The sequence below is a fragment of the Pseudorasbora parva genome, chromosome 19 (assembly GCF_024679245.1).
Source record: "Pseudorasbora parva isolate DD20220531a chromosome 19, ASM2467924v1, whole genome shotgun sequence".
Lineage (NCBI taxonomy): Eukaryota > Metazoa > Chordata > Actinopteri > Cypriniformes > Gobionidae > Pseudorasbora > Pseudorasbora parva.
In genome coordinates, this window is record NC_090190.1 from 21,967,323 (window position 1) to 22,111,501 (window position 144,179).

Here is a 144,179-nt window from a genome sequence, read left to right on the forward strand (position 1 = left end):
TAAAGGTTACTCCATTGTTGTTCTATGTATAACGCTACACTAGTCTGACGTGCAAAACCGTTTTGTTTGCTACTGCTAAGGTTTAGTCGCATACAATAGTCCATAAACCGAATCATGTTCTCATAAACTGCGAGTAAAGACACACAAATGTTGACAGGCCCCTAAATACAGTACATACCACAGAGACGGACGTCCTGCTGTTGCCCGTTCTCCTGTTCAATTTATTTCAGCAATTGATTCTGGATCATATCTGTATTAGCTGAGATCGATAGCCATGGGTTTCTCCACGCTTGAGGACGTCACCGCTTTGTGCGTGATCGTCATTCTTTTTTGATACGCCCACACGATACGCCTCCAGGCGCTCGTTTTTTTCTGGAAAGACTCGGTGCAGCCTATATTTCTTTTATAAATATAATAAAACTAAAGACTTTTCGGAGATATGAAGGATGCAATACTACTCTATAGGTACTCAAGATTGACATGAGATTGACTGAAACTGAGTGTATTACCCCCCCCCCCCCTTAAGGCTTTATATAATAATAATAATAATAATAATAGATTTTATTATTTCATTCCGAAGAATCTCAAAGTGCAACAAGGGGGGGGGGGGGGGATAACACAAAAAATGAATAACAAGTAAAAATATAGAATACTACAAACAATCAACCAACACAGAAAACAGAACAGAAACAGAGCTGATGGTGAACAGAAACAGAGCTGATGGTGAACAGAAAACAGCTGATGGTGGAAGTCTCTGTTAGCTCCGCAGCACACTGTAGTCCACTCCATGTTTAAAATTTCTCCCAGCGGCAGTGTGTCCTGATGACATCGCTGAGGCACGACAGCTGAAGACCAGATGATGGGTCTTCATGACGATTCAAACGATGGGGATCGCCGCAGCACCATGCAGGAGGCAGAACATTTTTCCGGGCACTTCTGTGGACACACCGGGGTCGGCGCAGATGTCCAAGCCGCTCCACGGCCGCAATGCAGGACGGAACAGCGGCGCAGCCGAGAAGCGGAACATCCCAACATCATGCCGGACGCCGATTATGATGGCCCAGATGACGCTAGCCCGGTGCAAACTTCAGCCACCATGCAGCTTATGCCCAAGGGAGACCACCAGTGAGCAGTCGCGGCGAGAAACATCAAATGTCCTCCAAACCAGAAACCAACCGCAGCAATTCAAACATAAACATTAGAGAAGCGGTGGAAAACGGCGAAACGACGAACAACGTCCTCTCAGTGGCTGCCAGCAATCAGCAACAGCCCCAATTGTAGCTCTGACTGTTAGACTAGTCACAAACATAAGAAAATAAAATAAAATCTAAATCTAATAGTACATTAACATGATTTGTGGGTGGAGAAGCGGCGAACAGACAACGCCAGCGTCCTCTCCCCCCACGTTGCCTAGCAACCAAAACCAAATATATAACGTAAACAAATGAGTTTTAATTAAAAAATCTAAATTTAATTTGTAATAATATTTCACAATATTACTGTTTTAACTATTTTTGATTAAATAAATGCAGCCTTGGTGAGCAGAAGATACTAAACATTAAAAAAAGCTGCATTATTCATATGATAGGCTACTTTATTGTCAATAAATAGGCTACATTGAGATGGCTTGAAAAACACACATAAAGCATATATTGTCGCACTCGTCTGATTGTCGTCGTCACGTTTCATCACTCATAACGTTTGTTTTCCTTCAGCTGCAGCTCCAGCGTGAAAGGGTATTACTTCTACGTATCCACTTTTGGACTTTCTGTGAGAGCGCCCTCCTCATATGTAGATGCGAATAAAATGACAGCAGGTCATGCATAGATTATTTTTTTGTCTCTGATTTTAATTCTTAATGTATTCACATTGGTTTCTATGTAAACACACTTGCCCGTGACCTCAAAAAGCACTCTATCAACCGAGATTAGAGAAGGCTGTCTTTAGCATCCCTGTTAATTTGCCCGCCGCGCAGGGTAACGTCGACATGTCCCCACCGTAATCTACGCCCATGCTTCCCACAGATAAACAATGTCAACAGTCATGGTTGATGTTTATTTACAATCAGATACAGCAACAATTTCATTCAAAGTTGTTTGTTTGCTCGGCCCATTTCACCATGGACAGTTTTTCTAACCTGGGACGATATCAAGCAGGATTCACTCAGCGTCTAAAACTGAAGAAAAAGGGCCGATTCCAACCATATCCCTGCAAGCAGTAAGTAGTGATTTTATCCACTTCTTGACTGTTGAACCCATTTGTGATCAAATTGAAAGTTTCTTAGTAAGATAACATTAACCATAATATCCCCTGTGTTGTCTAGATCCAACGCAAGATGCTAGTAAAGTAACAACTGGAAACTCCAAGTAGTACACATAACAGTTCAAATGACAAAGGTTAATATTATTTCCTGCCAGTGTTGTCATAAAATACAACAGTATACGTATGTTGATCAATTTTGATGGATTGAAATCTAAATTAGCCTAAATTTCATCATCAACACATAACTCAGAAGCTAACTACGTTTACTACGACTGTTTAGTTGCTTAAAGATCTCTCACTCGATCCTTGTAGCTAACGTCACCTTCTTCACCATCTAAGTTGAAGCGATAAATAAATATACATTTTTGAGAATGGATTTTTGCACCGGGTGAGTAGTAAACACTGTAAAACTGTATCTGGACAATGTTTGACCTTAAATAAGCCACATACCCCCTATTTAGATATCAGGGAACAATTTAAAATATTGTTTCAAATCATTCTAGGGCACCTTTAAACAACTGAGAGTGCAAGGTGATGATAAGTTAACCTTTTTTTCTGGAATACCCCTATGGTCTAAATCCTGAATGGAAATCCTCTAACATTTCTTTCTCAGAAGTAACATAGTTATGAGGATATTTTGCTAGTATTTGGAAAGAAATGGAGATTTGAGATTGGTCTGTTGTTAACTAATTTTGTAGGAATTAATCGTAATTTGCTTTGCAAACAGACTTTAATGGAAGGATATGGACCTGACTAATGCCAACACATATAAGCAACTGCATTAATACGCCTTATCCGTGATGGTAAGTCTGTGTTATTTGTCACAGTCAGATTTTTTTTTATCACAAAAACATTTGTTGCTGTTTATGCATCAGCAAAGCAATCCAGTGCTAAAACAGTCTTCACGCTGTTCAGTGTTGAAGCATGTAAAACATCTTTTATTTAAAAAGAGATTAAATTATACTGAAAAGAAAGGAAAGAACACACCCTTTATAATTCCATGAGTGACTGAGTTCTGCACTCACGTATGTTTGCACTCAAACATATAAATGTTTTCAAAAAAGTTTCACATGTAATAATTTTGCCTTATGTGAAGATGTTGGTCATTCATAGCAGTGGGCATTTACATCAAAGAATTAAAGGAGACCCACCTCTTTAAATGTAAAAGGGTGGAAATGGCCTTTTATTTCTAAATGATGACAGTTTTGATGTAAAATACCTTTAATATTATAAATGCACCTCAGGCTGTTTATGCTGATGCTTTGTTGCATATTTCAGATGTTCAGACTTACTACAAGATTGTCTGAATCAGAGCCTCTGGTTATGCTATAGAATTCAGTGAGAAATATTCCTTATGGCATGTGGATGGCCTGAGACCCTGTAAAATATCATCATACATTCTTCATTAGATCAGAAATCTTGAGAATGGGGACTGAGCAGCAGAGGCTCGTTTTGCTATGTTAACCTTTATGTAGTTATATAATGTTTTACTCCTATTGCTAATCTATTATCAGTCTAAAGGCTTATAGCGGTATGTCACCTGTCACATTTATCAGTAAAAATTAGGTGTTTTTCTCAAGCAATGCTATCAAAAAAAAAAAAAAAAAAATGGCTTCAGAATATTTGGAACCATACATTTTTTGTGTGCCATGAATTGCCCCTTAAAGTGTCCAAATAAACATCTGACCACAGACTGGCTTTAGCATTTGTGTTTAAAAAATTTTAACCAAACTCCTAGGTGTATGACTGCCTATGTGCTTCATATGGATTCATTGGCGAGTGAAGCTCCTGCGGCTGGATTGAGAAAATGAAACAAATTACTGAGCGGAAATCTTGCCAGTCCAGCATATTCTAATGAGTTTCATATCATTGACAATGTGGATTCCCCACAGGATCAGGAAGCCTTCAGAGACCCAGAAATGAATGCTTCACTACCTCTGCAGATCTTATTTCTCCTTAACAGTTACATGTTTTCTCCGAATGTACTAAATCATCTGTATTTGTAAAACATTACTAGGTAGCAGAAAGACTGCCAGAATTCCAGGGTCTTGTGTGGTTGCTGAGGGGGTTTTAGGGAATTTCTACAGTATTGCGACACTCTTAAAAATAAAGGTTCTTAAATGGTTCTTTGGCAGGGTGTATTGTTCCTTGAAGAACCTTTAATATCAAAAGAACCATTCCATTGCACAAAATATTATTTGTAGTGCAAAAAGGTTCTTTAGACTATAAAATGTTTAGAAAAAATGATTCTTTAAAGAACCTTTCACCAATGGGTTCTTTGGGAAGCCAAAAATTGTTCTTCAATGGTATCACTGTGAAAACCAATTTTTGGTTCTTCCTGGCACCTTTATTTTTAAAGGGATCCCATGGTGTTGAGACTTGTATGGCTTAATATAACATAAACAATGTCTCTTACTGAATTATGTAGTAGAAAACCCATGAAAGATCTACGTTATTTAAAAAAAAATCGATTTTATATTTGGACCATGGGCGGCGCCATTTTGTTTGCGTTCTAGGTTGATGAAGTAGAGTGGTTGAACTCCTCAATCAGCTGGCATTACCCGTAGCTATTTTTACCACAACGCAACTCGAAAATTGTTTCAGAGTTAAACAAAACTAATGAATTGCTTTGAAATTGTACTTAAAACACACTCAAACATACATGTGCACACAAACTCACCTACACAAGTCACAAACAGATCGGCGGGCGCGCACACACAGCTGACAGACTGCTCTGTCTCAATCGAAATGTTGGGCTGCTCAGTCTCCATGACAGGGGCTGAATCTGAAATCGACCCCCTATACCCTGAAATAGGGCATTATTTGAAGGGACGGCCATTTGTAGTGTTGTCCGACACCATAGTGGACATGTTCGAGTGCAGTCATTCAGTCTCACGTTGCACCGCAATAACGAGTGTACAGCCGATTTACAAACAGCTGTCCGACTTCACGCACTCGTCTTCATTCACTCCTTCAAGTTGTATTAGTGAACAAAAGTAGGGAATGTTATTTGTGTCTTTAAAATGAAAGTTTAAAGATTGAGGTTAATTCACTGAGCTTGTGCTCAAACTTTAATGCACAAACAATCCCATGCATCATCACCAAAACATCCTGCCTCTCTTCCTCACGTTACCCTATCCCATCGTCCTACCTAGATATTTCCCTCTGCTGGTCACATTAGGCATTACAGTTAATCTACTACATATCAACTGTCTATCTATGATATCAACACAGGGAATAGTGATTGAGTGCGCAGTGCGTGTGTGTGTTCGCGCCGATCTGTTGGGGTGTGTGTGAGTCTGTGAAAGAGAGAGTTTGTGTGCACATGTATGTTTGAGTGTGTTTTAAGTACAATTACAAAGCAATTCATTGGTTTTGTTTAACTATGAAACAATTTTCGAGTTGCGTTGTGGTAAAAATAGCTACGGGTAACGCCAGCTGATTGAGGAGTTCAACCATTCTACGTCATCAACCTAGAACGCAAACAAAATGGCGCCGCCCATGGTCCAAATATAAAATCGATTTTTTAAATAACGTAGATCTTTCATGGGTTTTCTACTACATAATTCAGTAAGAGACATTGTTTATGTTATATTAAGCCATATTAAGCCAAGTCTCAACACCAGTGGATCCCTTTAAGGGTGTAGGGTGGTCTGGGTGGTAACAAGCTGGTTGCTTACTGACCCAGAGTCTACAGCTATATCTGAAATTGTCCCCTATACCTTTCATACATTACATAATTTTATACCATGGTCTGTTTTAATACTCGATTCTGATTGGCTGGAAGGTGTGCAGTAAGTAAGGGATAATCCATGGCTAGCCATGCATTAAAGGATTTAAATGCACGGCATAGAGGCGAATAACCGCGCCTCTATGCCCTGCATTAAAATCCTTTAATGCATGGCTAGCTGTGGATTATCCCTTACTTACCCCATTTATACTTCTGCATTGTTGACCATGTCAATATGAAATTACACATGAAGACCGCTAGTGGGCAGTGTTTACAGGCATGTTGATCGTAACCCTCCAGTCTCGAGGCAAACGCAGAAGAAGAGGCTTGTTTACACCGTCATTGCATGCACCTGAAGTATCAATAGTGATGGCGGCAGATATCGGCTTTTCTTGCCCCTTGAGTTGTTGTATGTTATACAAATAAAGCATCTCTAGTTGATAAGTAGAGTAACATAAGAGGCGATCTGGCACTGAATGCGTTTGTGAAATCATGCAGAGCTCGTGGACGATGTTTTCAGGTGGCTCGTGCACTGACTCGCTCTTCAGTCGATTGCAGTTGTGGAGACTATTCATTCCACTGAAATCACAAAACGAAATGCACCCATTGTGATGTGTCCCTGTTCTTGATATACAATCACTGATTAACATCTTTGGTTTTAATGAGAACATAAATAAACTATACACAGCGGATCTATGTATATTCACTAACATGAATCTTTGCACTACACAATATTGTGTTATAAAGCAGATATAGGATGAAACAATTTCTGTCCAATTTCTGGACACACATGCACTCCCATTGCAGATTTATTGCATCTGAAGGAGGGGTTCCAGCAGACCAATCACGGCGCTTACAGTCCATTTAGAATTGACATGTAGTTACATTTTTGTAAAAGTGCATGTCAGGGTACGGTGTATGTAACGCGTCTATGCGTATGATGCGTCGTACCTTCTGCGTGCACTTAATACTCAGGTGACTGGGTGTGCTGTGGTTGACTGGTGGGAGAGCCTGGCAAATCTGTCACAGTGCCCAGAGATGAGTGGGCTGAGTGGATAAGTGGGGTGCGTTGAAGTTGTGGAACTTACTGATGCTGGACAGACTGCCGGAGTGGCGCTGGAGACATTGGTGGAGGCAATAGATTCTAAGGACCACTGGATAGGACTTATGATCAGGTTACTAGGCAGGATTGGTTCCGGGACATGTCTAACCTCCTCTGAAGTGTGGAGACAGGACAAAGCCTCAACATCGACATTTCAGATTCCTGCACGATATGAAATCGCAAAATTGAATCAAGTGAAGAACAATGATTATAAAGTGAGTGCTCTTTGCGTGGTGTATATGCGATATAAAAAAATATTAATAGGCCTATAAAACTATTTATTTAAACTATATGCATTTTCGCCTATTAACAGTCACACAGCAGCTCTTCTGACACTCAGTCCTGGCAGGAAAATCGCGTCAATGCATACCCTCTACACTGTAATAAAATATTGTGGGTTTAACTTAAAAAAGTAAGTTAGCTGGTTGCCTTAGCATTTTGAGTTTATTAAATTTAAAAAATTGAGTTGATACAATAAAGGAAATTGGTTTAATAATTGGAAACTCAAAATATCATTTTATCTGAAGTACGTAAAAAAAATGGGATAAATGATGAAAATTGCACAATTTGGCTGCATAATTACAAATAAAACACACAATTACCCAATATGCTTACAAAATCTTTTAATAATATTTGAATAAAGGTTGTCGGTTCTCAAAAAAGTTCAATGTACAAGCTCAAATTTAAAAAAAAAAAAAAAATTACTCGAAAAAACTTCTTCTAAACAATTTCAATGGCCTTAAAATTTTAAGGCAACCAGGTAACTTTTTCTTAAAATAATTTTTTACAGTGTATAAAATATCCAAGTCTCCCAGTCATTGACTTTTACTAATATTGTGTTATTTACAAGTTTAAAAAAGGGGACTTTATACCTATCATAAAAATATCATAAAACAACAGGACAAAAGCATAGTTAATGACTAAATCAGAATCAGAAGAAAGAGCTTTATTGCCAAGTGTGCTTTCACACACAAGGAATTTTTTTTGGTGCTGAAGCTTCCAGTGCACATAAACAATACAATACAACACGGTAATAAAAAATTCTAAGAATAAAAATATGAAGAAAAAATATGAACAGTATAAGGTCACGGTTACGTTTAGTCAGAAGACGTAGATTATGAGCATTTACAGTATTTGGGTGGAGAGAATAAATATAAATAATAAATAATATAAGTAATATAAGTAATCACCTGAGTTTAGGAGATATTGCACTAAAAAGTGGGAATAATTGCACTTACATGGGGGGGGGGGGGGGGTTAACTGTTCAAGAGGGAAATGGCCTGTGGGAAGAAACTGTTCCTATGCCTAGATGTTCTAGTGGCCAGTGATCGGAGTCGCCGTCCTGACGGTAACAGTTCAAACAAGAGGTGTCCGGGGTGAGTGGAGTCTGTGATGATTTTACCCGCTCTCTTCCTCACTCTGGAAGAGTACAGGTCCTGGAGGGTTGGCAGTTTGGCACCAATAATCCTCTCTGCAGTCCGGATGGTACGTTGCAGTCTCCTGATGTCTGATTTGGTAGCTGAACCAAACCAGACAGTGATGGAGGTGCATATAACCGACTCAATGACAGCTGAGTAGAACTGAATCAGCAGGTCCTGTGGCAGGTTGAACTTCCTCAGCTGACGAAGGAAGTACAGTCTCTGCTGAGCCTTTTTCACATTGGAGTCAATGTGATTGTCCCACTTCAGGTCCTGAGAGATGGTAGTTCCCAGGAACCTGAATGACTCCACTGCGTCCACAGTGCTGTTCATGATGGTGAGTGGGGGGAGTGCTGGGCTGTTCCTCCTGAAGTCCACTATCATCTCCACCGTTTTGAGCGCATTCAGCTCAAGGTTGTTATAACTGCACCAGACAGCCAGCTGTTCAACCTCCAGTCTGTAAGCAGACTCGTCACCGTTCTGGATAAGGCCGATGACAGTGGTGTCATCTGCAAATTTCAGAAGCTTGACAGAGGAGTCTTTAGAAGTGCAGTCATTGGTGTACAGGGAGAAGAGCAGTGGGGAGAGAACGCACCCCTGGGGGGCACCAGTGCTGATGGTAAGAGTGCTGGATGTGAGTTTACCCAGTCTCACTCGCTGCTGCCGGTCTGTCAGGAAGCTAGAGATCCATTGACAGATTGAGGATGGTATGGAGAGCTGGGTCAGTTTGGCTGTGAGGAGATCAGGCATGATGGTATTAAAGGCCGAACTGAAGTCCACAAATAGGATCCTTGCATAGGTCCCCGGTCTGTCGAGATGTTGCAGGATATAATGCAGTCCAATGTTGACTGCATCATCCACAGACCTGTTTGCTCTGTAGGCAAATTGAAGAGGATCCAGCAAGGGTCCAGTGATGTCCTTTAGGTGGGCCAATACCAGTCTTTCAAATGACTTCATGACAACAGACGTGAGAGCAACAGGTCTGTAGTCATTTAGTCCAGTGATTTTGGTTTTTTTGGGGACGGGAATGATAGTGGAGCGTTTGAAGCAGCTGGGAACTTCACACTGCTCCAATGATCTGTTGAAGATCTGCGTGAAGACTGGGGCCAGTTGGTCAGCGCAGGCTTTCAAACAAGCAGATGAGATGCCGTCTGGGCCTGAAGCTTTCTTGGTCTTCTGTTTTTTGAAGACTCGGCTCACGTCCTCCACACAGACCTTAAGCTCAGGTTGGATGGCAGGAGGGGGGAGAAGAGGGGGTGCAGGAGGTGATGGTGAGGGTGTGAAGTGCAGATCAGGGTGGGATTGAGGTGTGAGACTGGGCTTTTCAAACCTGCAGTAGAATGCATTCAGATCGTCAGCCAGTTGTGGATTCTCTACAGCTCGGGGGGATGGTGACTTGTAGTTGGTGATGTTCCTCAGGCCTTTCCAGACTGATGCAGGGTCGTTGGCTGAAAACTGGTTTTTCAGCTTTTCAGAGTAGCTTGTTTTAGCAACTCTGATCTCCTTTGTCAGTCTGTTCCTGGCTTGGTTATACAAGATCTTATCCCCACTTCTGTAAGCATCCTCTTTGGCATGACGAAGCTGTTTGAGTTTCCCAGTAAACCATGGTTTATCATTTGTGAATGATAAGAATGACTGGGTAGGAATGCATGTGTCCTCACAGAAACTGATGTATGATGTTACAGTATCTGTGAGCTCATCCAGATCGGTGGTAGCAGCTTCAAAAACAGTCCAATCAGTGCAATCGAAGCAGGCTTGTAAGTCCTGCTCTGCTTCATTAGTCCATCTTTTTACAGTCCTTATTACAGGTTTAGCTGATTTCAGTTTCTGCCTGTAGGTCGGTATAAGATGAACCACACAGTGATCAGACAACCCCAAAGCTGCCCGTTGGACGGAGTGATATGCATCTTTTATTGTTGTATAACAGTGGTCCAGTATATTACTGTCTCTGGTGGGACATGTAACGTGCTGTCTGTATTTTGGCAGTTCACGGGAGAGATTTGCTTTGTTAAAATCTCCAAGAATGATTAAAAGAGAGTCTGGGTAGCTTTGTTCTGTTTCAGCTATTTGTTCAGCCAGCCGCTGCAGTGCCGCGTTCACACACGCGTCTGGAGGAATGTAAACATTCACGAGAACGAACGAGGAAAACTCTCGTGGCGAGTAAAAAGGTTTACAGTTTATGAAAAGCGCCTCTAAGTTAGGAGAGCACATCTTCTTCAGCGTTGTTACATCTGAACACCAACTTTCGTTAATGTAGAAACACAATCCACCACCTCTCGTTTTCCCTGTAAGTTCCGTGATGCGATCCGCTCTGAACAGCTGGAAGCCCGGCAGATGTAGTCCGTTGTCCGGAATGGCTTCACTCAGCCAGGTTTCAGTGAAGCACAGTGCAGCAGAGTTATTAAAGTCCCTGTTAATGCGGGAGAGGAGAAGAAGTTCGTCCGTTTTGTTAGGAAGGGATCGGAGATTCGCAAGATGAATACTGGGGAGTGCAGTGCGGAGGCCGCGCGAGCGGAGTTTAACCAGCGCGCCGGCTCGCTTCCCTCGTTTGCGTCCAGCCGCGCGTTTTAAAAACACAGCTGCCCCTCCAACGAGAATGTCCCGCAAAACGTCCGAATATTCAAAAAATGTAGATATGTTGTCTGGTGTGTGTGTCCTAATGTCCAGTAGTTCGTCTTTGGTAAAACGGATCGGAAAAGAATGACTAAGCGCAGAACAAACAAAGAAAAACAACACAATAGAATAAAATAATTGCATGACTCTATACATTACTTTGTGAAGACAGTGGCATAATACAGTGACATATTACGTTTTTTAGCCATATCAAACAAGTAATCATCATATGTCAGTAATTACGACCATGTCTAGTTGTAAAGCAGCAATATACATTTATAAGCAAATCTATAATGTATTTAATAACTGAATTTCCATACTTTATTAATGATTACAAAGAATGTTGTAATCAATGAAGTTTATCTCTTAAGTGCACACAGGCTAGAATGAATAAAGAAAGATGCAGTTGTTTTTTTTTTTTCCGTCTTGAAATGAATATTTCTATGTGCTTTATAACTCTGTTGTGCTTGTTTCCTGTTCTGTTTAGAAGAAAACTGGGCATTTAAACCTCTAGCATAATTTATCCTCACTTTAGATGAGCTCACAAAAATAGTCAACTAACAACTAAGTTTTACTAAGTCTAACTACTACTAAGACTATGTTTTATAATTACCTGAATTAATCGTACATCGTATGAATACATGTTAATAAAGCATTTATTAAGACACTGAGTAACTAAACGTAAACTGTATTTATAAACTGCTTATTAATGTCTATTAATGCTATAAATTATTAATTCACTGGATAATGCTTAACTAATTATTCATAGCATGCAGTTATCATAAAGTGTTACCATTATTGGGTCATTTTAAAAGTTATTCTGTGTGTGTTCGAGTAACTCTATAAAATCCAAAAACTCTCATAACAATAAATTGCATTATTGATAAATAGCATGGTAATCCAGCCAAAACACGAAGCTAAGTACATTATTTTTCAATAAAATGCATGTTTTTGTGACATATGAGGACACAAATGTGTATAATGACATGGGTATGACACAGGTATTACAAGGAGAGGGTGTAATATGAGGACAATGGCCTTCTCCCCACTTTTCAAAATGCTTATCAATCATACAGGGTGAGTTTTTTTAGAAAGTAAAAATGCAGAATGTTTCCTGTGATGGGTAGGTTTAGGGGCAGGGGCAGTGTAAGGGGATAGAAAATACGGTTTGTACAGTTTAAAAACCATTACGCCTATGGAATGTCACCATATGTCACAAAAACGTGTGTGTGTGTGTGTGTGTGTGTGTGTGTGTGTGTGTGTGTGTGTGTGTGTGTGTGTGTGTGTGTGTGTGTGTGTGTGTGTGTGTGTGTGTGTGTGTGTGTGTGTGTGTGTGTGTGTGTGTGTGTGTGTACATGGGAGAGAGAGAGAGAGAGAGCAGAGATGTTTTATTTTGAAATTGTCATTTTGTAGTGTTTGTCACTTCAGTGTCTTTGTGGTTTTTGGCTCTTTTGCTCTGGTGGACTGAAAAGGTCTATGAAATAAATGAAATAATTTGGAGAAGTGATAAAGAACTGTAATTGTGGTCAAGACCTGCCTGGAACTTCTTTAGATGTGCATTCACTGAAAAATAATCACACAACTTAGAATGTCGGTCAATGGTTGAAAATGGATGGTTAAAAAAAAAAAGAACACATTTCATACTTTCACTCAGCGCTGCATCAGTAGCTATGGGAACACCCTCTTATGTGGTGATGGTCTTAAGGCTGTACAGAATGGTGCCACTGAGGCATTGCATCATCTGCATATAGATGAACCCTAATAAACTGATTGTAATCTAATTAGTAGCATACTTGAAATAGAAAAGTCACATGTAACCATGTCAGTCAAAATGAATTGGCCAAATCAAATTTATTCAGGTTGTAAGGGGTGGTTGTTCTAATCCATTCAACAGTAGCCTATATGTAACTACTTGATTAGATTTTAAGGTGAAACTAGAAAGCATAGCAATAATAGCAAAGGATATGCAATGATGCAGAAATGGCGTAAAATGACGCACAGAACAAGCTGTCATTATTGCTGAATCAAGGGTCATAGGTGAATATTGTGTCATTCTAAAATTCTCCTCCCACTCATTGGCCCTCATTTATCAAAAGTGCATACACCAAATTTCCAGTGTACACCTTGCGTACACCCAAACCCACGGTGACTTTGAGATTTATCAATATGGACGTTGGCGTACGGCACGCTCAAATCCTACGCCAGCTCAGGAGGTGGTGTACGCACGTTTGAGTTAGTGCGAAAAATGTGCAGAAAAACAATTCCTAACACCACTATATTTTGACCCACTGTAAAAAACAACAACAACAACAACATAGTAATTATAAACTTCAGTGTTTATTTTTGTGCAGCATAGACTTCAATGTTTAATTTGTGTGATACCAAAGCATTTGAGGCATGTATTCCTCCAGTTGCGAGCCTGTACGGCAGCTGCGCACGGACTGGGACTGAACAATTCAGACTGACAAAATAACAAAAATTACATTCTTCTTTTAAATATTAATAAAATAAATAATAACGACATTCTTCTTCTAAATAACAATAAGCGTCATTAATAATAAAAATCATAATAATATAATAAAAAGAATCTTACAAATTGTCATGCAATTATTAATGTGAATGAATGGAGGCTACTCCACATCACATCATCATATCGTACACCCCAATACATGTACCGTGATACGAAATTAAATGCTAATTGTTTCAAAACATGTTCTGTAAAATAATGCACTGTGAGGTAGGCCTAAGTTATCATCCAAACAGCTTTAAACTGCTGAAGTGTGCTTCTCAACCTCCACACTATTAACAGTACTCGTAATTTGGGTCCATATTTGGGTTTTTGTGGGTGCCTTTAATCCCACTCTTTAAACTCCCAAATAAAACAATTTCGTTTTTTTCCACTTCCCTGGTGATGGTCTCGATGGGCGCGTCTCAATCATCTCACTAGTTCAGTAGTCAGGGCACTGATCAGGGAGTCAGCCCATTGACTTATGTCCTAATCAGTGCCCTGACTACTGGACTAGTAAAATGATTGAGACGCGCCCGATCTCCACGTCGGAGAAGTTTTGCTTCTTTGCCGTCTTCCGTGTGTCGATGGCGTAAAATGAGGGCGTGGGGGAGGCGGAGACTTGAATAGGGGCGTGTTATTCTAATGACGATCGTTTTCAGCCGCGGCATTTATCAAGGGCAGGTATTGCGTACACCTGAATTGCAGAGGTGCGCACAGCTTCATAAATCAGGCGGTGAAAGGAGTGTAACCATAATCTTACGCCAACATATACAAGATTTATATGTTTCATCTTGTTTTCATCTTTCATCAAGTTTCTACGCAAGATTGATAAATGAGGGCCATTGTCTTTAAAGTTTAGGAAAACGTCTCACCAGTTTTTGCTTACATCTGGCACAAAGCTTCATGTGCTCATCGTCTACTAATTAAGACCCGAAGATACACATTAAAGGGATAGTTCACCCAAAAATGAAAATGATCCCATAATTTACTCACCCTCAAGCCAGCCTAGGTGTATATGACATTCTTCTTTCCAATAAAAACAATCTTATTATATAATTTTTAAAAAAAAAATAAGTTTTATAATGGCAGTCCAAAATTTGAAGACCAAAAAAGTGCATCCAACCATAATAAAAGTGCTTCAAATGGCTCCGGGGGTTTACTAAAGACCTTTTGAAGTGAATTGAAAAAGACTTTAGGAAGAAAGAAACGAACGAAAAATATCCATATTTGAAACTTTATAAAGTAAAATATCCAGCTTCCGGCGGACCGCCTTTCGTATTCAACTTATGAAGAAAGTGTTAACACCTCTCGCAGTTCAAAATGCTTACGCTACATCCATCATCATCGGTGCACCAGTTACGTTTTTTCCGCTACATCCGATGGCACCATCGGACCAGTATCGTTTTTTTACGTTATATGCGGCGTCATCACCGTGCCAGTTATGCTTTTTTCGTTAATACACTCAGTATGCAGTGTGGGCATGTCAAACAATGTATTTCGATTTGAAGCTTGTGACATAATGTGACCCTGGACTATTTTTTTGAAATTGAGATGTATAGATCATCTGAATAAATAACCTTTCCATTGATGTATGTTTTTTAGGATAGGACAATATTTGGCCGATGATACAACTATTTGAATATCTGGAATCTGAGGGTGCAAAAAATATTGAAAAAAAAAATCACATTTCAAGTTGTCCAAATGAAGTCTTAGCAACACATATGACTACTAATACATTTTTGATATATTTACGACAGGAAATTTACAAAATATCTTCATGGAACATGATCTTTACTTAATATCCTAATGTTTTTTTTTGCATTAAATTTTTTTAAAAATTGTTACCCATACAAGTTATGTTGGCTATTGCCACACATATATCCGTGCAATTTATCACTGGTTTTGTGGTCCTGGGTCATACCCGACCACTTAAATTATCGTTCACATAAACACGTTCAGATTCATTATGAATGAAACAAAACATTTTGTAAATGTAACTATTGATGCCTCATAAGGGAGTTCCTACACTATCACAACTCTTATTCAGGATTATTTATCTGCCGTGCTAGTTCTTTATATACGTATATTAGGATTCATTGTTCAGTGACCAAGATTGAGTGGATTATTCTTCTTCTTAATCTCCTCATTGTGAGCACAATGCAGTTTCAGAAATGTGTGGCACTGTGCACTCACATGCTCCCACATTCAAGTGTTTATATAAAAAAAGAAATGTGTGAAGCTAGAACAAAAAAGCAGAGGGTCTGTTGTTTCTTTTGATATATTGCATATTCAGATATTAAAACAACAATGTACAGTGGGGCAAAAACGTATTTGGTCAGCCACCAATTGTGCAAGTTCTCCCACTTAAAAAGATGAGAGAGGCCTGTAAATTTCATCATAGGTACACTTTAACTATAAGAGACAAAAACCCAGAAAATCACATTGTCTGGTTTTTAAAGTATTTATTTGCACATTATGGTGGAATATAAGTATTTGGTCAATAACAAAAGTTTATCTCAATACTTTGTTAGATACCCTTGGCAATGACAGAGGTCAAACATTTTCTGTAAGTCGTCACAAGGTTTTTATACACCGTTGCTGGTAGTTTGGCCCATTCATCCATGCAGATCTCCTCTAGAGCAGTGATGTTTTGTGGCTGTCGCTGGGCAACATGGATTTTCAACTCCTTCCAAAGATTTTTATGGGGTTGAGGTCTGGAGACTGGTTAGGCCACTGCAGGACTTTAAAATGCTTCTAACGAAGCCACTCCTTCATTGGCCAGGAGGTGTGTTTACTCAGAATCTCACGATACATGGGCCTAATTATTCTTTCCTTTACACGGATCAGTCGCCCTGGTCCCTTTGCAGAAAAACAGCCCCAAAGCATGATGTTTCCACCCCCATGCAGTTGTATTTTGGTTTCATCTTCACCATATGACATTCTCCCAATCCTCTTCTGGATCATCCAAATGCTCTCTAGCAAACTTCAGACGAGCACTAACATGTACTGGCTTAAGCAGGGGGACACATCTGGCACTGCAGGATTTGAATCCCTGGTGGCTTAGTGTGTTACTGATGGTAGCCTTTGTTACTTTGGTCCCAGCTTCTGGGATTTTTGCTCACCGTTCTTGGGATCATTTTACCCCACGGGTGAGATCTTGTGTGGAGCCCCAGATTGAAGGAGATTATCAGTGGTGTTGTATGTCTTCCATTTTCCAATAATTGCTCCCACAGTTGATTTCTTCATACCAAGCTGCTTACCTATATCAGAGTCAGTCTTCCCAGCCTGGTGCAGGTCTACAATTTTGTTTCTGGTGTCCTTTGACAACTCTTTGGTTTTGGCCATAGTGGAGTTTGGAGTCTGACTTTTTGAGGTTGTGGACAGGTGTCTTTTATACTGATAACGAGTTCAAACATGTTCCATTAATACAGGTAACGAGTGGAGGACAGAGGAGCCTCCTAAAGAAGAAGTAACAGGTCTGTGAGTGCTATAAATCTTGCTTTTTTTGTAGGTGACCAATTTTTTTTTTCTTTCACAAAAGCTATTCTGTATTGAATTAAGAAACTTTCCCCTTATCTCTACAGTCAAATCAAGTTTAGGTTTTCTGAATGTTTATGTTTATTGCTGTTAATGCAATTATGTCTGTGTGACATCATTCATGCTAAAGGAGTAGGCTATCAAACCTAATTTAGAGAAGCTTCATTTCAGGGTTGTGTTGGTCATGTTAACATTGGTCGTGTTAACATTAACAGTAACATATATATTCTATAAACTATCCAAATCAAACTAGCCAAATCAAATTTTGTTGCAATATGTTCCTGTTTAACACTGTGAAGCTGCTTTGAAACAATCGTCATTGTAAAAGCGCTATATAAATAAATTTGATGGATTGATTGATTAGGCTTTTTTAAGTCAAGTCACCTTCATTTAGTGCTTTTCACAATATACACTGAACAAAATTATAAACACTTTTGTTTTTGCCCCCATTTTTCATGAGCTGAACTCAAAGATTGAAGACAAAAGGCTATATATATATATATATATATATATATATATATATATATATATATATATATATATACACACACATACTATACATCTCACAAAATCAATAGCTATTCTGTCTTGAATGAAGAAACTTTTCCATTATCTCTACAGTCAAATCAAGTTTATGTTTTCTCAATGTTTATAGATGTTGTCAGACAGTTGGAAATGAAATCCAAAAGAAGCAGCCCACCTCCATATCTAAAATCAGTCCACAGACACACTGATTCTATAAACCTGCTTCTCTGACATCTGTGGATGAGGGAATATGAAATCAAACTTTTCTTTTCCCTTTTCTATTTCCTTTCGTCTTCACATTCTTTCATTTTCCTTCACTTTTCTATGCTCTCTTGTAGTCTGACATTGCCTCTTCACATGAGGAATTAATCAGATGGCAGTCAAGCACTCCGCTGGTATATGGTACATCAAGCTTCACACTTCAGTGTAATAAAGAACAGAAGAGACACTTTAATGTGTCTTCCTAAAGTCTCTCAATCGATCCAGTGTAAATACTAAAGTTCATGATATCAGTACAGCAGCAGTGACCAATGTGATGATGACTGTGAGGATATTTTTGCCATGATATGAGTAATGATATAACCTGTAAATCCCTTAACATTAATTTATGGTGTTGAAAATGTTTCTATCTTTCCATGCTTTCCATAAGTTTTAGGAGTGTGTTTTTCTGGGATTTTTTTTACCATATTTCTATAAGCACATTTGAGAGGTCAGACACTGATGTTGGACAAGAAGGCCTGGCTCGCAGTCTCCGCTCGAATGAATCCCAAAGGTGTTCTTTTGGGTTGAGGTCAGGACTCTGTGCCGACCAATCAAGTCCCTCCACACCAAACTCGCTCATTCATGCCTTTATGGACCCTGCTTTGTGCTCTGGTGTGCAGTCAACAGGAAGGAGCCATTCCCAAACTGTTCCCACAAAGTTGCGTGCATGAAATTGTCCAAAATATCTTGGTATGCATTAAGAATGACTTTCACTGGAACTAAGGGGTCAAGCCCAACACCTGAAAAACACCCACCACCACCACCACCAAACTTTACACTTGGCACAATGCAGTCAGGTTAGTACTGTTCTCCTCGCAACCGCCAACACCAGACTCATCCATCGGAGTGCCATACAGACAAGTGTGATTCGTCACTCTAGAGAACTCGTCTCCACTGCTCTATAGTCCAGTGGCGGCGTGCTTTACACCCCTGCAACCAATACTTTCCATTACACTTGGTGTCATGAAGCTCTCGCTATGCTCTGTTCTTTAGCTAATCTGAAGGCTACACAGAGTTTGGAGGTCTGTAACTATTGACTCTGCAGAAAGTTGGCGACTTCTGCACAATGTGCGCCTCAGCAAGCACTGACCCCGCTCTGTGATTTGTTGCCTACCACTTCGTGGCTGAGTTACTGTTGTTCCCAATTGTTTCCACTTTGTTATAATACCACTAACAATTGACCGGTGGAATATTTAGTAGAGGAAATTTCACACCAGTAAACATCATCAGAGAAGGCGTTGCAAGAGAGAGGAACTTATTTTGATTAAAGATTACAACAGCTAATAATATTTTTACTATGATGTGCATATCTGATTATGATAAATCATTTTTAATAAATACTGCAATATTCCATAATTAGAAAAAAAATATGATTTGAGAGGGGAAATGGGTGCAAAAGACAGATCAAGGGATAGAGACAGACAGTGTGTGGATGAGAGTGCGGTGCTGGAGTTGAAGAGGTGTTTGGAGAGCGGTGGAAATCCACTTAAAATTCATACAGAGCAACTTTAAAATGTCAGGATGGGTGGGCTGTTCATAAACATATCAATAAGGGAGTCACAATGGCACCCACCCTTGCAAGCTTATTAATTAACATTTCAAAAGCTCTCAAGTGCTCGTAAATAGATAGATTTAACTCTGAGATGAAAACACAGCAGACAGACACGATTGTTGCTACATAACGGTTTAAACACTATGCTAAAAAAAAAGATGGTTGTTGATTACACACCTATTGCAAAATAGTTAAAAACACATTATTTATATATATATATATATATATATATATATATATATATATATATATATATATATATATATCACATATTTAATCTTGATTAGACAGGAAAATAATTAAAGGTAATGGTAAAAGAAACACAAGACAACTAGTCCCTTTGAGCAAATCTATACTGCCCTCTACAGGTCCCAAGTAAATTGCTTTATTGCACAGCATTTGGTGTTACTTTAGCAGAATGTAGAATACATGTAATAGTAAAATATCGGGTATCAGATGGTTATACCATGGTGCTTCGATATATATAACAAAGGTATTATAATTTTTACCACGACTAAAATTGATTGTACTGTAATATCTGTATGAAGACTTCAGATGGAAAGCCTCTACATCTTTCTGACGTGTTTTTTGTTTTTTTATAGATTTTTTTTTAGCAATTTTGTTTGGCTCCTTTGTATAGGTTTCAAGCTAAGTACCGGTACTTCTGAATGGGCTGAGGCTCGGATTTAGTGGGTTTGAAGTGAAAGTATTTTATGAATGAAGAGTCTATATGCGGAGAGCTCAGTATCGTTATCTCGCTTTTGACCAAAGTGGCTTTTAGATGCTTTTGCATCTAAACTCCTATCTTGATAGTGAATGATTCCATGAATCAGTACAACAATAATAATAATAATAATAACAATAAAATTAACCAGATGATACTCACAGTTTAGGTTTTAATTAAAGGTGAAGTGAATGTACATGTATTACTTGAAAGACCTTTTTAAAATATCTTTACATTAAAAAAAAAAAAAAAAAACTATACAGCTGTTCTGTATCAGATCATTATATCACTTAGCCTGTAGCCATACTGTTTGCACCTTATAAAAACAGGATAGTGTAATACTATAATTACAATTAAAACTTTTTTTTTTATGTCAGTAAGATGAGATATACAATATAATCATTCTACAGCATGTGTCTATACAGTGCAGAGGCCCTCTGGTGGCCTACAAAACAAAATGTACCATAAAACCAGCAGAGACATGGAAAAGATCTCACTTTTAAGTACCAGTCAAAAATGCATAAAGATTTGCAAAAAACATCATTTTTTTTACAATGACTCAATGATGTAACATCAACCATTTTGTTTTGAATTGTTCAATGTACAATGAACTATATCATCATCTACAGCTGAAACTTGTGAAACTTGTCAACATGTCCAGGTCATATTTCACCCTAATACAACCCCCCAAATAAAAAACAAACGATGTCTTGCCTAAAGAAAATTAAGCTAAAGATCCTTACATTTTTTGGCATTGTGAAACAATCTAACTCCAGTAATATGAAAAACTAATTCTCATTGTCATTATAGTATTGTGGGAAAACCTTTTTTTTTTTTTTTTTTTACTAATTTGATTGCATGCTTGTATGAAAAAGTATTGGATTACAGTATTTTACTTTAATAAAGTAAACAAATATTACAGTAACAAGAATTACCATAGAATGTGCAGTGAGAAAAAAAAGTAGAAAGCTTTTCCAAAAAATTATAAAAAAGAGCATTTTTTGGGGGGAAAACATGCTTAAAAGTCATGAAAATAATATCACAATGCTAACAATCTTAGCGGTTTAGAGGCTTAATTTTCATTGTGCCAAAAATGTCCTTTTATGATTTTTGGGTAAAATATTGCAGGTTTTTGTGGGATTAAGATTAAAATACCTACAGTGAAGTGCTGTGTTGTTAAAAAGAGAAGAAACATATTAAAGGTGATGGTTTATCTGTGTGAAAAAGTAAAAATCATGGTAATTTACAGTAAAATGCACAGAGAAAAAGTGACACCGTGTACTGACGTCCTGAGAATGTCAAAGATGTGCTTTCAGATCAACACACAGCAGTGTGTGTTCAGTGTGAGAAACAGTGTTATATGCTTATATAAGCTAAGGTCAGGCTAAAAAAGTCATTCCGTACCAGTGTTAAGGCATATGTGGACAGCATATATCATTAAACGCACACACACACACACACACACGCACACATTCAGTCTCTCACATTCACCACTAAAACAGTTTATCACCAGTGTCATATTTTCCATAAAAGTATTATTGTTTGGGTACACAAGTCTATTCTTGATCACAGAAATGTGTGTGTACCATAAAGACAATTTAAAACACCCCCAAGCCACACAGATCTGTGTCCTCTTTTCCCTGAAACAGTCCAACAAAGTGATCCGGCCATGAGAATCATGGGAACTCTACAGAGGGCTGGCACTTTAAACCTGCTCCCCAAAAGTGTCTGAAGTATCAAGTACCAGTATCCTGCACACACCCACATCACTTCCTCCTCCTTTTCACTCTAGAACACTGAGTGGCCTGAGCACGCTGGAGGATCATGGGGGACAGGTTGCTGGAGTGAGATGAAGGCTTTTAGCTGCAGTTATTGGGGCAGCTTTTATTCGTCTGGGCTTCCTCTTCAGGGATGCTGATTATGGCCGGTGAAACCTGCAAAAGGAATTAAGAAATGAAATGACAGCGTTATGATGCACATTTAGTCCAGGTGATGGTTAAAGAAAATGATCAGGTTCACAGATTATTTTATAGCTTTTATTAAGAAAAAAGGAAATCTGGGAATAAAATGGAGGTTGCCCCCTAAACTCTTAAACATTAATATTCTAAAATCAGCTCTGCATTTCCCACTTTGTTCAATAAAAATGTAAATGAAACAAAATCTTCTATATTTAGAGGGTGTTAAGTTTTGGGGTCAGTATGATTTAAAAAAATAAAATAGTAAATTTATTCAGCAAGTATGAGTTATATTCAAAGATCAAAAATGATCTGCTTTAAAGATTTAAAAAAATCACTAAAAGGTATGAATAATTTTACCATTTCAAATAAATGCTGCTCTTTTGAATGCTGTTCGGTTATTAAGCAGCACAGCGGTTTAAGTTTGATAATAATGAGAAATGCTGTATGAATATTTATGAAGGATTTTGTCACTAAAGACTGGAGTAATGAAGAATTTTTTTTCATTTTTTTATATGAGCTGAATTTTGAGCATTTCTCCATTTACATTACATTTACATTTAATCATTTAGCAGATGCTTTTATCCAAAGCGACTTACAAAAAAGGGGAGAGTAATAGAAGGAACGAAACAGACAAGGCCAACAACCTGTAAGAGCTGTAAGAAATCTCAAATAATTAGCACAATACACTACAAATTTTTTTTTCTTTTTTTTTTTTCTCCAGTCTTCAGTGTCACACGATCCTTCAGAAATCATTCTAATATGATGATTTGCTGCTCAAGAAACATTTATGATTATTATCAATGTTGAAAAAGTGAGTTATGTCAAACTTTTTTTTTTTTAGGATTCTTTGATGAATAGAAAGTTCAAAAGAACAGTATTTATCCGTTTCAAAAGTTTCGGGTCTGTAAGAATTTTTTTATTTTTTGGGAAATAACAGAAATTAATACATGTATTCAGCAAGGATGCATTAAATTGATCGAGCGACAGTATAGACATTTAAAATGTTGTAAAAGCTTTATATTTTCAGATAAATGCTGTTATTTTGAACTCTCTGTTCATTAAATAATCCTGAAAAAAAATATCACTGGAGTAATGATGCTGAAAATTCAGCTCAAACTTCAATCTCAAAAATAAATTACATTTTAAAATATATTCTAATAGAAAAAATCTGCATTCATCAGTTTCGAAGGAAGTCTATTGGAGTGTTGTAACTCTGTTTTTTTTCAACGGCTCTGCCCAAAATGTGATTGGTTGGAGCGAGAACGTGCTACGACTGGTCAGCACGTGTGAGTCTCTAGACCATTGTTTCCCAACCTTTTTTCAGTCATGGCGCCCTTTGAAAATGTTGTGGCACCCTCTCACATACGTTACGCTAGGGGTGTAACGGTACAAATTGCTCACGGTTCGGTTTGTATCACGGTTTTAGGTTCACGGTTTCATTACGGATCGTATTTGCAATGTCCAGGGGGGAAAAAAGACTACTGTTAAATAAAAATGAAAAAAATAAGAACAAATAACACATACAGGTACAAGCAGCAGCACAAATAAATACTATTGAGCAAAGATACTAATAAAATAAACAATGCTTTTCAGGTTTTTCAGGTAGGTCTAACATTAGTTTTTAGGTAGAGACATTTAATAAAGTAATCAAATGTAAAATAACAGCATATTTAACTGTTAAATTAAAGATTAATCCTAATTAAACTTACAAAAGCTATTAAATCAAGAGCAGTGAATGATGTCTATCTTTTGTTTGACATTAAACAGACAGCAGTAAAGGCTACTGCCCCTTTAAGACCAAATGCGAGGATATGCACGTCTTCCTTGACTGTGTAACATTCACTTAAGGCATATACAGGCTATGTCTGCTTGGATACTCATCAAGATGGACATGTTGACATACTTTTTGTGTGAGTTTGAACTCAATATTTGCGTGCTGTGAGACGAGAGTGCTCTTTCAGATGACGCACAGAGACAGATCTTCTCTCAGCGCGCTTTGGGGGCATAAACATAAAGGGTGTCTTTGTGCCTCTTAACAGACACAAAATGCAATTAAAATGTCCGTCCAACATGAACAGGGCCCTTACATGACAACGAGATGCGTTTAGCCACTCAGCCATTGTTTAAATTCACCTGTTTTAGGCGGCTAGCTGTGTCTCGCGCTGAAGTCTCGTGGGAATGCAGCGGTACGTAGCCGGAAAACCAGTCCAGTGGGGAGTAGAGGCTCTGCTCATCGGCTCGTCGGTCCTCAGTTTTGAACGTGTCCGAGAGAAATAGTTTTTGATTCTGTACTGCTGATCCTGAGGAGAGGACCGCTGCTCGTTCAGTTACTTGCTCATGCTCAGTATCAGTGGCTCGTGAGGTCATCAGTTCTCTCAGCCAAACACGACTTAGTTCAGTGAACGGTTGGAATTTCCAACATATAATTCAAGACCTTAGTTTATTTATATTCGGAGGGACTGTCACTCATGTCAGAAAGTGAGTAACTAAAGTAACGTGTGCGATCACCGCTGATTTGAGACGCGAACCGTTTAGAACGATTCAGTCCAATCTGGTGAACTGGTTTGCCCGGTTCACTAAAAAGAACCGGTTCAAAAGAACGATTCGTTCATGGCTGGGCATCACTAGAGTGATGATCCGATCAGGCTCACGAGTGAAGAAGAAATGGTTCCCGTTTGTGCCTTTCCGAATTGTAAAAATTTGTAGCGAACACTTGACTAACTTACACAGACACAACAGAGCCGTGCCGGTTGAAGAAAATGTCATTCCGTGGTCGAAGACGGGTGCAACCACTGTGGAGGTAATGTAAACTTTATTTATCCTTCCATTTGGGCACACACGGCTTGAGGAAAGATGTGCAGTAATTTAAAATAATCTCGTTGTCATGTAAGGGACCTGTTCATGTTGGACAGACATTTTAATTGCATTTTGTGTCTGTTAAGAGGCCCAAAGACATCCTTTACGTTTATGCCCCCAAAGATGCCGTTTTAGCTGAGGGGGGCTCTGGAGATTAACTGTAATAACTCCGTGTTGCTAGCACCAATCCGGTTCATTTTTTTCTTCTTCTATAGACTGTACTCACAAAGATATAACGATCAAGATAAACTTAAAAATTCGCCGGAGTTATGCTTTAAATCAGGGGACAGAAATCTCTCAGGTTTCATAAAAAAACCTTAATTTGTGTTTGGAAGCTGAACGAAAATCTTATAGGTTTGAAATTACATGAGGGTGAGTACATGATCATAGAATTTACATTTTTGGGTAATTATACCTCAAATTATACAGTAATTATACAGTAATCCGAGTCTTGGATAATCACATGTTTATATTGTGATATCTCAGATATAATGATGTATTGTTACAACTCTAGACCCAAACATTTAAATGGTTCTGTAGATACAGATATAAATAAAGGATATATAAATACACATATAAATAAACATAGTACTGCACAATATATCGAAATATCGCAAATGTACATATCGCAACGACACACAATATCTGAATGATTTTAATAGGCTACTTCAACATTGTGAAAAGTGTATGCTTTAGAATTAACTGGGCACACGACTACAGTTACTTATGGGACCTGCTTGATGTTAAAAATAGTAACATCAAAATCACAAAAAATTCTGATGTTAACAAAAACAACTCCTTGCAGTCTCGTGGTGTCTGACACACACAACGAAACATGCGCACAAGCCACCACTACCAAATACACACACTCATTTTTTTTTAAATACATTTTTGCTAAAATACTGCTGGTCACTTTCAGAAGTTGAGGCGACACTTTCCTTTCCCAGAGAGAATGTGAAACACAGATGGTATCATTTTCAGTTTTTAAATAGATTTAAATAGATTTTCCACACTAATAGCAATATTATATCGCATATCGAATATTGCATTATTTAACAAGGTATTGCATATCGCATTTTTCTTCAATATCGCACCGCCCTATAAAGAGCCCATGTGGATATTCTGAATTAGTTGTCTATCAGATCTAGAAAGGAATATAGGAATATGCCAATCAAAAAAAAAAGTGTTGAAAGTGTCAGACCTGGTGTATATCCTGCTTTCCTGATGAACTTCCATTTCTGAGCTCTTATACTCATTCAGCTCTTTTCTTATGGCCGCCTAGAGGAGAACAAAGAACACAAGAGTAAAGAGAAAGAACAACTGAGCACTCTGAATATCACTAGTTGTGTTGAGTTACAAAAGCACATCTTAATAATTATGATGTAATGTGGTTGAAAAACGTGTCTTTCAATGGCATTGTGCCTTTTTAAAAAGATTTGTTTAGGAAAGAGGTCTTGCTTTTTTAGACTGCAGATTTTCAATGATGTGCAAATGTATTTATGTAACTACAATTTACATAAGACAACATTAAAATGATCTTATATTGGTCACCACTAGGGGGCAGATGAGAACAGTAATTCAGCCAGACCTTGTCAGCAGGTGTAAGTTTGGTCCAGGGTTTGTCAGCACGCCGGTCATAGTCTTGAGCATGAGTGGACTCCACATACTCATGAAAGCGGAGGATTTTTCTGGCCTGGAGCTCAGCTACCGTGGGCCTCTGTGACAACTGCAGATGTAAAAAAACAACAACATTTACTTTCACGTCATGCTGCAAGATTAATACCTAATTCCACCTCACTCAAAATAGTTTTATCCACAATTGCGTTGATAGTTAAGAAGTCAGAAGTGAGTAGTGAACAAACCTATTTAAATATTTATTGTATGACATTTTGGATTAGATTTTGAAACTCTAACAGAGAGATTACTGCCGCTTTTATTCTGGAAAAGTAGCTTAAATTAGTTAAATTTAATTATATTTATACATTACAGCTGATTACCATAACTTTAACCAAACAGAGAATTTTCAAAGAAGAAGATGATGATGAAGAAGAAGACGAAGAAGAAGACGAAGAAGAAGACGAAGAAGAAGACGAAGACGAAGACGAAGATGATGATGAAGAAGAAGACGAAGAAGAAGACGAAGAAGACGACGAAGAAGAAGACGAAGAAGAAGACGAAGACGAAGAAGACGAAGAAGACGAAGAAGAAGAAGAAGAAGAAGAAGAAGAAGAAGAAGAAGAAGAAGAAGAAGAAGAAGAAGAAGAAGAAGAAGAAGAAGAAGAAGAAGAAGAAGAAGAAGAAGAAGAAATTTGTCTTGAGCAGTAAATCAGCATAGAAATCAGAATGATTTCTGAAAGATCTTATGACACTGAAGACTGGAGTAATGACTGCTAAATAAAACTGGCCATCACAGGAATCTTTACATTTTAAAATAAATAAATATAGAAACCTTTTTGTAAATTCTTACTTATTTGATAATATTTCACAATACTACAGTTTGTACTGAATTTTAGATCAACTGAATGCAAATTCATACTAAAATGCAAATGTGAATTTGTACTGAGCTTCACCAATTGAACCAGGGTGGTATATTAGCACCCGTCACCAGCCAATGGCGGGTACTTTTTTAAAGTGGCGTGTGACTTTGCTGTGTATACCAGCCACAGTGGCGGGTGAATTGTAAAACATATTTTTACTGGTTACTACTTAAAACATTCATTGTAACGGATTAAAGCTTTTGTCAAAGAATGATGTTGCTAGTAACAATAATGCACCTTTGTCGAGTAACTCATTTCATGATACTGACCGTTTCTGACATTGAAATGACTGGGGAAAAATGTCCCAATCAACCCAAATTCACCCCATACTATGCTAATGCACTTGCTTTTCAATTTGAATTTTGTAATAAGTGGCTGATAAAAAATATAAGTGGCTGGTAAAATTGGACATCCACCAGTCACTGTGGCTAGTGGGCAATTTCCCACCCTGAATTGAACGGTAGTGTATTAGTCTTTCAAACTAATTCTAAATATTAATGCCTTTAAAGGTTTTCGTGACAAGTAATAAATGTGCCTCCAAACCTTTCTGGTCAGCCTTCGCTTAATTTCACTCCTTTCAGCACGTCGGTCTGCTTCATTCTTGGCTGAAACAGAAGAACAAGCAGTTATTAAGAAAATCTTTTTTTTGGAAGCATTCAAATTGTGACTAGCAGGTATGACTGATTACCACAAATACTATGAAGGACTAGAAGACAAGGGGTATAACTGACCAAGTAGGATATTTCTCTGCTCAAGTTCTTGTGCGCTTGGTCTCTGACTCAGCCTCCTATTAGAACATGCAAAATACACACAGTGTCAGTGTGGAAAGGACCATAGTGTGGAAAGGACAAAGGACCATAAAACCCCTCTGAAACACAGGCAGACCTTTCGAGGGTGGTGCCGATCTTGTTGCGGACAGCTTCCCACTGCTCTTTGTTGTTCCAGGCAATGTTCTCCTGGTCCTGAGACTGCTCTTTCTCCAGCTGACGCTCCAGCTTTAGTGCCAGAGTATCCTTTCGCTTTACACGACTCGCAAGACCACCTGACAAAACACACACATACTCCTCATTAGGTGTTTCGCAAACTTTGTATTCATCTAATGTGTGAACAAAGTTGTAACACTCATGATCTAACAGCTAGATGGTTAAAACCCTGATAGAAGAAATCTGTTACCAAAGAGTTTGAACAAATCAATACGTTCTGAAGATGATACCATTAATTCATATTTACGATCCAACAAAAAGTGTCAAAAATATAATTTCCACCAAAGATGGTTAAAAGTACACTACAATTCAAAAGTTTGAGGTCGGTAAATAAGTATCTTATGCTAACCAAGACTGCATTTATTTGACCTAAATTACAATAAAAAGAGGAATATTTTGAAAGGACAATTTAAATAACTGTTTTCTATTTGAATATATTTGAATACATTAAAATGTAATTATTCCTGTGATGGTAAAGCTGAATTTTTGGCAGACATTACTTGAGTTGTCAGTGTCGCATGATTCTCTAGAAATCATTTTATAAAGATAGTTGTCAAAAATTCGTTCTAAATGTAAAATAATATCAGAGTCCACAGCACAAGGATAAATAACAACATCAAGCGTTTATAATAAATAGAACAATATAGTGCGTTGGTATGAATGTAGTTATAGTTATCGTTCTTAGTGTGAACGGGCTTTAATATGCTGATTTTTTGCTCCATAATTAAAAAATATATGTATATTATCAATTTTAAAAACACAAGCATCAATTTTTTTTGAAGAGTCAAATGAAAGATAATTTTACTTGCCCAACCAGACAAGTAGCCTGATTAAAATGTCAATAACAAAAAAAACTAGGCAGTCACCAAAACATGAGATTGATCTGCATTCATTTAGTTTAAGTGGCGATTGATAGTGAATATATATTAAAAATTAATTAATTAAAGGTCCTGTTCTTCGCAATCCCATCTTTCAAACTTTAGTTAGTGTGTAATGTTGCTGTTAAAGCATAAATAATACCTGTAAAATTATAAAGCTCAAAGGTCAATTCCAAGTGAGATATTGTATTTAACAGAAGTTCCCTTTCAAAGCCTACAGCGAACGGCCGGTTTGGACTACACCCCTGCCCTTCCTTGCTGTAATGACATCACTAGTACAGTTTCTTGACTAACCCTCCACCCACAGGAATACGCAAACAAGGGGGCATTGTCTTGTAATTCTCCCACAGGGAGAAGAGCGTGCATTGAGTGCGTGAATGTGCACGGGAAGCGCTGCCACAATCAGAACTCGTTACGTATTTCTGAAGGAGGGACTTCATAGAACAAGGAAATCATCAGGCTGTTTTTAGCACATAGAAAAAATACAGATAAGTAAATTGTGTGAAAAATACTGTTTTTTTTTTTTTACATGCGAAACATAATCATGTTATACAGGTCCTTTTCAAAAAATTAGCATATGTGATAAAAGTTCATTATTTTCTATAATGTACTAATTAAAAATTAAACTCATATATTTTAGATTCATTGCATACCAACTGAAATATTTCAGGTCTTTTATTGTTTTAATACTGATGATTTTGGCATACAGCTCATGAAAACCCAAAATTCCTACCTCAAAAATTAGCATATTTCATCCAACCAATAAAAGAAAATTGTTTTTATTAAAAAAAAAAACATCAACCTTCAAATAATTATGTTCAGTTATGCACTCAATACTTGGTCGGGAATCCTTTTGCAGAAATGACTGCTTCAATGCGGCGTGGCATGGAGGCGATCAGCCTGTGGCACTGCTGAGGTGTTATAGAGGCCCAGGATACTTCGATAGCGGCCTTAAGCTCATCCAGAGTGTTGGGTCTTGCGTCTCTCAACTTTCTCTTCACGATATCCCACAGATTCTCTATGGGGTTCAGGTCAGGAGAGTTGGCAGGCCAATTGAGCACAGTAATACCATGGTCAGTAAACCATTTACCAGTGGTTTTGGCACTGTGAGCAGGTGCCAGGTCGTGCTGAAAAACAAAATCTTCATCTCCATAAATCTTTTCAGCAGATGGAAGCATGAAATGCTCCAAAATCTCCTGATAGCTAGCTGCATTGACCCTGCCCTTGAAAAAACACAGTGGACCAACACCAGCAGCTGACATGGCACCCCAGACCATCACTGACTGTGGGTACTTGACACTGGACTTCAGGCATTTTGGCATTTCCTTCTCCCCAGTCTTCCTCCAGACTCTGACACCTTGATTTCTGAATGACATGCAATATTTGCTTTCATCCGAAAAAAGTACTTTGGACCACTGAGTAACAGTCCAGTGCTGCTTCTCTGTAGCCCAAATTGGCTTGACCTGGGGAAAGCGGCACCTGTAGCCCATCTCCTGCACACGCCTGTGCACGGTGGCTCTGGATGTTTCTACTCCAGACTCAGTCCACTTCTTCCGCAGGTCCCCCAAGGTCTGGAATCGGTCCTTCTCCAATCTTCCTCAGGGTCCAGTCACCTCTTCTCGTTGTGCAGTGTTTTTTGCCACACTTTTTCCTTCCCACAGACTTCCCACTGAGGTGCCTTGATACAGCACTCTGGGAACAGCCCATTCGTTCAGAAATTTCTTTCTGTGTCTTACCCTCTCGCTTGAGGGTGTCAATGATGGCCTTCTGGACAGCAGTCGGGTCGGCAGTCTTACCCATGATTGCGGTTTTGAGTAATGAACCAGGCTGGGAGTTTTTAAAAGCCTCAGGAATATTTTGCAGGTGTTTAGAGTTAATTAGTTGATTCAGATGATTAGGTTAATAGCTTGTTTAGAGAACAGTTTCATGATATGCTAATTTTTTGAGATAGGAATTTTGGGTTTTCATGAGCTGTATTCCAAAATCATCAGTATTAAAACAATTAAAGACCTGAAATATTTCAGTTGGTGTGCAATGAATCTAAAATATATGTCAGTTTAATTTTTATCATTACATTATAGAAAATACTGAACTTTTATCACATATGCTAATTTTTTTGAGAAGAACCTGTATTGCACACAAAACACAATCGAAGTTTTAAAAACACACGAAAAAACAGGACCTTTAATGTTCTGGACCAGCAAATGTTTTAGTGAATGACTGATAAGGCTTAAAAGGCTTGATGTCAAGCCCTGACACAGTTGCTTAATACTTTTGTGGAAAATGATAAAACATTTTTCAGGATTCTTTGATGAATAGAAAGTATAAGTTTATTTGTCATAAATCTTGTATCCTATAAAAATGCCTTGACTGTCACTTGAACAGAATTATAAATTTTTGATTTTTTTTTAAAGTATACTGAACCCACACAAACACAATCAGAGTTTTAACAGCATATACAACGATTTTATTTTTTGTGATATTTTTTTACGATTTTAAGTGATGATTTAAAAAATGTATGCACAAATTAGTGCAGGACAAGTACAACATTCATAAATTATTCTCGTTTGACTGGTCAGAAAGAATTAAAAGTATCCTACTTGTGGGAACTTCCTCATCATCCTCCTCTTCCTCCTCGTCATCATCTCTGTAATGAATGGGTCCGTCAGAATCGCTGCTGTCCTCATCCTCACTGTTTCCAGGTCCTGCATCCTCAGGAATGACAGACACTCGCGGGTCTCCCACCAGACCGCGTCGGCTACGTGGCTCCAGCTCCGGCTGTCGTGTGGGCCGAGGGATGGGACGCAGCTTCTGCAGCTCTTCTTCCATGTCAAAATCATCGTCCTCAGGCCTAAGCAAAACAAAATCACAGTGAGCATATCAATGGTGTAGGATTTTGTGCTTTAAGATTTTTAGGGAAGGTCTAAAAGTAGTTTTCAGGTACAATCAAATAATCAAATGCAAAAATACACTGTTTAACCTTGACTCTTCTTTATATTGAATATTAATCAATCCTTGTTAAAGCTACATGACAGAGACAGCGGCATTTTTATCAGTCTGTTGTCACTAAGACCTGATCCAATATGATGATACAAATCCAATTACTTATATAAATATTTTTTAAAAAAGACATTACCGACCATGTTTACGAGAGTACTTTATATATTGTAACAATATATTTTTTAATGGCTTAAAAACTTAAAACTGTCCTAAATGTATTTCACGTGGGCTCATGCCACTGAACAGTCCCTATTGTTGTAAAAAGTAAAAGTTTGTAACAAGTAGTACAAGGGCAGAGAACATTGTTCTGAGATAAACTGATATGTACACTCACAGTCGTAGAGGTTCGATAGTGACAGGAAGCGAGTATCGCCCCCCACCTGGAGCTTCAGTGAGAAAGTCTGGAGGTAATTCAAAGAGAAGTGAGTGAGCTCTCTGCGATCCTTCCGGGTTCGGCTGGACCGGGCCTGGACTGTTCAAGGCTCTCTGGATGCGTATGTGCAGAGGTAAGGGCGGCTGGGAGGGCGGTTCCGTGGTGGGGCTGGGTGGGTCCACGTGGGGGACTTCAGGAGTTGGTCGTGAGCGAGGAGGGGATGGAGGGATATGGGTTGGTGGAGGCGAGAGTGCTTCAGAGTTTGAGTTTTTGCTGTCATCTGATTGGGCTGGAGGCGGAGCAGACACAGGAGCAGGGACTGGAACGGAGGTAGGGCCTGAAGGGGGAGGCTCCGGCTGATTGGCAGAAGAGTCGTCTGAGTGGCGTTTGGTCACTGGAGTCATCCTCTTTGGGGGAACGGGAGGAGATCGCCTGACTGCGACCGGGACTTGAGAAGGATCCACTGTAGAAAAAAATAAATAAATCAAAATGAATTTAACAGAGAAAAGAGTGTTAACACACATTAGCTTGTACGAAAGTGACGAGCTAGGATGTTTGTTATCATGTAAGATATTGATTTGCATGCCATAGAATTAATCAAACAGGTGTTAGTACAGGATGGGGAGGGATTTATTATTCTAAGATAAAAGTTCATATATAATAGAGTCTAATATTCTAAAAGTTCCATTCTATGCAAGTTTGTGAACAAAGGCTTCTAGCTAAACTGTCCAGAACAAGCTCAATTCTGAATGCTGACACATGGGACACTATAGTATCAGAGTAAAGGCTTATTTCACGTCAATGATAACTGTAATGATAACAATACCTGTAAAGCTGTAATAATTATCCTAATTTTATAGGAAAAGGTTATGCTAACAAGGACGCTAAAGACTGCAGCCTACAGACCACACTGAAAGCCAAAAACTCAATGTTAGACACACAACCACTGCCTCCAAACTTAAACCAAAGTACAAAGTTGCATGTTCTGTGAGAGGGTGAAACATTAGTATAAAGGTACATGTTAAATCTGCATTGAATCATCATTACTGAATAGGAGTCATCTTCTGTTACACTGGTTACATGTAATTGTCACATCTTTTGAATAGTATGAACAGAATTAGCTTGTTCTAACTTCTAAGTAATCATATTGATTTGGAGAAGAATTATGGAGATGTTGAGTATGGGTGTGAAAACAAGCATGACTCTGTGAAGTTATTAGAACATTAGGACATGCGTGCCAGCTGGTGTGGGACGAGGAGACACCAGGGCTACCTGGGTGGAGCTGAGAGCCCCTTTGGCTGAGGTAGGTGGGCAGGGACAGATAGACTCCAGACTCTCCCTGCTGTCTCCAGCTTGTCCAATACTGAGGAGGTGGAGCTTTGTAATATCTTTGTAATGTTGACACTTTAGGGTGGATGAAGGGAAATATGTTTTTAGCATCTCGTACAACAATCACAAGCACTGGTCTAGTTCAACAGGTGACACCTATAAAAAAAGTCCTTCTTTAAGGGCTAGTTTAGGCTTTTATGCACATATATAGCAAACTGAACTCAAGCATACTTGCTTGGCAACTGATTAGGTTTGTTTTCATGTATCAAGCTAGTTTGGTTGCGCTTCCGTTTACCATATTTGAGTGCTCTATGTATGATCGCTGATCAATGTTTATATGTACATAAGCTTAATCAATCTGTTTATGATAAACCGATCATGTTCAAACGAATTTTCAAATTTGGTGTAATGGACTTTCAAATGAGGGACAAAAAAAATCTCTTTAGGTTTCATTTAAAGTAAATGATGAAAGAAGATATCATCATCTGGCTTAAACAATAGCAAGAGTACAAAGGAAGATGGAACAATTTAGATTATTTACAACTCTATTTGGTCCTATTAGTGATCCATATGTTGGATATTATGTCACTTAAATTGTGTTTAAGTTTAACAAAACAAATTCTAAAGCCATAATTAATCAAGAAAAAATTATGGTGTATACAAGTATGAAAATTTTCCACTTCCAACAATGATACTTCCAACAATGAAGCCATTATAAATAAGATTTGGGGAAACACTCAATTGCTCAAATGGTACAGGCTATACTGAAATGGGATTGTCCTGGTATCTGAACTAGGGAGTCTATAAATGGATCCTGTTGGAGAGGGGTAGTGTACTGTGTTCCTAACACTTGTTGAACAGCTGCTGCCTGCCTCTCATGCCACTGGGCATGTCTAAAGTTATCTTTCCTCAACGACACTGTTCCAGCTGTCAGAATTAGATCTTGTCTATTTTAAGTCAATCCACGAAATCTATTGGAACAAACTAGAAAATCAACAGCATGTGAACGCAGCAAATTATGAACTGAACTTATTGATTCAATTAAACATCTAAATCAAATGTAAAGGCAGTTACTTTCATCCATGGGGGGAAAAAAAATACATCTGAAAGCCAGGTGGCTAAAAAAAGTGGGCGATCACAGTTCTGCACTATTGTACTGATAACAAAGTCTGAGGACAAAAGTACAGGGAGTTCTCATGTCTGTGAGAGCAGACAGAGCATCAGCTGCTATGGAGGACAAACAGAGACACTTGAGTCCTATAGGAACACAGACACACACACACACTTGTTTTTACAACTGACATTTTCTAACCCCTAACCCTAAACCTACCCATCACATTTTTACATAACACTTCCAGCATAAAAAATAAAATAAAAAAAAATATTGGGGAAATATGTCCTAACAAAGTAAAAATTACTGGTATTTCTATCCATGTGGGGACAATTGGTCTTCACAACATAGGGTTTACACACACATACACACACACACACACACACACACACACACACACACACACACACACACACACACACACACACACACACACACACACACACACACACACACTTTATACTTTACACATAAAGTATGAATGTGTAAAAAACTTGAATGATAAGCTGCATTGCTTTTCTCACTGCTATGACAAAAATCACCAAGCTTAGCAAGTGACAGCTGCTTGTAAAAGGATAACGTATATAAATGTATAATGTATAATATATAATATATATATATATATATATATATATATATATATATATATATATATATATATATATATATATATATATATATATTATATACATACACACACACACTCACTCACCTATTATTAGGAACAATTTCTCATGAATGCAATTATCTAATCAACCAATCACACGGCATTTGCTTCAATGCATTTAGGGGTGTGGTCCTGGTCAAGACAATCTCCTGAACTCCAAACTGAATGTCAGAATGGGAAAGAAAGTGATTTAAATAATTTTGAGCGTGGTATGGTTGTTGGTGCCAGACTGGCCGGTCTGAGTATTTCACAATCTGCTCAGTTACTGGAATTTTCACGCACAACCATTTCTAGGGTTTACAAAGAATGGTGTAAAAAGGGAAAAACATCCAGTATGTGGCAGTCCTGTGGGCGAAAATGCCTTGTTGATGCTAGAGGTCTACCTGAGCATTGTTTCTGACCATGCTCATCCCTTTATGACCACCATGTACCATCCTCTGATGGCTACTTCCAGCAGGATAATGCACCATGTCACAAAGCTCAAATCATTTCAAATATATATATATATATATATATATATATATATATATATATATTTATTTTTTTTTAAGTATTATTATATTGTATATTATATAGTATAATATATCATCATATATTGATTAGCATATTTATACATCAGGCTTGCATGGCTCATGCAAATCAATAATAACTCCGATATGGACAAATACAGTTTCCCCAAAAAATGTCTGAACAATCAGGAGGCATAAAGTTTTAAAAAGACTAAAAACATTTGATAATATAATTATATGTTGAACTTATAAACATTTTATAAAACTTGATTCATTATAGAAATTCAGCTGATCATGAATATTTTTGTGAGTTTTAGACATATAGAATGGGCCAAACTTCCATGCTTCCCAGTCGTGTCTAATCTGACTAAGGTCTATGAAGAGAGCAGCATAAAGCCACAAAAAAATTACAGTTGCTGCTTTGGAGCGGAAGCCAAATACAGGACAAATAATGACTCACCTTGCAGTGCAGTGTTGCTGTTGGGATGGGCAGGTTTTGGAGGGGGCAATGGAGGCTGTTTAGGGGCAGTAGGGGCCGCAGGGGTGGAGTGGGCAGGAATTGAGGGCGGGGTGGAGTGGGCAGGAATTGAGGGCAGGGTGGAGTGGGCATGAATTGAGGGCGGGGTGGAGTGGGCAGGAATTGAGGGTGGGGTGGAGTGGGCAGGAATGGCAGGCAGGGTGGAGTGGACGGGAACAGTGGGCAGGACTTCACGGTCTCCTGCTGTTACAGGGGGAATGGGATTAGGGCGTGAGGAATCGTCTACATTTAAAGACACAGTCCGAGGAGGAGGTTTAGCAATAGGGGGAGCAGAGGATGAGGTTGCTGATGAAGATGATGATGATGATGAAGAGCAGGGGGATGAGGATGGGACTGGAGCAAGCTCTGTGGAGGAGGACGAAGCCATCAGCCATTTGGGAGGGAGAATGGCCTGTTTAGAGGGTGGCTGTGACTCTTTAGTAGAGATACTTGCAGGTTTGGGCTCAGGAACAAACCGCACACCCAGTGATCCTAATGGTGAGTACAAGACACATGCACAAACATGGATAAACACAGCTAACAAAAACACTCACAGCAGGTAAGTGCACAGCACAGCCACAACAGCAGGCACAAGTACATCAGGCATAGCATGTGAGGTTAGGAGCAGGATCGCTTTAAAGACCCCATGAAGTCAAAATGGGAGTTTTTTTGGCAAATTTTAAACAATATATTTGGCCTGCACAATTATGATGGATTCATCAATATGGTCCACCTCAACTTCCAGTTTCAATTGGTAAAATCCCAACACAGGAATCTAGCGGTTTCATGGGGTCTTTAACACTTATGCATTGAGCAAAACTTTAGCCACACAGTGAGCAACTGTTGATTTATCTTCAAAAACAAAACAAAAAACAAACATTTGGACACCTTTGTCTATTGTCTAAATGTAGCCTCATCACGGTTCAAACCTGTATACAACAGAGGTGTCCAATCCTGCTCCTGGAGGGCCGCTTTCCAGCTGAGTATCTCCAACACACCTGGAAGTTTCTAGTGATCTGGAAGACCTCGATTAGCAGGTTCAGGTGTGTATAATTAGTGCTAAGCTAAGGTGCGTCTCAATGAATAAGTGTATCATACACAAATTCAGGCACTGATAAGGACAGTAAGGTGAGGTCCCTAGCTCACTACACATTAGGACACTGATGACTTATTTCCAGTGACATGACAATGTCCTCACTGTACAACAACACTATTGGTATATATGAACTTGTTAAATAAACATTTCGGCTGTAAATAAATTGTAAATATTTGCTAGATTATGTATTTGCGCTGAAATATAGTCAAGACAATTTAATTTTTTTGGGGCGTATTGGGATGGCGTGGCGATGAGACAATTTCAGGGGGAGTCTAAAATTAATTATTAAATATAATATAAAAATATAATTTTTCTTTAGCTATCGCATCATCGTGTGATTTGTGTTTCGTTCTTCAGAACTTTTGTTAAGAGAACAGTGAGCATTGATGCTCCCTGGTATTCACAGTGCATTGTGGGACTTTTTAGGGAGCGAACCATTCACTGCACTGGCAGGATTTCACAATTGATTGATTGACTCCCTCATCAGTATCCTGACTACTTAACTAGGGAGCTGATTGAGACGCACCCCAAAACTCTAGCTAGATAGTGGCCCTCCAGGTGCAGAATTAGACACCCCATGTCTGCACGGAAAGCTTCAAAGCTAAAGTTCCAAATGAATTTGTCCTGTTGTCGGAAGTAGAGGAAGTGTAGTCTAGTGTAGACCTTATTTCTGTTTAGCCCTAGAGTCCTTTAGTAAACCCCACAGTTGGGTGATGCCTTTTCATTTTCAAACATTTCATGAGCCGACAAATCAATTGTCATGAATAAAGCAAGTTGGGTGGGAGCTTTACCTGTTCGTGCCCTCGATTCTTCCTCTACAGTTGTGTATCTTGGCAGTGTGCTGCTCTGGATGGCCTCCGATGCCGGCCGCAACTTCGGTCCAATGTCAGACGAGCTCTTCTGAAGAACTGGCCGCATGTCCTGTTCTGACTGAGGCCGGATTAGTTTCCCATCAGACACCTGTTTCATAGGTTCTGGTCTCCTGACATCTTTCCTTTCTCTCTCATCTCTCCTGTCTCTTTCCTCACGTCTATCCCGTTCCTCTTTTTTTTCCCTGTCTTCCCTCCTTTCATTCAGCTCCTTTTGCTCTCGATCGTCTGCCCTCTCTGGCTCATTCCTCCGTTCGTGATCTTCTTTCCTGTCTCGTGGCGGTTTCCTATACTCTTTCTCTTCCCGCTTTTCCCTGTCATTCCTCCTCTCTTTCTCGCGTTCATCTCGCTCACCTCTTCTGTGACAGTCCTCTTTTTCTGGCTTCCTATCTCGTCTGTCTTTATCATCTCTACGTTCAGCCTTTACTTCCCTGTCTTCTTTTCTATCCCGTCGTTCTCTGTCCTTGCTCGCTTTCTCGTCTCGTTCTTCCCGCCGAATTCGTCCTTCGTCCTGTCCTGGTCTCTCTCTTGGTAGCGATCCTGCACGTTTTTCCAAGTCTGACTCTAGTCGGCTGCGTCGCTCTGTTTCAGGTGGTAACCGCGTTCGAGCGTCCACATCCAGTGGCTGACGGTTGCGACTGACATCGGAAGGTGCTCTGTTGCGGCGCTCCGGTTCAGGTGCGAAGCTATTCCTCTGTTCTTCTCCCTGTGGTCGTAAAGATGGCGTCTTGATGTCCGATCCAGTATCTGACCTGCGCTCTCCAGGTAGTGGAGCAGTGTGGCCATTCTTCACTGGAGGAGCTTTGTGATTTGCGTCATTACTCTCTGAAACAGATATGGATAATGGATTGAGATAGAAAATGAAACGAGAAAATGTTTCACTTGTAAGTCAAATTAGGAAAAAATTATAATTGAAAAGTCAATTTTGTCCGTCTTAATATGTCCTGATGACTGTGAACTAGTCACCAGTGAAACACCACATTGCAGCTAATTATGTATTTTCTTTATGGAAAAGAAAGACCAACACCATCATAAAAAAGTAACCTATTTTACTGTAGAATCATAATGAGTTTTTGACATTATTTTAATGATAATTCAGCACATAATACATAAAAATATGACCAGGACACGTTTATGACAGAATGAATCTGACAAAACCTTTGGTTGCCCATTGACCCTGCTAGGTTGCCATACCATTCTCTGGGATGTCCTTAAGTAATCCTCGCTCTATCAGCTCCTCCCTGGGTTTCCTCATCGAAATCTTCCTCTCCAGCACTAATCGTTCAGAAAGAGAGCAAATGCACAATCTCTCAAGCCGCAGGTTTTGTAAGACACACAGCAAAATCTCCAGTGTTAAAATCCTGGTGTTAAAGGGGGGGTGAAATGCTGTTTCATGCATACTGAGCTTTTTACACCTTTAAAGACTTGGATTCCCATCCTAAACATAGACAAAGTTTCAAAAACTAATGTTGGACGTTTGATGGAGTATTTCTGTGTTAAAAATACTCCTTCCGGTTTCTCACAAGTTTCGGCGAGTTTTTTTCGAGTATGGGTCTACTTGACGTTAAATAGAGCGGAAGGTCCTTGTATGGGCTGTACGGGCTCTTCTCCCGGAAGGGTGCGCGCGCGTGACTAGAGGGAGAGAGAGGAAATGCACGCTGTAAACAGTCTCTCAGGTGCAGATCCAGTCGTCCGTGAACACTTATGACGCGCCGCGCTCCACTTTATTCCTATGGGTGACGTCGAGCGACTTCAACGCTTCAGCACAGCATTCCGGGAAGGCAGCGCTGCATTTGAACCGATTTGAACGCAGAAATGACGGGAAGCTTCAAGGCATCGCTTCAGTCGCGTCGCAAAGTGGATTTCCACGGTCACTGCTGTCACAGGACTTCACCAAATCATACCAAAGAAGTGTGTTTTTGACAGAGCGGTCCTGCTTTGGAAGATGCCGGTGAGTAAATCAACTTCAAATGTCTCTGCTATTGGCTACCGTCGCATGAGTAAACATCAGTAAACGATACGATCGCGTGCTTTGTCATTCAAATGAGCTAACGGTTACTCCATTGTTGTTCTGTATAACGTTACACTATTCTGACTCTGACGTGCAAAACCGTTTTGCTTGCTACCTCTAAGGTCTAGTCACATACAATAGTCCATAAACCGAATCATGTCCTCATAAACTGCACACAAAGGCCCCTAAATACAGTACATACCACAGAGACGGACATCCTGATGTTGCCGTTTCTCCTGTTCAATTTATTTCAGCCTCAGATTTGATTGTGGATCATTATCTGTATTAGCTGAGATAGATGGGTTTCTCCACGCTTGAGGACGTCACCGCTTTGCGCGCTTGTCATTCTTTAGCTCCGCCCACACGATACGCCTCCAGGCGCTCGGTTTTTTCCGGAAAGACTCGGTACAGCCCATATTTCTTTTATAAATATGATAAAACTAAAGACTTTTCGGAGATATGAAGGAGGCAATACTACTCTATAGGTACTCAAGATTGACATGAGATTGACTGAAACTGAGTGTTTCACCCCCCCTTTAAGGACTCTCAGAGTAAAGCAATACATTTCTGGTGTTGAATTAACACTGCTAGTGTAAACCGCATTCTCTGGCCGGTGAACATATGTAGAGTTAAATCTCAACACCGAAAGAGAGAGTAAAATTACATCCGGGGCATTTCCGCGACACAAGCTGAAACTTTTCTCACAGACGCCTTTTTTTTTTTACTCGCTATGCAGACCACACAAGGAGGGATGATGCTGATATTGCGTGTTTTGTGCGGTTTCATCGTATTTACATATGTATTTTATTACATCATATTGTTTTATACCCATGTATGTGCTGTGCCCGGCTAAACAGCTCTCATACAGGCATTTTCGTTGACGTGTGATTCGGAGCAGACCTGAGGCGGTTGCTTTTTAACAGGGAAACGCCGTAAGTAAGTGTTTGCCTAATTTATAATATGTATTTTCTAACATATTGATTTAAAGCGATGTCTGAATGCTCTGCGCACTTAAACAAGACAACTTTTGTCACATGCTGCATCTTTTGGCTCGCGATACGGAGCGGACGACGTGGAGGGTTGCTTGTATAAGGGAAACACCCATAGGAAACACTGAAAAATAAGTGTTTTTGCCTAATTTGCAACACGTTTTTAGGACATATTGTTTTATAACGATATATAACTTGACGCTTTAATAACGCCTAAACCTTTCTCTCAGACTAGGCTGAGGCTCGTGATGTGGTGCACACGGAGTTTGCACCTTATCACAGAGAACAGAGAAAACACCAAAAAAGTAAGTGTCCCACACCTATATTACTCTGTATCTTTAATGTATTATTATGTATTTATGTCTTGGAAAACGCATCCAGTAGCTATGCTGCTTGAAAGGCTGCTTAAGAGCTTTATACAGACGAGCCATGCACAGTGGCCTCCCTGAAGAAACTAGCATCAGACGGAGTAACGTTAACGCTTTCACCATTCTTTAATTCATTGTTCATTCATCAAACTGTAATCTTATTGCACTACTTAATCTTTGTGTCTGATTTGTATTAGGTAGAAATCCAGATTCAAAGATGCAGATGAAATGACTAACAAAGGAAGGCTATTTTTGTGCAAAATCAGTGACAAAGTTTTAGGCAGGATTGTTTCATGAACGTTTTGTTCTGAAAATGTTGACCTCATTTGTTTTGCGCAGAAAATTTGACCTGTCTGATGTCTCTGTCTTCAGAAGCATCAAGTTCAACAGCTGCATCAACATTGATTTTTGACAATCCCCTAATATGAAACCAAGGCTGCACTGATGATGGTTCTTTCTGTTCTGCATTAAAAAAGGTATGTATATGGTATAGACAAAATGTGTGTTGCCTGTCTTGGAAGATTATTGAAGGATAGATAATAATATTTATTTACAATAAAGCACAACTATGACCTCTGTGCATACCAATTCAAATCACTTATTGACAGGTTTTAGTCAGGAGAGGATGGTAGTTAGAAAATTATCATAAAAGAATAGAAAAAATACTATATAAGTCAATGTGAGTAAAAGATGACAGAGTTCAAAAATTTGGGAGAACTAACGCTTTAAAGTGATAGTTCACCTAAAAATGAAAATTAGACCATTATTTACTCACCCTAAAGTCATCTTAGGTGTATATGACTTTATTTCAGACAAATACAATCAGTTATACCAAAAATGTCCTGGCTCTTCCAAGCTTTATAATGGCAGCGAATGTCTGTTTATGCTTTGAAGTCCATAAAAGTGCATCTAAACGTGCCAGGATGTTGTTGTTTTTTATGTAACTGATGGAATTTGTCTGAAAGAAGAATGTCATACACCTAGAATGACTTTAGGCTGAGTAAATCATAGGATCATTTTCATTTGTGGGTGAACTATCCCTTTATCTTAGTTGTTGTTGAAATTATTGAAGTAGATGGGCAAGAATTTTAATATAATTGATTCATTATGAATGGGGTCTGTTTAAAACTAATGAAAAATGAATTATTTAAGACTATTTAAAGTATTTCTTCATCCTCAAACTATCTTTAACTCTTGTTTGCCAGCACACCTACCATATGACTGAAAAACAGAAGAACAACTCAACAATTTCCTTATTTGGAGGACTAATACTTTTAGAATGGGTAAGTAATTCTTTCATATTAAATATTTATGCAAAATGTATTTATCATTTTAACTTTTGGTTAATGTTTGGATATGCCTTCATGTTTAAAGGGGTAGTTCACCCAAAAATGAAAATGTGATGTTTATCTGCTTACCCCCAATGCATCCAACATGTAGGTGTGTTTGTTTCTTCAGTAGGACACAAATAAAAATGTTTGCTGTGTGTAGGTCATATAATCATGTGAATGGGTAACAATTCAATGAGAGCAAAAAAAAACATGCTTAGACAACATACACAAAGAGCCCTTTGGCTTATGATGACACATTGATATCTTGAGACACAAAACGATCAGTTTGTGTAAGAAATTGAGCCGTATTTATATACTTTTTTTACTTCAAATACAACGCTATATCCAACAGCCTGGAACGCGCTTCATGTCCGGTAAGATCAATATACACTCTCTGGATATATACGTGCTTCACTTCCGGTAAGGTCAATATTCACGCTCTGGCTCGTATATCGAGTGTGGATATTGACCTTACTGGAAGTGAGAGGCGTTCCAGGCTTTTGGATATAGCGTTGTATTTGAAAAAACGGCTCAGTTTCTCACACAAACTGATCGTTTTGTGTCTTAAGATATCAATGTGTCGTCATCAACCACAGGGCTCTTTGTGCATGTCGTTCAAGCATGTATTTATTTTTTGCTCTAATAGAATTGTTACCCATTCGCATGATATGACTGACACACAGCAACAGTTGGAGTTAAAAATCTTTATTTGTGTTCTGAAGAAACAAAAACACATCTTGAACACATCTTCCCTTTTTAAGAATGACTTCAGTGCCGTTCTTTGTTCTTTTCACAGAGAAAAGCTTAACTCCAAGTCTTCCAGAGTCGCGGTCAAAGCTTATTCGAAAGCTTCTGTGTTTACTAGAAGCACGCAAACGCAACTCGGCCGTTGTCATTATGGCCCCGCCTACCCACTCTATACACGATGTGATTGGCCCGGCAAGAGTTTGACGTTTACAGCTCAGAAGGGTATTGAGAGTTGCTAGAGGACACTCGCGGGCAGATTAAATTTGCTGCCGCTAGGGTGCGTCTAGATTTCTAGGCTAACAAAAACCTACATGTTGGATGCAATGGTAGTAAGCAGATAAACATCAAATTTTCATTTTTGGGTGAACTATCCCTTTAAATGTATTTGTTTTTATATTTTCAGTTTTTAGGAGTTTCTATAATGCATCAAGTAAGGCCCTGGGTTGGTGCTTAAAGACTACAGAATAGAACCTGCCTGGTGATGGTAAGATTTAATAGATAACATATATCAGAGAATCATGGGCACAAAATTAATGATAGCTTTGTTGGTAATTGGCTAACATCAAATAATAACAAAACAACAACAAAAAAAAGAGTCAAACAAATTGTTTTCATGATTTGACAGGTAGATGGTTTCTGTTTGATTTTATACTCAGCAGATTGGGACATCTTTGCCTATCCCAAAGTCAGGAAGAAGCGAACAAAAATCATTCCAGCAGCTGACTAGTAAGTGAGATTTCTGTAAGGGATAGTTCACCCAAAAATGTCTTGAATTATGTCTTCATTTACAACTCATGTTGTTCCAAACCTGTATTAGTTTCTTTCTTCTGTTGAACACTAAAGAAGATATTTGGAAAAATGTTTGTAACCAAGCAGATAGAGCAACCATTCACCACCATAGTGGAAAAAATTACTATGGTAGTGAATGGTTGTTCTATCTGAGTAATTAATTAACATGAGTAATTAATAACAGAATTAACATTTTTGGATGACGTAAGCCCTTAATTTACTTGGAAATCAGACAATTCTAACCAAAATAGTTTCATGTTTGAGCCAAGATGATTGAACATTTTCCACCATAAACTTGCTGTATAAAATACAAATGATTTTAATTGTAATTGGTCTGGTTTTGTGTTGTCTAGGGAACTAGCATTCCAGGATTTTTCGAAAGAGTTGGATCTGCACAGCCTTCCCTGCTCTGCATGTGAAACAACAACTATGCACTGGACTGTACTGTTAGCAACTGGACACAATCCACAGATATTCCTTCAACTGTTTTTCATCTGCTGAATGTTGTGTTGACTCAAGTACTGCTGTTCTGTTGCAAAGTTGAAGGTACTGAACCAACTTCACTGACATGCAGGACTTGAAGTATTACACACCACTTGATAAGTTTTAATATAATTCTGATGACAAAAATGCCTATACTGTGCCTTATTCATTTATTTTAAAAGTTAACCTTCATGTGATGTAAAGGGTCTTGCTTGTTAATAAAGAACTAGTTTGTTAAAACAACTCTTTGCATTCATTTTTTCAACTTTCATTTTTTCAACTCAATTATACTCAATATAAACTCAATTCGAGTCAAATTTAACACTCATAAAATGTATATATGACTCCCTCCGTTTGGGAGTTAAAATCACACTTTTTAAAGTGTGAAAAATGTACATTACTCACAAGAGTACAAAGGAGTTAAAATGTACACTGTGAGTAATGTACATATTTCACACTTTAAAAAGTGTGATTTTAACTCCCAAACGGAGGGAGTCATATATACATTTTATGAGTGTTAAATTTGACTCGAATTGAGTTAAATGTACACTGGCTTTTTTGCTGTGCAGTAGGTTTTAGGGAATACTATTATTTGCAATGCTTTGGATAGTTGAACTGGAAGTATGTGTGCTACTACTAGTGTAGCACAAAAAAAAAAGATCAGAACATGAGTGCTGGATAAAATGCATATACGTAGGCTACTGTTAACAAAAAAGTTAAAAACTTGCCTAAGAATTTATTTTTTCATTTCCTCCATTTCAAAAATTCTAATGTCAACCACAAAATAATTGAAAAAAGGTATTTTTATGGCAGTAACAAATCGAAATATATCACTTTACCTTCCAAAAAAAAAAGCTTATATCAGAATTCAGTTTTAACAGAATCAGCATTATATGACAATAATTAATTGATGCATTTTTTACTGTTCACAAATCATAAAAGGCAAGTACCTTCTGATGTTTCCTTGAACTTTTCACTGCTTCTCTTCTTTCTCCACTTCCAGGGTTTGAAGATCTTGCCCAGGTTGGAGAACTTGCCCTTGCCCTTTGCCGAAGGGGTTCCTGCTCCTGGATGTGCTCCCTCACTTTCTGGCATACTATGATCGACTTCATCGTCTGGGGGGGGGAGAAGGAAAGAGAGAGAGAGAAGTTGGTTCCAGGCCTATAAGTGGGTGTCCATTTTTACATTTTTGCAGTTTACTTTCATCATGCATTTTTAAACAGACTTTGACAATAAATAAATAAATAAATAAATAAATAAATAAATAAATAAATAAATAAATAAATAAATAAATAAATAAATAAATAAATAAATAAATAAATGTTGTCAAAAGTACCGAACACATATAAGTCCATACTGAACTTTAAAAAATTTGACGCTTTGAGCACTGTTGAGCTGTAATCGTAAACACCTCTGACTGGCCATTCCGCTCACGCGCTCATCGGATGTGCCTGTGATTGGCTACAATGATCAACACACAGGAGCGTTTGAAGTGTTTGAAAGTGTTTTGAAAGCCGGAGCGGGAGCGTTTGAAAGCACAAGCAGGCATTGCTTAGCGGATCGGTAGGCTGATAGACAATCAAATATTAATCAAATATTAATAATATAATCAAAAATTAATAATATAATATAAAATCAAATATTAGTAATATATTAATCAAATATTAATAATATAATATAAAAAAGTTCTATTAATATGAAATGTTAAAAATGTGTGTTCATTAGCATTTCATTACATACCTTTTCACAACATTAGAATTGGAATTAACCACTGTAATTTTACTCTTTATATATATATGTGTGTGTGTGTGTGTGTGTGTGTGTGTGTGTGTGTGTGTGTGTGTGTGTGTGTGTGTGTGTGTATATGTGTATATATATATATATATATATATATATATATATATATATATATATATATATATATATATATATATTAGTGTTGTCACGATACCAAAATTATGACTTCGATACGATATCAGACTAAAATATCGATATATCGATACTAAATCGATACCACAGTAAAAAAATAAATAAATAAATAAATAAGATAAGATGCTTAATATGACAACAGAACTTATTATTCATTGTTATTTTTTACTAAAAATTCATGTGGCCAGCATGTTCCTTAGGGTTGGGCATCATTTTGATTTGAACAATTATTGATCAATTGATCAATTACTATTAAAATTATCTCACAAATTTTTGCTATCTCAATGTATTTTTCACAATGGGGTAATTGTGTTGCAATAGCTTACACACAGCACAAGAAAGCTTGATTTCGAATGGTAAATTGAATTTAAAAAGACGAGTAAACAGTAATAAAATAAGAACAAATATGTAATTAACAAGTATGTAATGAAATGCTAATGAACACACATTTTTAACATTTCATATTAATAGAACTTTTTTATATTATATTATTAATATTTGATTAGTTATTTCAAACTATAAAATAATAAACTGGTTTCAGAAAGACACTTTATATGCAACTCAGAAAATCCACTGCACACCAAAAATGTACTTAGTTTAAATAAAATGCAATTACTGTAATTCATGCCATGACCTCTTGTGGATTAGGGGCCAAGCACTGAAGGTGAGTATTGCAATCATTAGTGTTCCTATTATTATTATTGCTCTGCTCTTGAAGTCTATGGCAGTCCATAGAGCCCCTTGTGCCAAAGTTATGGCACAAATTTGGTACACAGATAGAGAACAGTCTAAACTTTAACCTCAATCACTCTAAAGGACCAACAACTGTCTAAAGATGCACTTATGTACAGTCTAATAACTTCTGACCCGTAATTGCTAGAAATAAAAATCTTGTCTGCCATTTTGAATTTCTTTGAAAACCTTGTTTTTCAAACTCCTTCTAGACCGTTGGTCAGATTATCACCAAAATTAGCTCAGATCATCTCCAGAACATGCCAGCCAAAAGTTATAAAATGTTTTTTTGATTGTTTTTTGACTGTTCTCGATTAACGCATTAATTAATTTGATGGCATGGTGCCAAGCTGATTCTGAGGCTGTAACACTGCAATGCTTTGCCAAATCACCAAACATTTTTGTGTGTCATTGTCTGCTACATTGACGACAAAACTGAATTGATCAAAAGTGATAAGCAATCATATTACATGTGATTTTATTTGTGATTTTTCAGCCATTTTGACTAAAATAACCCGTGTCTGTGTGTGCACAGTGCGATCTCCGTTTTCTGTGTGTAAAAGTGACGTAGGCCTATGTGTGTGCGCTTCACTTAGAGCAGTGGATTAATATAGAATTGACTTTAAATGGTTTTATTGCACACCTTCCAGCCAATCAGAATTGAGTATTCAGACAGACAATATAATAATAAATATACTTAATTATGTTTTGAATAGATGGAACTATTTACCAAAAAACCTTAATGAACTCTCTTATACATTAAACTCAAAAGTGTGAACAATCTACATGGAATCCAACAACCTATGAAAATCAAACTACATAAAAGCATTATGGTACTACTACAGTAACTTACCACCTGCTACACTGCTATCAGTTTGCAGTCAAAGTAAAAAGACTTCAAGATTCAGTATATACTTAACATGATAACTGTTATTCCTAAAGTATTTATAGTCCGACATACCAGTTTGAGTGTAATAAGTTGCTAAAATAGAATTGCATAACAATTACAATCCTTTCAACAGCCTAATGAGTCACATTTACAAGCGACAACAGTGGGTAGAGATTCAAAAAAGTTATATAAAAACTGAAACTCTGACTCAAACAAGTCATGATCTCACTGTGATTTACAGGACACCATACAGTTTTTGTTTAATGCAGTGACACCCAGCTGAGTTTTACAATTTTTTGTTACTAAACCCAGTACCTTTAGCCATAATACCATGTTGCATTATACAGTGTAGAGAAATATGTTTCCGTTTCACTTTGACAATACAATTTCTAGATATAATTATAGCACATTAAGCCAACAGGCCAGTTTCATAGTATTTCACAACATCTCACAGGAATCTAAAAGGTGCCACCCTTTGAATGTACATTTAAGAAGTATACGTGTAATCGGCGTATAAAGGTTAACTAATCACAGATCCATTTAACCTTGCTGGTTTAAATTAATGTTGCGTTAACATGATCAGCAATTAAGGTACAATAGACTGCTAAAGAAGTGTTCCAGGTTATATACAAGTTAAAGTCTATCAAGAGCATTTAAGGGTAAAGAAACCAAGTTTCCATAGTCCTTTAGTTTATAAACAATTACTATCACAGTGTATGGAGTACAGCATTACACCATGATAAATGATAACATGGACACTGTTTCCAAAATATAGTAAATATAAGACATAAGCAGATTTCAGACTAGGTTCTTTTGGCCGGTGAGTAGGTTCCTATTACTGGGAACAGATTTGTACTAGGCACCAAACAAGACAAGTGGGAAAAAAATAGTTATCATGGCCACAAATTAAGAGTTGGTTCCCACAACTTAAATTTGTGGCCACTAGAGCTGCACGATTCTGGATAAATTGAGAATCATGATTTTGTTGTGTAAAATGGAGACCCCGATTCTGAAGAAAGAAAGAAAAAGAAAACATCAAGACAATGAAAAAAAAAACAAAAAAAACATGCAAACTTAAGAGGTTCTGACAAAATGGTCAGAATCGACCATTTAAATAACACCCTATTTAAAATATATGTTAATTTGAACAAAATAAAAATATAGAAAAATATATTTGAATAGAGTCAATATCTCATTCATCATGAATTGTTTCGTTATTCATGATGAATCGGCGTATGTAAATAAATTCAATAATTCAATGACAAACATTTCACTTGTCACCACGTTCTGCCGTAACGATAAGCAATATGTGTCAAAACACTTTTCTAAAAGACGACTTACTCTTATTGATCAACTGATCAAATATGTACAGTGTTTATACCCAAACTATAAACTGTATTATTTATGTGTTACACACATATAAATACCCCGCTTTTTAAGTCTATTTATACGTTATTACACTTTGAAGCATTATCAGACCTAAATATGTAATTGGGAGGACTGGAGTGGCAGGACAATATCAGACTTAAAGAGAAAAAGTAAAACAGCAGTATCAGACTCAAAATATAAAATGGGACGACTGAAGTGGCAAATGCAATATCAGACTCAAAGAGAGAGAGAAAGAAAAAACAGAAATGGCAAAGCAGTATCAGACTCAAATATGGAAAGGGAGGACGGGGTTATAATAAAGGGAGGACAGAAATATTATCAGACTAAGGGGGAAAAAAAATCCTCTTAAATGTTTGTAACACATAAATAATGAAAATGAATGGTTGAAAAGACCAAACATTAAAACTTGTTTGTGAAGCTGATTCATACATGGCAGCTGCTCCCGCCAAATGAATCAATGAATCAATCAATCCTCCCAAAGTGCGTGTCCTCCAGCGCAGAACAGTTCACAGCAATGAATTGGAAATGCTCGCTCTGGCCCGCTTGGTTTGGGCCAGTGACACCCGTCATTCATTATCATGGGCAGTGGCAAAACACACGCTGTTCATGCCTTCGCTCACGCTTGCAATGTGAAACGCATAAAAGACTGCAGAATCCATGTCATTTAGGAATAAAATCGCATGGGTGTTTTGAATCGAGATTGCGATTTTTTAACGATTAATCGTGCAGCTCTAGTGGCCACGAGCTCCCTTGTTAACGTGTGATAAAATAGTTCCTTCATCTTAGGAAAACTGTGACTAATTTCTATCATTTGTAAATTAGTACAATGTGTCAATTTACTAAACTAAGATTAATGTTTTGTCACAATTAAATTTCATTATGTTCAATCAACTTAAATTTCTAAAATTAAAAGTTAACAATAGTTTTGTTTTCGATAACATCAAAATGCTTTGCATACGACTGAATTTAGAGAAATAAAAGGTAAAATTAAGTGTCATCATATATGTGTTTGAGTTCAGGGAAAGACTTAAAGGGTTAGTTCACCCATAAAATTAAATTATTTAATTAATTACTCACCCTCATGTCGCTGGACACCCGTAAGACCTTCGTTCATCTTCAGAACACAAAAGAAGATATTTTTGTTGAAAGCTGATGGCTGAGAAAGGCTTCAGATAGGCCTCCATTGGCATTCAGTACATTCCCACTCACAAGACTCATAAAAGGCACTAAAAACATCGATACAAAGTCCCTCTCACTACAGTGGCTGTACAACGGTGTTCTGAAGATGAACGAAGGTCTTACAGGTGTCCAACGACATGAGGGTGAGTAATTAATGAAATCATTTTCATTTTTAGGTGAACTAACCCATATATATATATACACACACTTTAAAATTTTTTCCACCTTTAGACTTGCTCCATAGACTCCACAGTATGTGCAATTTTTCCTTTATTCGAACAAGAATGTTGTAACATAGCAAAGAAAAGGCTGTGCAAATGATGTCTACATAGCATGAATAATGTATCACGAAAAAGAAAAAAAAAATGAGAGAGAGACCGTTAAACTGGTCTGGAGACACAAGACAAGGCAAGTCGTGTAAATGTATGACACACGGGGAGGTAAGGAATGTTCATAGGTCTTAGTAGCACCATTGGCATATAGGCCATTGACTGATTAAGCAAGCATTTGACAGCACACGAATCTTGGTTACTTCACTTGAAAGGGATTTTCCAGCGAAAACACTTTTAACGACACAAATCTTTAAATCAAAAACTACCAGCTCCTCTGATGTTGCAACAACCTCCCACTAAGCAATTGAGATACATACCCACACAGATTTGGCTGATATGATTTAACAAAAAATACAAACAGCTCTCCAGACAAGTTCTGCATGTCCCATACTCATTAGAGAGACACATTGTGGTGTCACACAAAAGCAGCATTTTTCAGCAGTCATTACTCCAATCTTCAGTGTCGCATGATCCTTCAGAAATCATGAGATGCTTTTATTAAACAAGCAGCATTTATAAATAGTTAAATGGCAGTGTATAATGAAAAAAGAAAAAGACAAGTAATACAAGACAACCGTAGTTTCACATTTTCAGATGAAAATTTGTGAAAAGTAATACTTGCTAGAGAAAAAGTAACCACTGCTAAAGAGTTGTGGGTTGTTGCCTGGGCATAGCTGTGCAGATGCTGGTGTAATGGATATTGTTTTGTGAAAATGTAGATATTTGAGACGTGTCACAATGAGAAAATTGTCAAAAAACTAGTTTGTTATTTTCACATTCCCTATTAAAAAAAAAATAAGTATGATTTCTTTGAATCGGACTGAGCTACACCAGTTTGAAGTCGATTGAATCCGCAAAGTCAATTTAGAGAAAAATCGAGTTCAAGTTTCCTGAAGGTTCCAAAACCAAAATAGCCAAGCAACCATACCTTAAAATCCCTGGCAATACATTTAACACAAGTCAAATAGGACATATATGTATATATAAAATATTACATAATTATTATTATAAAATATAATTTTTCCATGATACCACAATTGTTTGTTTAACATTAATGAGACTATATATTCAGACCTACTGTACCACACTTTTTCCCCAACAGTTAACCAAACGTTCACAGAAATCATAACAGATTTTTAAAATCATTACATTTGAAATACTATAATTATGTTATGACTATCTGTATATGTGTATATTGGGAAGGATCGCACGCTGTCTGAGGTGTCGGATGTGCACGCGCGTCGGCTCTGCCAGTCAGCGAGAGGGAGATGGACAAAGGAAAGGTACCTCTCAACGAAAACATACAAATAAAGATACTATGTGTGTAATTTCTTTTTGAAACATTGGGATAACTAGACGAGGGCTAAATGACCTCAAACTCAATAAATTTCACTTGTCTTGCCTGTAGCTCGAAATTATCCTGTGCGCAATCCGACTAATTTTGCCATTTTGCCAGCACAGGTAATATATATATATATATATATATATATATATATATATATATATATATATATATATATATATATATATATATATATATATATATATATATAAAGGTGAATAACACATCGATCATCTGGGTACTTACTAAATAAAGTTTTAAATATGGATATTTTTCTTAAACACACTCATTGCTTCGAATCAAAAAGCCTCTATTAATCCATCGGAGTCGTGTGGAGCATGTTATTTTCTATGGACTTCAAAAACAGCTACAACTACTGCTTGGATTAACGTTAGCCAGGACTTTTTAATATAACTCTGATTGTATTCGCCTGAAAGAAGAATGTCATATACACCTACGATGACTTGAGGGTGAGTAAATTATGGGCTTAGTTTAATTTTTGGGTGAACAAACCCTTTCAGCATTCATTTTCAACACATAGCCTAAAACAAAAATCTACAGCAATGGATAAACGCTAAAAGCAGTTTGGAACTGTTTTTCTTTGCAGAAGCTTTGTGTAATAGTTAATAATATATTTAAACTCAAGACAGTAGTTCATGTCTAATTTACTTTAGAAAAGTAGCCTTGTAATAAGCGAGATAATGTACAGAATACACCCCGACAGAGTGATCAGGACCCCGACACAAAGCGGATGTACATTATCCCTTACTTGATAACTTGATCATGAACTTAATTATTAATATATTAATATACTAAGTTCTCTGTTTGACCTTCTTAATTAACTTCGCAGCTTTTCCCACTAAATAACAGCATATATGGAATAACTTTAAAATTTTGACTGGTTCTACTTACTGATTACTCGAAAAACACACTGTTCTCATGTTGATTGGAAAAAGAAGGGCAGGGTGACTATAGAAAACAATGTGGCTTGTTGTCATGGAACCACGACCTTGATAAAATGGGATAAACGGGATGATAAAGTAATCAAAGTGAACGTCACAATCAGAGCACAGGCCACAACATATCCAACAACCCCAAGCACTGATCTTCACCTAACACACACACACACACGTTTGTTTTTGTGACATATGGGGACATTCCATTTATACTGAACAAACCGTATTTTCTATCCCCTTACACTGCCCCTGCCCCTAAATCTACCCATCACAGGAAACATTCTGCATTTTTACTTTCTAAAAAAAAAAACTCATCCTGTATGATTTATAAGCATTTTGAAAAGTGGGGACATGGCCAATGTCCTCATAAGTCACCCTCTCCTTGTAATACCTATGTCATACCCATGTCATTATAAACATTTGTGTCCTCATATGTCATAAAAACATGCCCAAACACACACACACACACACACACATATAGACACACACAGACACACACACACACACACACACACACACCTCAAACAACGCTTCTATGAAGCACTGCCTCAGACTCAACGAGCTCTTTGTTTCAGGAAGGTTGCACATTCCTCTCATATCAGTGACAAACGTGAGAATCGGATCAGAGTCAACTGTCCTGAAAGCACTGAGCGTAATAAACTTTGTTAATGGTAGACGACTTCACACAAGGACATCAAGAACACTGTGTAGAATGTAAATAAACACAGAAGTCAAAAGTCAGTGAACGAGCTTGTAAAATGATCGAACATTAAGTGAGAGGAAACTAGTGGAGAGTACTAAACAAACAGAAGATTCACGGCAACACCTTAAAACAACATGACAAGTCATCAGAAGGTGAAAAACTGGTGGTTAATTGAGCCCTAATAATACGATTTTGGTCACACTTTAGATTAGAATCAAATTATCACTATTAACTATGCCTTTTGCCTCCATAAACTACAAGTTACTGCGTATTAATAGTTACGGTTGTTGTTAATTTTTGGAATCGGGTAGGATTATAGTCATAGTTCACCCAATACTCACCCTCAAGAATTTCTTTCTTCTGCTGAACACAACGGAAGATATTTGGAAGAATGTTTGTAAGCAAGCAGATCTCCGCAGCCATTCACTACCATAGTATTTTCCCCCACTATAGTAGTCAAAGGCTGCCGAGATCTACTTTGTTACAAACATTCTTCCAAATAGCTTACATGTGTTCAGCAGAAGAAAGAAATGTATACAGGTTTGGAACAACTTGAGCATGACTAAATGATGACAGAATTACAATTTTTGGGTGACCTATACCTTTAAGAGCTGTAGAATATGGTAATGCAGAATAAGCCAATATCTTAAAGTAATATGCCTACTAATTAGCAAGATTATAGTGAGAATTGGATCCTGAAGTGTTACCAAGATTTTTTTTTTTAAATAAGTCTCATCAAGGCTACATTTGTTTGAATAAAAATATAATAATACAATAAAAAATGCAATTTAAAGAAGTGTAATTTGATGTTGTGATGGCAAAGTTAAATTTGCAGCATCATTACTTCCATTTTCAGAGTCAAATGATCCTAAAGAAGTCATTCTAATATGCTGATTGGCAGCTCTATAATTATTTTATTATATAGTGAAAACATATGTTTTACTTAAAGGGTTACTTCAGCGATTAGCATATGACTTTCTATTTGTAGAAACCCTGGAGTATATTCAAATGATTGAGCTAAAATGAGATTAAAACAACAGTAAAACATGTTGAGATGTATAACAATGATTCGTTTTCTGTCAATGAATGTATCCAGACAGTCGCTCTCTTGTCATAAAACATAATATATTAAAGTGTCTTTGTGTTTCCATGGTTTCTACAAAATAAAACTGGAAATCGAGGGTAACACGGTTATGATATCATAGATAGGTCGTGTCCTGGTTGACATTGCTTATTTCTCTGGATTTAAACCTTTGTGGAAACATTTGGGATAATGTAAGTACACAAGTCAATAGGGCTGTGCGATATTGAAGAAAAATGAGGTATGCAATATCTGGTTAAATAACGCGATATTCCATATGCGATACGATATTGCTATTGGTGTGTAAAATATTTTTAAATGATATATATTTTTTTATATTTAAAAACTGAGAATGATACGATTTATGTGTTTCACATTCTTTCTGGGAAAAGAAAACATCACTACAACTTCTAAAAGTGACCAGCCGTGTTTTAGCAAACATTTATGTCACAAATCGTTCACATTTCGGTGTGTGTGTCAGACAGCACAAGAATTTATTGCATTTAATAACTCTTTTTAACGTCAAGCAAGTCAAATAAGTAACAGTTCTCTGCTATACGCGTCGACCTAAAACATACACTTTTCACAATGCTGAAGTAGCCTAATAAAATCAATCAGATATTGTGTGCCGTTGCAATATGCATATTGCGATATGTACATTTGCGAGATTTCGATTATTTCGATATATTGCGCAGCCCAACAAGTCAACAACATATATAATGGTTTTTGGATATTTTAATCCAGAAATCGTACATATTGTGCCTTTAATTCAATGTGCATGCCATGCACCACACTATAACATCAGAAACAGTACTACGCTATTCATAAAAGCCTCAGCCTCCTTTCACACAAAAATTAATAAAAAATTGTGCCAATCATTCATAAAACCACTCAACTGATTCATTTTTGTAAGAATTGTTTTATGAATGAGGCCCAGAGCCTTTATTTGTCTTGTTTTGTCTTGAAGCATGCAGTAAAGGAAGGGCAAGGCTGCATGTTGGGTTCGACCTTGTAATGCAGCGATTATTTTAGGGTTGGAAAACAGCATCAACAACAAACTATTTGAGTCAACTTGAATCAATAGACAACACAAACAGGCATTCTCCTTTAACAATGCTGTACACATCTCCTACACCAAACACATGGTCATACATCATTAAAAAGATGCAATATAGAGACTGCTATAGAGAGCTTTAGTCAGCTACAGCGGAGCACGTTCTTATAACATCTCGTAAGGTCTAATCCGAGAGGAAGCGTGCTTGACAGAAACATGAGAATGTCCGATTGCACAATCGCCAGATTCCATCAGCGTACATTCACCCGACCTGCCCCTGCCTGCCTCTTACTCTTTCCCTCATGTGAAACAAGCATACACCTGCAATAATTCAGACTAGTAAAGTTGGCATCAGCACAGAGTATGCATAAGCACTACCATTTGATCGCATCGCGCCTAAAAAGCTAAACCGGTCTGGCTGGGCTTACAAACAAACCATAAAAATCCATACGATCTGAATCTGTGACTCACCTGTTATGTAGGCATGATTTGGGTTTAAAGTCTGAGTACTTGCTCCCTGTCCCATAATCTTGCCCTGTCCCCCCAAGTCCCGTGTGCCCCGTCCTCTGCCTGTCCTGGGGCCCGCGGCAGGGAGGGCAAAACACAGTTCCACTATTCTCTGCGAGCAGGTACTCTCGCTCTGTAATCCTAGATGTTCGTGCTCGTGCTCGCCGGTTCGTCCCTCCTTCTTACTCCACAACTTCTGTTTTGGTGGTTTGCTTGCTCTCAGTCAACGACACTCATGAAGGTCCCGCCCTCTCCACAGCCCTGACTTCATAAATAACATGGGCTGCTTGTCTGAAGTATGTCAGCTGGCAAGGATGCCAATCATTCCCGATGGCAGGTTTTTCAGAGACTAAGTTCACAGAGGGAAACTCTGGAGGGACCAGAGGAGGTCGAAGCCAGTCTTTACCTCTTTTTCTACACACCTTCATTTCCCAAAATGCATTAGACGGTGCAGTCAGTGTAACCTGAGAGTGGCTGAAACCTGAGCAGGGGTGAGGTGGAGCCCTTGACTGGCAGGAAGTGACATCATAGAAAGGCTTAAATTACAGCGAGTGAGACTGATAGCGAGTTGGCAGCACTGGCTGATTATTTATGTGTGTGTGAGCATGAAATGAAGACAGTTCACTGTATACTTTGATGCGGAGCACCTAGGCGTAACCAAAGTGGGAGGGAAAATTCCAGACAATTATGCTGATGAGAACTTAAATTAAGAAATAGTGTAGTAAAGTGGTCGATATTACTCTCCTCCACTGCTCAGTATCATCTAATAAGAATATGCAAACTTGTATCTTACATTGGGTGAATAAAAATGTTTTAATTTCCGCTTTTATCAAGAACAAAATTGTATTTAAGTTTAAATTGTATAAACAATTGTAAGTCTTTTTGTATAAACTAATAAATACAGCTTAATAAAAATAAAATCAAAATCAAATGAGTGTCTCGGAAGCTGTACCGTCACGTTATAATCATGGATACCAACTTAACTTTTTTTCTGAACAATTATTGCAATGGATGATTTTCTATAAACTGGTGTCAGTAATTTTAGTGAATGTTAAGTGAAAGAAGGTTCTCCTCAAGTTCACACCATACAGTGTGAAACATAACCATACAGATGTGGCTAGAATTATCTACCGTTTACAGAAGCCACAATTTCACAATTTCTTTATGCTTTCTTGCTTTCTCATGATCTCAACATACCAAAATACTTTGTTTTCTCGTGATCACAACTTAAACCTGTGTACTCGAAAACAATTTTATTTCCCCTCCGGTTTCAGAGTTCAGAGGTCTTCTTTCCAAAAGGTTACTGTTTAGAATGAAATAATAGGATAGTTACTAATGTTCTTTTTAATAATAAGAGTTCATTAAATTAATAGGTTTTGAAAATAACAATACAAATCATATCAAAATCACAGCTGTTGCATTTTAAAAATCACTATCACTGATGCCTCAGACAACAATTTTTAAATTCTTTTAGCTCCATGGATTCAACCTACTTTCTTTTTTTAAGAAATAATTTAATTTTGAATTTATTTAAAAAGGATGCATAAATTTGATCAAAATTGGCAGTAAAGCCATTTATAACGCGACAAAAGATGTTAATTTCATATAAATGCTGTTCTTATGAACATCCTATTCAGAGAATCCTGAAAAAAAAAGATCTGTTTCCACAAAAATATTTTATTGTTTTCAATACCGATAAAAACCTATTTTAAACTATATTATTAGTTCACAATATTACTGTTTTATTGCATTTTTAATCAAATAAATAAAGAATTGGTGAGTATAAGAGATTTCTTTTAAAAACATTCAAATGTACCAACTCCACATTTTAGTTACATTAGGATTTAACCTTATGTAAATCCCTCTGGAAAAGGGAGTTCTCCACACAGGACATGATGTGGCTAGTGTTATCGTTATGTGTGGGAGTCTGGGATCAGAGAGATGGAGCTCTGAGACTAGAAGGAGAGAAAAGCAAGGCTGGCTGTGTTTAGTGCCAGTCAGAGCCAGGTTGTCCAGTGAGAGAGAGCGACACACACACACAAACACACACACACACACACACACACACACACCCACCCACGCACGCACGCACGCACCCACGCACGCACGCACGCACGCACGCACGCACGCACGCACGCACGCACGCACGCACACACACACACACGCGCGCGCGCACACACGTTTGGATAAACTCACTTAAGCTGTCAGGAGACAAAAGCCAGACAAGTGTTGAATGACCCAAGATAGACAAAACTGGTTCATTAAACAGGATACAACTTAATGTTGGACATTAAATGCTCTTAGTTTATGTAAACCATTGTATAAATATCTATTAAAAGATTTTCCAAATATCCCACTAATAAATGACAGAAATAAGATTTACAGGTCGGTCTGCACTTTAGATAAACATAGACAGCTTTATTCTGTCAGAAGAGCATGTTAACAGCACTGCCCTTTTGTTGAGACAGCGTACAACTGCAAACATTTCCCACAATCAGTTTTAATCTTAAAGGAGTACTTCTGCGCTGGGAAGATGAATCTGTATTTAAACTGGCTCATTAATGTAGTAGAAATGTGAAATTATTTTTTAATTTAGTGCTTCTAGACTGAGAAAAGACAGAAAATGTATTTTTATCTTATGGGGATGATTAGCGCCATGGATTCACAGTGCATGTTGAGTCTGGTGCTTTTTCAGTTCATGCCTTTGAAAGCTTAACTTTCATAGGAATTAGTTTGAGAAATTAAAAGACTTACTTTGCTCTGCTGGCCAGTTTATACATGAATGCCTGAGGCTGCAGCTGTGAGTGTGATCTCCCATCCCCCATGCGCGAGTTGAAAACATGCGGAAATGGCTCCCTCTGCTGGCTGTAGTCTTTAGCCTCTGGCCAACAATTCCTCCAATGGCGCAAATTGACGATATTTGCGTCATGGGAGGAATTTTTCCAGAAATAAAATGCATAAATCTCGTCTCAGGGGGATATGAAGGGGGGGAAGCACAATCATTCGAATATACTCCAGGGTTTCTAGTGATACAAAGTAGGGGTTGCACCGACTAGTCAACTAATCGACCTTAATAGTCGCTAGTCGCTGGCCTATAGAGGGCGCAACAGGATAAACAATTTCCTGACACAGGCTCTGTTTTGAACAGTTCAAAATGACAAATAAATGCATACTCTGTGAGCTCTCCACAAGACATGTTTGATTATACCATCTGGATGCTCAAAATTGATCGGGAGAATGCAGGCTTATTGTACATGTAAGTTAATCATCGCGCTAAACTGTGTGCTTCATTGCATCGCGCACACGCACACACACACACACACACACACACACACACACACCCACACACACACACACACACCCACACCCACACACACACACACACACACACACACACACACACACACACACACACACACACACACACACACACACACACACACACACACACACACACAGCCTGATCATGCAGTGATCGCGCGCACCTCACACAAAACCATTCAGTAGCGCAGAAATGTATTGTCAACACTGTTCTGTGATTTATCAGAAAATAGCTTAGAAACTGAAAAGTTCTAGCATATATTTCTTGATAACTAAAACTCACAGCTTCACTATTAGTAGAGAGATACTGGCAGGTAGAATTAATTCACACACAATCACTCACTAATACATTCATATCTTTATTGTACTACTTTATCTGTATCTTATTCAGAACGAGCAGAAATCTGTGAGAAATATAACGACCATAACACAAAAGAACTGATACAAAAGCTGTTATGTAGGACCAATAACCTTATGGGCAGCGCCGTTTCATATGCCATAGCTGTCCTGTGCACAAGAATACCCGAGTTCGAGTCTCAGCTCAAGGCTCATGGTTATTTGTTTATTAATGACGTCATCAGCGACTAGTCAACGTCGACTCGACTTTCATCACATAAATGTCGACTTTAAAAAAATGGAAGTCGTTCAACCCCTAATACAAAGCCATATGCTAGTCACTGAAGTAACCCTTTAAAAAGGGAGAAATTTTGATTTATTTTATTTAAATTCATAATTTGTCCCCATGTAGTAAATAAATGTATCCCTTAAAACTCCTCTTTGATCACCAAAATTATATATTTAAACGTTTTGTTCGTTTTATATATATATATATATATATATATATATATATATATATATATATATATAATGTTTATGTTATAGAGCACATTTAAACACAACCAAGGTTGACCAAAGTGCTGTAAAAGGTATAAAAGAAAACAAAGTACAACAAGAAAGTAAAGAAGTAAAATAACAAGAACAGGCACACAAATAAACAATCAACAATAAACAAGGAGAGCCAAGAGCATACTAAGCAGTGTTAAAAGCCAATGAAAATAAATATGTCTTGAGATAAGATTTAAACGTATAAAGAGAAGGAGCGACCCTAATATAGGTGAGGAAGGCTATTCACAGTTTTGTTCATAGTATTCTTAGTAAAACATGTTTGTTTAGTGTCTTCTATTGCTCTCCTCTTTTGTAAGTCGCTTTGGATAAAAACGTCTGCTAAATGATAAGTAAATGTAAATATATAGTTGCTTTATATATTGATCTACAGTTACAAAAATTATAATAATAATAATTTGTTACATTTCTATAGCGCTTTTCTAGGCACTCAAAACGCTTTACATATAGAAGGGGGAATCTCCTCAACCACAACCAATGTGCAGCATCCACCTGGATGATAAGACGGCAGCCATATTGCGCCAGAACGCTCACCCCACACGAGCTGATTGGTGGTGATGAAGCCAATCAGGATATGAGGATGATTAGGAGGCCATGATGGACAGAGGCCAATGGGCAAATCTGGGATTTTGAATGGCCACAGAGAGTCAGGACCTCGGTTTGACGTATTTTTTCGAAGGATGAGATGCCTATTACAGTACAGTGTCCCCATCACTTTAATGGGGTGTTAGGACCCAAACAGACCACAGGGTGAGCACCCCCTGCTGGCCCTCTAACATCTCTACCAGCCACCTAGTTTTCCCAATTGGTCTCCCATCCAGATACTGAACAGGCTCAGCCCTGCTTAGCTTCAGTGGGAAACCAGTCTTGGGCTACAGGGTGATATGGCTGCTGGCAAACAGTAATCACTGTAAAGGAGATACAGGCTGACAGCACATTTCCACTGGCTCTACAGCAAAAGCCAAATGACTTACACTAGTGCCATCTGAAGGACAGAGTGTGATATTGAAATCCAATTCAATTAATTCAACTAAAACAATTCATCCAAACATTAAAAACATTAACCTGAAAGCACAAATCTATCATGAGACTTAGGATTTTTTCCCTTTTGGAACAAAAAAACGAATTGGTAAAATTCAAGGTGGCCATGTTTGCAACACCCTCGAGGCAGCTATTTAGGGAATTCAAATCAAGCAATCAGGAAATCCTGAAATCTCAAAATATGGCTCGTCACACTGACTGATGATTTTAACATACTTTAAATCGGCAAAACAAATCGAATCTGTCCCATTTATTTTAAATCTGAAAATGTTAAATCATGGACTATTTTTGTAAACTGAATTACTTTTAAGGTGAACTATGTAGTATTTTTGCAGTAAAATATCCAAAAACCACTAGGCCAGTGTTATATATTTTGTTCAGTTGAGTACCTACAATATCCCAGAAGTTTCCAGCTATTTGTAAATTGTGAGAAAATTGCTATTTTAACTAAGGACAGGGACGTTTTAACATTGCATTTGAGGGAGTCGCCTGTCAATTGCGTCATATCTGCGTTACCCTCGGTTTCGGCTTTTATTTGGCAGGAGCTCTTTACTCTTAGCAGTGTGAACAACTGAACGCACGGAGTAACGTCATAACATCGTTTTAAACACAGTTAAATGTATCTAATATGATAAACAGAGCTACATTACCTCAAAATCATAACCGGAAGAGCGGATCAGTGCAGGCGACCGGCGACTGTCTCCCGTCCCGTCATAATAAAAGTCCCGGTATTTGCGAGGCGGGTATTTGTTTAACAATCGCTCCAGCAGCTGTCCTCAGGTCCAGAACACTCGGTCCTGCTCTGCTTTAGACTACAGTAACGTTAATAACCGCATGCATGAACGTGATTTCTGCCCGAGTCCTATTTTTCACCGGCTGTGATGAGAAGACCACATCTCCCAAGATGCTGCGCTCACACGTTGCGTCATCAAACTACGATTTGTTTTGAATAGGCGCCCTCCAGTGGACGGAAAGCTCCATAGTGCACCTTTAATGTGAAAACACATTTTTAAAAAAGACTGACCTGTTGTCCTTGCGATTAATTTGGAAACCTGTGGTAATGTCCTTTCATTTTACCTAAAAGTATCTGAATTATAGATTTGAAAATTCTTAGACATTTTGTCAGTCTCAAGCCTAACTGCTATGAATTTTGGCTGTTTTCAAGGCAACATTTAGTTTCAAAGTCGTATGGCTCCATATAGTGTGTAAATAAATTGGCATTACATGGCTATTGTACTAGTACTTTTTTAGATTTTATTTTCAGCTAAATCAACTATAACTATAACACAATGACTGTGATTGTGAAACAGTTTTGTTCATACTGCTTGCCCAACTCTGAATTGCTTTGGCTAGTTGTTCTTTTGATAGGCTTTAGAAGCATTCAGTTCATTGTGCTGCTCGACTGCTGACTCACTGTATTAGACTGATTATAATGACCGCTGACCAGCGAAACTGTCAAGGGTAAGAAAGGTCCAGCGTTTAAAAACATTAACACATGAGAGGGCGAATTCCAAATGGCATTTTTGCACCAGTAAAGGACACTACACGAAGGATAACAATGAAATCATTTCAAAAGTGTGCTTCCACAAGGCCATGAGCAAAAGATACAAACGATGTTGTCTTGGAGGAAGTAAATTGGTTAAGATGCCTCACCTTCAGATCACTACATTTCCATGTCCTTTTTTCAGTCATTTGTGATCTGAAAACAAGGATTTGTAAAGATCATTTTGCTTCAAATCAGTTCTCTAATGAGTCATTTAGACTTGATTATTGTAAACCTGTGTGACTCATTTAAAAGATGATTGAATGAACAATTTGCTCAAAAAGTAGATATCTTGAAATTCAAGAAATTGCTTCGCAGGAGCAAATAGCTAGTTATTGAAATATTTTAGGTCAGAACATAAATAGAAAAATCTATATTTTAAAACTGTATGACTTTTTTAGATCTAGAAAACATCTTAAAGTGCCCCATTATGGATTTTTTGAAAATTACCTTTCACATATTGTGTAACATTTCTAAGTGAATGAAAGCATTTGGCAAAGTTTTAAATCTGAAAGTGCACCATATATAAAGTCATTGTCAATTAAACAAATCGTTTTTCAAACGAATCGCAAGCCGTTTTATTGAGATGTCAAGATGAAACTAGCATATTGCCAGTCCACTTATTACGCGTACATACGCCAGGGAAATCTTGAACCACCTAAAACACGACAGTGGATACTGGATAGCATCATGTCGATAAGACGCTTTGCTCTACTATGTTTCATATTGTGTAAGTGTCTGGCTAACCGGCTAACTCACCTTATTAACGTCAGGATTACCTAAAACTGTGTTTATTAATGTGTCTGTCATTCTTACTACTTTTTAATTAAAGATAAAGGATGAAGCAAGATTTGCTTTGCAAACTTTAATGCTACATCAGTCATTTACACATGTTGGGCGGCAGTTGCTCAGTGGTTCATGTAGGTTGTCTACAAACCAAAAGTGGCGAAGTGTCCATGAGCAAGACACCTAACCCCAGCGGCTCCCGACGAGCTGGACGACCTTACATGGCTGACATCGCCGTCGGTGTATGAATGGGTGAATGCGAGGCAAAATGTAAAGCACTTTGGATGGCCATAGGGTCAGTTAAAAGCGCTATATAAATGCAGTCCATTTACATGTTATTGATACAGTTCCTGCATGTGCACCGCAATAAATTAGAAACACCAGGTTTGTTGATGGATGCACATGTTAAAGCTGATGGTGAGAAATTACAGTTGAAACATCTCATAATGTACCTCAAATTGAGTAGCATCACTGAGAAACGTTCTGCTTAGGGTTCGGGTTGAATAGCTAGTGTTTCCGATGTTTCATCATCGATTTGGACTCGCGCTGGGATTGGTGTAAAATTGACGTCATCGTTACGGTCTTTACAGTGTGTACAATTGCTGAGCTTTAGGAAGCCTCTAGACGGAGCTGAAGATCAGTTATGGTAATTGGAGTTTGTCACCAAAATACACGCTGTACGTGGTAGACCAATTCCAACAGACTGGGCCATCTAACCAATCAGAGCAGAGTAGGCTCATGGAAAGGAGAGACACAGACTGGTTTATCCATAGACTCATTTGAGACTAGACATGTGCCGATTTTCGATAATCCGATTTATCACGATGATAAATATGCACAATATTGTTATCGTGGGCACTTTAAAATATTGTAAATAATAATTTATTAACAATTTATAATTTGTTTTAATAATGCACTCAAGAATGCTTTGCCCATTAACCGTATAAATGCTCAACACCGCTGTATTCTGCGTCAAAGGGACACGCTCAGAGTCAGATGTAAATGAGAAGCACATGAACGAGTGAAGGAGAAAAAAAAAAAAGTTTGTAGTATGTAGTTTTTAAAATATCCATTCGTTTTTTGTAATCTCAATGTTGTTCATTACAGCACCAAATACTTAATAGGCTATTTATTTTCAAACTTAAACATTTTTATGTTTTAATCGGGACTACAACATGCCCTAATTATTAGAATTGTTCTAATTATTTGTTATTGTTCAGTAAAACTTTGAGACATACGACTGCATTAGTTAACATGTTAATTCATTATTACCAAACTGAAAATTGAAAAATACTTATAAAGAATTAATTATTCTAAGTAATGTTAATTTCTTAGTTACTGTTTAATAACATTAAAATCTAAATCAAAATAACTTGTTTAATGGACCTAAGATAAAACTATGATCAGTATTTCTTAACTAACACCAAAAACATTATACTTTCTGTACCAAATGTAGCTATTGCTCAATCTTAGTTAATGCATTAAATAATGAGACATTATTGTAATTTGTTACCTGTTGTTCTTTATAGCCTAATTCTTTTGCACTTTAATCAGTTTGAAAATTGTACTTTTACAGCTCTAAAAAAAAAATCAAGAGATCATTTAACATTGATTTCTCATTGATTTTTCAATGTTAAGTGGTCTCTTAATTTTTTTTCGGAGCTGTATATATTTTTGGTGCATTATTGTATTTAAACATTCAGTTAGTTTTGTTATTACAAAAATAGTTCCAAAAGCTGTTATGCTATGGCAACACTTTTTTTTTGGCAACTTATTTCAATATCATGACAATATCGTATAATGTGATAAAACTTCAGCAATTAATTGCAACATGAAAAATTGATATCGGCACATGCCTATTTGAGACTGTGGGAACACTACATTAATAAATCATGCGTTTCTGCATGTGGAATTTGTTTAGAAACCTGATATGTCTTTTACCTGGTATATGAGTCAAAATCTGCTACAGGGCAATTAAATGTGACTATACAACTGTTACTATTTATTAATGGCACAATTGCTTCCACTTTGTTATAATACCACTAACAGTGAGGACATTTCCTGAATGGACTTATTGCACAGGTGGCAACCACACAAATCACAGTACCATGCTTGAATTCACTGAGCTCTGAAACTGCTCCATTGGGCTGTGATTATGGGGCGTTTCAACCGAACTAGGAAAGACATCAATTGGACAGACCAACAAACAATCAGAGCAACGAAGGGACGCATAACGTTACTTGTCAAATGTCAACAGAGCTCAACTGCACTGTGATGCCAAGTCCGCGTTTTTTCCGCGGGTTCTTTTCTATGTCTGCGGGTTGAAGCGACTATTATGTGATATATAGACCCTGAAGTGCGAATTTTAGCAGGCATCCTTGCCACAATAACACATTTTACCCCCCAAACGCCATTTTTTCACCGGAGAACCCCCCTAGTAGTTGCCGCGTTTTGTTGTAAAAACTTGGCAACCCTGTCTGCACGCGTGCTGAAATCAGGCTGGAATACACGATCTTTGCCAGAGTTGTAAAATAATTTAATGATACACAGAGTACTTACCCAACATGATCATCATTTCTGAGAGAAATTGTGAAGGTGATGCAGATACAAACAAGCTCTCCGTTTAGGATTCAAACAAATATAATCCAAGCCCCTTTGATGAAGTGCATGATTACGTTACTGTTGATCATCTGTCCGTCATCGTCTAAAGCCCGCCCTTGATGATTTCATTGGTCCGAACAGTTTCTGTTCAGGGATAATCACTCCTCTATGGAGCAAGGCCAGACCGAATTGCCCGACCAAAAATTTTTATGGGCGGGGCTAAATTCGGCTGGCATCTAGGCTAAGTGCGACCCATTCTTTCACAAATGTTTGTAGAAGCAGTCTGCATCAAAATCAGAATGCATAGTTTGTTCATAAAAAAGAAGTGCTAGTGACTAAATGTTCTAAATGTTTTTTTTTTGTGCATAGTTCATTAAAGCCACATTATTGTGTGGCTTGAATAAATTACGACATGTTTGGCTTGTTACATTCAGCTGTCGCAAATTAACTGACTTTTTTTTTTACTTTTTCCAGGTAAGGAGTGGTTTTGAATCACAAAGTTGTTTTATTGTCTCTTATAACACAAATATTTTATTTAAACCAATGTCACAAATAGTTTCAAAGAGTGAAATCACTTTTTAAAACTGTTGATCCATTGTTCCCATTTAGCAGATTTTGACTCGCATACAAAGATTATAAAGAGAAAATATTAATAAAAAAAAACAAAAAACTTGTTTTTACTTTTAATACTTACTTTTACCATACAGAGAAAATAAATTTGCATTAAATGTATGATTTTTTTCTAGTTTTATTTGTCATAAGAGTCTTCTTAATTGCTATAGTCATACATTTTTATGCTTTGATGTCAATGTAACATTTAGATCCAGATAAAGTGGCAGTGACTAACGGTATGTGATCTGCCCCAGCATTAGACACAACACTGTATATCTGTATCCTTGTTCTTTCCCTATCTGCTGTCCTGGTCTCCATCTATCTCTCTGTCCCAATGCTGAGGACAAGAGTCACAGGAAGAAAACAGGCCAAAACACAGAGGCAAGTAAATCCTATCAGGGAAATCTCTTGGACTATTTCCAGATCACAGCAGAAACTCATGTAAGGAAAGAGTAACTCCACTTCCTGGCACAGTCCCTGGATATAACTTTCATTACTAACTAAAAGTATCAAGTACAATGGCATTATAATGCTTTTTGAATACAACGGTACTATGGTAGTGGAATGTGGTATAGTAGTGGAATATGGTAATCATTTGCAGTACCTATCACTGAATACAGTATCATTGAATGACATATGATGTGTTTTTTATGTCTTTGTCTTTACGAGTTTCTTTGAAATGATCCTGTGATTTTTTTTTTTAGCTATATAGAGCATAAATAGTCATTTTTAATAGTACTTTTTTTTGTTTAAATTAACATTATGAATGCATTTACTTTCACTTTTGATACAACCTTTGATACATCCATAATTGAATACATCCTTGAAGAGTTTAACTATACATTTCTTATAAAAAAAGTCTTACTAACCCCAAACATTTAAGCATTAGCCTAGTGTAGATATTGAAGTATGCATTATATACATGCATATTATATATGCATTATAATCTCAAACATCGCTGTACTATGATACTGACAGTACACTACTTCACGTATCACATGGTATCACAAATAATCACAGATCTACTGCTGTATATGTATATGCTGTATACACTCTCTAAACTCGAAAAAGATGTAGGCCTAACCTAGAACGTCAGTTGACAAATTTTTGATATGGAATATACAAAGGATTTCTTTGTAGAAATAAAATGTTCGCAAGTCCACAAAACTTTATGAGGTGCAATTTAGCATGCTCACATGTGCTGTTGCATAATACCTACATAGCTAAATGAAAAGGAATATATTCCTTTTAAAAGGAACATTTTAAAAGTCTGAACCAACAAAAATTAAAGGCAGCTTCTATGTTTAAATGTTCCTTGTTATCAGAAAAAAAGCACTTGACCCTCAATGGTAATTGACTAGATAACAGATATTTACCGTTTCTCAGTCTGCAGACAGTGAAGTGCGACAAACTGAAAATATTTCCTACCTGATGAGACAGACTCCTCTTCTACAGAGATACTCTCTTTGTCCATAAAGGTAAAATTCCCCACGGAAAAAAAGGCTACAACGTGGCAAATGAAAAGTGCTGAGTTTCACCTGTGGGTGTGTCGACTGGGCAAAGCGTGATCAGATAGCTCACTCGAGAGCCAACACACCTATGCATCACATGGTCAACCTTGAGTCTAACATTTCAGTATGAGGTCATTTATATAATGCATATATGAGGCCTCGTACACATGCACATGCACACGTACATAATCATATATTATATATATATATATATATATATATATATATATATATATATATATATATATATATATATATATATATATATATATATATATATATATATATACACACACACACACACACACACACACACAGTACAGGCCAAAAGTTTGGACACATTACTATCTATGTTTTTGAAAGAAGTTTCTTCTGCTCATCAAGCCTGCATATTTTTTATTCAAAAATAAATAATTATTTTTAATATTGTGATATATTATTACAATTTAAAATAATTGGTTTTCAATTTATTATACTTTAAATGATAATTTATTTCTGTGATCAAAGCTGAATTTTCAGGATCATTCCTCTAGTCTTCAGTGATCATGATCCTTCAGAAATCATTCTAATATGATGATTCATTTTCAAAGTTGGAAACAGTTCTGCTGTTTAATATTTTTTCATAACATGTGATACTTTTTTATAATACTTATACTTACTTAATAAATAAATAAATAAATAAATAAATAAGCAAATGTTTTAATATATATATATATATATATATATATATATATATATATATATATATATATATATATTTTGTAACAACAATATACACTACTGGTCAGTAATTTGGGGTCAGTCTTTTTTTCTTTCTTTTTTTGAAATAAATCAATAATTTTATTCAGCAAGGATGTGTTAAATTGATAAAAATTGATAGAAAAAGGAGATTTATATTATTTGAAAATATGTTTTTATTTTGAATAAATGCAGTTCTTTTGAACCTTTTATTCATCAAATATATTAGGCAGCAGAAATGTTTCCAACACTCATAATAAATCAGAATATTAGAATGATTTCTGAAGGATCATGTGACACTGCAGACTGGAGTAACGATCCTGAAAATTCAGCCTTGCATTACAGAAATCAATGAAAATTTAAAGTATAATAAATTGAAAACCAAATATTTTAAATTGTAATAATATATTACAATATAACAAAAATAAAAATAAAAATAAAAATCTGTATTTTTGATCAAATAAATGTTGACCTGATGAACAGAAGAAACTTCTTTTAAAAACATTACAGATAGTAATGTGTCCAAACTTTTGGCCTGTACTGTATATGACATATCACAGGACCACTATCACTAAATACTCTACTAAAGCAAAGCCAGACACTGTAAAGGTTGGTGGATATGCAACTATTTAAGTGTAACAAAAAATAGCCCAATTGAAAAATCTGCTAATAATCAATAATGACAATATTTGAGAACTAATGTTTTACTACTAATTAGTGAGGTCTTTGCTCTGTACATTTTAGGACAAGACGTGGAATATCCCAAACATATATATCTACAACAGATAAATTGATTATTAAAACATACGTCAGCTGTGGCTCTAAACCATAATCCACAGGACCCCTGAATGATGACCACTGTGACCAAATCAGATTTTTTTTCTGACTTTTTGACAAGATCATGCTTCCATTGTCTTACCTCGGTTTTCCATTCCCACGTCAAGAACACAGCAGCAGGTAGAGGTTCCTGAGGAAATAAGAGACAGATTACTTGATTAGATACAAATTATTTCACCAGTACAATGGTGTTTAAAACATCAGACCTCACACTGATTGACACAACTAGAACCCGTGAATGAAGCCAGCAGACAGGATAATGTACAGTCAACACATAAGTATCACAAGACAAACAGCAACAGTAAAGTAGAAGGTGTAACCCTGAAGGGGCTTATTTTGTGATAATGACTATATTATACCACATATTACAAGGCTACTTACTGAATAAATAAATGGACATCAAATATAGATTTGAAATATTTACTTTGACTGTAAAGATAAAAAGACAATCTGGAGTGATACGAGTCATGAAGCAATGAAACTGGTCGCCTGTGATGCCATGTAATAACTACAGTCCTTTATCTGGTAAAACTAACACAACATACCATGTCTCTCATCCATTCCAACACGATAAAACAATTTTTATAGTACATTTCAAAATAAATCCAGAAAACTTGCAAGCACTCATTTAAGAACAAGATAAATCAACTATTAATATAGCATCAACTAACAATCACTTCTAAATAGAGGTAACAACACTTTTTGTTTTGTATATTTTAATATTTAATATTATGTTCCTAAATTCATTTTTATATTTAGTTTTAATATGCACTTTTATTCCTGAACGTAAAATATAGAAAATTAAATATATAAAAACAAAAAAGATGCCATATATATTTTTTAATGCAATTTCCTTTATGGATTTCACCAAAACCTGATTTTATCTTGCAAAAACATCCTTGAGGTTTTCTGGCACTTTCTGAAACTCCAGAAAACTTGATATGCTTTACAGTAAACACAGGCCTCACATGAATATCATCTGCATTATAGTAAGACACGTGTACTTGCTAAAACAAGTCTAAATTGTAATGAATAATCATTAATTATGCTTAAGTCACTGCAGACTCTTATATAATGCACATGTATTCACTACATTTTTCCAGACATGATTATGACTTATGACTACGAAGCAACATATTAGTTCTTTGGAGAATTAAATGAAAGCAATTATTTAGCAAATGTAATCACTAACATTTTGAAAACACAGAATCCCACAAAAAAATATGGAGCAGTATTATTGGAGCTTATCATTGCATTTGTTTTATAACTGATCAACTTCTCAATATTAACACTGTTATGTTACTGTGTATTACCGTGAAGCTGCTTTTAAACATTACATATTGCATAAAGCACTAAAACTGACTTGACTTGACATGATTACACACCAAAGCACAAAGCTACTCTCAAACATTATTCAGGATGAGTTGCATGATTGTGGAATTTTACAGAGTTGCCAAATTCCTTATGGCTTAATTGTGTCTTTAAGTTTATCATTCCCAAAAACTCTTAAAAGTAATTATCTACATAACAGACAATATCCAATTTGGGTGAATGAGAAAATAAAAATGTGTTTTTTATGCATGTTTGTGCATTACCATCAGACTGGCTTAATTTTCGAACCGTTTTGGGCATTTCCACCGCATGCAAGTGGGTTTCAGCGAGGCCTTAAAAACTTGCTATTCTCAAATGGCACTGGGGGTATAGAGATATGTCAGTGCTATGGCAGTTGCAAGAGCAATTAAAAAGACAACTTTGAGTGAATGTTTGTGTGAATAAAGTACATGCGATTGTGTCTTCAACACACCCAGCTCAAACAGCAATGCACAACTATGATTGGGACTGACACATTACATAACATAACAAAAATGTAATAATATGTTGTGAATTTGGGTTTAGTTGCCATGTTTCAGAGCGTTGTTACAGGAAGAGTGTATCCGCAACAGAAGTTAAAGGAACTGTATGTAAGAAATGTATTCAATTAATAATAAAATGGCTTTGATATGTCACTAGACATTAAGAAATCATGTTAGTCCGGCCAGGATATTGTCATTGTCAAAAAGTTGTTGCAGCCCTCAACTGATGTTGACCTGTTGTGTGGAAGCTCCACCCTCCACCTATCAATCAAAAAGTCAGTAGTGTTTCTGCATCCGGGTTGCCAGATCTGCTCTAGTTATCACAGCTGAAGCTACAAACGTTTCTGTGATCCAGCCTATATCTGTCAGTCTCGAGTCAGGGGGGAGGGGGAGAGGGGATAGTGATTGCTGTACCAGTTTAAGCCACAATCATCACACCACCACCACCACCAGCCTGCATAGTGGTAAAAAGGCATGATGGATCCATGTTCTCATTCTGTTTATGCCAAATCAGGGCTCTACATAGCGGCCATTTTGGGCACATTTACGCCTGAAAATTACTGTGTGCGACTGTGAAAAAATATGTAGGCGCACTGGTGTGAGTGACCCGATCGATCTCATGAATGGATGTGTAATACAATCGGAATAAAAACTACAACTCCCAAAGTGCATCAACACTGATAAACTGTAAGGCTATGTTTCCTACTGCAATCAACTGCTTTTCATGCCTTCAGTCAGCAGAATAAGTGCAAAAACTACACTTCAAACAGCGATTGTTTACAGGGTGAAACGGGTGTGACGACGCAGTCATGCGCACTTTCCCAGACACCTCACGCGGATGATTTACAGCCAAATTGAAATTAACTGGAAATACCACATTTGGATTATCATAAAAAAGCTCAGAAATTAACAAATGCTTGGGGCAAAAATGCCATAAAAAATTATTTATTAATAATACATTAAAAAAAACTTTTTTTTATGTATTATTAAATGTTATTTCTGAAATGTTGCCGTTTCAAATCAGCAAGGAATATACTACGCATACCATTTGTTCCAATAATAAGCCTCTTTAAACAGAACGTCTGTCTCAGTTCTCTTCCCTGTAGTGTTGGAGCAGCTTTAAGCACCATGACTAATGTGCACTATGAACCCTGGGACAGCAGATGTGAAATATCCCCTTGCACCCAGAGCAGGATGAAGGATAACAGATCTAATCTAGATCCTTCAACTGCACAAGCTGATTGAAGTGTCACACTGTCATTAGGCCATCTTAGAGATACTGGGTCACATGTGATGGTAGGTATGTTTACAGTTAATCCAATCACATATTGAGTTTCATTAAGTGTTGCACAACTGCCAATAGGCCTATAAATGTTTCCTATAACATTAACAGGTCTCAGCATGATCAAATAACAACTGTTGTCACTGCTGGTAACATAAAAGGAACATTTGAGAGGGAGTTTGATTCACATATGAATCGCGAGTCTATTTTCAACCTACTTGAATCGATTGTTAAAGGGCACCTAAAAATAAAAAATGATCCCATCTTTGATTGTATTCATCTGAAAGAAGAACATCACACCTGAGTTATATTACAAAAAATCCTGGCTCTTCAAAGCTTTATAATTGCAGTGACTTGTTGGGTCATTTTTGGAGTCCATAAAAGTGCATCTATCTATCCATTCATCATATAACTGCTCCATACGGCTGAGGAGGGCTAATAAAGGCCTTCTGAAGTGAAGTGGTGCTGCATAGATTGTAATGGTTGAAATCAGTTTTACAATTCTAAAAATCGGAATAATACATAACTAATTATTTAGGGTATTTTGAGTTAACAATAATGTTAACAATAACAATAATAATATAATATTAGTTTAATTTACCAAAAAATGTAAACACACATTTGAATGCAAAAACCGTGCATTCAAATTTTTTAGTAGAGACGCCCAAGACATGATGACATAACTGACGAAAAATTCTAATTTAATTTTTCTAATACTGTCTATGTTCATTATAATCTTACCGTATTTCGCCACGTCTAACACTTTATCAACGATAAAGTCAAACGATCGCATTTTAGCGATGCAAAATACAAGTGTTATCACACCATAAGAGGCTAATATAAATGCCTGAGTAAAATAATAATGCAGTTACAATGCATGTATTTTATTAAATAACTCTCGGCTAGTAAGAGTAGCTGCTGTTCAGTTTGTATACTGCTGCTCTCCTTCTACTCGCTTTCCTTACTTCATTAAAGCTCCAGTGAAGGGTTGCCAGATAACACAAAAAAGTAAAAACAAGTACTTTAAAAATCCAATACAATAAGCAGACATGGCAAAACTGTACCATGGACAAATGTAAAAATAACTAATACTACCTACTACTAGCAATAGGGGAGAGGGGATAGTGATTGCAGTTCCAGATTAGACCACAATCTTACACTTCCTTTAAAGGGTCAGTTCACCTAAAAATGAAAATTATTTCATTAATTACTCACCCTCATGTCGATGGACACCCGTAACACCTTTGTTCATCTTCAGAACACAAATGAAGATATTTTTGTTGAAAGCTGATGGCTGAGAAAGGCTTCAGAAAGGCCTCCATGGGCATTTAGTATATTTCCACTGACCCACTCACAAGACCCATAAAAGGCACTAATGATGTCGCTACAAAGTCCATCTCATTACAGTTGCTGTACAAAAATGTTATGAAGCGACGAGAATAGTTTTTGTGTGCAAAAAAAATCTAAATAATGACTTTATCCGCCAAGATATTGTCTTCCGTGTAGGTCTCTGACATAAACTCACCTGGAACTCACGTGATAGCGGCGCTCCTCCTCTTCCGGGTCATGTATTCGCTATGATTCGAACGGCGGAGCTGCGCCATATTCTCGCGTATGCGTCGAGTTCACGTCAATAATTTGGTGGATTAAATCGTTATTTTGATTTTTGTGTGCAAAATAACTATTTTCGTTGCATTGTAAAATGATTGTACAGCCACTGTAGTGAGATGGACTTTGTAAAAGATGGACTTCCGTGTGGAGACGCGTTTTTAAATTTTAAATAGTATAAATATAAATAGTATAAATTTTAGACTTATCTCCCTAAAATTTAGACTTTTGTCAATCCACAGTAAAGTCCCAGTCATCTTGATGGCTTATTAGATTATCTTATCAGATTTTCCTGTGGTGTGAGGTGTGCTAAGAGTGACTGAATCTGTTTCGGAAGAACAAGTTTTAGATAAAAGTCCAGAACTTTATGAGTCTTTTGTCACCGTCATTTCGTCAAAAATAGCAGATACCAAAAACCTGAGATGTGAAACTAGCAGAAACCTTATTTGCATGGCTGATTTGAGGATCAGTCATCAGCACAGCAGCTCTGTCAACCATGCATTACCACATTAATGAAACCCTACCCTACTAGCAAAACAAACATGCTATCAGTCATTATCTTTCCTCTCTCCAACACTCCAGTGTAGTCCTTGACAAGTAGCAAAGAGAATACGTAAAAATCAATGTTTGGCAAAGCTTTTTTCTACTCATCTTTTCAAAACCAGAATTTTCTGAGAGTATGAGTGGTGATTTGCAACACAAAAGTATGATTGGATGATACTCTATGATAAGTCTATTTATGATGCTCTCTAGCGTCATGTGTATGAGTTGCAGGTCAAAATCTTTTCACTTAGAAAACTACATTGCCTCAACAACATGTAGCCTACATTACTGTGTATAGCACAAATAGACTAAATGGTTATAAAGGGTCTGAACGAAAAGCAAATTGTTATTTTCAGCATGAGCAAGACTTCTGCAGCCTTACAAGCACTAACTGTGAAAAGTCCAATGTGTGTGTGTGTGTGTGTGTGTGTGTGTGTGTGTGTGTGTGTGTGTGTGTGTGTGTGTGTGTGTGTGTGTGTGTGTGTGTGTGTGTGTGTGTGTGGAAAATATAGATTTCTTGATTTGAAAATAATCAACTATCATTTTGATGAACAGTATGTGCAATTAAATTTTTTTTAATTAGTTATTCATTTTTAACCTTTATTATGGTAGGTAAAACAAAACAGGATTCCCTTTAGTTTACAGTATTTAGTTGTAAAATTGGCATGTAGCTGATATATCCATATGAATCAATATCGAACTGAATAAAGATACAGACTTGGATAAAAACCACAAGCTTGTGAATCAAAATTGAATTGTCTATATAACTAGGACTATGTACTGACACAAATGTAACAGTTAAATTTCGATTCACAAGCATGTGTATGGAAGTAAAACTGTGCCACTGGATTTTGAATTCTAATTTTTAGCACTGAATTTTTTTACATCGAATTTTTAACACTGAATTTTATTTTGCATCTAAATCAGACTTTGAATTTTAAAAGCCATCGAATTTCTAGCACAGTTTTTTTTGCCTATGACATTTTTTCAATGTTTTAAAAAAATTCAGTGTAAAAAGAAATTCAACGTCTCAAAAGATTCAGTGTAAAAAAAAATTAATGTCTCAAAAGATTCAGTGTAAAATAATTCAACGTCTCAAAAAATTCAGTGTAAAAATATTCAGAGTCAACATCCGGGTAACCAAGGAGAAGCAATCGATCCCTGTATCAAATCATCCAACATCCAGCCAATCATTTACGCTCCATTGGTCATGTGACGCTGAAACAGGAAGGCGGGGAACAGGGCCGTTTCTAGCCTTTCTGGCACCCTAGGCGAGATTCATGTTGCACCCCCCCCCCCCCTTTTTTTTTTTTAAACTTCAACTTATTAAGTAAATATGACTTCCTTATTTCATGGGCATATTGTACATGCATTAATCGAATAATGTAGCTAGGTTTATTATCTCTGAGATCACAGATGTTGGGGGGTTCGGGGGCATGCTCCCCCGAGAAAAATTTGATTTCTATGTTCTGAATGTGTATTTTAAGATGTTCTGTATGTGCGCACTGAGTCTTGAGCTCCCATGTGTGGGGATGATTTTCTGTTTTCTGTTGCTAACAGTAGTGTTGGGCGATATGCCTAATTTTCCAATCGTCATATCGTCAGCCTGTGAGATCGCCGATATGCGATCTTATCGCGTCGGGGCGGAGCATTCAGTGGCATAACTTTGTTTTAAAAAGTGGGTGGGACAGTCTCACGAAAATGCGTATAGTACGAGTGTGCAATCTCGTGGAATGTATACGTCAAAATGAGCTTTGGCTTACAAATGGTAGGCTACGCAGTTTTTTGTGTGCATATGAAACACACTTTATGGCGTATTATAAGGGGATGCATCTAAACACAATATAGCGTTAGTGTCCAGATTTTTCACGTGAATAAAGGCATAGATTTGCACACTTTAAATCCTCGTATTTTTTCTCATTAAAACCGAATATCATCAGTGATTGTACATGAAGAGCAGGGACAGTTTTTGTGCATTTTGTTTCGTGATTTTACCGGAACGAATACAAAAGTTAGATTAAAGTGCTCTGCACATGCACGAGCCACGAGAGAAATCTGCAGCACTGAAAACAGCGGCAACGAGCGCCAGATCGCCTCTTATTTAACAATCGAAATGATGCTCTTCTAGTTAACCAGATGTGTTGTGTTTGTATTATTTAGGTTCATCCGTGAAGCAATCCGTGTGCAACTGGTCGGCTGTTGCATACCACAAACACAGCATTTATTCATTATTTTTTATTTAAAATCCAAAAGTTTTTACTGAACATGGCTCGTCACTAGCCTACAGCATTTTATTCAATTAATTTATTCATATTTAGATTTAGCTCACACAAGTGGCAAAACATTTAAACATAGGTTATAGCCTAAATCACAAACATTTTAAATTAGAAACTTACAATAGGCTATTCAAAAACAGCCGACTCTCGTCTTTTCTTTCGTTTTTAAACCTTTTAAAGGAAATCCTGCAGTCTCGTTTCCTTGCTTAACTTGAGAAAAAAAGCCATGTGTTGACTTTGAAACAAGAGTAGGCCTATATTTTAAATTATACAATTTAAATAATAGCCTCCGTCAATAGCCTACCTGTTTATTTTAATGCGAACAATGTTCTGTCGTTTTAATGCAGCAACACAGCGCAGCAAAAAATAGCCTCGGTACGAAAACGATCCGTGCACTGCTGCAGACGCACCGCTCCTGGAACGGACTGACGGACAGCATCCGCGTGCAGTATGAAAGCTGTCATCCGTTAACATGGGTACGGAAAAAAATACGCACCGCACACGCACTGCAGACGGGGTATGTGTGAAACGGGCTCCATCGGAACGCGTGTTCAGTGCAGCGGGCAACATACTCCCCACCGCAACCTTCTCAAACCAGCTGGTTTTCTTTATACAAAACGTTTTTGGGAATAGATACCTGAATTGCATAACAATAATTGTTGTCTTAATTGTTTCTGGCCTTGTGTTTGTTTTAGCAATAAGTTCATTCGAGTAGCCTATACATTTGAGGTGATTTAATTGTTTTGCCGTTTTATTTGAGTTATTTCATTGTGTTTTTTATTTATTAAAGCCTATTTCGTTATTTATTATTTTTAGGCTACCGTCAACCTGGTGTCACAGCCTGTCTATTTTAATAAACTATTTATTTCTGTATCCCATATATGCAAGCGGCATATATAATACAGCGGGCAAGGGCTAAAACACATTATTAGAAAAACATTGTCTGCTGACATTTAAGTATTTCACTGCACTTTAACAAGAAATCTTAGCTTAACGGCCAGTGCAATATTTTTTTGTTCATTGTTGTTCCGTCGTTAAGTCGTTTGAAATAAAGCTGCTTTTACTTTTTGACTGATTGCTCTGTTCAAATGTATAGGCTATAGCCTATAATTATAATATAGCAATTTGTTATTGTATTATTATAAGTATAAAATAAATGTACATTTATGAAAATAAATGCTTTAGCCTGATGATGATGATGATGATGCCGTTTTCGCCGTGGCTTATGTGAATTTGAGAATATAGGGCTAGGTTGATCACCTTGCAATTAAATTCTGAAACTATGTAGTTTTTTCGTCTTTAAAAAAACATTTTTTTCACTGAAGAGTAACTCATTTTTACATTTTAAAAGCGTGTGGTGTTGCACTCGCAGTATATATGCGGCACAGCCTGTGAGTGCAACACCACGCGCTTTGATGTTGATGTGAATAGTAAGGCTAAGCAGAATAAGTACAATTAATGTAATGATGATGATAATAATAATAATAATAACTATGATCATAATATTTTCATTTAATAATAATTTTTATTTATTTATTATATTCATGGGGAACGAGCCAAATATCGCCTTGAAATCGCCAACAGCTTCAGCTTTCGGCGATCTCTCTGCCTATCGTCGATACACGATACTATCGTCTATCGGCACAACCCTAGCTAACAGTTATTTTGTTTTATTAAGTAATGCTGTGGATGGAAAGGGAGTTTGTGATGAGAGTTCAGCGGGGAATAAAGTGCGATCTGTTTGATGTTAATCGCCTCCGTGTTTGCATCCACTCCAGTTACATTAAGTGAGCTATCCACATTTTTCACTCGGACACAAGCGTTACAACGCCACGGATGACGACGTTCCCTGCCGCCCTCTACATGATCTCATTTCATTACAGCAGCTCCACTATCACCATGGCGACTTCACGCCAATAATCGCAACTAATCATAATGCCTTGAAATAGCAAAAGTACGAAATATTAATAATAAAATATATATGAAATAACTAAAAAATCTTGTTGGGGCGGGGGCTCATTGACGCCCCCCAACTGTTGGCGCCCTAGGCGACCGCCTAGTTTGCCTATGACTAGAAGTTCACTTCAGGTTAGCTCCAGAGCTCAGCAGCATGGCTCAGAACACACACGATGGCGCTTCAGTGAGTTTACTCATGACCAATGGAGCGTAAATGATTGGCTGGATGTTGGATGATTTGATACAGGGATCGATTGCTTCTCCTTGGTTACCCGGATGTTGACTCTGAATATTTTTACACTGAATTTTTTGAGACGTTTAATTATTTTACACTGAATCTTTTGAGACGTTGAATTTTTTTAACACTGAATCTTTTGAGACGTTGCATTTTTTTACACTGAATTTTTTGAGACGTTGAATTTCTTTTTACACTGAATTTTTTTAAAACATTGAAAAAATGTCATAGGCAAAAAAAAAACAGAGCTAGAAATTCGATGGCTTTTAAAATTCAAAGTCTGATTTAGATGCAAAATAAAATTCAGTGTTAAAAATTAGAATTCAAAATCCAGTGGCACAGTTTTACTTCCATACATGTGACTCAATTAAATTCTGATTTCGATTCAATTTGTTTCAAGATTGATTAACTGGGAAATGTATTCGGTATAGTGCATGGCAAGTTTTCTCAAGGAAAATAGCAAAATAGCTTTTCAACTAATACTGTAAACTATGCAGGCAGGAAACCCCAGGTGGTATATCACTATATTTAACTATATTAAAGGTTAAAATGTACTGATTTGTATAAGCTAATTACATTTAAATTGTAACTTTTTAATGACACAATTATGTTTACTCGTTTTCCCCCAGAAAGAATGTGAATCATACACCGATCAGGCATAACATTATGATCACTCACAAGTGAAGTGAATAACACTGATTATCTCTTCATCCCGGCACCTTTTAGTGGGTGAGATATTTAAGGCAGCAAGTGAAAATGTCCTAAAAGTTGATGTGTTAGCAGCAGGAAAAATGGGCAACAATAAGGATTTGAGCGAGTTCACAAATTGTGATGGCTAGAAAACTGCAGCTCTTGTGGGGTGATAGTGTCAGTATCTATCAAACATGCTCCAAGGAAGGAACAGTGGTGAACCGGCGACAGGGTCATGGCTCATTGATGCACGTGGGGAGCGAAGGCTGGCCCGTGTGGTCGGATCAAACAGACAAGCTTCTGTAGCTCAAGTTAATGCTGGTTCACGGTGTCAGAATACACAGTGCATCGCAATTTGTTGCGTATGGGGCTGCAAAGCCGAAGAGCAGTCAGGGTGCCCATGCTGACCTATGCACCGCCGAAAGTGGCAACATTGATTGGTGTATTGTTATATCGAACAGTTTATAAATATATTTTAATTGGTTTTACAAACATATCATATCGCATACCAAAAATTATTTTTTTGTCAAGTTATTGCAGTCTATTGAAGTCTATATTTGGATATTTATACAGAAGTTATTTTACATTTGACTACTTTTAATTTCTATAAATTTATGTTTTAGGCTATTTAAGGATTAGTTTACTTTAAAATAAAAATGTCCTGATAATGTACTCACGACCATCTCATCCAAGATATTCAGGTCTTTTTTTCTTCAGTCGATAAGATATTACGTTTTTTGATGAAAACATTCCAGGATTTCAAATGGCTTCAAAGGGCTTTAGAGCTCTGCACAATCCCAGCCAAGGAATACGGTCTTATCTAGCAAAAACATCTGTCATTTTCTAAATAATGTTTTTTGTTGTTTAAATATAGGGCCCTATCTTGCACCCAGCGCAATTGACTTTGTACACCGACGCATATGTCATTCCTATTTTGCACCCGCACAAAGCGCGCTTTTCCCTCCACAGAAGCACGTCACTAAACTAGTGAATGAACTTGCGCTCCCTGGGCGGTTCAGTGCAAAAAAAGGAGGCGTGTTCCGGCGCAAACAATCCCTGGTGCTATTTTGCTGTTCCATTAAACAATTGCGCCACAGACCAGAAAAAACCTGGTCTAAAGTCAGTGGCGCGTTGCGCGTTGTTCATTATTCTATTTTAAGGGCGCATGCTTGACCATAATGTATAGCGTGCACAACGCGCATACACTTTGCTCATGAAATCTACACAGATGCAACAGTTATTTTTGCAAATCATAAATTGTTACACTAAAAAAAATATATTAACACATTGTGGTGTGCCACGAAGATGTGAAAAAATAGGTATTAATATAGCTTACAAGTTATTCAGGCTTATTGTAGTAATTAAGGATCAGACCTGTTTGCCCAATAGTGGCAATACATATATGTATTTAAGGACATCTGACAAATTGGTTTGTCCGTCAAGAACCAGGAAAAAAATAAAATAAATAAAAATCGACTGAAAAAATAAAAAACTCTTTTACCGACGCCTGTTTAACCATCGCTATTTTGGGTGGGTTTCTCCCATCCCCATACAACACAACTTCTCTGTTCTTTCACTCCCTTACGAAAGGAAAATATATTTACCAATATATTACTTGAAATATATTTTAATATATTGTAAATATATGGAATAATATATTGATGGTATTATAAAATATATTATATATTCATGTAATATATTGCAAAATATACAAATGATTGCCGCTTTCAATATATTGCAATATATTGAAAGATGTAAATATTAATTCCCATATATGTTAATATATTTCCTAATGTATTGCATGAAATTTTCCAATATACTGCAATATATTTTTGTTTCGTAAGGGCTGCTCTTACAAGAATATCCGTCTCCTCGGCTGTGAACCGCTCCTGGCGCGCGCCTGGTAAATACGCCATAATAATAGCAATCCATAATGGAACTTGCGCACCTGCTTTTAAAGGGAATGTTGGATGCCGCTCTGATTGGTTTATTCATGTTACGCCCAAACCACACCTATGAATAATGAAGCTACTTCAGACCATTTTAGATTTGCGCCGGGCGCAAGAGCCATTTATCCCGCCGGGAAAATAGCAACAGCGCCGAGAACCGCCCACAAAGTTACTTGCGCTCCGCGCTTTGACACTTGCGTTTCAGATCGTTAAAATAGGGTCCATAATCTCAAATGTGTGACTTTGGTCTTCTTGACCTAGCACTGTTTATTTATTTGTTTATTTGTATTTCTGTTCTGTTGTATTTGTTTTTGTAGTTTGTTTTGTAAAAAATGTTAGGAACTTTTACTTAGCTACATATATATTTTTTTATTGATAATTGTAAGGTTTCACTAATATCTCAAATTACTTATATCATGAAATATGTAATTATGCACCAACTGGGGCTGCAACAGCTCGTCGATATAATCGATAATGAAAATCAAAACTCTGCAGGACTGTGCATGGCTCTACAGCCACCCCTGTATTAGATAGTAAAACCATGTTTTTGGCGTATTAATTACCATTTGTCTAACCACACACATACCACAGTTAAACATTGAAATAACTACAACAATTATGATGTATTATTATTATTATTATTATTATATTTTTTATTTGTTTTATTCGTTGTAAAACCAAGGTTAAGATATATTCACTATGTGTGTTTTCATAGCACTCAGCTGACACATTTGTTTAAAGAACAGCATTGGGCAGGATGGGGAATAGTGTGTTTTGTCAGTTAAAAAGAAAAAGTTGTGTTTTAATAGCAATTAATTGAGAAAAAAACAGCCCTATCACCCACCAATAATCACGTTAAATAATCGTGATTTCAATATTGACCAAAATAATCATGATTATTATTTTTACCATAATCAAGCAGCCCTACCTTAGACTAAAAGAGGGGTTTAAGGATTAATAACAGTTCATCAAAATGAGATTTGAATTAAATTAAATAAATCTTTTAGTTATGCCAGAAATCCAGAAATTTACATAAATGTCTTTGTACTATTTAAACAACCTTCTCTGTCTTAACTCCCTCCAACAAGCGCTCAATAACGGGCAACTGTTGAATCTTCAGTAGTCAAAGTAGTGATAGACTGAAACCCAGGTAAGGTGATGTTTCTGTAAGAATGCACATCAGCAAATGACTTGACCGACATCTACCGGCATTCGAAAAAATGAGGTTAATCAGTCATGCTTTCTGTTGTTTTGACAAGTTGCCTAAAAAGATATCTGATCTCCAGCATTGTTCTACATTAACACATGAAAGGATTCCAGTAGGTATTGAAAGTGAGCGGAAATAAAGAAAATAAACAAATAAGTATATTTTTTAAAAAGTGCAGATGGGGCACAAAATTAAGGTGTCAATAACTCATTTGTAAGGTACACAGTCCAGCCCGCTTCGTCAAACTGGTCTGTCAACTCCTGAACACTGAACGCAGTTGGGGAAAAAATGCAGAACAGCTGAAGTTATAGCTTGAACAGTATGCTCAAAGAGGACATGTTACAACAAATGACCTCGGAGGAAAAACTGTTACAGGTCTGTGCTTTGACAATTCCTTGGCAGACCAGCCCATATTTATATAAAAGCTGCCTTGTTATAAAATGCTTTGATCTATATTCAAATACAGCAAATATGGCTTTCAAAACAGAACAAAACAGACTATTGCAGTTGTACAACAAACTCTTGAATGTTTCAAAACATAATTTACAAAGTAACATTAAACAGAAACTCATACTAATATCATTCAATTATCAAATTAAGGTCCATTATAATTCAGAGACATCAACATTGCTATCTTAGCATTATAGGCAAAACAACGATCAACACTTGCATTACATCCAGAACATACACTGACACTCCAGCACCTTTGTACCACCTCCCTCTAGAGTGAGCAAAGAACACCTTGGGCCGCCATTTTACTGACACAACAAAAATTGCAAGAGCAATCACATGACAGCTAGTGCTGACTGTGAATGTGCATGTGAGGTGAACAGCACAATGTGGGCCACAGGGATAGGTCCATAAAATAAATATACAAAACAACCAACCACATGAATGAGTCAAACATCCCAAACAGTAGAGAAACTGCAGTGTGCCAAAATCCTGACAAAAAATGAGACGGAACTGGACTGACTGGTTGTGTAAAGTGACCCAGTGTCAGTGAAGTATTTACATAGCTGTGAGAGTTTAAAGTACGAGCTAGATTGTAAGCTCAAACCAGCCCCACACATACAAATGGCACAGATATAAAACACTGACAATGTCATGCCAAATCCCACATTCTGCTGCAGCATTAAATTCGCATAAAACGATAATTAGGGCTGTCGTGATTAAATTCAAGTAGCAATTTGATTATTTGGATAATCGATTTGTTGACTTTTTTTTTTCTCAATTAATCAGATTTAAAAAAAAACTTTTTTACTGACAAAACACATTATTCCACATCCTGCCCAATGCTGGATTACAAAAATGAACCATGGTTTTACAACGAATAAAACGAACCAAAAAATAAAAAATAAAAAATAACAGGCTTAGGCCCGATCAGACAGAACGCATTTTTGGAGTGAGGGGAGCCTTTTTTGAATAGATTTCTGTTGGTCGAGAGTGCTTTTGAAGAAGCGCTCAGAGCATGAAGTTGGAAAAAAAAAATCTATAAAAATCCAACATCATTGCATTTTTTTGTTCTATTGTCCAATCAGATTAATGGAGAGGCAGGCCTTCCGTTGTGGTGACCGTTACCTTCATTAGACTGACAGCACAGCTGATTTGAAGGTTACCTAGCAACATAAAAGGAAAAAAAATAAAGGCAGCGCACTGCTCTTTTCTAAATTAAAAAAAACCTCAACCAAAAAAGGCAGTGTGGTGTGCCTCACGTTTTCAAACGTGAAAAGCGTTTTCTGTCTGATCGGGCCTTATTGTAGTTTTTCGATGGTAGCCAATCCCTAGTTTAAAGGAAGTGTATGCAAGATTGTGGCCAAAACTGGTACTGCAATCACTATCCCCTCCCCCCTGACTCGAGGTTGCCAGATCCATTAGGAACGCATGTAGCTGTGGTAACTACAGCAGATCTGGCAACCTGGATGCCAAAACACTACTGACTTCGTGATTGGTAGATCGGTGGAGGGTAGAGCTTCAAGCCAAAACACATGTCAATGTCAACATCATTTGAGGGCTGCAACAAAAACTTTTAAATGACACTATCCCGGCCAGACTGCTGTTGTCAGTGATATAAGTATTTGAAATGAACATGATTTCTTAATGTCTAGTGACATATCAAGGCCAAGTTATGATTACTTGAAATATATTTCTTACATACAGTTCCTTTAACTATAGTATTTGCGGTTATAAAAATATCTTTAGTATCTAATTAAACCATGGTAAATTTTCGATAAGGTTATATCTGTGATATAGCCTAGATTATGCAAAAGAAGCTATTACGCAAAAAGATTCATATATAAAAATTATATTATAAAAAAAAGACAAACACAAAACCACACAAAATCTGTGTTACACACACAAGTAAAGTTCTAAATGAAAACCACACACTTTCGTTATAATATGAACTAGGGCTGTGCAATGTATCTAAATTATTGAAATATCGCAATATGCATATCGCAACAGCGCGCAATATCTGAATGATTTTAATAGGCTACTTCAACATTGTGAAAAGTGTACTGGGCACGACTGTTACTTATGACTCTTTGCAGTCTTGTGTGTCTGCTATCTGATACATACAGCGAAACGCACGCACATCCATGCATTATGTCTTAAAGTGACAGATGGCTAATACAGTAAACCTGCCGCTGTTTGTCAAACAACAGAAGAACAAGAGAAAATCACTTGTCGTGACTTGTCGAAAATCGACTGAAGCTTGATGTTGTGCCGCTTCCCGTCATTTCTGCGCTCAAATCGGTTCAAATGCAGCGCTGCCTTCCCGGAATGCTGTGCTGAAGCGCTGAAGTCACTTGATGTCACCCATAGGAATAAAGTTGAGTGCGGCGCGACAGAAGTGTTGCTCAGACGAGTGGATCTGCACCTTGAGAGCAGTGTTTATGGGAGTGCATTTGCTCTCTCGCTCTAGTCATGACTCTAGCACCCTTCCGGAAGAAGAGCCCGTACGGCCCATACAAGGACATTCCGCTCTATCAACGTCAAGCCGACCCATACTCGAAAAAAACTCTCCGAAACTTGTGAGAAACTGGAAGGAGTATTTTTGACACAGAAATACTCCATCAAACGACCAACTTAGTTTTTGAAACTTTGTCTATGTTTAGGATGGGAATCCAAGTCTTTAACAGTGTAAAAAGCTCAGTATGCATGAAACAGCATATCAACATTTTTGTTGAAATCCGATGGCTCAGAAAGGCCTTCATTGACACCAATGTCATTTCCTCTCTCAAGATCATAAAAGGAACTAAAGTCGTCGTTACAAAGCCCATCTCACTACAGAGACTGTACAATCAGTTTATGAAGCGACAAAAATAGTTATTGTGCGCAAAAACTAAATAACGACTTATAGCGGCTTTCCTGTAGCTCAACCAGTAGACTACACTAGCAACGCCAAGGTCATGGGTATGATTCCCGGGGAAAGCAAAAACTGACTGAATGTAAAAATGTGTACCTTGAATGCAATTTAAGTCGCTTTGGATAAAAGTGTCTGCCAAATGCATAACTGTAAATGTAAATGTATATAGTGAATGATGGGCCGATTTCAAAACAAAGTGTGTGCCTTTTATGGGTTTAAGAGAGGGAATTACATTGGTGTCGATGGAGGCCTTTCTGAGCCATCGGATTTCAACAAAAATATCTTCATTTGTGTTCCGAAGATGAACGAAGGTCTTACGGGTGTCGAACGGCATTAGAGTAAGTAATTAATGAAAGAATTTTCATTTTTGGGTAACCCTTTAAGTCTGATAACTTTATATTTAACATTTGGTTGTATATCTTAAATCCTGTAGGGCCTACTACAGCACTGTTTTTGTAGATTTGACTGAATTATTTGCATCTGTTTATTTGTTTACTGCATCTGTTTATCTGTCTTTTATAATGGCTTTTTTGTTGATTTAAATATTATTGTTCAATAAATATTATTTGATATAAATAATATGCCATATTTGGTATTGAGGAAGGGTCCGTCAGTGATTGTAATTTCAATTTCAGTGACTAGATTGACTAGTTGTCAACAAGGAAGTTCACACACAGTAAATGTGGTCTATATTGGGGTTTTTTTAGATTTCCAATAACGTGCATTTGGTGAAAGCATATACAGTATGATGACAAGCTGTAAGTTGCATAGCATTTCCTGTTATCATTTACATGCATCTCATCTCAGCATTTCCTGTGAGTTTGGGTTGCTTATAGCATTCATCTGGGAACTCAATGTGCACCATTTCATCAGATTTGCCAAGTCACCTTTATTTTTTACAATGCCGATTGTTTCAAAGCAGCTTCACAGTGTTAACAGGAAATTAATGCAGCAGAATTTTATTCGGCTGTACAGCCACTCTAGAGAAAACGGTGATGCATTCCAGCTAATTTAAATTTTAAATTTGAATGATCATTTAGTGTCAATGCGGGCAGATCAATAATATAGTTAAATCAGTATAGTGTCTCCAACTGAGCAAGCCAAAATCAATAGCGGCTGCCAATCGGGCTGCCAATTCTCCTCTGGTCGCCGAACAAATAGTGTACGATTATGTTTAGGGATGCACCTAATCTCATCAAATGTGTCTATGATTGGCTACAGCGAGCAGTGCGTCACAAACATGTTGTAAATATACATCAATGATGCTTTTCACAGAGTGGTTACACAGATACACACGGAGCGTTTGAATGCAGGTATCTATCAGCCTACCGGTCCGCTAATCAATGCCTGCATGTGCTTTCAGACGCTCCTGCTCCCGCTTTCAAAACACTTTCAAACACTTCCGTGGGCATTGAAACACTGCCGTGTGTTGATCACTGTAGTCAATCACAGGCACATCCGATGAGTGCGTGAGCACAATGGCCAGTCAGAGATGTTTACGATTCTAGCTCAACAGAGCTCAAACTGTCACGTTTTTTTGATTTCAGTACCACTTTGGTGTCGCGGTCGGTACTTTTGACAACACTATTGAAATATATTCTAAAGATTATTTGAAAGATCAGTCATCACCCCAGGGACGGGTTTATTGAGGATGTCGTGTCAATGCGACATTTACAGGAGGGGTTTAATTGACATGCTCTCTCCAGACACTTCAGGGATGTGTTGGTCATTTATAGGCACAGTCCACCATCTGATCTGGATACGGCCCGGATCCGGCTGACTTCAGTTAACCTCTGGATAAACAGAGAGAATAATATTACCGTAGATGCCATTCTTTTTATGATGTAACGAGTACATCAGGTGTTATGGGAAGTGTTCCCGGTTCCGGCAGACCTAGTTAATGCAGCCTAACAATCATTTAACTGATTTGAATAATCAATACTTTTTGTAACTTCGCGTGCGGCTCTGCACCCGAAAAAGCGGGAGTTCCAGGCAAATCTAGCAGAGCCTAAAAAAACGAATTACTTCTTGTGGCCTGCCTATTCACATTTTCTGCGTATGCGTATTTTCACAATTTCCTAGGCAGAGATTGACTTGGGACTATATTATGGGGAAGCACAGGCGAAGCACCGTTACTTGGGTACAGAGATATCAAGTCTCTCATCCTCACATCCTCCGGCTGTTGAACGACTGCAATGTGTTGTGTGATATCTCTGCACCCAAGTAGCAGTGCTTCAACTGTGCTTCCCCATAATATTGTCCCAAGTCAATACATTTTTGATTTTGATATTCTAGGTATTATCAACTGGCCAGAATTTTTAGACCGCAATAGACGTGATGGAGTATAATATGTTAAGAGCTCGCTCAAGTACTCAGGAGCTAAACCATTTAGTGCTTTGTAAGTAATTAGCAAGATTTTAAAAAAGTATCTGATGTTTAATAGGGAGCCAGTGCAGTGTTGACAGAACTGGGCTAATATGATCGTACTTCCTGGTTCTAGTAAGAACTCGAGCTGCTGCGTTTTAGACCAGCTGTAAGGTATCTCATTTATAAACCTACACCAATGCTGGAGAACACACCAATATGTTTCTCAATATGCATCTCGATTTCAAAATAAAAGTAACCCTTGCTCTGAGTTTTCATGGAAATTGACGAAATAACCAGAATGATTTTACCAGTAAATATACAAATATGCTGTTCACACAAGCAATGGCGTTCTAGCTTTTTTCACACATAAGCACCGAAATACAGGTACATTTTGTGATGTCAGTCATCTTTAAACACTGTGCCGCTGTCTTCGTTCGCCTGCATGAGAAGAAGCACTTTAGTTTCATTATCTGTTCAACTTGACAACATATTTTGACGTCTGAGTGAAAGGCATAAGGGCTGACAATTACAGCTAGGGCTGCACGATATGAGGAAAATTTGCGATGTGCGATATGACTTGCAATAAATATTCAAATATGAATGTTAGCTATACTGTTCCCATGTCTTAGTGCTTTAATAGGTTATTTGCGATAACCAAATCAAGAAAGAAAACAATAGAAATAAAATAGATAATTTAAAAAAAAAACAATTATTGAACAAATTGCACACAAATGAGGGCCGGCACAAGCTCAACTGCAAGCTCAAAACACCGTCGCACTCACAATTAAAGACGATCTTTGAGATGCATGTGAAAGACTGGAGAATTCGTTAATTGATAAAATTGCACTAAAGTTAAAGTTTACAGAAGCATGTTTTCAGATTTATTTATTTTTATCATTCGTAACCCTCTAGGTGCCATGGTCGAGTTTACTCGACAAGAGCATTAGATTATTATTACTATTATTATTTTCTAATGGCATCAATAAAGCTTACCCGCAATGAAGTGTTGGGTCTTATATTCGCGGACCCTGATTTTGAAGGGAAATATGAGGTGATGGTGATTCAGAAAGTGATTTTTGGTAATGCGATATATCACTATAATGAATATGCACGATATTGTTATTGTGGGCACTTCAAAATATCGTAAATAATAATTTATTAACAATTATGAATTTTTTTACAATGCACTTAAGAATACTTTGCCCATAAATGCTCAACGCCGCTGTATTCTGCGTTAAAGGGATGCGCGCTGAGATGTCAATGAGAAGCACATGAACGAGTGAAGGAGACACGCTGCTGAAGTGCCGCTCAATGACAGCAGAGGGCGCTGATGAACTGCAGGATTCAGCGGTTACCCGGAAACCCCGCAAACAAAAGCAACCGCACTAGTGAAGTTTTTAAAACAGCCATTCGTTTTTGAAATCTCAATGTTGTTCATCACAGCACCAAATACTTAATACTTAAAGACTTAATAGGCTATTTATTTTCAAATTTAAACATTGTTTTAATCTGGACTACAACGTGCCCTAATTATTAAAATTTTTAGGATTATTTGTCCAAAAGACATACGACTTCATTAGATAACATGTTAATTTATTATTAGCCTACCAAACTGACAATGAAATGCTAATAAAGAATTAATTATTCTAAGTAATGTTAATTTCTTAGTTACTTTTTAATAACATTAAAATCAAAATAACTTTTTTTAATGGCCCTAAGATAAAACTAACAATGATCAGTATTTCTTAACTAACATTACCAAAAACATTATACAAATGTAGCTATTGCTCAATCTTGGTTAATGCATTAAATAATGAGACCTTATTGTAATTTGTTAGCCTACCTGTTGTTCTTTATAGCCTAATTCTTTCACACTTTAATCTGTTTGAAAATTGTACTTTAACAGCTCTGGAAAAAATTAAAGACCACTTAACATAAATTTATCTTAATTTTTTCCAGAGCTGTATTTTTGGTGTATTGTATTTAAACATTCAGTTAGTTTTGTTATTACAAAAATGCTATGAAAATGCTATGGTTATGCTATGACAACTGTTTTTGCAACTTATTTCAATATCGTGATAATATTGTATATCGTGATAAAAGCTTCATAAATTAATCGCAACATGAAAAATTGATATTGGCACATGCCTACGTTACACTAAGCACAAACAGTGAATCCTTTGCCTAATGTAGATGGTCCTTTGCCCAATGTCAGTGGTGGAAACAATGCCCTTTGTGACATGCTGGTTCGAATAGGCATATCCGAAATAAATAGCTAGGACTGCCCATGACTAGGGATGGCTCGATACCACAATTTTGGCTTCGGTACGGTACCACAATCTAATACCGAAGTACCGATATTAAATCGATACCACAAGGTCTGATATTAGTGCGGGTATATTGCACACGAATGAGAACAATTATGCAAGTTTTGAGTTTATAAAGTGGGAAATTACCACAAATGTTTATTAGTAAATTAATCAGCAAAGCTTATCACATCAAATCAGTCATTTGAAAACTTTCTTGTGAGAAATAATTTCAGCAAAAATCTCTCAAAATTAGCAAATTGCTTCTGGTTTCAAAAGACATCGCACCTACACTAAAGCAATCTGCATAATCTTATTCAACATTTCACGCTCGTCTCGGGATGGATAACGGAAATCATTTGAACATGCAAGTGATTTTATAGCATTTCGTAATAACAGTTACAGGATATTTGAGCTCATACGACACACACACACACACACACACACACACACACACACACACACACACACACACACACGCCTGTCACTTAGTCACGCTCGCACATTACACATTAAGTTTCCTTAAACAGTCAAATACACAGAATTATGTACAAATGTCCGTCTTTAGTGAGTAAGGCGGTTGTGTCTAACGCGAATATAAATAGTGCAATAGTAGGCTACGCGTGCAAATATAATGAGATCTAAATGTCATTGGTTGAAACGAACGCTGGAGATTGTGATATTCGATCTTATGTTAGGCTATGTGTGTGCGTTGATCAGTGTTAAAAGAAAATAAATGTCTAAATGAGATGGTTTGAATGATTCACTGACCTGTCGATCTCTTCAGAAGTCTTAAAGGGATCCCCTGGTGTTGAGACTTGTATGGCTTAATATAACATAAATGATGTCTCTTACTGAATTATGTAGTAGAAAACCCATGAAAGATCTACGTTATTTAAAAAATCGATTTTATATTTGGACCATGGGCGGCGCCATTTTGTTTGCGTTCTAGGTTGATGACGTAGATTGGTTGAACTCCTCAATCAGCTGGCGTTACCCGTAGCTATTTTTACCACAACGCAACTCGAAAATTGTTTCAGAGTTAAACAAAACCAATGAATTGCTTTGTAATTGTACTTAAAACACACTCAAACATACATGTGCAAACAAACTCACCTACACAAACAGATCGGCGGCCGGGAAAACACACTGACAGACTGCGTTGTCTCAATCGAGATGTTGGGCTGCTCAGTCTCCATGACAGGGGCTGAATCTGAAATCGACCCCCTATACCCTGAAATAGCGCATTATTTGAAGGGACGGCCATTTGTAGTGTTGTCCGACATCATAGTGGACATGTTCAAGTGCAGTCATTCAGTCTCACGTTGCACCGCAGTGTACAGCCGATTTACAACAGCTGTCCGACTTCACGCACCCAAACATGTGGACACAAACTCTCTCGCTCACACAGACTCACACACACCCCAACAGATCGGCGCGAACACACACACACACACACACACACACACACACACACACACACACGAGGCGCGAACAGATCGGCGCGAACACACACGCACTGCGTGCGCGCATACATTACTATTCCCTGTGTTGATATCTTAGATAGACTGTTGATATGCAGTAGATTAACTGTAATGCCTAATGTATCCAGCAGAGGGAAATATCTAGGTAGGATCATGGGATAAAGTTAACGTGAGGAGGAAGAGAGGCAGGATGTTTTGGTGATGATGCATGGGGTTGATTTGTGCATTAAAGTTTGAGCACGCTCAGTGAAACCTCAATCTTTAAACTTTCACTTTTAAGACACAAATTACTTTCGCTACTTTTGTTCACTAATACAACTTGAAGGAGTGAATGAAGACGATCGAGTGCGTGAAGTCGGACAGCTGTTGTGTGTAAATCGGCTGTACACTCGTTATTGCGGAGAACGTGAGACTGAATGACTGCACTCGAACATGTCCCTATGGTGTCGGACAACACTACAAATGGCCGTCCCTTCAAATAATGCGCTATTTCAAGGTATAGGGGGTCGATTTCGGATTCAGCCCCTGTCGTGGAGACTGAGCAGCCCAACATCTCGATTGAGACCGCGCAGTCTGTCAGGTGTGTGTGCCCGGCCGCCGATTTGTGACTTGTGTAGGTGAGTTTGTTTGCACATGTATGTTTGAGTGTGTTTTAAGTACAATTACAAAGCAATTCATTGGTTTTGTTTAACTCTGAAACAATTTTCGAGTTGCGTTGTGGTAAAAATAGCTACGGGTAACGCCAGCTGATTGAGGAGTTCAACCAATCTACGTCTTCAACCTAGAACACAAACAAAATGGGGCCGCCCATGGTCCAAATATAAAATCGATTTTTTAAAATAACGTAGATCTTTCATGGGTTTTCTACTACATAATTCAGTAAGAGACATCATTTATGTCATATTAAGCCATACAAGTCTCAACACCAGGGGATCCCTTTAAAGTCAGGATAGTGACAGATGCTTCTTGGCTAGGTTTGATGGTTCTTCATCAGTTTTATAAGCAAAGTCATTACAAATGTCACTTTTACTCCTCTCTTTATTAATTCGTTTTGGGCATCTTGAGTGAGATTCAACTGCTTTATCCATTTTGTCCGTCTATGTTGTTGTCACATTTGCGGGTTGTTTCGGCTCAGTTTGGGTAGAGCGCTGCCATCTAGCGGTGAACTTCGGAACAGCAGCATATACCGAAATGTGCCAAATCATGATATCGTACCGTTTTAAATAAAATATATACCGGTATTTTTCCAGTACCGGTATATCGCGCATCCCTACCCATGACCAAAGTCTATTTTTTCTAGTAGTTGTTGTTTTAAATATGTTGTACACACGAGCGCCTCAGTGTCATTGTCTGCTATATTTTGCTTATTATTTCTAAAATCCAGGCAATTTGGTTGATAAAACAATGATTAAAATTAAGATACAATTTATATTAAACAAAATTAACTTTAATTCATAAAATAAAAAGAATTAAAACTGTTCACTTTTCATAATCAACGTAACAATATCATTATAATATTTAAACATATGAAACTAAACATACATGTTTAAATGGTACAACAAGTATAATAGGCTACATAGGAATTTCATGTGGGAGTGGGATTTGAGCATGCGTCATTTCCGCGGTGAGCGGTTCATAAGTGGATCTCCACTTCGCTCACATGCACTGGTAAGGTAGGCGGGTTTTTCACGTTCATTTGTATGTCCTGTTACTATGCAGGCTCTTTTATTGTATATGACAGTATAAAAAATTCAATAGCCCCTTTTTAAAAGGTTTAATGTAGGCCCTAGTCTATTGCATTGTAGTCTATTGAATAACGAGTGTCACTGATATGCATGTTGTACTTGAATGATAACTTGATGATGGAACTGCAATAGTTCAAAGGCATGTCCAAAAAAAAGAAACATTTTAAATATATTAAATGGGGATTTTTTTTTCCTTCTTGCCGCCCTAGGCTGCCTAGTTCGCCTATAGGCACGCGCCGGCCCTGATTATAACTATTAGAAATTAACGTTCAATTTCTGCTGCTTCTTTTAAAATATTTTCTTGTAAACTCAAAAAAAAAAAAAAAAAAAAAACATCTCTCTTTGAATAAAACAAATGTGGGGAAAATAGCTCTTATAATTAATTAAATAAATAGAAATAAAAAAGGCCATTTAAAATAACTGTAATGGCTCTCACTACTACAATCCTTAAGGGCTCATACAACCAGCAAAAAAAAAAATATCTGCCCTCTCGAAGTTGCCACCACTGTTCGGCATGTTTTACTCAGTACCTGTGTTTGTAACACATCATTTCTCCTAAATAATCCAAAATAATGCCATATAGCTGAAGTTCTCACACTCTTCTTTCCTTCCTCCGCCATCGTATTTTCTAAAGACACAGTGTCGGAACTAAATTGACACCTCACAAATCAATCTGAGCGTAGCTGACACTTCCTGGGGCTTTACCTGATTGGGCAAATAGCATGAACGCATCAGCCGTGTCTTCAAGGCTAAATGTGATAGGTCAAATATTTATTAGGCCATTTGTCAGAAGTAATAAACTGTTTTCCCTTATTCATCGTGTCAGGCTGTCTGTTGCGATGTGTTCATCGTGCGAGTTCATATCGCGATGACGATGAAAATTTGATGTATCGTTCAGCACTAATTACAGCATTTGGCTGTTTTCTCATAATACAGCATAATGCTGTAAACTTCAATGCATTCTGGGGTCACACTTTTTTTTTTTTTTAAACCTTACTGTATTACTTATGTTTGGCCCAAAGCAGACATGCGTTCTGACTTTGTACAGCCCTCTGCTAGAAATGGGCAGTGGTTGGATCTCCCATCAGGACAATGATCCAAAACGAACATCAAAATCAACACAAAAATGTGTCACTGATTCCCAGTTCCATGACCTGAACCCTATAAAAATGAGTGGGGTGAACTGAATTGAAGCACAACCAACATGGAGCTGGGAATCGGAAGGATCTGGAGCAATCCTGTATGTATCAGGCATTATAGAAGAAGACTCAGAGCTGTTATTTGTTTCACAGTAGTACAGAGATAAAACACTAGCCATGAAAAAAACTATTTCAGTTTAGTTAGTTACAGCTGCACAAATGCCTTGGTGAATAAAAACATGCTGTGTGAATCCTCTCATTAGCCATTTAAACTCACAAGTTAACCATCAACTGTCCTTAATGATGCGGAAACGTATTCAAAGACAGCCTGAGAAAAAAAAAAAAAAAAGTTGCTCAGAGGACTAAAAATTAGCACTTTTTTAAGATGCTCACAGTGTGTTTCTTCCTCCTAAAAAGCATCAAGAGCTCTGACCTCAAATAAACAATCCTCCATTGTCTGTCAGTCATTGTTTGATGTGCTGATGAATAGAGGTTAAATGAGACAGTCAAGCTTGAACTAGGCCATTTACTGAACAAAATCACTGCAACACTTCCAGGACACAGCCACATTTTTCATTTATGATTAACCCTGAGTCCACGCTGTATTCTATGAAAGCTAATTTCTACTACACAAGAGAAAAAATGCTTTGGTAAATCATAATTATGACATAACACTTAATAAGTATGACAATAATTTACAGGATAAACCTAAATGATGACATAATACTAAATCATAGCATAATTATGAGATTTAAATAAAAAAAATGACACGAAAAATCAAAGTTAAGTCAAAATTATACTGTAAAATGAAAAATCTAATTTTATGACATTACTTGAAGTCATAATTATGAGATTAAAGTGTCAAAATTATGACAAAATATCAAAATGACAATCATATTTTGACTTTTTATTTCATAGTTACGGCATTACAAATCAAAATTATGAGACAAACGTATTACATAATAAGTGCTAATTATGAGATTAAAAAGACAAAATCCAGAAAAAAACATGAATTGGCTTTCTAATTTAGACATTTATTTAGCTTTAATAAATGTGCCTTCAAAAATCATTATTGGTATGCATCGAGACAAAACAATGGTTCTGACATATTTTAAGATATGCCAGTTCAAGATGCTTTAAGTTGAAACAGCACAAATATGCAATTTAGTCTGGAACTATCTTAACCCTTGTCTATGAAACCGGGGGGGGGGGGGGGGGGGGTAAATGTATCTTGTTATCTTGACTTGTCATATTATCACTGTCATAATTTCACCTTTTTATATTGACAACTTAGTATGTCATAATTATGATTTACAAAAGCATCTTACTAGGGATGTGATGGTATGGATTTTTTTCTTACCGTGGTGAAGAAGCAACAAATCACACGGTTTGGCGGTTAACCAATTATTATTTGCGTTGTTGTAAATCTATAGACTTATAGTCTATAAAGTTTTAAATATGGATATTTGTCTTACACAAACACTCCAACACACCACCTGAGGCTTGAATAAAATAACTCTATATCACTAATCATATTGTTTACATCAACGATACATATGGTCACATTTGAATTAATATTAATTTGTATTTGTATTTGTATTAATTTGTATTGATAAATAATGAATATTGTGTTTATAGTTCTTATCGCACACCATAACATTCCTGCAACTTTCACCAGCAAAAACAAATTTAATAATAATAATTAAAATAAAACAAAACAAAAAAGTTGGTGATGACCTCAACGCATCTAATTACCGCGGTATTGCGTAATGCGGTTATCGTCACAGCCCTACATCTTACAAAAGATGGACACTGCCACCAGCAAAGTTACACTGCATTCAGTTTCACAGTATAGGTCATAATTATAACATAAAAAGTTATGACTTAGTATGTAACTTGTACCACTTTTCCCTTCCCTGAACGTTACAATAAAAAGAGCTGTGCAGCTGTCAGTTATTCGATTTCCACCTGAATGTGGTATCAATGCGTATTCTGGCAGAAAACAAACCCTGAGGTTGCTCTTTCTGAGTTTCTACCTGAACATCACCTGCGCCTGCTGAAACTTGTCCAGGCCAACAGAAACCATGTGGGGAATGCAATGAATTCGTGCATGTCAACGACGAGAAATTTCATCCCAAACTGACCGAGTCAGGCTAAAAACTCAGTCGACATACTGTACCTAGACTATAAATCAGTGTGATTATCATGGTGAAAAGGTGAATCACAGAACGGATGCTAACCTGACTCAAAACAAGTCACTTTATCATTAACGTTAACTAAATTACATGACAACATTATGTATACAATGACTCTTTAAACGGTTTGTTAAAATGTTTTGCTTCGGGTGTTTACATTCTTCTTTAAATTGTTTATTGTTATTATTTCCTGGTTTGCTGGTGATGTTTTGAAACTGAGCAACAGGTTGTTTGTTGAGCTATTAGCAGTTAGCGGCTAATGTTTAACACCCAGTCAAAACATTAAAACACCGCCTTTTAATATTAATGACGACATTTCTAGAACTTAAAACGCATTACCTGGGTGGATGTATTAATACAATTCCTCCATAAAACTTTTCTTAAGCCGGGAAGAGTTTTAAATGCGGGACCACAGGTTAACCTTGCGGCTGTCAGTCAAACTCTGTCAGATCCACGAATTCTTCAAATGAGATGAGATGAGATGAAACAAAGAAACGTTCGAAATGTTCATGGATTAATATGTCCTAATCCAGAGCCCTCTCATGACGTTGTTGTGGATTGAGTTAGTTCAGTTGTCCCAATGTCAACTCGAGTTGCATTCGCTGCAGTTGGTTGACTGTCAGGTTTCCACCTTCTCTGATCAAGCGCGAGATCACGGGTTGCCAGGTGTCTCACCTGGAATGCCTCCTCGTCAAACCTGTCGCGGTTAGATCTCATCGATGGCGACAGCCTGACAAATCACGTGACATGGAAAAGCTCGCAATTGCCAAACAAATCACGAGGTTGCCAAGTTGCTACCACAAATCCCTCATTGTAAATCTAGGCTACGTTATATATATATATATATATATATATATATATATATATATATATATATATATATATATATATATATATATATATATATATATATATATATATATATATAAATACATTTTTATATTTAAGTTGTAACATATTGTATAGTGTTATTGATTGTATTTCATTTATTGTTTAAATAATCATTAAATTAAAATACGGAATTATTAAATTAAATAAATAAATAATGAAATGTTATATTGTGTGACTGTGCTGCAACAGCTATGTCATCGTTACAGAAATAATTGAAAATTGTGCAACATATATAATTCACTATTATTATTTTACATTTGCTCTTTACCAGTGAGTGTGTACAAAACAAATTAAAGTTTTACTTTTGATTTGATGCACACGGCACATGTATACATCTAACATTCTTGCTTATATTTTATGAATTATGAGTCTGGGGTCTTTACTCAGTATGTAATTCATAACAGTGTTTTAAGCATCATGTAGCCTACATACTGTTATTAGTGTGTGTGTGTGTGTGTGTGTGTGTGTGTGTGTGTGTGTGTGTGTGTGTGTGTGTGTGTGTGTGTGTGTGTGTGTGTGTGTGTGTGTGTGTGTGTGTGTGTGTGTGTGTGTGTGTGTGTGTGTGTGTGTGTGTGTGTGTGTGTGTGTGTGTGTGTGTGTGTGTGTTTCTGTATAGTTTTTAGCTTTTAGTAATATTAAACTAAATGAAAATGTCTTGGTAACTAGCTAAAATGCAATATTTCGTTTTATTTCATGTAACTACATTTCTTTTGTGTTAACGATAATAATAATAGTTAATGTTATGTTCATATTCACAAGACATTAATGGCTGGGAAGTCATGAATGCTACCAGCTAGTGTCTGGAACTTGTTCCACTAATCACGCATGCCATCTAGTGGCCATATTTAAGACTGCTTATTTGGTAGCATCCACTAAATCAGGGGTTTTCAAACCTGTCCTGGAGGACAGCCCTGCACATTTTGCATGTCTCCCATATTTGACACACCCACTTCAGGGCTTGCAGTCTCTAATAATGAGCTGATGAGTTGAATCAGGTGTGTTAGATGAGGTAAATACACAAAATGTGCAGAGCTGGTGGTCCTCCAGGACAGGTTTGAAAACCCCAGCACTAAATGTTTCTATAAATTCTGTAATTATACAAAATATACAAAAAAAAATTGTAAAGTTTAGAATTGGCCAAATTAGTCTGTTTTTTCTGGTATAAGTCTTTTTTTTTTTAATCATGATTTTTTTAATTTTATTTTTTTTAAGAAAACTACCAGTTGACCTTTTCCGAGGTCAAGTGTATATGTAATTTAATGACTCTTATACTGCATGGTTATAAATAACGAGTATGGTATTATATATCTTCATACATGTTATATATCTTCATACAAAAAACATTACATTATGTTACATTTATACTGTATTTTTTTCAGATTTCAGCTTGCATTATTTGATTATTTGAGAATGACAAGCTGAAACTGCATACAACTGCAAGCTGAAATCTAAAAAGAATAGAGTATGAATGTAACATAATGTAAAAAGTTTTTTTTTTTAAACTTCATTATGAACTAATTATCAATATAATGACCTTCCATTGTCCTACTTACTTTTACAGCTCTGTTATAACATATATAATGCATATCTATTAGGAAGCATGTCTTCAAAAAATCCTGCATGGGAAAGCCATTTTCCAAAACCAGAATATCCATCATAGCTGAACATTCATTTATCTCTGCATATCTTTGTGATATTAGAAACAGAAACAGTTGTGAAAAGTCTGCTGAAAGACATTTTATATGTTGGCTTATTTGACTACTTCTACAATCTGCACTATGATAAATGGCAAGATCTAGACGAGTTATACCCCTGGTTTCACAGACAAGGGTTAAAGGCATATGTGACCCTGGACCACAAAACCCGTCATTAGTCACACAGGTATATTTGTGGCAATAGCCAACCATACATTGTGGTCAAAATGATAGATTAGGATCTTAAGTAAAGATCATGTTCCATGAAGCTGTCTGTCTGTCTGTCTGTCTGTCTGTCTGTCTGTCTGTCTGTCTGTCTGTCTGTCTGTCTGTCTGTCTGTCTGTCTGTCTGTCTGTCTATCTATCTATCTATCTATCTATCTATCTATCTATCTATCTATCTATCTATCTGTCTGTATGTGTGTGTGTGTGTATATATATATATATATATATATATATATATATATATATATATATATATATATATATATATATATATATATATATATATATATATACCCCTTACCCGTATGTATTTTCAATGGCATATTATAAACTCACAAGAATACTTTTTTACTTGAAAGAAGTAAATATACATTAATGAGCACATATATTTTTGAAAGAACTAAAAATAAACAAAAAAAGTTACACAGTGTAGCTTTAAATGGCCTCAGTCAGCTCCTTGTTCAATAGTCAGGACACTGATCAGAAAGTCTGCCATTTTAAGGGCTGTCTCAATCGCAAAATCCCTCCAGTGCACTGAAACATTCACTCCCTAAAAAGTTACACGATGCATCGATGCTCACTATGTTCCCTTAACGGAACTTCTGAAGCATGAAACAAATCACGTGAGCCAACTCACCACAAATAATGTAACACTATAGATGTTTTTTTCAGTTCAATTTCTGTAAACATAAATCACTAGACAGTTCATGACCATAAGCTAATAGTTAGCATTTATTTATGGTTCACATCTTGCACATATGTAACAACAAAGTATTTATCATAATGTACTATAAATGCCATTAAAAAGCAATGTCAGAAAGATATCAGTTCTGCTGTTGTTCATAAATACCAGTAGTGATGTTATACAATGAGTCGTCAGTGTCACGTGTAGTGAGCCAGGGTCTTGGCTGTCCTTACCGGTGCCAAAATGTGTGTAAATGATATACTGATTCACAACCTCGGAAGCTAGGGAGCTGATTGAGCTGAGTCTCCTTATAGAGACTGTGATAACAAAAGAAACAGAAGAAATAAAAAAAGGAAATGACAAGAAACAACCTAAAAGCCAATGAAACACGAAATGAGACTATACATTATTAAGTGACAGCTCCAAAAAGTATGAATTATTCTTTACTTATATAGTCTACACTGTAAAAAAATTCTATGTTAAATAAGTTATGAACATATGTTTTTACATTGTTTTAACTCGTCAAAATAAGTTGTAATATAATTTGAAAGAAATTTTATAATTTAAGTTGAAATAACTTAAACATCCAAGTTAAACAATTGACTTTTTTTTTTACAGTGTATACAGTCAGGAAGGAAGTGTTTTATTAACAAGTGGGTCATAGAGGAAAGCAGCTCCTAAAGCAAAACAAAAACATTTCCTGTACCTTATGCCATCATCAGATTTTTAAATGTGATTTGTAGCAAGTTACAGTAATCAACCCTTAAACGCAGGTCTTTAGTGACATGGGGTCTACGCACGAGACGGGGCTGTAAATGTACGTACGCCAGTTCCCGCGCAAAGGTTGTGATCTATAAACTAACTTGATGGGAGAATGTGCGCACCTTTAAGCAAACTTTGAGCTGTGCGTACGCACATTCTGGAGACAAAGGGAATTGGCGACAAAGATGGTGATGTCGTGAACTGAAGTTAGAACTGTAGAAAATAAATGATTATAAGATTTAATGACATTCAATTTTTACTGCATAGTACATGCATAGTAAAACTTGGTGTTGTAAGCTCCATATATGGTGATTTCGGGGAGGAGACAGGGTGGAGAGGCAAGGCAAGGCAAAGCAAGTTTATTTGTATAGCACATTTCATACCCAATGGCAGTTCAAAGTGCTTTACATAGAAATTAATTAAAACAGTGGCAACAAATGCATGAGAAAAAAGAATACCATATGGACGAATAAAAAATTAAAAACAAGCATAGTTAAACAGTTGTAAAGATAATAATAGTAATAATAAAAAAATAATAATAATAATAAAAAAATAAGATAAAATAAAATGGTCAGATCCACAATAATGGTCTGATATAAAAATAAACATTCTTCAGAGAAGCACCTATGCACAATCTACTGCTGGCTGTGATTTATAAGGGGATTTTTGCGCAGCTTCTGACGTATGCATGGTTTTATAAATCAGGATTTATTTTTTTAACCTGCGCAAAAATCCCTTTATAAATCACAGCCAGCAGTAGATTGTGTGTACATGCATCTCCACCCTGTCTCCTCCCCGAAATCACCATATATGGAGCTTACCATGCCTAGTTTTACTATGCATCACCTCATCTGCATATCATTTGCATGCATATTCCCATCCACGTGACACCATGTTTAACACTGTCAAAGGTAAAAGACATTGAAAAACATTAGATACAAACAATAAATTCCATTTGTGCCTTACACATTACATTGCTGAAAATCATTCAATATCCTTTTTATGTTGTAGAATAAATATATTAAAATCCATAAAAACAAAATTGTATAAAATACTTCTCAGGTTTTTTTTTAAGTGTTATTTTAATTAAGGAAATTTAGTTAATTTTAAACTCTTAGTTAAAATTTTAAAATCAAATCAAATTCATGCAGTTTTGCTGATAATGTCCCTGAATGAAAACTCGTTCTCTTCTTACTCTGCTACTGGCGTAATCCTCCATGAAGCATTACATACCCTAGGTTACCGGACGATTTTTCTAACAAAATAGACTGATCGTTAACACCTTGACAAAATCACAGAATTAATTTTTAGGCGAAAATTTAAGATGAAAATGTTATAGTGTACACATGCTTCTTCATGACGGTTTTGTAATGAACACAGTAGTTAGGACCGATGAGCAATTGTGCTTCATGACTGTATTTGAAGACTTTGACATTTTATGATATACATTAAGGTAAATATTTCATTGTTACACTGTATTGTGCAGTTCTCTAATAAAAGGGTGTTTCATGCTATTCTGTATCACATGTAGTCGCGCCATCTCCTCCTGCGCTCCCGTTGTGGACAATGTGACTGTAAGGCAGCGCTGATTATATATATATATATATATATATATATATATATATATATATATATATATATATATATATATATATTTTTTTTTTTTTTTTTTTTTATTTATTTTTTTTTTTCAACATCTTCAAAATCAATATTTTGATCGCTAAAAGCTTCACCAGAGTCACCATCAAGTGACAGTGACACTAATAATGGAATGTGTTCAGTTCTTGCTCACTGAGTCATGTCAAGTTTTACTGACTATACTTCATATTCTTGTAAGGACGCTGAGGCGGCGTTAGAATCCATATGCAGTGTTTATTTACAGGCTAGAGCAAACAATTCCAAATCGACAGGCAATGGACATAAACGTGAGGCAGGCAGAGGTTCAAACACAATAAGGCAGTCCAATCCAAGCAACTATACAAAGGGAAGTCCAAAAGGCAGAAACAGAATAAACAGGCAATGGTCAATAACAAGATAGCAACACAATATAGAAGGAAACGCTCGGTAAGGCAGGTTAACTGGCAATACTTCGCACAGGAATGATGGCATGGCCATGCTTAAATGTCCACCAAACAGGAAGTAACCAATGAAGCAGAGGGAGCGGCACAAAGTCAGTACTCGGGAGAGGGCTCCCTCTGCTGGCGTGGCGTTACAGAATCCCCCCCCCTAGGAGCGACTCCTGGCGCTCTACGAGGACGTCCCCGTGGTCGCGGTGCTGGACGGTCGGGTCTGGCTCGGTGAAATTCTTTGATTAGCGATGGATCCAGGATGTCGGGAGCGGCTACCCATGATCTCTCCTCAGGTCCGTATCCCTCCCAATCCACCAAGTATTGGAGCTGACCCCCTCTCCGTCTAGAGTCCAACAACTCCTTTACCGCATACGCCGGAGTTCCATCAATGTCCAGCGGTGGAGGTGGCTCCCGGTTCTCGACGTTGGGGTCAGCATCCGGGTGGACCGGTTTGAGGAGGGAAACATGGAAGGATGGAGAGACACGATAGTTAGCAGGAAGCTCCAACTGATAAGTGACCTCATTTATCTGTCTCAAGATTTTAAATGGGCCTACATACCTTGGGCTCAGCTTCCTGCTGGGCAGTCGTAACTTGAGGTCCCGTGTGGAGAGCCAGACCCGTTGTCCAGGTTGGTAGGGAGGATGTGGGCGTCGCCGTCTATTGGCCTGGATTTCCTGGTTCCTGACCGCTCTTTGCAGACGCACATGAGCACTGTCCCACACCCTCTCACTACGTTGAATCCAGTCATCCACTGCTGGTACTAGAGATGGTTCACCTGACCACGGGAACATGGGGGGTTGGTATCCTAGCACGCATTGAAAAGGAGTGAGTCCTGTAGATGAATGCCTTAGCGAGTTTTGCGCATACTCTGTCCATGGTAAAAACTCGGACCAACGATGCTGTTCACGACCACAGTACGACCTGAGATATCGGCCAATTTCTTGGTTCAGTCTTTCAACTTGTCCATTAGATTGAGGGTGGTAACCTGAAGTCAAACTAACATTGATGTCCAGTTGTTTACAGAAGGCCTTCCATACCTGTGATGTGAACTGTGTCCCTCTGTCAGACACGATATCTTCAGGTATACCATAGACTCGAAAGACATGATGAAACATTGCTTGGGCTGTTTCCATGGCTGTGGGGAGACCTTTCAATGGGATGAGCCGGCAGGCTTTAGAGAACCGGTCAATAATTACCAGGATGGTTGTGAATCCATTCGATAGGGGAAGATCAGTGACAAAGTCTATTGAAAGGTGTGACCAAGGCCTTTGAGGTATAGGCAGGGGCTGTAACAAACCAGACGGCAGTTCCTTGGGGGTTTTAGATTGTGCGCAGACTGAACAGGATTTGACGTAATTAGCTACGTCCTTGACCATGGACGGCCACCAAAATGAGTTCTGTGTGAGGTGAAGGGTTCTCGAAATACCTGGATGCCCAGAGCAAAGTGATGTGTGGACCCATTGCATGACTTGAATTCGGAGATTTGATGGAACATAGTGCTTGTTTGGCGGGCAACCTGGTGGTATGTGCTCGTTCTGTTGTTCTCGCTGAATGTTTTCCATCAAATCCCATGTAACTGGTGCAATGATGATAGATGGTGGGAGGACTGATCCTGGTCTGAATTCTGCTTGTGGGTGATCATGCCTTCTGGATAATGCATCTGCCTTGCTGTTCTTGCTACCCGGACGGTAGGTTACGGTGAACTGGAACCTTGTGAAGAAGAGTGACCAGCGTGCTTGGCGGGGATTTAGTCTTTTTGCACTTTTGATATACTCTAGGTTCTTGTGATCCGTAATGACCTGGAAGGGGTGAATGGAACCCTCCAGCCAATGTCTCCATTCTTCAATGGCCGCTTTCATGGCTAGAAGCTCCTTGTTGCCGACATCATAATTGCACTCTGCATCGGTGAGCTTCCTAGAAAAATATGCACAGGGAAACAGCTTGCCTGGTTGTCCATGGCGTTGCGAGAGCACTGCACCTATCCCACAGTCAGAAGCATCTACTTCCACAATGAATGGTAGGTTAGGGTCTGGATGTTTCAGGATGGGTGCTGTAGTGAAGCTGTTCTTTAGATTAGTGAATGCTTGAGAGGCTTGATCAGTCCATTTTAGTCTTGATGGTTTACCTTTGAGCAATGATGTCAGTGGTGCGGCTGTCGTGCTGTAATTGCGGATGAAACGTCTGTAAAAGTTGGCAAAACCCAGGAAGCGTTGAAGTTCCTTAACTGTGTTGGGTTGTGGCCATTCCATAACCGCTGTGATCTTGGAGTTATCCATTTCCACACCTTGATAGCTGATGTTGTATCCTAGGAATGAGGTACGTTGTACATGAAATTCACATTTCTCGGCTTTTACGTAGAGTTGGTTTTCTAGTAGTCTGGTGAGTACCATTCTGACATGACGCTTGTGCTCCTCCTCTGACTTGGAGTAAATCAGGATGTCATCAATGTAAGCGACTACGTACTTGTTCAGGATGTCTCTGAAGATTTCATTGATAAACGACTGGAAGACGGCAGGTGCATTGGACAGCCCATACGGCATGACCTGGTACTCATAGTGCCCCCTAGTGGTCAGGAAGGCAGTTTTCCACTCGTCACCTTCTTTAATTCTGATGAGGTTATAAGCACTTCTGAGATCTAACTTGGTGTAAATCTTGGCCTCTCTGAGCTGTTCAAGTGCTGCAGGTACTAACGGTAGTGGATAACGGAATTTAACTGTGATTTGATTCAAACCTCTGTAATCAATACATGGACGAAGCCCTCCATCTTTTTTCTCCACGAAGAAGAAACCGGCCGCTGCTGGTGATGTAGATGGACGAATGAACCCTGAACTTAGGGCTTCTTCGATGTACTCTTCCATAGCTCGGCTCTCAGGACGTGAAAGAGGATAAATCTTACTTTTGGGGGGCATGGCGTTTGGTAAGAGGTCGATGGTACAATCCCCAGGACGATGAGGTGGTAGCAGCGTGGCTTTGGCTTTACTGAAGACCTCCTGTAGTTCCTGGTAGCATAACGGAATGGCAACTGGTTTTGACTCAGGGCTTTCTATACTGGTGGTTAGACATGGTTTGGTAATGCTGTGGTTTAGACAGTGAGAAAAACAGAACTGTGACCATTGCGTGATCTCACCATGAAGCCAAGAGATGACTGGGTCGTGAACAGATAGCCAGGGGTATCCGAGGATGATTTCATGACGTGGAGAGTTTATTACGTAGAATGTGATGGTTTCCTGATGAAACAGCCCTACTTGAAGTTGCATGGGCAGAGTTTGTTGACTGATACCGTCTCCGATGGGTTTGTTGTTGACGGCATTAACCATGATCGGAGGATTGCAGGGTTGCGTGGGGATATTGAATGTTGTGATGAGGTCTTGATGAATCAAATTTAATGCTGAACCGGAGTCAATCAGCGCTGCGAATTCAAAAGAGTCATTTTCAGTAGAAATCTTTACTGTGGTAGTGGGAGACTTGATATTAGTCAGTGAAAGACTGTCAACACTCACCCGGCTGTTTGTAATGGTGTTCCTCCGGGCTTTGAGTGGGCAAACAGAATTGCGATGGCCTGCCTCTCCACAGTAGAAACACAGGTTGTGGACTAGCCGTCGTGATTTCTCTTCATCAGATAGCCTGGTGACTCCTAGTTGCATGGGTTCAGGACTGGCATGGTCATTAGATTGGTTGGAGCTGGAAATCTGCGTTACTGGCTGGATAGGCATGTTTCTCACAGGGGTTGACTTGATTTGAGCAAGGTTGCTACGCATGAGATTGTCAATCTTGATAGCTAGTGTAATATAGTTTGAGAAAGAGAGATCCTCACCCTTGCAAGCAAGCTCTGTCTGTAGCTGTAAGTTCAGACTGCGTTGAAACATGGCCTTGAGTGAAACGTCATTCCAGCCACTCTGTGCAGCGAGCGTTCTGAACTCTATGGCGTAATCAGCGGCTGTCCTACGGCCCTGGGTCAGTTGCATGAGACGGGTAGAAATATCTTTTCCACCTGCTGGATACTCAAACACCTCTTTAAGTTGTTTCACAAAATACGTGTAAGATGTTTGAAACACACGGTCAGATTCCCAGACTGCCGCGGCCCACTCGATCGCTTTACCAGTTAGCAAAGACATGAGAAATGCACACTTCTTCTCATCAGACTCAAAATCACATCCTTGATGCATGAAATAGATTTCAACTTGCCGGAGAAATCCTTTACATTGCTCCGCTGTACCATCGAATTTATCTGGTAAAGCAAGGCTTACCTTCCGAGGCGTTGGCGGTGGTAGCGATTGTAGGTGTTGAGTAAGATATTCATTAGCCGCTTGAGCCTTAGCCAGTTGGTCTCTGTACTGTTTGAGCATATCGCCTTGATAGGCGAGTGCGGCCTGTAACTTGGCAACTTCTGCTGGATTCATCGATGGCGAAGTATTATGTAAGGACGCTGAGGCGGCGTTAGAATCCATATGCAGTGTTTATTTACAGGCTAGAGCAAACAATTCCAAATCGACAGGCAATGGACATAAACGTGAGGCAGGCAGAGGTTCAAACACAATAAGGCAGTCCAATCCAAGCAACTATACAAAGGGAAGTCCAAAAGGCAGAAACAGAATAAACAGGCAATGGTCAATAACAAGATAGCAACACAATATAGAAGGAAACGCTCGGTAAGGCAGGTTAACTGGCAATACTTCGCACAGGAATGATGGCATGGCCATGCTTAAATGTCCACCAAACAGGAAGTAACCAATGAAGCAGAGGGAGCGGCACAAAGTCAGTACTCGGGAGAGGGCTCCCTCTGCTGGCGTGGCGTTACAATTCTTTTGTTTTCTGTCTGAGGTAACTATGAGTGAACCGTCACTACATCATTGTGTATTAGACATTGCCACCTTGTGGAATAAAGGTGAATTGCACTTATTGAGTCATCACAGATTCAATTATTGTTGTGCCGGAAAAAAAATATACTTACACAGTACACAACTCGGGTCATTAGTGACCCTATACAATTTTTAACAAAAATGAATGGGGAAACATCTTTTATAATTTTATGTTGTTTTTATGTCATGTTTTTTAAGAAGGTTAATGTCTAACTTTACAAAATGAGGATGAGGGTAGTGAATGGCATCCCAGGGGTCTCATTTATAAAGCGTGCATACGCACAAAACCAATGGGGCTGGAAACGTACGTACGCCAGTTCCCACGCAAAGTTTGTGATCTTTTAAAAACTTGATGGGAGAATGCGCTCATCTTTAAGCAAACTTTGAGCTGTGCGGCGACACAGATGGTGAGGTCGTGAACTTAAGTTAGATCGTGAACTGAAGTTCGAACTGTAGAAAATAAATGTGAGAAGAACGATTATAAGAATTAATGACATTTAATTTTTCACTCCATTTCATACGTTATAACCACATTATCATGAAGATTAAATCCAACAGTGTTATTTGTGGTGATTATTTTAGGCTATATACAAATAGAAAAATCCAAACGGAATTCAAAATGTATAAAAAAAAAACAAACAAAAAAACTATATATATATATATATTTTTTTTTTTTTTTTTTTTTTTTTTGTGAATATGCTTGAGATCGTAAATATGAGGCAGATGCTGAATGTACTGGAAAATGAGCTCTGACAAGGACAGTGATGATGGTATAAAACATCTGCTCAGACTGAACACTTTCAAGCTCCAAAAGGTAAAAAGATATGAAAATGTATTCTTCTCTGATTGTTACTCTAATATCAGGAGAGTTGTAAATTATTGCGACAGGTAGAGATCCATAAGTGCCCAATATAGATTGGGGTCGCAAAAGACCCGAATATGTAATAATGATTGGTGAAACATTCCTGCATTTAAGGGTTATAACTAGCATAGTTAGCATGCATGCTGCAGATTATGTTGGTTTATTAGCCGTTTATCATTGTATTAAAAGAGCACAGAGTTTGTATAAAGTCTGCCATTGACTGGCCCACTTTCATTTCCACTTTTATTCAAGCTTAAAACATTTAGCATCACACACCCATCCTTATCAGTGAAATCTAAAACCGTCTGGATGTTTAGAAACGTTCTGGGATAAAAGATTAAGACAAAGCAGTATGCATTTTTAAAGGTATTTTAAGAATCAGTAGACAAATGTAGGAAATTGAAGCCAGTTAAGTATAATTGAATATCTATAAATACCGCACCTTCTGAAAGCACCCGAAATATACACAATGAATACTGCTTTCAACAGCCTATCCCACCAAAATGTAACTCTCTAAATGCTCCGCTTAAAGTTTAGTTTAGTCTCTGGAGCTAATGTGAACTTGCAAATCGTGTTCTGAGAACTTTTAATCTGTCAAGCATGTTTCCTTCTGACCTTCTTTTACTGCAGATTTACTAAAATTATCCAGCTGTAATGACCCTATGTACAACAAGTGCTGTAATAGTAAACCAATCCTTTTAATTTGCACGTTCATTCTGTTTAATCTTGTAATTAATGCATAATCTTACCTGTGTTAGATCATAAGCTTAGCAAGCTTGTCCCACTCATGCCATAATTCATTCTCCTTTTAATGACACGCTGTAAGTTACATAACCTTAACATAAACGTCTACATATCTTAACCATTCTGTAGGTGGAGTGAAAGTTATTGCTGGTATTACAAAGAGTTGATGACCATATAAGACTTATTTATTAAAGTTTTGCTCATTTGTAGTTTTACCTAAAGCCAAGTTCCACAGTCGAAATCAAACCATTACGCTAAACTATCACTTCCCAATTTAATTCTGTTTCTCTCTAATTTAGCACAGTGAACAAGTAAAATATTGCACAAATGTGTGGTTCTGCTAAGATTGTTAGTCAGAAAAATTGGGGTACTTTCTTAGAAAGAAGCAATTTGTGAGTTTAATGTATTCTAAAGTGTTGACAGCCTTAAAGGTGCACTATGTAATATTTTTGCAGTAAAATATCCAAAAACCACTAGGCCAGTTATATTTTGTTCAGTTGAGTTCTTACAATATCCCAAATGTTTCCAACTATTTGTAAATTGTGAGAAAATTGCTTTTTTAACTAAGGACTGGGACGTTTCAGCATAGCGTTTGAGCGAGTCGCCTGTCAATCGTGTCATATCTGCGTTACCCTCGGTTTTATTCTGCAGAAGCGCTTTTCTCTTAGCAGTGTGAACATGTCACAGCAGCACCGAGCGAACGCACAGAGTAACGTCATAACATAATTTTAAACACACTTAAATGTATCTAATATGATAAACAGAGGTGCTTTACCTTATAATGATGACCGGAAAAAGCGGAAGTGCGCGCGCCCGGTGACTGTGTCCCGTCCCGTCATAATAAAAGTCCCGGTACTCGCGAGCCATGTGTTTGTATAACAATCGCTCCAGCGGCCGTGCTCAGCTCCACAACACTCTGTCCTGCTCTGCTTTACACTACAGTAAGGTTAATAACCGCATCCATGAACATGATTTCTGCCCGAATCCTATTTTCCACCAGCTGTGAGGTGAAGACCACATCTCCCAAGATACTGCGCTCACACTTGGCATCATCAAACTACGCCTTTGTTTAGATTAGGCGCCCTCCAGTGGACGGAAAGTTGCATAGTGCACCTTTAATATTTCTGCAGTGTCTGTATTATGTGAAATCTTCGCCCCTGAATGTACACATATCCTAGTTGGGAATCACTGCACTGTGACATGTCCTTAATTTAACAACCACAGTTATAAAGAACTTGTCATCTTACCATCGCATCTTTAAAATGTAACCCATCTCAGAGTGAATAATTTGTTCTCATTAGTCTGCTTTTTAAAAAATAGGGCACAATGTACTGTATAAATAGGAAGGAATTTTCCGTATTGGTTTTTTACAGGTGTTTTACCTGTATTTTGAATTACACATGGCATTAGTTTTTGCTTTAAGGGTTAACGGAAATTTTCGTAAAATTACTGGTTAATGTACTGACAGAAAATTACCAATTCATTTTCCGTTTTAATTTTTTACAGTTTGAGCAAATGCCCTCCACAGTTGTATTTTGTCATTAGTCACTTTTCTGATGTGGTGGAATAATAGATTCGCATCATGGATGTGCAAGCCGACAAATCTGCAGCAACTCACGATCATGTCAACATGGACCAAAATCTCTGAGGAATGTTCCAGAACCTAGTTGAATCCAGCCATGAGCAATTAAGGCAGTTCTGAAGTCAAAAGAGGGTCCAACTTGGTTCTACCCGGTTCAACTCAACACTGTGCACCTAATAAACTGGCCGGTGAGTGCAGATATCAATACTCCCATTTTCTGTTTATAAAAAAAGAAGCAGCTTTGTCGTAACTAAAGAAATATCACGAATGGCCAATATGGGGAGAACTTTGAATATTTAGTTTGACAACAGGGGGCCTTTGAATTACAACAGCTGAGATCCACTGGTCTACACCACATTCAAGTTCCTGTTTCACTAGTCACACTTTTTCAGCTTTTGTGGCAAATCTACTGACATCATTTCTAATGTCTGAGAATCATTCTAAAAAGCTACTTATGGAGGGATATGACATTCCAACCTTATCAGATCACACAGTTTAAAGTAAACAATGCATTCCTCCTAGACTTAACAAGAAGTGACTATTCATAATCTTTTGAAGAGAAGAACTGCTTATAGAAATCTACAACCAATCCACAGTCTATTTCTTCACATCCGCTTTTATGGATTGCATAACCAATAGCCTGTTCTGTTGAAAATTCACAGTCTACTACTGTATGCTGGTTTTGCTTTGATAGTAGAGTATATTATTCATGAATAATGGTTTTGCTTTAGCTCAAATATTGACTGCTTGGGTGATAAATGGTGAGTTCACACACTTCATATTGACAGTCTGAGACGTGAAAGCAGGTCTATTGATGTGTATATGTCTAGACTTCCAGACATACATGAAGCAGTGCCCAAGACTGAAGCAACTAGACTCATTAGGACTAGATTTACTGTTAACAATGCTGTTTAATGAACGACTAGTCATAATCTGTCTAAAATGAAACTGTGACTCATACGTATAACGTCATTGTGCATAACTGGAAACATTGTGGAAGATTTCCAATGCAAGTGTCCTTTCTCTCAATAGTTACTGATATATAAACATATTTTGATCTGTAAGGGTTAGTACAAAAAAAACAAAAAAACAAAAACAAAGATGTACTTAAGTCCTAAGTATTAAGTTCAAATAACTGAACTTAAAATAACTCCAAGTTAAGTTTCATTGTTGCACATTACATACCCATATTCCTAATGGCATGAAACTAACCCTAAACCAAATCCTAACCTTAAATCCTAAAGAACTTGTAGCTAATTAATATTGCTCTAAGTAATAATACTTTAAGTAAAATTAAAGAATTACACTGTAACAAGGACATAAGGTGTAGGCCTAACCTTAAATTTACATACTTTTATTATCTTTCCAGAATGAAAAACGTAATAAAATAACTTGATATCACTGTTATTTTACAAAATAAATCATGAAAAGAAGGGAATTTTCCTGAAGGCTACACTCCTGAAAAAAGCTCAAATAAAACACATTGCAAGGAGGTGATAACCTACAGTCTATGTTGTTGTTTTTTCACAACAGGACAATGACCGTTTGATAATTGTTACATCCTCTCTGAGATAAACTGTGATACTTTAGCCAAAAAGAAACAGTATATGGCTAAATTTGGAGTGGAAAACAGCACCCTGATAGACCCCTGAAGTGTGGCCCGCCGAAACTAATGTTTTCACAGAGGGGGAACACAATAAATGCATGTGTGTGTCTGAGGGTGCTGTAGCGTCAGATAATGTACAGTAGAAGTATGATCAGGGTTGAGTCACACATTACAATAATTCCCACTGAAAGTACCTGGCTTTTTGTTACATACAGAGACAGATCAAAACGATGTGGAGCACAATGGTAACTAGAGCCATTGTTTTTCATAACAAACCGTATCTCGCATTGTAAATCGCTCTTGTAGTTTTTACTTTGACCACATAAACAACAGGATACGCTTTATTTATCTGATGAAGTTCACCACAACAGTAGCCAACATTCTCCTATGGAATCAACTTTCAGTCTCCATTCGATGGAGCATTATAAAGAAACGTTTCATATTGTGTTGTTTCATACACATTTTTTTTTCACATTCATCAAGTTAAATAGGTCAGTGCACTGTGAAAAAAATTGTGTTGGTTTTTGTTTGTTTAACTTTAAAAAGTAAGTAACCTGGTTGCCTTAAACATTTGAGTTGATACAATGAAGGAAATTTGTGTAATAAATAGAAACTCAAAATATTATTGTATCTGAACCACATAAAAATATTGATAAATCATGAAAATAGCACTATTTGGCATGTTTCACTGTGTCATCAGAAATAACACACACACAATTACCCAATATGCTTACAAAATCTTTTAATAATATTTTAATAAAAGTTGTCAAATCTCAAAAAAATTTCATTGTATTAACTCAAAATTTTAATTTTAATGAACTCAAAATTTTAAGGCAACCAGGTAACTTTTTTTCTAAATAATTTTTTACAGTGTGTGATTATAAACATGTGTGGAGAACAGCGTTTCTGAATGAATTCATTCATGCAGTGAATTATTTTTCTTAAACAGATTTGTTCTGAAGTGACACTATGGAGTTGTCTTCTTTAAGAGATTTTATGCACACTCCTAATAACTTTAAAAATAAATTATTTTTAGATGAAGTTTTGACACAAAATAAAATTAGATAATATTTTATATTACTAACTATACTAGTAATATATTATTATTATTATTATTATTATTATTATTATTAACATTATTACTGAAAAAGAAATTCTGAAAATAAAAACAAACATTTTTTTATTTCTTTTTGTTACACACGTGCTTCTAGGAGCCCATGCATTCAGTGATTGTTCAGTTATATATAATCAACATTGATTGCAATAATAAGAAAAATGTATATATTTTTTTTTAGCTTCGATCACAGGAATAAATGACATTTAAATATGTTAAAATAGCAAACCGTTAATACATTGTAATATTATTTTACATTATTATGTGTTTCTGTATTTTTATTCTAAATCAAAGTTAGATCAATTATTTTCATATAATGTTTCTCCATTCGTTGCTCAAATGGCAGATGTTAAATGTCAAAAAAGGGGGGAAAAGATGCCAAAAAAAGTTAATATCAGATGCATTCCTCCAAATGTCCTTGATAAGCAACATTTAATCTACCACACAAACAATGTGCTCAACCATCCCACACCCTTTACCAGAGATTCCCTCTCCCTGTCCTCTGTGTCAGAGCCTAATAATAGAACCTCATGAAATATGTCAGACATGAGCAAAGACGGCTCTGACTGGCATTTTAAAACAGTGACGTGTGATTGTGGGCTAATCAGGCGAGATCACAGGAGAACGTGTCTTCGGGGCTGTCGTCCGGATTATGCCAGAACCCGGTGGATGCAGGTTCTGATTGAGCCTGATAAACATGTTCATGTGAGGTCTGTGCGAGGCCTGATTGTGAACATGGAGTCTGTGAGGAGACAGTGGCATGGAGTTCATGTTATCACTATGAATCACTTGCTTATATGACATCCAAAATGTATGTAATCTAAACACATTTGGGCTATTTCACTGGAATGTCAACCGCACTATACCATGGAAAAATCTAGTTTTTCAGAAAAGGAACAAAAGTCACCCATGCACAACTGTTCATTTAGTTCTTTTACCATACCACGGTTTGCGATAATGCACAACATAAACAACTATAACATTTTCAGACAACTGTAAAGGATCAAATAACTCTCTTTACTGTTATCAGTAAACAGTAAACTTTTGTTTTGTTTTAAAAAATACAAGATTCATGACACGTATACTTTGACATAAAAAAAAAACCTATTTTAAAAATGTAATGATTTTAAGTATTCATATAAATAAGTTACAGATATCCCCCAGAATGCATTGCAATGATTTTAATAATCCAAAATGGCAGATTAATTTTTTTTTAGAACATATAGAAATATTGTATTGTGTTAATGTGCCATGCTATAATTAGTTAACCTATTTATCATATGCACTTTTTAAGCCATTTTTAACCCAGTGTTTATAAAATACCAAATTCATATAAAATATTAAAGGGGGGGTTTCAGTCAATCTCAGTTCAATCTTGAGTACCTATAGAGTAGTATTGCATCCTTCATATCTCCGAAAAGTCTTTAGTTTTATTATATTTATAAAAGAAATATGGGCTGTACCGAGTCTTTCCGGAAAAAAACGAGCGCCTGGAGGCGTATCGTGTGGGCGGAGCTAAAGAATGACGAGAGTGCGCACAAAGCGGTGACGTCCTCAAGCGTGGAGAAACCTCAAGCGTAGATTCTAGATATGATCCAGAATCTAATTCGGAGGCTGAAATAGAAACAGCAACAGCAGGACGTCCGTACCTGTGGTATGTACTGTATTTAGTGGCCTGTCAACATTTCTGTGTCTTTACTCGCAGTTTATGAGGACATGATTCGGTTTATGGACTATTGTATGTGACTAAACCTTAGCAGTAGCAAGCAAAACGGTTTTGCACGTCAGACTAGTGTAACGTTATACATAGAACAACAATGAAGTACGTTAGCGCATTTGAATGACGAAGCACGCTATCGTGTCATTTACTGATGCTTACTCACACGACGATAAGCAACAGCATAGACATTTGAAGCAGTTTTACTCACCGGCTGCTTCCAAAGCAGGACCGAACCTTTATCGTTGGGACCTCTCCATCAAAAACACACTTCTTGGAGTGTGGAGATCCACTTTGCGATGCGACTGAAGCGATGTTGTGAATCTTCCCGTCATTTCTGCGTTCAAATCGGTTCAAATGCAGCGCTGCCTTCCCGGAATGCTGTGCTGAAGCGTTTAAGTCGCTTAATGTCAAAGTGAAGGAATGAAGTGGAGCACGGCGCGGACCATAACCGACATAAGTGTTCACGGACGACTGGATCTGCAGCTTGAGAGCAGTGTTTATGGGGCGTGCATTTCCTCTCTCGCTCTAGTCACGCGCGCGCGCACCCTACTGGGAGAAGAGCCCGTACGGCCCATACAAGGACCTTCCGGTCTATTAACATCTTTCCTGTAGCTCAATGAGTAGAGCATGGCGCTAGCAACACCAAGGTCATGGGTTTGATTCCCAGGGAAAGCAAGAATTGACAAAAATGTAAAACGTGTACCTTGAATGCAATGTAAGTCACTTTGGATAAAAGCGTCTGCCAAATGCATAAATGCAAATGTAAACATCAAGCCGACCCATACTCGAAAAAAAACTCTCCGAAACTTGTGAGAAACCGGAAGGAGTATTTTTAACACAGAAATACTCCATCAAACCTCCAACATTAGTTTTTGAATGTTAGTTGAGTTTCTCGTGCTGTTCCTGTGGCAAGGTGAGTGTTAGAGCATCATAATCCAAACTAATTAAATTTCTGCACACATGAAATGGGACATTTACTTATTAAATTACATTTTATTTGCATAAATGCATAAGCAAATAACCAATATCTTTCTTACACATCTAAAACATGCCCTTTTTCTCAACTAAGGTCATGTTATGTGTTTAGATATTTCAATGGGTTATTAGGGTGCATGCAAACCCTAATAAAAATGTTCAAGTATGAAGTTCCTTTTTGGTTGCCTATACCCAATAGTAAACAGTAGAACTTGTCTGTGGAATCTAGGCAGCTCGCTATAGGTTTTGAAAGAGAGGTAATATGTGTAAACTGTGCAACATAGGCTCATTGGAAAAACATGCTTCTACACAAAACTCCAAAAAGGTACCTATATACAATTCACTGCAGTTTCCAGCTGAAATAAACACTAGTGACTGTGAAACATTTATTCATTTCAAACTAATTATTAGGGTGTGATTACGGGTTACGAGGTTATACTTTAATAAAGACTGCACTGTTGCACAACACGATATGACCTCAAAACACTTAGAGCCATAGAGAATAATTTGTAAGCATATGGAATAGAACATACTTTATTGTCCCATTACTGGGAAATTTGTCTTAGACATCATGACACGGCCGATATATGACATTTTTATATATATACATTTTAACGTTTGCAGTTTTGAGACACTATATTGCCAAAGGTATTGGGACACCCCTCCAAATCATTAAATTCATGTGTTCCAACAACTTTCATGGCCACAGGTATATAAAATCAAGCACAAGGCAAACAGACTGCTTCTACAAACATTTGTGAAAGAATGGGTCGCTCTCAGGAGCTTAGTGAATTAAAACGCGGTACTGTGATGTTGCCATCTGTGCAATAAGTCCATTCACGACATTTCCTCACTATTAAGTATTCCACGGTCAACTGTTAGTGGCATTATAGCAAAGTGAAAGCATGTGGCAACAGCAGCAACTCAGCCACAAAGTGGTAAGGCACGTAAAAATCACAGAGCGGGGTCAGCGCATGCTGAGGTGCACAGTGCGCAGGAGTTGCCAACTTCCTGCAGAGTCAATAGCTACAGAACTCCAAACTTCATGAGAGATTTATTTAAAGATCAGAGATGGATTCATGTTTATTCTTCGACTAGGAAGAGATACACGATAGCGTTCACTCATGCGCAGTGTTGTCGCTTGAACTTATGCCGCTGCGTCTATACAGTGATCTGTCACATCACATTAAAGAGCGTCAAAATGGCATTTATCATTTGATTTTCTTGGTAAATTGGACAGAATACTTAATGTGGTCATTGGGAACTCGGATTGAAGCTTGGGAACAAGCTGATTGTGTTAACATTTAAAGACTGCATTCAGCACTGGAAGTCCTGTACTGAAACGGTTTGGTACGGATACGTGTACCATTACACCCCTAGTAGGTACATATTTTGTCACTCACAGTGATCCTTGTTGCATCTGTTCTCTCCCATCTACAGATTAGGTGTTGCTATAGCATGATGCCATCAAACCTCTTTTTCCTGTCGGTCAGGACAGAGACAGATAGTGCTGTTGTTTCTAATGACGCACTGTACTGGTGCTCTGCTGCAGGTGTGTGAAATACAGCCAGGTATCGGAGTCCTCGAATCCTAACCATGCAGGAATCAGATAAGATAAGACAGTGTCTCACACACTGAAGGCTTTAACACCAAACAATCTCACCAGTCTTGCAGGCAGGAGAACCGCATGGTCTAGATTAAAAAAGTCTGACAAGTACATGTTCATACTGCTCTGGATTGTTCAGCTCCTACTTACCAGCAAGTGTGCCAGCTCAATTAGGTCTTATCATGTTATCAGTTGGACGGTTCATAACAGACATATCATTTAGTTGTGTGCGTACTTATTCAGGTCATGAGAAGAAGTTGAATATGTGTCTAGAAATCATTAACGTTTGTTGTAATGGTTACAGGACAACTCCGGCGAATTTTTATGTTTATCTTGATCGTTATATCTTATATTATAATGTTATATGTGAGTACAGTCTATAGAAAAAAAGCGAACCGAATTGGTGCTTGTAACACCGAGTTATTACAGTAAATGCCCAGAGCCCCCACTCAGCTAAAACGGTAGTTATGGGGGCATAGACATAAAGGGTGTCTTTGTGCCTCTTAACAGGCACAAAATGCAATTAAAATGTCTGTCCAACATGAACAGGGCCCTTACATGACAACGAGATGCGTTTAACCACTTAGCCATTGTTTAAATTCACCTAAATAGTGTTTTAGACGGAGAGCTGTATCTCGCGCTGAAGTCCCGTGCAAACTCTTTTGTAGCCGGAAAAAAGTCAAATAGTCCAGTTGGGAAGAGCGTCGTGTGTATGAAGAAGCTCTGCTCATCGACTCGTCGTTCTCTGTATCGAACGTGTCCGAAAGAAACAGTTTTCGATTCTGTACTGCTGATCCGAGAACCGCTGCCGGTTCAGTTACACGCACATGCTCAGTATCAACTGCTTGTGAGTCAGATCATCAGATCCCTCAGCAAAACATGTCTCAGTTCAGTGAACTGTTGGAGTTACAACATAATTCAAGGCATTAGTTTATTTATATTCGGAGGGACTGTCACTCATGTCAGAAAGTGAGTAACTAAAGTAACTTGTGGGATCAGCGCTGATTTGAGACACGAACCGTTTAGAATGATTCAGTGCGATTTGGCTCACAAGTTGAGAAGAAATGGTTCACGTTTGTGCCTTTCCGAATTGTGGCAAGAGAATGTGAAAATTTGCAGCGAACACTTTGACAAGGATGACTAACTTACACAGACACAACAGAGCCGGGCCGGTTGGAGAAAAATGCCATTCCGTGGTCGAAGACGGCGTAACCACTGTGGAGGTAATGTAAACTTTATGTATCCTTCCATTTGGGCACACACAGCTTGAGGAAAGTTGTGCAGTAATAAAATAATCATGCTTTACACACACAACGCTCTCTTCCCAACTGGACTATTTGCCTTTTTTTCCGGCTACACTGAGTTCCCATGGGACATCAGTGTGAGATACAGCTAGCCGTCTAAAACACTATTTAGGTAAATTAAAACAATGGCTAAGTAGCTAAACGCATCTCGTTGTCATGTAAGGCCCTGTTCATGTTGGACAGACATTTTAATTGCATTTTGTGTCTGTTAAGACACTTTATCAGTTTTTAATGCATACTCAGTTACTAAAATATAATTCATCCAGCTGCAATTGTGCTTTTATAATTATAATTTTGCATCAGCAACTGGACATTTGAGTATTGCCGTAACATCTTCCTTTTCTCATCCGTTCCGTTTCTCATTACTGTTCAAGATGAACCAGTCAGTCATTTGTGATAAAAGTTATTTTTTTAAATAATTTTACAGCAACATCCTGTCCAAATACCAACAAACAAACAAACAAATCTTAAATCAAGATTAATTTACTAAAGTAATAAAATGCCATAAGATATTAGGTCTTGTTTTCTGGGAAGAAAAAAAATAAAGGTTCATTGGTAGATATTTGGCTTTTTTAAGCAACAACTCACTTAATTTACATTTATTTCCCCAGAAAACAGGACACACTATCTTTATTCAAAATCTAATTCTTGATTTAAGCATTTTTATATATTTGGACTTTAAACAAGACAAACATACTAAGACAGGAAATAATTGTTTTGCATAGTTACAAAAAGTCTGGAAACACAAGAAATTTTTTTTATTAAAAAATATATAAAAAATAACTAAGCCTTGGAATATACGTTTCTTTAGAGGTTTACATAGGAAAATGTAAAATATTGATTATTTAAAAAAAAAAAAAAAATCCAAGCAGTGTCAAGCACCATGTCCCACTTACAGCATGGATACTTGCAGTATACCTCACTGGATCATTGAATATTACATAATGAGTAGTTACGGTTCTCTAATTTGTTTGGCCATGTGGCTTTGCAATGTAGTTTAAAATAACAATTGCACTATTTATATCTCTCCAACCTACATAATTCAGACTAGACTATGTGAGCAATACTGGTTGGAAGAAGAGTTGTGTGGTTTTGCCTGGAGCGTGGAAAAGAGTTTTTGAAAGTCGTATTGTCTGTGTATTCTTTCACTCTGAAATCATTATGGGGTGCGTTTCCCATACAATGTAACTCACTGCCGAACTAATAATGCCATTCATTATGACATGTAGGCATTTTTATAATTATGAACACAATAATAGCCTATGGGCACATATTACTAACGCACTTTTTAAATAACAAAAAAAAAACTGCGTTGCTATTTTGAGGCAACTAAAATAGACTGCGCCATTGACCAACTGAAACCTGGTCTAAAGAATAGCAACCCGCCAACAATGCACCTGAACACCACAAATGGGCACAAATAAATTTTATATTTAAACAACGTGACGTAGAATGTGAATATGATACGTTGGGCTAAAACTAGCAACAACAAAAATATTTTGCCAGGTGTATGATAGCGCTCCAAAACATGCTGGGTTGTTTCAACCAATGTTTGCATCAAATTTGGTCAAACCCAATTGTTGGGTAGAGAAGTATAATTTAAAATTTGAAACAATCGGTTGGGTTAATTCATATTTGACCCAAACATGGGTTCAAACAACCAGATTTTTTTTTTGGAGTGCATGTTGCTTGCCAACATGCAATAAGTTATTCTTTGGCTTGTTTGGAATTTTTTTGTTGGTGGAAAAAAAAAAAAAACGTATGAACTAATTGTCCACATTTTCTCTGAAACATTCCGTATGGCATGCCGTATGACATGACAAATCTGACATGACAAAAGCGTTCTCTTGCTAAATAAAGCAACCCATGTTTTTTTACATCACTGTGAGTCATTTCGCCTCCGGTTCATGCCTGTCTCCAGACCAGTCCACGTCCCTTCAGACCAGTGCACCCTGATATGTAACTATGACCCCTCTGCTCTGTATGCTAAATCTGTCATCTTTCCTAACCTTCAAGATGGGTCTCTGTGTCCCTGGATATCTCTCACATCATGGAAAATGATAACATGTCGTTTGAGGTGAAAGGGAGTTTTTTTGAGCAATGGAAAGCAGGACCAAATTTAGCAGATCTGACAGTCTGGAGATTGTCATATAGTCACACAGGAAAATGGAACAATGGCTTCATGCTACTGAGGAATCTGGGTGTACCCAATGGGAGCACAGACGGCCAAAGCACCAGACTTGATCTGGAGGGCGTTTCAGGACAAGAGTTTAATGGATTAGAAACTCCAGGTCATCCGCATCAGAGAAAGCGGGTCTCAGATGTATTGTGGCATGTTTACCTATTACCTAACTGTGGGTCAGGAGGGGACAACAGTGAAAAATAATTAGATCACGACTCCAAATCAGGAATGAGGGCAGAAGATGTAAACACCATTCATATTTAGTGAAATGTGATGCCTGCGATATTCTGCAATATACAGATGAATTCATTTATGTCAAGAAGTGCAAAGTGAATGTAATGTTTTTGGATACTTATTGCATATTAATTGTAATAATAAAATGGAAATATATTATTGTTCATATTTATATTAAAAGAAGTCAGCTGAACCTACAGAATGCTATTTTGACCAAATTAAGAAAGAAATGTGATTTTTTTGTGTGTGTGTGTGTGTGTGTGTGAAATTTCCTCACAATATTCAACTGTTAGTGGTATTATAACTAAAACTATAACAACAGCAACTCAACAACAAATTGGTAGGCCACCTAAAATCACAGAGTGGGTTCAGCACATGCTAATATGGGCACAGTGCACGGACGTCGCCAACTTTCTGCAGAGTCAATAGCTAAAGACCTCAAATTCATGTAGCCTTCAGATTAGCTTAAGAGTAGTGCATAGAGAGTATCATGGAATGGGTTTCCATGGCCGAGCAGCTGCATCCAAGCCTTACATCAACAAGTGCAATGCAAGGTGTCGGATACAGTAAGCACGCCATCACTGGACTCAGCAGTGAAGACGTTATCTGGAGTGACGAATCACGTTTCTCTGTCTGGCAATCCGAATGGACGAGTCTAGGTTTGGTGGTTGCTAGGAGAACAGTACTTGCTTGACTGCATTGTGCCAAGTTTAAAGTTTGGTGGAGGGGGGATTATAGTGTGGGGATGTAGTTCAGGGGTTGGGCTTGATCCCATAGTTCCAGTGAAAAGAGCAAACCAAGACATTTTGGACAATTTTAATGCTTCTAGGAAGGATGGCCTCCTCCTGTTCCAACATGACTGCGCACCACACAAAGCAAGGTCCATAAAGACATGGATGAGCGAGTTTGGTGCGGAGGAACTTGACTGGCCTGAATCCTGAATCCGATCGAACACCTTTGGGAAGAATTAGAGCAGAGACTGTGAGCCAGGCCTTCTCATACAATATCATTACTCTCATAGGCTTCTAAAAGAATGGTCAAATTTCCCATTAACACTCTACTAAACCTTGTGGAAAGCCTTCCCAAAAGAGTTGAAGCTGTTATAGCAGCAAAGGGTGTGCCAACCCCATATTAAACCCTACAGATTAAGAATGAGGTGTCTTTAAAGTTCATCTGCAGGTAAACGCAGGTGTCCCAACACTTTTGGCAATATAATGTTTATAATATCAAATACACTATTATGTTAAAATTGAAAACTATTACTTATGCTTTATGTATGTTAATCAACATCGAAAATTGTACTTTAAAGCATGACAAGATTCTTAAAACATTATTTAAAATGTACTAATTTTAAAATGTACTTATTTCTTTAATGTAAATCTTTTAATATGACATTATTTCCAAATGCGAAGAAATAGTCATTAAAGTGTACTCTCTTTAGACTACACTTAAGTGGCCTTTTATTTCAATAGTATCATGTTATCTGAAAGCACAAGTGCACATTCAATAAAAATAATGCACACTTTTTTTTCCCACAAGGGGAGGTATGAGACCACATGCTAAATGAAACTGCTTTAAGTCAGCTAGTTAGATGACATCTTATGGTATGATAAGAATTTATTAAGGCTTTATTTAGAATTATAAGGGTATGAAATCTATCAATAAAGCCATTAAGGCCATCTGTTCTCAGAATGTTGCCATTCCATCATTCCAGCTTAGAGTTCATATACAGGCAGTTATGGCAAACACGGAAAACCCCACACCATTTCCTGAAAAGAATGTTTGTCTTTGAGCAGATTGTAGATATGTGATTATTTTAGAAACTTGTGCTACCTGCAAAAGAAGAGATTACAAGAAATAATTTGGCATTCTTTCTGGGAAAGCACAGACATTTAGGAAACTATTTGTGTTCAACTTGTTGACATAATTAACATGAAAATGGTGTCACCGATAGCTTCATGGCATAACTTTTGATTAATTATGTTGCCATATAACAACCCGATCACACATAAACGAGTGTGCAATGTCGTGGAATGTATACACCAAAACTCATTTTGGCGTGCATATGATACGCTGTTTTTCGCGTGCATATGATACGCACTTTATGGCGTATATATGACACGCTCTTGGGTAGGTTTAGGGTGGTGGGGCGTATATATGACACGCTCTTGGGTAGGTTTAGGGTGGTGGGGCGTATATATGACACGCTCTTGGGTAGGTTTAGGATGGTGGGGCGTATATTTGATACGCTCTGGGGTAGGTTTAGGGTGGTGGGGCGTATATATGACACGCTCTTGGGTAGGTTTAGGGTGGTGGGGCGTGTATATGACACGTTCTTGGGTAGGTTTAGGGTGGTGGGGCGTATATATGACACGCTCTTGGGTAGGTTTAGGGTGGTGGGGCGTATATATGACACGTTCTTAGGTAGGTTTAGGGTGGTGGGGCGTATATATGACACGCTCTTTGGTAGGTTTAGGGTGGTGGGGCGTATATATGACACGTTCTTGGGTAGGTTTAGGGTGGTGGAGCGTATATATGACACGCTCTTGGGTAGGTTTAGGGTGGTGGGGCGTGTATATGACACGTTCTTGGGTAGGTTTAGGGTGGTGGGGCGTATATATGACACGCTCTTGGGTAGGTTTAGGGTGGTGGGGCGTATATATGACACGCTCTTGGGTAGGTTTAGGGTGGTGGGGCGTATATATGACACGCTCTTGGGTAGGTTTAGGGTGGTGGGGCGTATATATGACACGTTCTTGGGTAGGTTTAGGGTGGTGGGGCGTATATATGACACGTTCTTGGGTTTAGGGGGGTGGGGCGTATATATGACACGCCCTTGGGTAGGTTTAGGGTGGTGGGGCGTATATATGACACGCTCTTGGGTAGGTTTAGGGTGGTGGGGCGTATATATGACACGTTCTTGGGTAGGTTTAGGGTGGTGGGGCGTATATATGACACGTTCTTGGGTTTAGGGGGGTGGGGCGTATATATGACACGCCCTTGGGTAGGTTTAGGGTGGTGGGGCGTATATATGACACGCTCTTGGGTAGGTTTAGGGTGGTGGGGCGTATATATGACACGCTCTTGGGTAGGTTTAGGGTGGTGGGGCGTATATATGACACGCTCTTGGGTAGGTTTAGGGTGGTGGGGCGTATATATGACACGCTCTTGGGTAGGTTTAGGGTGGTGGGGCGTATATATGACACGTTCTTGGGTAGGTTTAGGGTGGTGGGGCGTATATATGACACGTTCTTGGGTAGGTTTAGGGTGGTGGGGCGTATATATGACACGTTCTTGGGTAGGTTTAGGGTGGTGGGGCGTATATATGACACGCTCTTGGGTAGGTTTAGGGTGGTGGGGCGTATATATGACACGCTCTTGGGTAGGTTTAGGGTGGTGGGGCGTATATATGACACGCTCTTGGGTAGGTTTAGGGTGGTGGGGCGTATATATGACACGTTATTGGGTAGGTTTAGGGTGGTGGGGCGTATATATGACACGTTCTTGGGTAGGTTTAGGGTGGTGGGGCGTATATATGACACGCTCTTGGGTAGGTTTAGGGTGGTGGGGCGTATATATGACACGTTCTTGGGTCTAAGAATGATCTAAAACACTTGTCTTGGTTTATGTTTTCATGAAGCATGTATCACTAGCACATGTAGCTGCCTAATATAGCTAACATAACATTACTTAGCATAAAGTTACAATGTCATACACTTAGCCATTAGCAGAGATGATAAATACTCAATCTGCTTAGCTCAAGTTGATTGCTGTTGTGTTGTACACTGCATCCAGGAACTTTTTCTAGAACTAAGTTAGCTTTAGCTACTAATAATCAACAATGCTTTCATCATGTAAACTCTTACATGCAAAACACAGTATGTGTTATGAATCTTACACGAAATTCATCTTCATCACAGTATAACTGATGTTATTGGAAAGAGAAGCATCAAAATTACCCGTTTTTAACTTTGCCTTATAAATGTAATTAGCTTGTTACCGAATCAAACACAAATATATTTTAAACTTTACCAGTATCGGTATTCTAGCTTGATAGTGAGTTCTAGAAGACGTCTATTTTGTTTATATTCATACTGATAAAGTTAGATTAGATTAGATAGATTTTTTTATTTCTTTGATTCTGACATGTCACTACATGCACTCCGCTCGTCTCAGGTAAATAATGCGTCTATCAGCTGAGCGGCCGATGAAGCGGGTTTTTCTTTTCTTTTTCCGTTTTTAAGGAAACAGTGGCGCGTTGAACACAAAAGATGGACGTAGTGTCCATGACGTCACCCAGAGGATTCTGAAGAGCAGTTTTGAAGTGTAAAGTATGGTCAAGCTCTCTGTTGTCATTTTGGCAGAGCGTCACTCCCGGATAACTGACAATGGTCAAAGAGGCGAGACGTAGGTGAAGCTGAGGTGATGTGATGACTAACAGACAGCAGACAACACATCCTTTACACATCTACCTGTCACTCAAAGAGGCCACGCCTTTAATCATGCAGAACTTTAAGGGTTTATATAATGTAAAAGAATGGTTATGAAGATAAATAATCCCTTTCACAGTTGTCATGAAGGGAAAAAGTTTGCTGTAAAATTGCCATTTTAACATGAGGCTCAATGAGATTCTGCTCCCTTCTGGAACCTGTCTCTAGTGGCCAGTTGATGAATTGCAGTTTAAGTAACTTCCATATAGGCTTCAAGAGAAATTGGGAGAGGTTGCCGCTTGATTGAACACCCTTTTCTGATGATGCAAGAGTTGCAACTATGGCAGTTCCTTGTGTTATTTTTGAAGAATCATCCAGTGCCTGATGAAATGTATTAGCCTAGAAATCTAGACGCACCATAGCGGCAGCAAATCTAATCTGCCCGCGAGTGTCATCTAGCAACTCTCAATACTTTTCTGAGCTGTAAACGCCAAACTCTGGTCGGGCCAATCACATTGTGTATAGAGTCGGTGGGCGGGGCTTAACATAATGATGACTGCCGAGTTGCTTGCGTGCTTCTAGTAAACACAGAAGCTGGTGAACAGCAGTCTTTCAAATCTGCTTTGACCGCGACTCTGGAAGACTTGGAGTTAAGCTTTTCTCTGAGAAAAGAACAAAGAACGGTACTGAAGTCATTCTTAAAAAGGGAAGATGTGTTCGGAGTTTTGCCAACCGGATATGGCGAATGTTTAATCTATCGACAAGCTCTGTTTCACCTTTGTTAATCTGGTTGGTGTAGCGCTATCCTATCGCGTGCAGAGGGAGTTTGAAAGACAACCGTTTATCCCGCCCCTCGGATTGAGCCCTGTCAATGGTGAGTTTCCAGACCAAACATTTTGATGTGGGTCTGGCTTGTCAGGTTAGAAATGTATGTGTTTAATACTGCAAAATACGCTCTATATTAGTCACTACCCTTGCTGTCCACAATAAAAGAGAACACCCCAAAAGAGTGAAGGGATTTGTAGAAACTGGATCTAAATTATCGTGATCAAACATTTGCTTCGCATTTCAGGATTAAAAGACAAACATGTCTTCTAATATACACAATTGTTTCATATACCAGGCTGCAGTGGACACATTTGTAAACGACTGTAATTGGACCCGTTGTGCGAGCTGCCTCTTTAATGCCACGAGGTTTATACATGTTGCTGCTGACTGGGCTGACATTTGACACACTCACTAAACAAGAGAAATTTATCTCAAACCCTGTTGCACACCATTTCCAGGAAACATGTCGTTCAACCTTGAAACCGTAGCAAAACGCTGAGCACTGGTTTGAGCTTAAAGGGTTACTTCAGCGATTAGCATATGGCTTTGTATCAGTAGAAACCCTGGAGTATATTCAAATGATCGTGCTCCCCCCTCTTATATCCCCCTGAGACGAGAGATTTATGCATTTTATTTCTGGAAAAATTCCTCTCGTGACGCAAATTGACGATATTTGTGTCACGAGAGGAATGTTTGCCCAGAGGCTAAAGACTACAGCCAGCAGAGGGAGCCATTTCCGCATGTTTTCAACTCGTGCATGGGGAATGGAGATCACACTTACAGCACAGCTCAGCTACAGGCATTAATTTAAACGGATGCTAAGCAATGTAAGTGTTTTAACTTCTCAAATTAATTTCTATGAAAGTTAAGCTTCCAAAGGCATGAACTGAAAACGCGTTGTGAATGTATGCCGCAAATGTGGTCGCGATTACCTCAGCTCTCATCACGAGAGCTCATCAACTCATTTATGACGTTAAATGTAATCTGACTCCTAATCTGAGTTAGTGCTGTGAGACTCACGCGGGAACTCGATGGTTATATTGAACACACACGTTCAGTATTTAATTGTACTTTCTGAACTCAGTCACTGTAATCCAGTAGCGGTGGCTTTGGGAATGGCCTCACAGGGCAGCGAAGCATTCTGGGAATTGTAGTCTTTCATCCCCATGAGACAAAAATACATTTTCTGTCTTTTCTCAGTCTAGAAAGCACCATATTCAAAACTATTTTCACATTTCTACTACATTAATGACCCAGTTTAAATACAGATTCATCTTCCCAGCGCTGAAGTACCCCTTTAATTGTGCCCGAGGCCATAATGACAAGCAAACTAAATGTACATGAAAACTAAACTGACTGTTTGTGACAACCCGTCACTCTAGGTAGCGGTCATATAATTAGAATATCATAAGAAAAATGATTTATTTCACTAATTCCATTCAAAAAGTGAAACTTGTGTATTCATGTATTGAGTGTATTCATTACAGAGACTGATATATTTCAAATGTTTATTTCTTTTCATTTTGATGATTATAACTGACAACTAAGGAATTTAGTATCCCAAATTCAGTATCTCAGAAAATTAGAATAAGGTGAAAAGGTTCAATATTGAAGACACCTGGGGTCTCATTTATAAAGCGTGCACAAATGGCATTTATAGTCCATATCTAATATTTTTCGATGTCTTTTACCTTTGACAGTGTTAAACATGGTGTCACGTGGATGGGAATATGCATGCAAATGATATGCAGATGAGGTGATGCATAGTAAAACTAGACGCTGTAATCTCCATATATGGTGATTTCGGGGAGGAGACGGGGTGGAGAAGCACGTACGCACAATCTGCTGCTGGCTGTGATTTATAACGGAATTTTTGCGCAGGTTCTGACGTACGCATGGTTATATAAATCAGAATTATTTAGTGCGTATGCAAAATCTAGCTTTTGTACGTACGTACACTTTTAGGATGAAATCTACGCAGAGTTTTATAAATGAGATCCCTTGTGCCACACTAATCAGCTAATTAATTCAAAACACCTGAAAAGGCCTTTAAATGGTCTCTCAGTCTAGCCCAGCGTCCCAATTCGCATACTCTCCATCCTAAATAGTATTCGAAAATAGAATTAGTATGTCCCAAATTGTAGTATGTTGAAAAGAGTATTCCAAAGATTCCTGGATGGTTTACTATTTCCGGTCCGAATTCGAAGTACTTTTCGATGTGCACTCAATCGGCTGATATTGCCCACAACCCACTGCGAGTTGGGTTGTGGGCCAATGACAACAATGACAATCAACCCAATGACAACAAGACACGGGAACACATGGCAGAAACACATGAGGGCATGGAGTCACATGACAAAACCAGGAAGTGCATGACAGAACATGACAGTGAACATTTAACATTTAACATTTAATCATTTAGCAGACGCTTTTATCCAAAGCGACTTACAAAAAAAGGGTAGAGCAATAGAAGCAACGAAACAAACAAAGCCAACAACCTGTAAGAGCTGTAAGAAATCTCAATTAATTAGCAGAGTACACAACTGTTTTTTTTTTTTTATAGCCAGCTACAACAAATACTACTTGGATAGCTAAGATAACAACCCATTAGGACTAAGGCTGATGCCCCAACTGTTGTCGTTAATGCGGATTCAGTGGCCCAATGGGTTGGTTTTGTATGGCATTCTAGCTAAACGCGCAGCAATAGCCATCGACAGCAAAAACTCACGTACGCAAAATACAGAACACTGGGTTTTGGTAGCTATGATAACTATGTAACATACCCGCCTGAAGGCACAAATCCGGATGAGAGACGTAGATATGATCAGTAAGTGCTATTCTGTATTGGTCAAGTGCAATAGGAAAAGTGCAATTGGAAAAGATGTGTCTTAAGATGTTTTTTAAAAATGGCTACAGACTCGGCAGCACGAATTGAGATCGGCAGGTCATTCCACCAGGTGGGAACGGTCCAGGAAAATGTCCGTGAGAGCGATTTCATGCCTCTTTGGGAAGGAACCACGAGGCGCCGCTCATTCGCAGAACGCAAGCTTCTGGAGGGTGTGTAAGTCTGAACAATTGAGTTTAGGTATAATGGTGCAGAACCAGTGGTTGTTTTGTAGGCGAGAACTAGAGCCTTGAATTTGATGCGAGCAGCCATTGGCAACCAGTGCAGTTTGATGAAGAGAGGCGTAACATGCGTTCTCTTCGGCTCATTAAAGACCACTCTCGCCGCTGCATTCTGGATCAGCTGCAAGGGTTTGATAGTGCATGCTGGAAGCCCAGCCAGAAGAGCATTACAATAATCCAGTCTGGAGAGAACAAGAGCTTGAACCAGGAGTTGTGCAGCCTGTTCTGATAGGAAGGGTCTAATCTTTCTAATGTTGTATAAAGCAAATCTGCAGGACCGGGCTGTTGCAGTAATGTGGTCAGTGAAGTTTAACTGGTCATCAATCACAACTCCAAGGTTCCTGGCTGTCCTTGATGGAGTTATGGTCGATGAACCAAGCTGAATGGAGACATTTTGATGAAGTGCTGGGTTGGTTGAGAAAACAAGTAATTCTGTCTTTGCAAGATTGAGTTTAAGATGATGCTCTTTCATCCAGTCAGAAATGTCTGTCAGACAGGCAGCGATACGAACACTGACTGTAGGATCATCTGGTTGAAATGAGAAGTAGAGTTGAGTGTCATCAGCATAGCAGTGATAGGAGAAGCCATGTTTCTGAATGACGGAACCTAATGATGACATGTAGATGGAGAAGAGAAGTGGTCCAAGGACTGAGCCCTGGGGAACCCCAGTAGCTAGATGATGTGACTTAGACACTACACCTCTCCATGACACCCTGTAGGACCTACCAGAGAGGTAAGACCTGAACCACTGGAGGGCAGTTCCTGAGATACCCATCGTCTTAAGTGTTGACAGGAGGATCTGGTGGTTAACTGTGTCAAAAGCAGCAGACAGTTTATGAAAACCTAAAAGCATGAACCATTAACAAAACACCCTGTTACAGTTCCCTCGTCTATGGGCGGCCCCAGACACCCAAACATAATCAAACACTGATAGTCTTGTGGGTCGGACTTGACTTGGGGGTGGGATGATGGATCAGGCCCGTGCCAAGGCACCGGACATGGACCCTGGCATGGCTTGGATGGGCCTGGGAGCGTGGGCGGACATGGACCCTGTGGCATGGGCGGACCTGATGAATATAATATACAAGTTTCACTTTTTGAATGGAATTAGTGAAATAAATCAACTTTTCGATGATATTCTAATTATATGACCAGCACCTGTATGCAGTTAATTAATATTAATATTATTAATACTTATTTGAGTATCTACAATGTAATGGTCATATTAAAATAAAGTAACCCATTATTAAAACATAATTATTAAAAATTTACTTATTTTGACATCATTACAAACTGCACTTCTTAAAAATGTCCTTAAGCGTCTAGTGTACTCTCAAGTACTCTTAAGTGGGCTTTTATTTTATTAACACTCTTAAAAATAAAGGATCCAAAAGGGGCCATAGAAGAGACGATGTGGATTCCCCAAATATTTTTTCATTGAACAGAACATTGTTTTTTTATATAAGTTTGAAAAACATGCTATTGATCTAAACCCATAAATGTATCTAACCTTTTTCATGATAGAATCTTTTGCGTATTGGAAGGGTTTAATGAATTTTAAAGAACCTAAATTATAACCTATAAAGAATGTTTTATATTTAAGAGCATGTGCGTGCATGCGTGCGTGTGTGTGTGTGTGTGTGTGTGTGTGTGTTAGATGATGGATTGGCCATCTGCCCAGGGTGTTTCCCTGCCTACAGACTGAGTTGTTTAATGGGATAGGTTCCAACATCCCTATATGACCCTATATGGCACATGCAATTTGAAAAAAATGAAAGGGTTAGTTCACCCAAAAATGAAAATGTGATGTTTATCTGCTTACCCCAAGGGCATCCAAGATGTGTCTTTGTTTCTTCAGTAGAACACAAATTAAGATTTTTAACTTAAACTGTTGCAGCCTGCCAGTCTTAATGCATGTGAATGGGTAACAACTCTATGGGAGTAAAAAAAGTAAACCCCAAAAACCCTGCTGCTTTGTGACAACACATTGATGTCTTAAGACACGAACCGATTGGTTTATGTGAGTAACCGAACAGCATTTATGTTTTGTTTTGTTTTTTACCTCATATCCAGACAAATCTCATCTAGTGTCACGCACCCATCCGCTATTACTTCTGTCTGGTAAGGTCAAACTGCCTTATTCTGCAGATCCATGCAGGCACTAATGAGGTATCTTTATATATATATCTATGATTGCACCAGTTTTGACCTTACCAGATGGAAGTAACAGCGGATGGGAACACTAGATGAGATTTGTCTGGATATGAAAATATAAAAAACATAAAAACTGTTCGGTTTCTCACAGAAACCCATCGGTTCATGTCTTAAGACATCAATGTGTCGTCACAAGCAGCAGGGTTTTTGTGCATGTTGTCTAAGCATGTTTTATTTTTATTTTTATTTTTTTACTCTCATAGAGTTGTTACCCATTCACATGCATTATGACTGGCAGACTGCAATGGTTGGAATTAATTTGTGTTCTACTGAAGAAACAAAGACACCTACATCTCGGAATCACTAGGGGTAAGCAGATAAACATCACATTTAAATTTTTGGGTGAACTATCCCTTTAATGGATGGCCTTAGTTCGCTGTTCTCTTTGTTTTAATAAATTTTACAGTTGATATTCTTCCTCACTCTTTGTTATTCCTGGCTATTTTATTTATTTTTAGCATGAAGTTGCAAGTTCAAAGGTGCTTATGTTACTTAAAAGCTTAAAGGAGAGTGAAACATTACTGAAAGGGAGAAAAGAAAGGGAAAGGGAGCCACACCATCTGAAACAATATTTCATAGGTTTATGGCTCTGATCTTTCATATAAGTAAATTTGATCTTTTATCTGAAATAAGTTATAGAGTTTATGACTCTGATCTTTCATATAAATGGAAGCTGTTATCTCTGGATTGCTTGAGTCACACAGCTGTAGAATCCTGTAGAATCCTCCAAACTATAATTAAAACCTCTTTGTTATTCTGTCATACCTTTCTTTGATTAGCATTATTCTGAGTTCGTGTTTGTGCTGCATGTAGAACAACGCCCTTATACGGTTCTGTTGCTTACACTTTTTCTTATTGAACTAGAGCTATAGCTGCAGACAAGTCCACCTCCGTCCACCCATTGAGTGAGTGTTTAGGTGTGTGTTTATTTGAGATATATCTCCTTGGTAACCAAACATTTCCTAAATATCTCAAAGGAGATGTCAACACACCAAAAGTTCATGGCACAAACTGATGACCTGAAATAGGGCACAATAAATCTGAGGTATGTAACGTGTACATATTACTCTTGTGAAAAAGAAGTGTGTTTAACTGTATTGAATGTACATTGAATATATATTTCAAATCTTAATATATATTAAAAAACTGTGAGTGTAGATAATACAATTTTACTGAAATAAAAGGCCATTCAAGTGTATTAAAGTGATAGTTCACCCAAAAATGTGAAGTATTTTCCTTCCCATATATTGGAAGTCAATGGGTCTCATCAACTGTTTGTTCACGGGCATTCTTCAAACTATCTTCTTTTTAAAATTTCTGAGTATATGATGGAAGAATCAAATGAAACATTTCAGTTTAAAGTACATAAAGTACTTAATTTGAACTTGATTTTAACTGTATTGTGTTATTCAATATTACATTTAAGTTAATATATTTTAACTTAATTGCAACTTCATCATGACAAATTTCTAATTATAAATATATTTAAATACATGACAGAAGTTTCAATAGAAATTACATTAAAGTTTAATGTAATTTACCATAATTGCTTTTCAGTACATCTGGCAATACATTTTACCTATTTCAAAGATAATAGAATATAAAATTACATATAAAAATGTTCTTAAAATCCTCATGAAATCAAAACTGGCCCCTATTTACTTTGTTAGTGCTAGAAGCTCCACCCGCCAGGCTCCACCCTCTCCCAGAAACAACGCTCAGTCAACCAGAATCTTGCACTTAAACCCCAATCATTCACTCAGTCACTGTCTGGTCTCGTTTGCACACGCTACTGCTGGTGCTTGCTTCTACAGACTCACCTGAATGCTTACCTATGTCTCCCTATCTCACGAGTGTCTCCACATCTTGTCTCCTGGCTCCTTGTCTCCATCGCTCCATTCTGCCAATCCGCCAAACACCTGCAACAGAGATTTACCTGCAATCGTATTACCCTTGTGTCACTTCCCCTTGGATTCTACTTGCCAGCACTCACCTCTTCCGTTCTCATCCTGGTTGTGTTAATAAACTCTGTTTCACTGTCTCCAGTTCCCTTGTGTCCTCTCTGTTTGTAACAGAAGACCGGACCAACACTGCACACTAGGATGAGCACCCCAGATCCGTTCCAAGAGATCGTCGACGCTGTTCGGCGAGCTCTTCCTACCAGCGCACCTGCACCTTCACCAGGGAGCACTTCCGGAAACAACACTGCTTCTTCTTCGTCTATGGAGTGCACCAGTCCCATGGCCAGACCGGTGCCCTACTTTGATTCGGCGGAGGATTGCAACGGGTTTCTGCTTCAATGAACGCTGGTCCTGGAGATGCAGCCGCACTTGTATCCACACAATCGCGCCAAAGTGGCATTCATCACATTGCAGTTATCTAGTAAAGATGGGCGGAATCCTTGTGATCTAACGACAGTCCTGTGATCCAGACCCTGCCCGGTTTCATCACACATATCAAGGAGGTCTTTGGGAAACCGTTTTGGGAATCGTCGATTGGTGAGCAGCTTTATCACTTAAGACAAGGTTCTCAGTCTGTCAATGAGTATGCCCTACAGTTCCGAACCCTCACGGCTGCCAGTGGCTGGAATGAACAATCCCTGATAACCTACTGACAGGGTCTGGATCCTCGAGTGGGGCTGCATCTCGCTGCATACGAGTATTCCGTCGGGCTAGAATGGTTCTTCCAACTTTCCATCCGCTTCACCACTCATATGCAGTCATGTATCGAAGAACACCAGGGCAAGCCGTCTTTCTCTCCATACCTCAGCCAACTAGATGGTGTCAGCTCTTCAGAACCAGCCAGCGAGGCCATGCAACTGGATAACTTTGAGACTGACACCGGCAGAGGCGGCTGACCCAGGGTCTCTTTTTGTATTGTGGTCTCCCTGGGCATTACATCTCTGAATGCCCCATCCGTCCTCCACGTCCTATGGCGATCATTCCTTCCCTTCAAAATATGAAACCACTCACCAACACTGTCAACCATACTGCTGCTAGTGTTTCCCTTCCAGTTACCGCCCTCCTCGACTCTGGGTCAGCAATTTAATTTCGGGGACCCTCTGCCGCCAGCTCAAACTCCGCACAACCGCCACTCCGACTGTCTACCAGATCCAATTGATAACTGAAAGACCTCTTGGGCGCCCATGGTTAGAGCAGCATAGCCCAGTCATTTCCTAGAAGATGGGGGAAGACCTGTGGGGCAACACCTTTTTCCCGGACTGCTTTCCATACACCCCCTTCAGCGACGTCTTCTGTCCCCAACGGGCTTCCAAGCTGCCTCCCCATCGGCCATGGGATTGTGCCATTGATCTGCTGCCTGGTGAACCAGTGCCCAAAGGAAAGATCTACCCCCTCTCACTCCCAGAGAAGAAGGCGATGGAGGAGTACATCAAGGAGGCACTGGAGCAAGGCAACATCCGTCAATCCATTTCCCCTGGTGCTTGAAGTTTCTTCTTCGTGGCAAAGAAGGACAGAGGCTTGCTGCCTTAAATCAATTACCAGGAACTCAACAACATCACCATCAAATTTAGGTACCCCCTTCCTCTCATCCCAGCTGCCCTGGAACATCTCTGTTGTGCCACTGTTTTCACGAAGCTGGACCTCCGCAGCGCATATAACCTTATCCGGATACGTGAGGGGGATAAGTGGAAGACCGCCTTTGTCACGCCCACCGGCCATTATGAATATCTGGTCATGCCGTATGGACTCGCCAACGCCCCCTCCGTATTCCAGGATTTCATCCATGAGGTGCTCAGGGAGTTTCTCCAGAAGTTTGTGCTGTCTACATCAAGGACATCCTGATCTACTCCCGGAGCCTGGCCGAACATCGCCGACGCGTTGCGGAGGTCCTTCAACACCTGAGGAGCTTCCACCTGTACCTGAAAGCCAAGAAATGTATGTTCCAGTCCTCAGTGCATTTCCTCAGGTATAGCATCGACCGCAGTGGCATCTGGATGGACGAGGGGAAGGTGGAAGACATCCAATCCTGCCCAACTGTATCCACTGTTAAAGGGCTCCAAAGATTCCTTTGCTTCGCCAATTTCTATTGACAATTCATCCACCAGTACAGTACCATCTCCAGTTCACTCACCAGCCTCCTCCGTAACAAGCCCAAGTCTCTGTCCTGGACTCCTGCTGCTACCGAAGCCTTCCAGACCCTGAAGAATGCCTTCACCACCGCTTCCCTCCTCGTCCATCCCGATCCGGATCTCCTGTTCGTCGTGGAGGTGGACGCCTCCACCACAGGAGTGGGAGCGGTCCTGTCTCAGCAGCAGGGGAATCCCAGTCGCCTCCATCCATGTGCCTTCTTCTCCCGCAAACTCAACCCGGCCGAAATCAACTATGACATCGGCAACTGTGAACTCCTTGCCATCAAGCTGGCTTTGCAGGAGTGGAGGCACTGGTTAGAGCGTAGGGCGCCAAATATCCCTTTCTGGTACTCACAGACCATAAAAACCTGAGTTATCGGCGAGAGGCCAAACACCTAAATCCCCGGCAGGCACGATGGGTGCTCTTCTTCACATGGTTCCACTTCAACATTTCCTATCAACCAAGACCATCAAGGCGGACGCCCTTTCCCTGGGAGGGTTACGGCCCAGAAGAGCGATCATGGGTACCCAGACATGACATCCTAGATCCGAACCTACTTGAGACCTTTCACTCCACTCGTCCAGATCGACCGGTGCCTCGGGGTAGAGGTAGGCCACCACGGCATCGGGGTCTTTGGCCCTCAGAAGATGGCTGTGGAGGGGGGGTAATGTTACAAGCACGCCAGGCTCCACCCTCTCCCAGACACAACGCTCAGTCACCAGAATGCTGATTGCACGCACCTGCACATCATCAGCACGCCAATCACCATCTGCACTTAAACCCCGATCATTCACTCAGTCACTGTCTGGTCTCGTTTGCACACGCTTCTGCTGGTGCTTGCTTCTACAGACTCACCTGAATGCTTACCTATGTCTCCTTGTCTCCCGATTGTCTCCACGTCTTGTCATCTGGCTCCTTGTCTCCATTGCTCCATCGCTCCATTCTGCCAATCCGCAAAACACCTGCAACAGAGATGTATTGTATTACCCTTATGCACTCCCCTTGGATTCTACTTGCCAGCACTCACCTCTTCCGTTCTCATCCTGGTTGTGTTAATAAACTCTGTGTTTCACTGTCTCCAGTTTGCCGTGTCCTCTCTGTTTGTAACCGTTAGCACATATTAAAGCTGCACTATGTAATTGTTCCATCTGCTAGAATGCACCTATTTAAAACAAAGGGGTAGCCTGATGATGCCAAGTTTGAGCTTAGAAGCTGGTGAAGAAAAATCGGGCTAGGACTTGGGCTAGGACAGAAATTATGTGCATGGATACGTTTATTATCGTTACTGTAGTATAAAGCAGAGCAGGACAGAGTGTTCAGGCAGGCCGCTGGAGTGCTTGTTGAGCAACACATGGCTCGTGAGGACTTTTATTATGATGGGACACAGTCACCGGCACCATTTCTGCTTTTCCGGTCATGAGTATGAGGTAACACAGCTCTGTTTATCATATTAGATACATTTAAATGTGTTTAAAATTATGTTAGTTATGACATTACTCTATGTGTTCGCTCAGAGGCTGCTGTGACACTTGTTGCACACTTCTAAGAGTAAAGCTTTCTGAGGGTAACACAGATATGACGCAATTGACAGGCAGCTCCCTCAGATGTCCTGGCTCCTTGGATAAAATAGCAATTTCCTCACAATCTGCAAATAACTTTATTTGGGAACATTTGGAATATAAAAGCTCAATTGAACAAAATATATAACACTGCCCTGGTGGTTTTTGGATATTTTACTGCAAAAATCCTACATAATGCACCTTTAAGCTCTACTTAAGTGTGTCTTAAATACAACTTATTTGCATTTATTATAACATTTTAACTATATTCATTTTCATTTAATTGAAAAATAATATTAAGTGTATGCATATGCATTCGGTTTGCAATTAAGTACTATTAAGTATATATATATATATATATATATATATATATATATATATATATATATATATATATATATATATATATATATATATATATATATATATGCTAAAGTGCACTACTTTTTTCACAAGGGTATACATATTTACACCTTTCCAGAAATATACTCAAGCGGCTGGATTAGTATTTTACTATGCAACCCTATGTATCAACTAGTGGCATCTGTTGTGGTTTAAAAGTGTCTCTGTGTTTGTGAAGTTCTCAATAAAGTGTATTTTGCTTTCTGATTTGGGGAGGGAGGATGTCTTTCATTTGAAATTGTTGCTTCTCCTTCTACAAAACACGTAATATTTCCCTGAGGAAATGATCTCTTACGTGACTCCCATGATAATTTCTCCATTCTTGATCCAACAGACAATTGCCATAGGATTGGTTCTTTTCATGACCTGCAGTAATGACTTCCCATGAAAACAATTATGTTTGCTTCTGCCTAGTGTTTAGACCTGTTATAGGAAACAACTGCATCTGCAGTCAACAGCCGTACCTCCATGCACCTGCTCGCAGCAGACGTGACCGCCCGCATTCCCTCGCAACATGAATCCTAGCAGATCCCACCATCCTGCACCAGGAGTCACTGGGTTTCCCTTCATTCTCTGGCATGCGGATCAGGGTCAACAAGAGATGGTTATCACTGTCAGGTTTGAATGAGAAATTAAGATAGTTATCCAATGCAATTAAACTGACAGATTTAACTGTTTACAAAGCTTGCTGAAGGTTGTTTATAAAGAAGGTCTGACTGTCTGCAGGGTTGGAAGTCTAACTATCACTTTAGGCTATCGGCTGTACGTGTGCCACCACACAGGAGTGACCGTGATCTGCATCTTGAGCTGTTATTCTCAAATATGTCTCAAGTCCAGACATGAAATAGTCAGGGAACAGCAGAACTGTTGTGGGCTCTAAGTAAGCAGAAGGCTGAATGTTGGCTAGTTTCAGTTCTGTTCCAAAACCCAAGGATGTTTCAACAGGTCCCTTCTAAAAGACTTATTTTGGCCATTGGGTTCAAGTATTGCATGAAACCAATTCCAGAATGCATTGCCAATAGTGCATTTTTAACCAAAGTGATATATGTTGTCAAGCTCATCAATCAATCATTTATTTCTATAGCACATTTCATGCATGTTCATGCATCACTCCCATCATCGAACTCATGATTTTGACATTGATAACCCCTTGCTCTTCTGTTTGTGCAAATATGGACTACAGTACTACATGTATTTCATTTAGTACTAAAATGTATTAGTGAAATAATTACATACAATATGAGTATTTACCCAATATACATGAGTGTGTTGTGAGCTTAGTAACATGCTAAAGACAAACTATATTGAATCTGTCATTATAAATGTGATTACTGTCTTGTGATGTGGACTCTTATTTTGTTGTATAGTTTTGTTCCTGTTGATCTCTTAGACATGTATACATATATGCCTCATTGACGATTGTTTCTATGGGCTACTATACATTATCTGTCCCCCATTTTCGAATAGTCAAATCAGTGCATCTGCAACCGTAGTTATACGCTTGTATGTATGAATATATACATATTTGCAATATACTGAAGCAGATGATTTTATATAATTTCGTTTATTATTAACACTAGAACCACGGGGTAAAATATATCCACCCAGTCATGGACTTTTACTAAAACTGTGTTATTTACAATCCCCTGTTTTTAAAAGTGTTTGATGTTTTGTTTGGATTATAAATAAAACTCCTGCACTTAGAGTTGCTTGTTTGTCTCCTTTCCGTGTTCCCAGCATTACAAAATCAAGTCTTTTGAATGGCTGTGGCTCACAAAGTTGCTGCCTATGAAATCATTCACCATCTCGTGTGTGTTGTTTGATCTGTTGCTACATTGAACTACATTTTAATCATGACAACTCTCGGAGTGGATAGATTCAGCCAGCATTTTATTATAGAGCATGGAATGTACATAAGCTTGATTTTGGCAGACGAGATCTGCTACGCTGCTGCTGCTGCACAAAACATAATTTTGAGCTTAGTCAAGATAACAACAAGGAAAGGCTGCAGCAGAATAATATAACCCCCCGTAGCAGATCTCTACAGGTGGAGGTGGGATACTGATAGCGGCCTACTGATAGTGGCTACAATACAGTAAATAAAGCCACGTAGATGAGGAAGTGCCTCTGATTGGTTGGTGTCGTAGAACTGAAAGAAACAATCAGCGACTAAACTTTATATTGCTTGGTGGGAGAATTATTAGTTATCAATAAACTGTTGCACTGTGCCAGTCATAAAATGCATGTCAATGGGGTGTAATTCTATGGGAGTAAAAAACAGTAGTTATCATTTTTTACCTCAAATACAACACTAAAACCAACAGCCGGGAGCGCTCCATCACTTCCGCTGGATGAGGTCAAATTATGCGCGAGACATCACTTCCGCCACTTGTATCCCATTGAGATACGGCGTATTGTGTAATTTGACCTCATCCAGCGGAAGTGATGGCTAGCCCGCAGCTGTTGGACATAGTGTTGTATTTGAGGTAAAAAATGATATAACTACTGTTCGGTTTCTCACACAAACTGATCGTTTCGTGTCTTATGACATCAATGTGTCATCAAGAGTTGCTCGGTTTAATTTAAACATTTTTG

The 144,179-nt window shown here is 38.0% G+C and overlaps 1 protein-coding gene across 6 annotated transcripts; it reads right to left on the bottom strand.

Moving 5' to 3' along the window:
- Window positions 1–20,719: 20,719 nt before the first annotated feature.
- Window positions 20,720–100,539, bottom strand: phactr4a (phosphatase and actin regulator 4a). Of its 6 annotated transcripts, XM_067426654.1 has the most exons (15): window positions 100,159–100,539; window positions 71,703–71,750; window positions 46,585–46,749; window positions 40,111–40,191; window positions 38,839–39,741; window positions 36,895–37,443; window positions 34,091–34,222; window positions 32,780–33,281; window positions 32,046–32,296; window positions 28,470–28,626; window positions 28,316–28,371; window positions 28,128–28,189; window positions 26,636–26,773; window positions 26,249–26,325; window positions 20,720–22,167 (listed from the first exon to the last, which is right to left on the bottom strand). In XM_067426654.1, exons 2-15 carry the CDS (start codon window positions 71,713–71,715, stop codon window positions 22,152–22,154), a joined length of 3,102 nt encoding a protein of 1,033 aa, XP_067282755.1. In that variant the 5' UTR covers window positions 71,716–71,750; window positions 100,159–100,539; the 3' UTR covers window positions 20,720–22,151. The 6 variants fall into 6 exon arrangements, with proteins under 6 accessions (XP_067282755.1, XP_067282754.1, XP_067282756.1 ...); XM_067426653.1 differs by lacking the exons at window positions 71,703–71,750; window positions 100,159–100,539 and adding an exon at window positions 57,692–58,104; XM_067426655.1 differs by lacking the exons at window positions 40,111–40,191; window positions 71,703–71,750; window positions 100,159–100,539 and adding an exon at window positions 57,692–58,104.
- Window positions 100,540–144,179: the final 43,640 nt, after the last annotated feature.

Excerpts from the sequence above, each read along its gene's own strand:
- phactr4a (XM_067426653.1), bottom strand. The coding sequence starts at position 57,746 with ATGGGACAGGGAGCAAGTACTCAGACTTTAAACCCAAATCATGCCTAC. Across the intron at positions 46,750-57,691 it reads AAATCATGCCTACATAACAG|ACGATGAAGTCGATCATAGT; the intron begins GTGAGTCACAGA and ends TCCCCCCCCCAG. Across the intron at positions 37,444-38,838 it reads AGAATCGAGGGCACGAACAG|GATCACTGGGTGTGCGGTTT; the intron begins GTAAAGCTCCCA and ends ACTCACCATTAG.